We start from the raw sequence: 143,186 nt of genomic DNA, 5'->3' as shown, positions 1-143,186 counted from the left end.
GGAATGGCTCTGAGCTCCTCCAGGACCCAGCAACTGCTGTTTTCCCTTTCCAGTTTAGGGACTAATGGGACCACAGCAGCCAGTGGAGGTGATGGAGGGTGGCTTGAGGCTGACCCCAGTGACCACAGCCACCCCTGTGATGCTCAAGGCCTGTTCCTTATCATTCAGAGCAAAGGGTGGATCCAAATCAATTACAGGAAAAAAGCAATTAAAAAAGGTGGATGTTATAATTCAATTCCAATCTTGAAGTTGGATTTTTTTAATTTCAGTGAATTCCACTTGGCCTTAAAAATTTAATCAAATTAAAATTACATTTAACATTATGGTAAACCTCAATTTGGTATAATCCATCCACGTTCGAATGAAATATATATATGAAATGTGATAGACATATGTGAAAAGATAAGTGCACATATTTGCTGTTGAAGTTTTAAGGCAAGTTACATCCCTGAGCCATTGAAAGGCAGCTGCTAAGTACTTTAAACCCTGAATTGCCAGAGTGGCTCTTGCTAATAGCATCCTCTGTGCAAAGCTGGTTCTCATCGCATGTTGGGGTCCTCAAGTGGCACAAGCTCAAAGAAGGGTTTGTCCAAGGCAGGAGAGTGATGAGAAGGTTGAAGGCAGGAAAATGTGGTTTTGTCTTCCCATTTCTGCTGGATAAACCCATAGGAGAGGTGAAGTTTGCTGGGGAGGGGGAATCAGTTCAGGCCTGGCTGCAGACAACACCTCCAAGAGGCTATTTAAAAGAGAAATCCAATGTTTGGGCAGTGCAAGACCCTTTTTGGTACATATTCAGCTTATTGAAGGTTTTGTTAATGTATATTAAAAAGATTTGTGGTGTCCTGTTTTTGCACATGTGAACTGAAGTCCATTTCTCACCTAACCGGTGCTTGATGTGATGGAGAAATAATAATCACCTGTGTGATCCTTCTGCTTCTGTACTTGGGCAGCAAATCCTGGGATTCCTCCAGTCTCCCACATCCAGAGCCCTGCGGGACCCCAGGGAGGTGATGCAGGGCTGTGCATGGACACAACAACCACGCTGATCTATCCCAGTGCTGGATTTCCCCATCCCGTTTGGCTTTCCCAGCATGATGATGAAGGCTGCCTGTAGGACTTAGACATCATCCCCAGAGCATCCTGAGCTGCCGTTTTGGATGGAGCCTCCTTGTTCCCATGTCTCTGCTGCTGGGGATGCTGGCACCAGGCATGGACTGGGTGATGTGAAAGTCACGATGCCCATCATCTCCAAGTGCCCAGCTAATGGTAGCATCACTCTCACCCATCTTCCTCCCTCCCTCCCTCCTGCCTCATCCTCCTCTCTTTGTCCCGGGAGCCTCCCCCAGGGCCCAGCTCTGGGTTAGTTCAAGTCTAGCCTATTTAGATAACCTTCTGGTGGGTCTATAGAGAGCCGAATATCCCTGCTGGAGGATCTCACTACAAATGAGCCAATCCGCCTAATCTCCTTATCGTTGTAGGCCTCAGCCTCAGGGCCTGGTTATCTATATGGATAAAAGAAAAGGGACACTGCACAGCACCTATCCCAGCAGAGACCCCTCCCCTTTAATCCTGCCAGGGTTGTTTCTCCCTTTATCCCCCTATTGCAAATCCCCAGTGAGAAGCCCCCGGTCCCGTCCCCCCTCTCCATGCCTTGTTCCCCTCCCTTCACGCCTGAGCAGGGAGGCAGAAAGGATGCGGGAGGGCTGAGCATCGCCGGGATGCTCTTATCATCAACACCTGGAGTGGGAAAGCAGGGATGGGGGGCACAAATCCCCCCGGCCCCGGCCGGGAGGGAGGCTTAGAGGGGCTGGGGGCTGCTCCGCTGCCCCTCCGGAGCTCCCTGCCTCATAAGTACCTTAATCATTCAGGGCCAGGAGTCCCCCGGGGCGCAGGCTAAGCCCTGCGCATTCCTGCCGCACACAATTAGGGCTCTTTCTCCCTCCCTCCTCACATTTTTCCCCTTGCTTTCATTCCTGCCCTCCACCCTTTCACCTTTGCATTAGCCCCCTCTCCCCTGCTTGCTCCCCAGCACATCCCCCCAATCCCCACCTCCCTCCCCATCTATTTCTTTCCATCTTTATCCATTTTTCATCCGTTTTCCCCCGTCCTTCCCCCATCCCATCTTCTCCCTACCCTGTTCGCATCGCTCCTCCCTCCAAGCCCCTGCTCCGCTTTCCCCCTTTTCCCTCTCCGTTTCCTCTTTGTCAGTCTGTTCTCCATCCCTCTAATTTCTGATTAATATGTTCTTAGCCAAGGAAAAGGGGAGAGAAAAGAAGGAATCTTCTAAATAAATCATTGAGTCATGTGAGGAGCTAATCTCCAAGTGACGGCCTGTGTTTATCTAGTTTTTAGCAGTGCATGTTAAATAGTGATAGGGGACTCATTTTTTTTTTCCACTGGAGCTGCTGTGAAGGGATTTTTAACTTCATTTCCCAGAAAGAAAAATGGGAAAAGCAGAGATAAGGCCCCTGAGCTGCTCTTCCCCTGAACCGTTAGCCAGTGCAATTAAACACCAGGCTGCAGGAAGGGCAAGCCCAGCCCAGGGGGGCAGTGATTGATGCTGAGCCCAGCTCTGCATCCCTGGGACCCCCCCTCTCCTGGGCCACCTCTCCCTCCCTGGATGCTCTCCGCCACCTGCCGGCTGCCTGCCCTTGGTTGTGTCGCTTAGCCCATGATTCTGCAGGACCTGGTGGCATTTCCAATAGGGTTTGGGGATGGATGGGGCCAGGTGTGAATGGCGCTGGGTTTGGGTTTGAAGCCAGGTTGGGCAAGGAAACTTCTTGGTTTGCAAGAAAAAGGGAAAATATTTCCCTTGGAAAAGGGGCAAACCCAAACTCTGTCGCTTTTCTGGGGGGAAATACTGCTTTTTCCCTCTGCACTGGACCCTTTGGCAAAGCTGACCTGAATTTTTGGGCTCTTTCTCGATCCTCCCCCTCCAGAGATGAGCATACCTGGTATTTTTTAGCATACATATAGTTCTCAGGATATATTTCACCTTTCCCCATCCCTTTATCCAGGGTAAAGCTTCCCACCAGCCCTCCATCCCTACTACAGGATGACCAGGGTTTGCTGTCCAAAGGGGTTTTACCTCTTCGCATTCCTTTGCCTCGAAACCTTCCCAGGAGCCCAACATCCTGCTGCAAACCCCTCATCTCCCAAGGAAGCAGAATTGTTCTGGTTTGGTCCCATCTCTCTCCTCCCAGCAAGTGGCCCCATTCCCACCATCACCCCGATGCTCCACTGTTTTCCTGCCTCTTTTTGAGGGAAAACGATGGGATGCTTGGACAACTACTTCTCTCTTCTGTAGGCAACAGAGGGAGAAGGCAATGAACACCCCCAGGGTGGAGTGTGAGGATGGATGGGAAGATAGGGAAAGGAGGGTGGAAACCATTGCCGTGGGTCAGCTTCTTGAAGGAGACCTCCTTGCAACAGCTTCTCCAGACATTCCATGGAAATGCTTCCTGGGCAGCTGGAAGAAAACATTAAACCCCCCATAAATTAATAGCATTTAATGCTCCAGGCAGCTCTCATCATAAGGGAGATGGGGAAAACCCCTGGGAGCCACCCAGACCTTCTCCCTGGACCACTTTGGAGCCTCCTGGGTTGGGTGGATAATGAGTGGGCAGGAGAGGCGGCTAATTTCCACCGAGAGCTTGGAAGAGGAAGCCCACAAGTGATTGCAATTAAGCCCTGAGCATTAAAAACACGGTAATAAGGGGCTACGTTGAGGGGAGGCAGAGCAGTAATTTAAATGATAGCCAGCTCAAATATGGAACATCTAAATGTTCTCTCAGAGAGATTTATATGAACACGGGCCTACCTTGCTCATTTATTTCCTTAACTAGCTCCTTATTGGTGTCTCTGCCTGCTCTGCTGCTGGGAAGAGGGATGCTGGTGGGAAGGTGGGCATAAGGAGGGATGCTGGTGGAGGGTGGGGGTTTCCTTCCGGGTGGGAAGCATCCCTGCGTGAGCATCCTTCTGAGCCTGCAATCTCAGTGCACCCCACTGAGGGCTGGGCAATGCTTTCCACATGGGGAAACCGAGGAAGGGGGATGCTGAGCAATTTGCCCAACCTCAATGCATCTGCAGCTCATTGATGCAGCCAGAAACACTGGAGTGGTGATGGAGGCTTTTGGGTCTGGGGGGATTCTGGCACAATGAAGGTTTGTGGGTAGCTGCCCTTCCATGTGGTTGTGCTGGTGAGATGGGCTGCCCTGCTGTTATCTGCAGCCAACAGCTTCCCACACTGGCAATGGGGGATCAAGTTAAAAACCCCTGGATTTATCCAAGACATAGGAAAATGGGGAAGGTTTGTGATGCACCAGAGGGTGGGAGTGGGGCTGCTTGCTGGGAGGACGCAGATGGGACCAAACCAGAACGATTTTGCTTCCTTGGAAGATGAACCAGAGGATGAGGGGTTTGCAGCAAGATGTTGGGATCCTGGGAAGGTTCAGAGGCAAAGGAATGAGAAGAGGTGAAACCCCTTTGGACAGCACAGGGGTCCTCATCCTCCTGCAGGACTGCTGGGAAGGATGGACCCCCAAAAAGCGGGAATGGAAGTATTTTGGGTGCCAAAATCCTCTCTGATTCATCACCCTTGGGGAAGGCAGTGGCATGGGGACCACTTCCCTCCTGTCCCCGTCCCCCTCCGCCTCTCCGCGGCTGCTCTCCCTATGGAGCATCCCTCGGCTGGGAACAGCTGTCGGAGAGCTGAGAGCTAATGGCTGCCTGGAGAGCAGTTAGTGGATAATTAATATTTGCAGCACAGAGCTGTGATTGCTCTACATCTTCCTGCTGACAGCAGCACGGGGAGGGAGCCCAAGCCTGCGGCTCCGTGCCCAGAGAGCATTAGGGAGCTCAACTGGACCTGTCACCCTGCTCCTTAGCCATGCACGGCAGAAGGGTTGTGCACCCGTGGGTGCGTGTAAAGGGTGGCAAGGGTGGTGTTGGTGAGGTAACCACTCTTGGTCCTTCCTTCCCATGGCAGCACCCAAGTCACCTGCCCTTTGGTGAGCTTCATGGGGGTGATAAAGCTCTTCTGCTTTATCCGCTTGTGTTTTGTCTTTGCAAGTATCCCAGCATCCCAGCCTGGGTTGGGTTAGAGGGGGCCTTAAAGCTCATCCAGCTCCAACCCCTGCATCCTTCCACTGGAGCAGCTGCTCCAAGCCCCTGTGTCCAACCTGGCCTTGAACACTGCCAGGGACGGGGCAGCCACAGCTTCTCTGGGCACCCTGTGCCAGTGCCTCAGCATCCTCATGGATGTATGGATGTATAAAAGTGCCTCTGAGCTGCTTTGCAAACCAAAACCAGCTCCTTCCCTTCCCTGCCCTGCAGGGAGGCAGGATGGGGATGCTCTGTGCACCCAAACCCCTCTGTGTCTGGGCAGTCCCATCCCACCCCCATAGGGATGAGACGACTGCCGAGCCCTCAAACCTGGGAAAATGACAGGAAGGCAACAGAAGGGATAAACGCCTCCGAGCGGTGGGCAGGGGCTCTGTTATCCTGCTTTATTAGCCTTGTTTTCCTAAGGTTTCTTTGGCGAGGAGCAAATCCAGGCGTCCCTGGGTTTGCTGCAGCTCGCGGCATGCAGTTAATTCCCTGAACTGTTTAATTGAACAGCCTCTGAGCGTGCAGACATAACACTGGCACTTGGCTCTTCGGAGAGCGGCCTCAGGACCCAGCCAATAAAGGGGAAGTGCAAATACAGTACTTGGGAAAGGCTCAAATCCCGCTCCATTCCCTCTCCATCCACTGGCAGCGGCTCCTGGGGCTGGGGAAGTGAGATGAAGGGAGCATTGGGGAGCCTGGGGAGGAGCAACCCCTTTGGATGGACCTTTACAGGAGTTGGAGGGTGAAGGCAGCTGGTGCTCCATCCACATCCCATGCCTGCATCCCTTCTGATGGAACCATAGAGTATCTCCAGTTGGACTCATAAAGACTATAGAAGGACATTGGATTTGATGCTCTGAGATCACCATTAGCAGCTTTGCACGGGTGTCTCCGTGCCTCAGTTTCCCCATTGCCATGGCACTACAGCATTACTTCTCAGATAGATAAAACTGTTCATATTCAGAGCTGAGCACCAAGGAAAAGCCTGTCCTTGCAGGATATGGGTCCCTTTTTCCATAGGGATAATGTTGCTGCCCGGGGACTGCCCAAGGTGGGGGCACAGTGGTAATTAATGGGGGCCAATTGCAGTCTCATGGGCTCTCTGCAGTGTGATGTGCTGAGGAAGAGGAGCTGGAGAGCCCAGAATAAGGAGCCTTATTCTTTCCTCTGTCATCACCTGCCCATGTGGCCTTGGCCATGTCCCTTCATCCAGTCCCTCCTGGATGAAGGGTACAGGATACAGGGATAGTCTGGATGTTACAAATGCATTGCTGCTGCTTTAGGGGTTAATAGGAAATTATCACCCTCCAATCCCTCCCTCCTACTTTGTAACTGCTTCTTGGATACCCCACGTCACCCACTGCCTCCATTACCACTTGGGAAGAAAAGGACCATTTTCCAAAGTATTGTTTCCCAGAAAAATCCCCAAAAGTCTGGAAATTTCCTGCCAGCATTCCCTGTTGGTAAAACAAACCCCTGAAACCCAGGAATGTGGAAAGGAAAATCCCTGGGTTTAGTGCAAGCACTGAAAGACTCCCTCTGGAGCTGGCACAGCCACACAGGGACTGTCCCAAAGGGCACGTGGGGCTGTGTCCTCAAGGACAAGCAGCAGCAACCTCAGTGACTGCTCCAGCAATGATTTATTGGCTGGAGGGGGAATTGCTGGGGGGGGGGGGGGGGGGGGGGGGGGGGGTGTCCAAGCACACAGATGCTGCTGTCTGTCCCTGTGCCCCTCCACTTGCTGGCTTTTGGGGCTGGGGATGGCAGAGCTGTCATGAGTGGGGCAGGTCTCAGCATCACCCAGGAGCTGCTTCACCATTTGGTAGAATGACATTAGAACAAGCAAAGGATGAACCTGGAGGGGGTGGAGGGGAGAGTGAAGCAGCTCCTCAGTTGAGCCTTGCATGAGGATCCTTGTTGGACACAGGTACAAAGAGCTGCAGTGGCTCCTGTGGTTGGGAAGATGCAGGGGAATGTGGGAAACCTTTTAAACCCTGGTCTTAGCCCTGGAAGAGGGAAAGGAAACCCCTGCAGTGGGGCTTGTTAGGGCAGCACCCTCCGTTATGCTGCTGATGAGTTGGGATGCATAGGGTCATAGAATGGTTTGGGTTGGAAGGGAGCACACAGACCAATCAGTTCCAAGGAGCAGGGACACCTTCCACTAGAGCAAGCTGCAGCAGGACAATGTGATGCTGCAGAGCACCTGACCCGGTCTCACCTCCAGACCCATCCCCAGCCTTCCCTTTAGGAAGCAGGACGCAAACAGGGGTCTCTGCATGCACCCGGCCCCTCACCCAGCCCTGCTGATCCTTCCCATGGCCCATACTGGAGCTGAACAAGTGGGACATGAGGCTGCTGGTGCCATCGCTCCCTGGATTAAAGCAGCCTATAAATAGCGGGGTGGCTGCGAGAGGCTGCTCCGCTCCCACTTGATCCCCCCCCCCGCCTCCGGTATTATCCATCCAATTTCCAGCGCAAACCCCGGAGTGCCTGGGCCTGCACACGCGGGAGTTCACACCTAGAGAACAGAGCCTTATCTCAGCGCTGTGTGCAGGACAAGGCTGTTTTACTCCTCCCTCCATAACCCTCTTAGACTTAATCCCGTCTTTAATGCCGCTTGGAAGGGGGCTTTGAACGGCTGTGCAGCCTAACTGGCTCTGACCTCTCCGGCTGCTCTCTCATGCCCATTTGGAGAACTCCGACTTTCAAAGAGATAACAGAAGCCCGGCAAATCCTCGCTGGGAAGCTAAAGCGATTGTCACACTTTAGGGGAAGTTTACTCGGAAAGCAAACTTGGAACAGCTTCCTGGCCCCAGCCGGGGGGGTCCCTGTGCTGGGAGGGCATGGGGGGACACACCGAGTGGCTTTGGGTGATGCTGGTGGCTGTTTTAGCCTTGGGATGAAGCGGGTGAGGGATGCTATTGCCTTCACCAGGGTGAGGGATGCAGGATGGGTGCTCGCGGCTCTCTGGACCCATCTGTGATGCTCTTCCTCCCCCCAGCACAGCACCCATCCCCAGTATAACACAGCAGTGAGCTCCGAAACACCCCATTGCTAAGAGCACCCCATCCTTGGCTGCTCTCCTCTAAACGGCAGGAGCAGCATCCCAGGGTAAACCCCCTCCCTGCAGCTCCATGAGGTCCCCGGCTGCCCCGGGAATCGACACCTTTCTGTTCCGCTTTAAATTAATCAAATCCAGAGTCCCTCTATTAATACTGCGGTGGGAATTAAAATCATGCAACGCATTAAAGATGTAATTTAAAATTAATAACTCATAATTATTTATCATGGCGTATCAGCAGGGCTATGAATTTTCCCTTCTCACCCGGCATTCATTTCCTTCCCTTCCCTCCTTCTTGAGCCTCTAATAGCTGCCGGACCATTATGGATATCTGCAAGTGATTTTTTGGGAGATGCTTAAGATATCACCTGCTTCATTCTTTATTTCCCTCACTGTATGTGTTTCCTGGGGAGGAAAAAGGCTTCTCTGTGCTGAAAACAAGGTGGATGCTGAGCCTGGGGTGCCGCTGAGGGCTGAAATGAGGGTACGGGTTTTGCCATGTGCTGATGGCTTTGGAGGAGCCTTTGCATCCAGCCGTGCTCAGCTCCAGCGGCTGTGGGAAGCCTGGGGAAGGCCTCAGGAATGAGGAGGGTTTTCCATCTCCACCCTGCTTTGGATGAGTGTGGGATCGCCGGGAGCTTGCTGCTGCCCTTCCCCACCAATGCTATGGGGGGAAGCATAATTAAGTGCAAGATGGATTCATCCCTGCTGGCCGTTCTGCACCGTGCCAAAGGGGGAAACTCGGCCATTTTATAGGGAAAACATGGAGAAAGCAGCAGCAAAATCGAGGTGGGAGGAAGAGAGGGAAGCCCAGTGTCCCTGCCAGCACCGCACCGGTCCTGCACTCCCCTGCCTCCATCAGCGAGGAGGCATCACATCCCAGCACATCCTCCATTGCATCCCGAGCAGCGACCGGCGAGAGCTCATAGAAGGGGGAAGGAAAAGAGAGGCAGGAGCGGCTCTGTGCCTTTAAATATAAATAAATAGATAAAGAGTGAAGAAATGCAATAAGTGTATGCAAATGTGCGGAGCTGAACATCGCTGTCTGTGAAACAGATGAGGGAGAAAGCGCTTGAAGCTAGAGAGGAACGAGGCAGCCAGCGCTGACCCCGGGGTTAATAATTTTTACTTCTCCATCTCATTCCTTCCATAAAAAACACACAAGGAGAGGAGAGAGGGAAGAGGCGGCGCAGGAGGGAAGGGCTGGGACTGGGGAGCTGCAGCCAAGGGGGTCAGCACCCATTCATGGAGCTGATGCGGCGCAGGGCTGAGCCCTGGTGCTGAGCAGGAGGCATCACACCAGAAGGTGCAAACACCATCAGGGATGAAGGTTCTGGCTCTCTTCTGGGTGAGGGTGGCCATTGGGAATGAAACATCCCATTAAATGCTCCCAGTGTGGTGGCTGTAGCAAAGCCGCTGCGTCCCACGTGGCCCAGTTTGGCAGACGTGGGTGGTGATGGAGGGGAAATGTTGCAGCATCCCCTCAATGCAGTGCCTAAAGCTCTGTTGGGGAAGGTTTCTTTCCCCTCCCAATCAACAGCTCTTGGTGGAAATCCCAAATTCCCACCAGCTTCAGCATCCTGCATCCCACAGTGCCCGCATGTGCTGCACCCAAAGGTGCCCTCAAAAGTGGATGCACCAAAGAGGATAAAGCCCTGATGTATTTATGCATGGAAATATTCCTTAGCCCTCGTCAGTATTCCCAAACAACCAGGCTAAATGAAGCCTCAAACTTTGCTATGGTGCCTGGAAAGCCCAAGAGGGTGCTGCCATGTTTGCTGGCCTGCACCTGCCTTTGCCCATTAACCAAACCAACATCCCTCATTTCTTTCCAACCCAGGCTTGGTTTTAGCTCCAAAACCCCTAAAACTCCTCCCTGGGTGCAGGTGGATTTCCCCATATGACTATTTCTAAGCTTGGCTGTATCCAGCAACCAACACATCTCCAAGTGTTTGGAAGCACACACTCAGTTCCTTTTCCACATTACACAGGACCCTACTCCTCACATAATGAACCAAAGGAAATGCCCTTTCAGACCCCAGATAAAGCCAGAACCTCACCTGCTGCTGCAGATGGGAGTGGAAGTGTCAGCAAAGGAGATCCTAAACACACATCCCCCTTTCCCATCCTGAGACAAACCCTGTGGGGTGCTCTGGGTCTTGCTGCCTTCAGTGGGTCCTCCCAAAGCTCCAGTCATTGGGTGAAGCCCACACATCAGCAGCAGGGTCAGAGCCTTGAGATGACGCTTGGCTCTCACTTGGCTGTCCCCTGTCTCTGTGGCCCCCAACAGCCTTGTCACCACCAGCCTTCCTCCCTTGCCTGCTGAAGGCAGCATTCTTGCTGCAACCCAGAAGCTTGCACAAGCCTGAATCCTGCCCTGCATCCGTCACATTCAAGCCTGCATCCCCCCTGCATCCTTCACATAGGAGCCTGCATCCTACCCTGCATCCCTCCTTCCACCCCTCCCATTCATGCCTATATACAAACCTGCATCCTTCCCATGCAAGCCTGCATCCTACCCTGCATCCCTCCTTGCATCCTTCCCATGCAAGCCTGCATCCTACCCTGCATCCCTCCTTGCATCCTTCCCATACAAGCCTGCATCCTACCCTGCATCCCACACCACATCCCTCCCATGGAAGTCTGCATCCTACTCTGCGTCTCTCCCATGCAAGCCTGCATCCTACCCTACATCCCTCCCATGCATGCTTATATACCACCCTGCATCCTTCCCCATGCAAGCATACATTCCTCTTTGCATCCCACCCTCAACCCTTCACCGCATCTCTCCCTGCATCCCCTCCCCAACCTCACCCTAACCCAGCCCAACCCTCTCACAGCCCCACTCCCCCTATGCCCAACTCCCGTTCCGCTTGGCTACTCCTCTGACCCCGCGACCATCACCGTGGTGTCGCACCGGCGATGCTCGGGGCCGCGCCGAGGAAACACCTCCTCTCCTTTCCCCCCCGCCCCCTCCATGCTCGGGCGCTAAATGGAAGCGGCAGATCGATCCCGAGTGTGCCAAACTGACACGGAGGCTCATTAGGGGTTAGTTTTCATCCTCCTGCTCCCTGGCAGCCTTCACATTATCCCATAAAATTTATTTACTATTCCATGAATACATAAGCAGCAGGCAAACGCCGGCTTTTTATATATTTACACTGTATATATTTCACGGGAGAGTTATGTGTGTCTCTGAGGCAGAGTGGAGGGAGCGAGAGGGGAAGCAGGAGCAGAAGGAGAAAGCAGCTGTGAGGGAAGGAGGAAAGGAAACCATGGGGGAAGGATGGGGATGGAGCACGCTCCGCTGCTGGTGCGGGGCAGGAGAGGGGGCAGGAAGAAGGAAGCAGCTCGGAGCATCCCTCATCCCAGCCCATGGACCTGCCTGGAAACCCCCCTGGAGCTGGGGAGACCAGGATTTGGGGTGCAGGGAGGGTGAGCTGAGAGCATGGTGAGGACAGTGCTGGGGTTGTGTGATGCTGTTGGAGCCTTGGGTACCCCCAGCCCCAAAACCCCATTTACCCCAGCGATGGAGTGGGGCTGTGCTGGTGTATGTTGTGCAACGGGGGTGGAGCATCATCCTGCAGTGATTCCCAAACTGACCTCAAGGCCACGGTGAGGGGCTCATGCCTGCACCAGGATCCATCGCATGAAAGGATCATCAATCCTGAGCTGCAGTGAGGCAGTGCTGGATGCATGGGCTGGAATTCACTTCAACAGCTGGCTCCTACTCTCTCCTAAACACATTCCATATGCAGGAATCACTTCGTTTCCAGTGTACCAAAGCCTGGTGGCTGTGGAGTTGAGCATGGTTTGGGTTTTGGGGTAAGGGAGACAGAGAACTTAATCCATAAGGCTTTGCCTTCGTAATACTACGCATTCCTTTAAAACCTAGCTGTGGTGTTGCTGCACAAGAGAAATGATCTCAATCCCATAGGGTTTCTCCCTCATTTGCTCCCCAACTGAGTTGATTCTATGATCCCATGCTCAGCCTGGCCAGAGGAGGAAGATCTGACACACTCCCCACGTGGATTGGCTCCATGACACTCAGCTATTGGGATGCTCCCAAAGTCAGGGCTGCCAAGCCCCAGTTCAGAGAGGGGGAAACAACCTTTGGTTTTGCCTGAAATTGGTCCATTTAACTTCTGAAGAATACACTTGCAGGAGCCTGGCTGCATTCATCGCTCTTCCTAAGCCAGCTGCAATATGTGGGTTCCCATCCTGCACAGGACCAGAGGACCACAGCTGCAGAAGGCAGGAGCATGACTCAACCTCCTCCATTCCAGCAGGATGGGATGTGGGGGATTGAAAGCCAAAGGGAGGAGAACACCAGGAGCACAACACAATAGGTGACATCTGCACAAATCTGTTCCTGGGGCTCAATCCCAGCCTGGTTTGGGTTGGAAAGGACCTTAAAGCTCCTCCAGCTCCAACCCCTGCCACAGGCAGGGGCCCCTTCCACTGAAGCAGCTGCTCCAAGCCCCTGTGTCCAACCTGGCCTTGAACACTGCCAGGGATGGGGCAGCCACAGCTTCTCTGGGCACCCTGTGCCAGCGCCTCAGCACCCTCACAGGGAACAGCTTCTGCCTAAGAGCTCAGCTCAGTCTCCCCTCGGGCAGGTTCAAGCCATTCCCCTTGGCCTGTCCCTACAGACCCTTGTCCCAAGCTCCTCTCCAGGGTTCCTGAAGCCCCTTTAGGCACTGGAGCTGCTCTCAGGTCTCCCCTTCAGGAGCCTTCTCTTGTCCAGGCTGCCCCAGCACAGCTCTCTCAGCCTGGCTCCTGCTCTTGCAGCATCTCCATGGCCTCCTCTGGACCACATTGAGTTCAATTCCCCTTTTAGCAAGAGCAGAAGAGCCAGGTCCCCCATCACCCATAGCAGTGCCCACCCATCCGCACCAGAACTGGGCCTGTAGCTTTGCCTACAGTTGTATCTGGTGAAGCCATCAAAGGATCTCCCCCCACACAGCTATTTGCCACCTTCAAAGCTACAGAATCACCTTTTGAGGTCTTTCCACATCCACCAGATTTGGTTGATGGTTGGCCAATGGGCTCAGAAGAGGGTGTTGGGAAGGCGACAGACCCATCCCTTGGGAAGCCAGCTAGAGAAGAGCAAAGATCCTCATTTCCAGAGTGAATGTAAGGGGGAAAAAAAAGACAGGAAAGAAGAAAGCAGCTTGATGGTGTTCATTTTAACTGTTCAGCCACTTGTAGCCTGATGCCATTAGAGAAAATAAATAGACAAGAGCCACTCGAATGGTACGTGCAAAGAGGAGATGGGAACAGAGACAAAACAAGTGCTGGAAGACAGAATGAGGCACTATGGCTTGGAAGGAAAGCAAAGAGCCAGGGTGATGCTGCTGCTGCTGCTGCTGCTGCCTCAGATCCTTGCCAGCCCCAAGCTCCCATAAACCCCCCATTAAAAGGATGGAGCCACTCACACTCTGCCCACCCTCCATCCACTGCGTGGCCATGTCACCCCTGTCACCTTCAGGCAGAGAGGGAGGGAATCAGGGCTGGATCCTGCTGCTATCAAAGCATCCATGAGCTCCTGGCACTTGATGCCCCTGATGCCAGTGATGGACAAGGGGGTTTGACACGGCCAGCACCATCCCTGCAGCCATTTATACACTGTGATAGATGCTGCTATAAAGGGGGGGGGGGGGGGGGGGCGGGGCTGTGGCTCCTGTACCCCCTCCCTGTGCTGAGAACTGGTATAAATGTGGCCAAACAGCTTCACTGATGTCTGCTTTATGATGCCCAGGCTTCCCCAAGCCCTGTGCTGTGCCATGACCTCAGCCTCTGTGCACAGGGAAAACCAAGGGGGAGATGCTAAGGGGTGTTCCTCACGTGGGGATCGTAAAGCAGCAGCAAAGCACAGTTATCCCAACACACCTTGCAGGGATGGGGTGGGTCTTGGCACAACCCAGCAGCCAAACCTCCCTGTGCCACCCCTCAGCATCCCCATTGCCTGCAGCAGCATCAGTGCCCAGTGATCCTCCTGCTTATGAAATCACTGGTCCCAACTCCTGATGCCAATTACCAGGGATGGGGCTTCACACCCCCCAGTCTTACACCTTCCTCATGCACACAGCAGGACCCAGCAGCAGCACGGAGCCATCTCCTGGTTTCCTATGGAGAAATGAAGGTATTTCTTGTCTCAAGCTGCGAGACGATGGCACAAACGGGTTTCTGCTTTGCAAGACACCCGCTTTCTCCCTCCTTCCCACCCTGTATCACCCTCCCACAGCAGCCCTGGGTCAATCCCCATTACACTCTGATGCTGCACAATGCTCCTCAAGCACCAACTAGCCCAGACCTGGGGTCTCATGCTGCATATTCATGAGTGAGGGGGTGATGGAGCAAAAGGCTGGACCAGCAGCCGTGTGAGAAGGGGAGATAGAAGGGAAGGATGGAGAGGAATTGCAGGGGGGATGCAGCACCAGAGGGTCAGAACAAGCAGCACAAGGTGCTGGTGCAGAAAGACCCATCTGAATGGAGAAGTACTGAAGCTGCTGGCAAGGGCTGATGGAAGAGGACTGGCCCCATCTGGTCCCCGTGTCACACTGTCCCTCCTCCGGGTGCTCTCTGGCTGCCATGTGCTCCTGACAGGCTGCAGCACTATTGATGCCATTTGCTTCTGCCCTGGAGGCTTTTTGGTGATGGAAGATGCCTCTGTTAATACAAGGGAAAGCAGCAAATGTCTGGAGATCTAAAAGAAGAGGGGGCTCAGGAGATTGATTCGACCACTGTTGCTTTGCTGCTGGGGGTGTGGAAAGGGTTAAGCACAGGTTTGCTTTGGGAAACGAGCATCCACATGGCAGCAGAAGTGGATCAGCTGGATGTGAAGCCACTCTGCTTGGTCCCCGCACTGCCTCCCTCCAGCCATCCCTCATTTCTGCGCTGCCACGCACCGGATCCATGGCTGTGAGGGGGGAACAAAGGGGGAACAGGGTTGTTCCTGCTCCCAGAGGGGGTGAGGAGCAAAGCCTGAGCAGGAGGTCACAGGGCCCGGGGATGCAAACCCAAGCAGAGATGGTCCAGCCTCTGCCGGCCACCGGCTCCAGCAGCAGCATCAGCTCCTGGCTCCATGCACCTTGACCACAGCCCCTTCGGGACCCTTCATCTCAAGCAAACCCTCTCCTGGAACATCCCCACTGGCCTCCAATGGTGTTCCCATCACCACCAGCATCAGCTCTTGGGTCCTCTCCCAGCACTTGTGCTGGATTTGGCTCTGCAGTGTTGAATCAGAGGGGTTCAAGATACAAGCTTCCAGAAAGCCATGATGCCAGGACAAATGACACCAGCATCATCCCAGCCCTCCATGACAGCCTTAACACACTCCAAACATCAGCTGCAAGGGCAGCTTTTCCCCTCACCATGCCCATGCTGAAGGCAGAGGGAGGTGATGGGGCTGAGGTGGCCTTTCCCATGGAGGGATGCACCAGACATGGGTGGGCATCTGAAACACCAAACTGAAGACCTAAAAGGAAAGGAAACCAAGGCTCCCAGGAATGCTGAAGAGGCTCCTGCGACACCACTGCTGGAACAGGAATGTTTGCCAGAAATACTTTGTCTTTCATCAGACACAGCAATGTGTTCACTTTTATGTCCCTTCTGTATCCTTATTACCCTGGGCCACTTCAGCTCAGGAACCTGCTCCTCAGGGGGATCCAGAGGGATCAGGGGCTGGTGCAGGGACAGAGTGAGCCCTGAAACCAAAGTGGTGCATGAGAACAGCAGCACGGAATCTGTGTTTAAGTGGCTCAAAGCTTGGTGGTGTGTCCATTGGAGGAGATGTTTAATTCTCTTCTGACCCAGACCAAACCCGGTTCCTTTTTCCTCCTGGCCCCATCTAAATGGTGAATCCATTTCTGGCAAGGGCATTCCCAAGGGAGAGCTGGTGGCTTGCATGGTGAGCATCAGAGACCAGAGAGAACACCTTCCTGAGGGATTCTGTCATCACTTCCTATAGGCACGTAGCTGCATTTTGGGCAATGCACAACAGAGAGCTTCACCCTTCACCAGCAAACCACAGCATCAGGAGCTGGAGGGCACAGAAGAGCATCCCTGTGTCTGTGCTGGTGACCACATCCGGCACCAGGACAGGAGATCCTGGTCCTGTCCTCCTGGCCCTGCCTGGCTCCAGGGGCAAGGCAAAGCAAAGGCAAAGCAAAAGCCTCCTGTGATGTATGGGAAGGGCTTGGGCTAAAGCCACTGCATCAGCACTGACAGAAGGGGCAGGAGAAGTCACCATCATGAGGAGCTCCTGCGGCATGATTGAAATCCTCCCCTTAACCGAGTCCCATCCAGCTGCATGACAAATGGCCTGTGATTAACCCTTATTCAATGTGGCTTGATTTGGAAGGAGGGAAGAGGGGGGAGACATTTCCAAACACCATCAAGGGGGAATCTCAAGACCTAAGTGTCAGGTTGTTTCCCTGCAGGGACTGATGGGCGACTCTTGCCCTTGCATGGAGGAGGGAACAGCTGCTCACCTGGGTGCCTTGTGCCTGGTCCTGCTCCTGATGAGGGGATACCTCGGTCGCCCATCAGGCAGTACAGGGCCAACTACAGCAGGGGAAGAGGGATGCACAAGGCATTCCTGAGCCTGCAGAGCACCGGGAGAGTCCCCAACAGGAGAGGCAGGGCCTGAGCATCCCTCACCACCACCGTCATGGACCCAAACCCTTGGACCCAAACATTCCGACTGGAGGCAGAGGTTTCCCTGCCTGTCCCTCTGGATGGAGGCACTGACAGCCAAGTGAGCCTCAGGACCCCCACTTTGCAAGCAGCCCCTGTTATAACACACACAGAGCACATCCCCATCCCCACAAGCCTCCCAGGGCTGGACCTCAGCAAAGCCCATCCCCGAGCCCTGCACATCTCCACTGGGCCATGTAATAGGATAACCAACCTGCTGGGTGCCCACTGCCAGTCAGAGCTACCCCCTCACCTGGATTAATCCCAGTCAATCCCAGCACCGATTTAAAAGCACCACATTGGTCTCCATCCTCAGCATCCTCACATCAGCCCATTGAAGCCAGCAAAGCCCCAGCAAGCAAAAGATGGGTCCTGGGCTCCCCCGAACCCGCTTTGCTACTGCCCAACCACCTCCAAGCTGGGTTTGGAGCCCTGCAGCAGCCCTGAGCAGCGTGCACAGGGTGACACCTTCCACAGACCTGCCCCTGACAAGCCCATTCCTGTAACATGTTTGCACTTCCAGCATGTGCCAATTAAAGGGGTGTCACTGCCAGCACCCAGCTGGGGTGCAGAGCTGGCTCCAGCCCAGTGAGGAACAGCATCACTCTGCCCCTGGGCACTCAGGGAAGCAAACAGGGATCTGGTTCCAGCTTCCAAACCCCACTCCATCTGAAGATGTAGAGCTATGGAAGGTGTGGGGGACTCTCCAGCTGAGCAGGGTTCCTGTGATCCTGATCCATCCCAGGCTCTGTCTGTACACAAGCACAGGAGCAGTGATTCTGCTGCTTGTTTAAGGAGCACCTCAACATCACTCTGTAACAGTCACCAAACAAACCAGGGAACCCAGCAATGTGCAATGCCACAGACACAACAGATGTTCAGCAGTGATGGTACCAAAACCACCCAGAGCATCTTCCAGCCACCAAACTGACCCTGAGCATCCCTCACCCAGCTAACACCACCTGCAGATCCCAAACCAGATTCACTCTGCAACACTTTTCCTACCCAGCTCATCCTGCAGGCATCCAGAGCCCACCATGAGGAGATGGAAAACCTACACCAAAGCTTGCTCCTTACATGCAAGACCCATGACCCCTTTGGTTGAATTCTTCACCCAAACCAATGGGCAGCTGTGGTTTGATTTACAAGGGTGATGACAACCATGAGACAAAACCCGGAGTTAGAATATTCATGACCAAGCCACACACTGAGTGGTCAGGAAAGGTTTGTTGAATACATTCAAAGAATTAATACATAGGAGAACATTGCAATTCCCTCTTTGCTCGTCCACAAACAGGGAGAAGATAAATTCATTAGATTAATATTTGTTGAGACTTATTAGTTTAGCTCTAATTTCAGGATCTGATGGCATGTTCTGGAAGCTGAGAAGCAAGCTCTAAAGATTCATTGAGCCTGAAGCATGGCATTAAAGAGCAATTTAAATCCTTGCTAAGAACACAGCCCGTGCTAGCTACTGCTCTTAACACTGTTCTCCCACCACCTGGGACATCAGCCCCTTTCCTTCCTCATCCAGGGCTCAGGCTTGGTGATACTAAAGCAAGGAAGTGGCTCCTTCAGCTGACCCAATGGTGGGATGCTCAGTGGGTCAATGAGTACTGGATCCCTCCCGAGGCACATGGCAAAGCATCTCCATGCTCAGCTGGTGGAGCATGAACTAGCAGATGGCAATCAAGAAGTCCCCACCAGTGCAACCAAGCCATGTCCTGTGGGTAGACAGCAATAGCAAGGCAGCACAATTGCCTTCTCTAAGGAGTCATCCTCCCTGTACAGAGCTGCCTCCCGGTTTTGATGGTGGCCTCTCTGTGCATCACTTGTAAGACCTCAGAAGAAGGTCCAGATGCTGTTACATCATCACCTGATTGAATTGGATGAGCAAGACTGGGCTCATCTGAGAAGCAGATTGAACCGCAAGCCCTTTGCACCAGGAGGCTGCAGCAAAGCAAAGATCTTGAGACTTCCCTGCATTTCACTACCACCACTCATCCAATGAGCCCAGGAACTGCAGTTTTGGCACGACAGGAACATGAACCATGTGGCTGACCCCATCTCAATCTCCTTTGCTCCATGCATGAAGCCCTCCATGGCCCTGGAGCCAGGAATTCCATCACAGAGAAGACTTTGTGCAGCAAAGATGACTTCACTGCATGCACCGAGGAGCTGGGAAGAGCAAAAACCACCCAGTGAGATCCTTGCCCCAAATGCCTCCTCCAAATGGGGCTGGATGGTGGAGAGCTTACCTGGGCCATGGTGGGGAGAACCTGGACCCATCCCTGAAGGCAACCTGGGGATGACACTCCACTTGGAATTAACAACATGCTTCATTCCCTGCTCCGTAAGGAAACTTTCCAGGGAAGCACAATTGATTCTCAAGTGCTATTATCTCAATTAGAGCACTGAAAAAGCCGAGGGCCACATTCTCAGCTGGTGGAAGCCATGGGAAGACCTCAGCATCCCCACACCAGCTCAGGGGCAAAGAAAACGCATTCAGGTGATGCTGTTGAGGTACCAGCTCCCTCCCTGGGGCTCGCATGAGGCATCTTCCTCTCCTTGGCCGTGTTTGGCCTCAAGCTCCCTCTTCTCCTGGCTGGGCAGGTCAGAGCCCTCGGCAGCAGGGAGGGCAGGAGCATCACCCCAAGGGGTGAACCCCTCATCCCATGCCCGCGTTGCTCAGGGCTGATGTGGGCGCAGGCAGCTGGCGGGGGGGTGACCCCCACGGGTCCCTGTGCTGACAAAAGGCCTCTCTGCTCTCCGCCTAAATGATTTAAATTCTAATCAAACATCATTTATAGCACATCTCGGAGCCGTCTCCCGGGAGCTGGTCCCACGTGAGCCGTTGCCAGGGCAACCGGGGGGTCTCATTTCAGAAATGTCAGATTGCATTATTGTCTTCACACTTCTCTGATAACCCGGTGTCTCTCCTGCCACCACCACCACCACCATCACCACCCCCCCCCTTCCCAGGCATCCCCCCCCCTCCTTTCCCGGCTCACCATCCCGCTCCCGGGAGGAAATCACTGGCTCCAGTTCATTCCCATCCTTCCTGTTAGGCTCTGCTGCCTGGTTTGTGGTGGGTTATTTGGGATGGAGAGGAAAAGGAGGGCTTGGTTTATGTTGACTGTGGTGGGGCGGAAGGGGAGATGCTGCCATCATCTCCCCCTCTGCATCCTCTGGTGGTACCCGGCATGCCACTGGGGTGTATAGTGTTGTCATCCAACACATATAGGGACAAGGGTGGACAGAGTTCAGAGCAAGCTTGGCTGCCTACCCAGCTGAGCCCCACTCACCATGGCAAAGGTGAGCACTGCAGCCCATGGAGACCTTTCAGAGCTGTGCTCCATAGTGTTCCCCTTGGAGATCATCACCTTGATGGTGGCAACTCAAAGCCATCATCCTGTGCTGTGAGAGCTGCCCTTGGGTCAGCTGGAAAACAAGCAGCACATGGCAGAGTACTTAAGCACAAGTGAAGTGCTGGTCTAAGGTAGATTCCAGCTTCCCCAGACCCACAGCTGCATGATGACCCCAGGCAAGTCCTTCCAACCAACCTTGCTTCTAGCAGAGCTATAGAGCCCAGGTAAACACTTGCTTCATTACTGCCTTGTAAAATAACATACAGCAAACACTTGGCCATGATCTATGAACCACCTAGGGCAGACCCATCCTGCCCCTTGCACAGCACCATGTGGGAGCAGGTTGAAGCAGTTGGACACCATCAAATCATCCAACTAAGGTCAGAACCACATTGAGCCAAGTGCCTGTATGACAGTCAGGTAAAGCAACCACCAACAGGCAAGGAGAAGCACTGACACACCATTCAGCATGAGCCCTCCCTCCCCGACTCAGTACCTTCTCCTTGACATGGTGGTCTGTGGTCCGTGGTCCACCCTTATCCTCTGTACTGCTTCTCCTTGGAAAAACAACTCAATTCAACCCAATGAGCCTATATAAGCCCCAGGTTCCCCTCATTCTCTCATCTCCTGAAGGCATCTCCAACTCATTGCAACCAGTTGTGCTACTTTGGTCCTCCTCCAACTCTTAAGGTCCACCTCCATCTGCCCTGAGGTCCTTCCCCCCAGCTCCCAAAGGATGGTGCATTGATACTGTGGTTGGTTGATGAATCTTCCATGGATTCTGCACAGCTAGAGCTGCCGTATGCCAGCAAGGACTGCCCATGGAGCTGCTGGGAATAATGTCCTGGGGGAAACCAGTCCTGTTTCCAGGGCTGGGAAACAGGAGCCAGGACCCTGGGGCAAAACTGGGGTACTTTATGATTACCCTGCTATGATTTAGGGGGCACTGGGGGGGGGGGGGGGGGGGGGGGGATGAGCTGTGCCCAGGGTTGGATTTCAGGCTGCTTCCTGATGTGAGGGCACACACAGGGCCTGCCTGTCTCACACCATCCCAACACCCCCAATTCCCTCCTACCCTCATTTTCCTGCATCCCATCCAAAGGTGATGGAGGTGGCTCCCAGGAGCCGGTGCCATCCCAGGTGCCGGCATGAGCCCTCTGTGCTGTCCCACATCCCTCCCTCCATCCATCTGGAGGGCTCCTCGGCTGTCTGATAAACTCCTAATGAACCTCCCAACACCGCCTCTTCCCAAAGAACAAACCAGCCCTGGCCCAGGCGGTTAATATTGAACTGAATAAGGGCCATAAATATGGAAAATGGGACTTTTAATTAAATAAGCAGCTTTTAAAAGGGCCCTTGGGCCAAGGAGACTTTTGTTTAAATATGATTGATTTGACATGTCCTTTCCCTCCCGCTTTCCCTCGCGCTCTCCCTCTCCTGTTCAGTGCAGGGATGGGAAGCAGGTTGGTGCAGCGTGATCCTGCTGTGGGACCCACTGCCCCAGACTCCGTCTGTAGCTTCCAGGACACAGGTTTGGGAATGCTGGAGTACTTGGGGGGACACCCAGGGCAGGGTCAGCCCTTCAGCTCATTGCAACTCATCTGATTTGAAGTTCTAAATCAGAGTGGGTTTCCCCTGGTTGCCTTTACCCATCCCAGCAGGATATGGCTTCTCCCATCCACACAACTATGTGTTTTTCCCCTATGTAGCATCCCTTATAGAGGTGATGGAGGGGAAACTGAGGCAGGGAGCAGGGGAAAGGCTTCATCCAGTGGTTCAGTGCTGCATCCCCCCCCCATTTCAGCACAGAGGCTTCAGCTGCAAATGTGCACTAAACCACATCTTAATGGCTTTGCTGTTCTTTGGCATTTGGGTGTTACTTGCTGTAGCAAGCGGCACTAATTGCTTCTTACTTACCCATGCATTGCAGTGCAATGGGAGCAAGGGGTTTATGGAATGTCATGGGCTGCCGGTGGCACCGGGACCTTTCCAGGCCTGGGAAGACCCTGGGGATGCGTTGGGATGCAGGTGGCCCTGCCTGGACCCATCATGTCCCACCCCCCCAGAGCATCTCCAGGCCATCACTCTATAAGGAACAGGAGTAGGGTTAAGTAATGGGAGGCTGATGGTCAGAAATTATTGGGAAAAGATGGAAGACTGGGAATAGGACCAAGCAGGATCATCGCTACATCACCAGGACTGTGCCCACATCTGCAGGATAGGATGCAGCATCCATTCCCTCCTTGGACAGGGTGCAGAGAAGCTGGAAAAGGTACTGAGAGCAAGAAGAGATGTCCCCAGGGTGAATGGCTTTGGGCTGAGGGACAACTACAGACCAGAAGAGGCAGCCCAGAAGGGCTGGAGGCTGGTCTCAACCTGAGGAACACCGCTGCAAGGTCTGCTCTCAGCTGCTTCCTTCCCTGTACTTCCTACCCATCCATCCCCTGCTGATGCTACAGGCCTCGGGCTCCCTTTGCTCAGTGCAGCCATAGCAGGTTTCAGCTGAGAGCACACAGGTCATTATCACAACCAGCTTGGGAGAAGCAAAGCATTCCCTAGACCTGGACCTGTTGCTTTGATGGGATTTCATGAGTGAAGATGTGGAGATGGCAGGGAAAAAAGAGAACACTGACTTGGAAAAGAGCAGGTTGGGCTCTGCACCACACCTCTGTGTCCTCAGGCTTCAAAATGCCCAGAAGGATGCTGTCCTCAGTGTGGAGTTAGACCTTCACTGGACCAGGTTGCTCCAAGCCCCAAAGGACATCGCTCCTCCGAGTCCCGCTGGTCCCTGTGGATGCTGAGGATGCTGATTCCGAGGGGTCCCAAGAGATCCCAACCCCAAACCCCAGCCCAGCCCAAGTGAACTGCTCACCCCCACCAGCCTCAGCATCATTTTTGTGCATCCAGGCTCCAATTCAGCTCCCATGAGCAAACCAAGTGGCACAGAAGTGGGGGACGCATCACCTCTGGAGGTCTGACACCACAACGGGGCTGCTCTTGGGGCCAGGAGGCAGAAGGCAGCGCCGGCCACAGCAGTGCAGAGATAGAGATTCCTTTCCTTTTAAAGGGATGTGATTCTCCAAAAGGGGGAAAAAAAAGGGCCAGTGTTTGCAGCCAACACGTGTAATCTGTTGCAGCCCTTGTCAGACAAAACAGTTTTGCCGTAAGACAGCGATTCCCAGAGGGGAAAGGGGCGAAGTGAAAATACTTTATCAGCTGCGTACATATGTAAAGCGGTACCCTGGTTGCAAAGCAAAGCCTCTTTCCCTTTGAAAAGCTGGGAAGGGAGAGCCGGGAGGCGACTGCCTGCGAATGGGGACAGGAATGACAGAGGCACAAAGCGGAATGCGGCAAAGCCCAGGCCTCCCTCCTAAAGCAGGCTTATCTCCCCATCAGAGCAAAGAAACTGCCTCGCCATGGGGACTGGGTGTTAAACGAATCCAAACAAACCTGGGATGTGGCTCCGGCTGGGAAACTTCAAATACACCCGAGGTTTTTAATGTACAGAAATAGCAGTGAATGGAGACGTTAAGAGCAGGTTGTGCCAGAGCCCCTGGGGTCAGCAGGGGAAGCATCCACTGCCCCATGTAGGGTGGTTTCTGGGATGAGGGGAGTCACATCCCTGCCTTGATTTAAGCAGTGATCCTCAGGCAGGAGCCACCAACAGCAAGGGTTCTTCCTCCTGCTCTGAATTCAAGGTCTGTTTAAAAGGCTGGGAATACCAAGACCTGGATGCATGGCATAAATCATCCCTTGGGTTCACTGGAGTGGACACTGCTGGCAACAAGTGTGCAGGCTGCTGGGTCTGCAGTGGAGGCTTCTCCATCCATCCATCCATCCATCCATCCATCCATCCATCCATCAGCGAGAGACCTAGGAAGATGGAAGCATAAAATGAATGTCATGTAGCAGCTCCCTGTCCCCATCAGTGAGACATAGAGTGGGACCTGAGCTGCTGCTGCCAGGCTTGGAGGGGGGGGGGAACCAAAGTACCTGGCTCCATCCTGGGCATAGCCGGTGGGATGGAGAGCACAGGGAAGGGATGAGATGCCGTGAATACACAGGGGTAGGAGGGAGGTAAGAAACAGGATGGGGGAAGGAATGGGAGAAAGGAAAAGAGAAGAAAGGGAAGGAGCAGAGGCTGTGTGGGGAGGGGGGAAGAGGGAAGGAGCAGGCGCGTGTGTGCCCATCTGGGCGATGCATCACATTGAAATTGTCCTGCATTAAAAATTCACCAGCCAGTGAATTTCCAAGGGATTTGTAGTAATTAGATGACAAAATGCTGGCAAATCTCAGGCTTGCCAAAGATGTTACTCAGGGGTCAAAGACTCGACACTTTTGGCTGGGTAATTTGTAAGTGTCAATCACACTCAGCCATCAGAGAGGAAGGAGAGATCTAAGGGCTTGAATCCTAACGAAGTCCAAGGCTCCTGACTGCCTTGCCCCTGTCACCCCCACTGTGGCCACGCTCAGCTCCAGGCACACTGGACAATGCAGAGTGGGGTGGGGGGGTTGTTGTAATCTTAATAATAACAATATTAATATTATATTAACATATTATATTATATAGATTATATTAACAACATTAATATATTAACATAATATATCAATATATTAGTATAATATTAATAACATTATGTATTACTATTAATAATAATAATACACACACCACACTCCCCCCCAGTTTCCATTTTTCAGCTTCAGTTTCTGGGGGGACAGGTGCCTGCTCTGGTTTGCAGCTGCCTGGGGATGATGTGCTTGTCTCATTTATCATGGAACAGATTGGGATGGAAGAGACCTTAAAGCTCATCCAGCTCCAACCCCTGCCACAGGCAGGGACCCCTTCCACTGGAGCAGCTGCTCCAAGCCCCTGTGTCCAACCTGGCCTTGAGCACTGCCAGGGATGGGGCATATTCCAGGGATGGGGTCTATGTTCCTGCTGGAGGTGTAGGATAGTGAGTTGCCAGCCCTGCATCACTTCCTCTGACTCCTGGTTAAAACTGCTCCTTGGACAATCCATCCCTCTGTTTCCCAGGGTTTGCTCAGCCCAGGCTGACACATGGAGCTGGGTTTGTCTGGAAATGAAACTAAACCAGCTCCTGCCTGCAATCGGCCTCTTTCTGCCTCTCCATCAGCTGTTATGGAGCCTTTAGAGCTGTCAGCATCACCACATGGGTTGTTTGTGCCTGTCACCAAGTCTCCAGCATGGGGCTTACTTTGGCTGCAGGGATGACGCTGAGGTTAAGCCTGGGCTTTGCTGCCAAGGGACCATGCAGAGGCAGGGTATAGCTCCATGGGGATGGCAGCCTGGAGACCCAGCTGGGACCAAGGTCTTTTATGGTGCTTTGGGTGAAGCTTATCTTGCATTCTGTGGTCTGATTCCTATGCTGATGAAGTAGAAAACCTTTGGACCGATCAGGAGGCAGCACCCAAGCACTTCTCCAGCCCCATCAGCAGGAGAGCCGCTAGCACTGGCTACACCTAAGTCTGGAAAGATTTTATGGCACCAAACGATTTCCTCTCCATCTCTTGTGTCTTATAAAGCTGTCCTCATTACACCCGCTAAATCCCATCCCCAGTGAGGATCCCATTCCTCCAGTGAGGAATGGTTTAAGCTGCAGGGAAGGGATGGAGTGATGTGGGGGTGCTCCAGCCACCAGCTCTGCAGTGCTGCATCCCTCATACCCCAAGATAAAACACTCTGCAAGCCCCAAACCCACTTCCCAATACACTTAAATAAGCCAAGTCACAGGGGAGGGGAAAAGAAGCCACATTTGTTTGCTCCATGCTACCCAGTGTGCTACATTTTGTGAGCATCCTCAATCCAGGTGAGACGTGGGGAAGGGAAGCAGAAGGAAAATCACCTTTAGCCAGTGTTGCTGTGGTTGATGTTGAATCCACTGCAATTCGTTGCTATAGGACAAGTACCTCAGCCAAGCAGCAGCACGATGCTCTCCAACCACTGTGCTGCCCTATATAAAGGAGCTGAGGAGACTGTAGAAGTGGCTGTAGGTTTCTCCTCAATTTAAAAGTCATTTAGCAGCTGCACAACACTGCCTGGCAACCTCGCAGGAGCATCCTTCCTTCAGCTCCTCATCACCTGCACTCCGAGCTTCTATTCTATGTACTTAAATAGCCCAAGACCTGCAGGGGTGGTTTGCCATTGTTTCTTAATCTTAACTTTATCTAACATGACCTTAAAATGCTGTTAGAGGAACATGTGTCTGCTGTCTGCCACCTGGGAGCCGTTCCCTGGGAGCAGGGATGCCCCAAGGGCAGCACCTCATCCCGGTCAGAGCCTGCTGCTGGTGGATGAAGATCAACAGCCTACCTCTCACTCACTGGCTCATGCCCATCAGCGTGGTCCCAGGGCTGGAAGAGAGCTTAGTCTTCAAGGCTGGGTTGGATGGGGCTTGGAGCAAGCTGCTCCAGTGGAAGATGTCCCTGCCCATGGCAAGGGTTGGAGCTGGATGAGCTTTAAGGTCCCTTCCAACACAAACCAGGATGGGATCCTATGATTCCAATTACAGGCTGTGGAACGTAGGATCCATGCTCCTGCAGGTCCAAGCCTGGTGACTGCTGCCCCACAGTTGGATGCTGACCTTTCCATGGGTCCCCCCCATTGCTGCTCTCTCCTGGCATTGCTTTCTGTATCCCACTGATTCAGGTCACACCACGCACATAAGCCAAAGCCTGTTCATATTCTCCCTGCCTCTCTTCCCAGCTCCAGTTTGGGGTGAAAGCCTTCCTTATTAGCCAATTTGGATACCTATTTACTGGGAATTACTCAGCCTGATTATTATTCATGAATGGCAAAGTCTGAAATCTCAAGCCCTGCCATGCGATTTCTCTCCCTTTCCAATGCATATATTTAGGGAAAGCAGGAGGCAGCATCTCAGTCACACGCAGCCACGCTCCAGAGGAAGGGAAGCTGAACGCTGCCTCCTCACTCTCCTGGTTTATTTCCCAGGGAGGAAACTGGAATGCAGTGATGGTGCCGAACACTGTTCATGGTGTGATGTGGGTACGGTATCAGACACATTGTGCTATTAAGGAGAAGCTTGTGCTTCCCAAATCTCCATCCAGCATCCCAGACAAGCATCCCTGGGGGTGGCTACAGCCTGGGATGAGGCCAGGTTGCTGCTGTCTGCTTCCATGGTGGGATTATCCAGCTCTGGCTGTGATGGAGCCTGGCTTATCCATGGCCATTGGATGGCAACTCATCCGACCCCTTCACACAGTGAGGCTATTTGAATGCTGGCTGCAGGGAAGGGAAAGGAGGTTTCTGTGTGAGACAGGGAGCAGCAGCATCCCTTGGCTAATCCTCCAGCAAGGGAGAAGCAAGCGGGCTTTGCAATTGCAAAGGGCTGGTGGAAGGAGGCAGGGAGACAATTGGGAGCTGCAGGAAAGCAAAGCCCTGAGTGCCAGTTAAAACAGGAGTTTGCTCAGTAGAGAGCCTGGCAGCTCTGGAAGGGATGTGGGAATGGGCACAGAGCATGGCTGCTTCCCCTGTGCTGTGCTGATGGGGAAACTGAGTCAGCAAGGGAAGGTCTTTGCCTTTACACTGCTTCTTCCATCTCCAGGCAGCAGCCACCAAGGCTCTGGGGTATTGTTTCAAGCTGAAACCCTTCCCGTGTGTTTCCTACCACATCCTGCTCAGGAAGACAACTTCCAGGATACACAGACACTGCAATTCCCACCTCTGTGAGACAAGCAGCAAAGCTGGTAGAGATGCTGCAGAGAAGGGGATGACTGCCAATGCCAAAAGCAGACAGAAAGGTTTCATATCCCAGAGTTCCTGCATGGAGCCAGGCTGGAAAGCTGCAGGCATCATGCAGGGGGATGAGAGCTCTTCCTGCAGCCCTTGCCAAGGGCTGTTGAGTGGCATCCACAGTGCTTGCTGTGAAGAGATGGGCTCGGCCCTTCAGTGCTTCCCAGAGCCCCACTCTGCAGGGTGCAGCTGGGAGGAAGACTGGAATGGCACGATGGGAATAAAGGGATGAGAAGAGCTGAAAATCACGACTCAGTGCTGTAGGCAGGACCAGTGCAATGGTGATGAAAAGCAACCACCCACAGCGGGGCAGAGGGATGTGAGCAGCAGCAATTCAAACCCACAGCTCACAGTGCAGGATGCGACCTCCCTGTCCGTGCCTACATTGAGCCCCAGGCTGAGTCCCATGGGACAGTGAGAAAAACCAGCACAGATCCTGGCCAAGGGTTTTCCAAAGGCCATGAGTCATCCTGAGCAAGCAACGAGAGCACCTTAGCACAGCCTGGCTCTGGGAGCAGCAGGAAGCATCATTCATCCATGGGATATCCTCTCCGCATGGACTTGCTGGCTGTCCCCTTAAGTAGATAACAGCCCACACAGGCCTCTGGCAACAGGCAGCAATGAAGTAAAGCTAGTTTTACATTAAAACCCGTTAACCCTCTAATTCAGTAAAAAGGCTGCATTTGAATAATATCCTAATCCAATTCCAGAGCTGGCCCTGGGGAGGGGGATGCGGTGGGTGCCTGGGGAACAGCCACAGCAGCTCCCATCACCTTCCAGCTCAGTGAATGAAGCCATCACAACCCTCTGGGACTGGGGGCTTCACCCTCGGGTCTGCAGACCCCGTGGGGACCTGGACCAGACCCCAGGGGTTGCAGAGACAGGACCAAGTGTGAACCATTGGTTTCAGCTCTCCGATGGGGACTGCATGTGCAGAGAGACACCCCTGGACCCATCCAATGGAGCCTGAAAGAACCCACCCAGCCCCCCGGGATGGCCGGAGCTCCAGCTCATGACTTGGGTGCTGATCAAGCAGAGCCTCATCCCCTCTGCCATCAGCACAGCCTGGATCCAATGCACCCACCCCAAAAAGGACACTGGAGCAGATGAGCATCGCACCCTCCAAGTGCCTATGAGGGTTGACACCAACCCTGTGGTGTGAGAGCCAGCAAAAAGGGAAGCAGGGCTTACAGCTCATCATAGCCCAGTTACAACCATTAAGGGTGCAGTCATTTGTTACAGACACAACCTCTGATTTAAAAGGAACTGTTCTCACCCCTGAACACAACTGAGCTCACTGCAATGGTGTTCAGCTGCAGAAGCACTGCCAAGGTTAAGGACCGGTGGGAGGCTCTTTCCTAGGTTTAACTACATGGTTGGTTTGGAGTTTGCATTATTTTATCACTAGGATTGTTTGAGACAAGGGAGGAGGGAAAGAAAGAAAGAGGGAAAGATAGGAAAGGAAAGGAAAGGAAAGGAAAGGAAAGGAAAGGAAAGGAAAGGAAAGGAAAGGAAAGGAAAGGAAAGGAAAGGAAAGGAAAGGAAAGGAAAGGAAAGGAAAGGAAAGGAAAGGAAAGGAAAGGAAAGGAAAGGAAAGGAAAGGAAAGGAAAGGAAAGGAAAGGAAAGGAAAGAAAGAAAGAAAGAAAGAAAGGAAAGAAAGAAAGAAAGAAAGAAAGAAAAAGGAGGAAAAGGCAGTGGGGAGTGATGGATTTCCTGCAGGCCTACTTAGGTCTCCATTTGAATGCAGGGTAATTAGCAGGTATTATGCTCATTTGCAGAAGATTCCCCTTAAACCCACTGTAATTTTAGGGGTGCCTGTGTGGGATTCTCAATCCATGACAAAGAAACCGAGCCTTTGCTCGAGGAGTAAGGAATTAACTCCAACTGTTCTCCAGAGCTGGGATCAGCACTTCCATAATTAATGTATGGGCATCCCTCTCTATGTATCTGTATACACAGCTCCCCTCCCCACATACATACACATCAAACAGATTTCCTTGATACCACATTGCCTGGGATCTTCACCAATGTCAAACTGCTCCACCAGATAAGTATCATTAAGGGGAAAAAGAAAACCTTCACTATGTTTGAAGGCAAAGGGGGGGGGGGGGGTGAAAGGCCCCCCCATGGATGTGTTCCAGCCTGGGAAATAAACTGGTTGAAGACGTATCAAAGGGTTAAATTAATTTTCATTAAAATTTAGATTTGAGCAGACTCCCTCTCTTCTCTGCTGCCTCCCCCCCCCTTTGAACGTTTGACTGGCAACCATTTCATATTTCAATCTCGGCAGAACAAATTGAATTAGCTGTTGAAACCAAACTCTGCTCTGTTCTCTAAAGCCTACATGCTCTGCTTGCGCTAATCCTTTTCGGCGCCGCTGCAGACCTCAGAGACACTCAGCAAGAAACCTGCCCCACCACAAAAGACAATGGGGAGAGGGGAGGGGGTTGGTGGAAAAGAGCCCACAACAGGAAAAAACCCCCAGGAAAACCCAAACCCAACCTGCAACACTGCAAAGCTTCGCTTCGGTCGGGTGATGGATGGCTCCTGCCTGGCTCCTCCATCCTCTCTGAGGGCCATCGCCTGCATCAATCCCTGGTCCTTTACCCCTGGGATGCTCAAGCCCCGTTTCCCAGTGGCGACCATGGCACTGCTGCCCTGCACTAGTACAGGTGGCAAAGGGAGTGGGGAGCTGCAGAGGGGATGGGAATGCCACTCACCAACATGGAGCATAGAGAAACCCCAACCTGTCACTGTTCCAGCTGGCTCAGACACCCCCTTTGACAGCGATACCCCTGCCTCAGTTTACCCACCATCACCCAGGGCAGGGCGATGCGCTGGAGCTGCCATAAGTGTTGAACATCACAGAGAGGGGGCACCCCTCAACTGTGGGGGTCTGGCCCCCGAGCCAGCAGCCCCTGGTCCCAGCAACAGGAATGTCTGGTGGTGGGGATTGGGAAGCTGCTTGGAGCCTGCAGCGTGGTTTGGGGAACCGGCACGGGGTGTCAGAGCTCTGGGTGCTGAGCACAAAGAGCTGGGGAGCCTCGAGCCCACCAGTACTGAGCCCCAGGCCCTGTGGGAGGACTGGTTATGGGAGGCTTGCAGGAGAGCTGAGACAGGACCCATCTGTAAGGACAGGGCTTGCCTGGGCTCTGAGCAACAGTGTGTGTCCTGCCCCTGCTGCACTGCTCCATCCCTCCCCAGCTCCAGTTCTGTCCCTCCCTAGCACCATCCCGCCCGAGCTCCAGCTCCATCCCTCCCCAGCTCCATCCCTCCTTTGCTGCACCTCAATCTCTCCCCAGCTTCATCTTCATCCCTCCCTCCCCAGCTCCATCCCTCCCCAGCTCCATCTCCATCCCTCCTTTGCTGCACCTCAATCTCTCCCCAGCTCCATCTCCATCCCTCTCCAGCTCTATCTCCATCCCTCCCCAGCTCCACCTCTATCCCTCCTCAGCTCCATCCCTCCTTTGCTGCATCCCAGTCTCTCCCCAGCTCCATCTCCATCCCTCCCCAGCCCCATCTTTCTCTATCCGTCCCCAGCCCCATCCTCAGGCTGCCTGTTGGAGGTGTTAACAGCACATCCACCTCGAGGCATCCTTAAATCAGAGCTGCTCCAAGGGAACAAATGTTATCTGGAAGCCCTGGCACTTACTGCAGACACACTGCATGAAGCAGGCAGTTATTTAATCCAACTTGGATTATTCCTGTGGTCACGTAAGCACCTTCCCTTTCATCAGGAGGGCCCTGGCGCTGTGCTCGTGCCCGGTGCTTGTGGCAGCCCAGGAAGGCAGATGTATTAGCAGGGTTATTGGTGGGCTCCGGGCCCAGATGCGCTCACTATTGAGGCAGCCAGCAGTGTTGTGGGTTGAACAGAAGTCTGGTAATAAGTAAGGTTATGAGCATCCCACTGGTAGGTGTATTGAGAACCGCCTCGCAGCAATAGGCAGATATTGCCGGGAGGAAAACAGCCTCGCCAGCAGTAATGTGCATCACACACACAAACACACGCCAGCGAGCACGGGGCAGCTTCCCAGGGCTGGTGGAGAGGACACCCCCAACACCACGGGCTCAGGGGTAGCAGCCCAAAAACCAGGTCCTGGCACTGGGGTGAGATTTAGGAACCCGTGACATATCTGGAGCAACTCCCTTAGAACCATGGTTTGGGTTGGAAAGGATCACCCAGTTCCAACCCCTGCCATGGGCAGCGACACTTCACACTAAACCATGGCAGCCAAGGCTCTGGCATTCACCATTTCATTGTGCCAGCACCTCAGCACCCTCACAGGATGATCTTCTTTGTCTCTAACCTGAACCTCTCCTGTTCCAGTTTGAACCCATCACCCCTTGTCCTATCACTGCAGTCCCTGATGAAGAGATTGTGCTGAGCAAACACACGGTGCTGGAGGAAGCACCACAGGAATTGTCACCCAGCACCCCCAGTCACCTCCCTGGAGCAGCACTTGTCTGTCTCAGCTCTGCATGGGGTTTCATCACTGCAGAGGTGGGTGGTGAGCCCTCCAGTGGGGGCAGAGTGCGGTTCAAAGGGATCCAGGGGCATCCCTGGTGTTTTCATTGCACTCTTCCAGCTGCTGGGGCTGGTGAACACATTTCCTACCAGCAACATGGCCACAAACACACAAAGGAGATCTCCGAGTCTCTCACTGCTCCTGAGCCACACAGGGGGTCTCAAAAGCAAGCTGGCTGAGCTGCATGGTGTCTGATCACGGGCAGCTATTTCACCCTGGCTCCTCTCCTGCTATCCCTCTGCCATCCCACGCTCTCCAGCCCTGAAGATGCTACTCCATGAGGACACACGCCAAGGAGGAGCAATGCCAGCCAGGACTGGAGGTGGCACACACAGACCCTGGGGTGCTGTGGATGGAGGGAAGCTGTGCAGAGGCTGCTGCGAGCAAGGGGAAAGGCTTTGCCAAACCACGTCCTTCATGGTGGCAGCTGCGGGTTGGTCTCCAAACAGGAGCTTGATAGTTTTGGCTTCCCAAGCACAGCAAGGGGCAGTGTGTGACTTGACAGTGATTCCTGCTGCAGCAGCAGTTCTGCTGGCTTCCCCTGCAGCACAGCAAACACTGGGCAGTGCACACACACAGACAGTGCAGGCACTCACTTCCACACAGAGCCCACATCCAGGCTGTACCCCCTGAGGCCATGCCTAGGAGCCTGCAGGATGAGAGGGAGCAGAGGCAGGATGGGATCCCGAGCCTTTGCAATGCCGCCTTCTCCTCCTGGCGCTGCTGACCCTGCAGCAGCCCATTCTGACCTTTAGGGCCAGCTTTGCCTGCCACTGCCCTGGTACCCACACCTCACCAGATGACAGGCAGCTGCTACATGGCCTCATCCTTGTTGCTCTCCTCCTCTTCCAGATGTTCCAGGATTTCATTCAAAACCTCTGACTTTTTTCTCTTCTTTGGGATTTCTGTCCAGGCCCAGGTGGTAGCGAAGGTGATAGGGGAGAAGAAGAAAAGCAAAGATTAAAACCTGGGCTACCTCAAGTCCCCTTCATCCCCCTCTCTGGTAAAGCCACTCCACTGTCATCTACTTCTCCTCACCAGGCAGGGCACCATGGCTGGAGGTGTTACTCCATACCTACCCCCCATGCTTTGCAGGAAGCATCCAACAGGCTCTTTGGGGATGCCAACCCTTCCTGTTGACCCCAATTCACCCATTCCCTGCCCAAAACTGACCACTCTTGGTGGTCAAGACCAAACCTAGACACCAGCCTTGGTTCAACGATGCTCTTAGCAGCACACAGACCTACCAGCATCCTCGCTGACACATCTGATTGCTGTCTGGCCCTTCAGCACACCTCGGCTGGCAGTGCATGAAGGTGAGAGGCCAGCTCAGGCCCAATGACAGCAATGTCCTTCCTTTGCTTCTCCTGCCCCACACCAACAGCACTGTCCTGCAACCCTCACAGCATTATCCAGGCCCCTCACTACCAGATAGACACTGAGGTGAAGGACCAGGGCCAGAGAAGGGCAATGGAGCTGGTGCAGGGCCTGGAACACAAGAGATGGGGAATGGCTGAGGGACCTGGGGAGTTCAGATGGAAAAGAGAAGGCTCAGGGGGGACCTGATGGCTCCCTACAAGTGCCTGACAGGAGGATGGAGCCAGGAGGGGCTGGGCTCTGCTTCCAAGGAACAAGGGATGGGACAAGAGGAAACGGCCTCAAGCTGCACCAGGGCAGGTTTAGATGGAGATGAGGAACAATTCCTGCCCCAGAGGGTGCTCAGGCATTGGAACAGGCTGCCCAGGGCAGGGCTGCAGGCACCATCCCTGCGAGTGTTCACACAGCGTGGAGACGAAGCCTCAGTGCCATGGGTTAGGGGTGGCCTTGGCAGTGCTGGAGTAACGAGTGGATTTGATGATCTCAAAGGTCTTTTCCAACCTAAATGATTCCATGATTCTATGGTCACATCCCTGAAAACACTGTGTGCACATCCCTCCCAATGGATGCTCTGTCTGCACCCAAGGGAGAATCGCAACAGCACCAGGGGTGACACCACCGTTTGGTCCCTGTGCTGAGGCTGAAGTCGGCTCTGCCTCCTCTTCCTCTCCACAGGGAAGCAGTGCTCTCCCCCTTCTTCCCCCCAAGCCAGCGGCTCTGGCTTGCAAGCAGCACATGGAGAACAGCTGTTTAAATCCTGCTTTCAGACATCAAAAGCCTCGCTGGGTTTCTCAAACAAACAAACATACCATAGGACTAAAGAAAAGGTGTAAAATAAATAAATGGAACAAGCTGTGCATTTTCTTTTAGTATTACAGCTGCTGCGGGAGATAAACAACAAGTAAATGTCACAAAACATCAATACAGAAGAAATTAACCTGACAAAAGCTCACATCCCCCCCCCAACAATTCCCAACAATTTTGCATTTCTGGAGTTCCCATCTAATGATTTTAGTTTTCAATTAATTCCTTGTCAGAGAGCCAGAACCTGCCTCCATCCCCTGGAGGCTGCAGGGATGCAGGTGCTGAGCTCAGGGGAGATGAGGCAGACCACAAGGTGCTACCCCAAGTACCTCTGGTGGCTCTTCCCAGTTCAATCATCCACAGGCACAAGGGACAACCCACTGCCAGCACAGCAATTCTCCCTCCCTTTCCCTCTGCCCTCCCAGCTCCATGTCAAGCCTCATGCTCAGGCCTTGGAAATGGCATCAGATGTGGTCCCAGCTCCCAAATCCACAGCAGGGAAGCGAGTGTTCCCCACTTGACACTCCTTCAGGTCCTGAGAGCCTGCATGGAGATGACGATGGGGTTGCACAGTGGAGGGGACGCTGGATGCTAAGGGAGCATCCCTAAGCAGTGCAGTGCATCCACATGGAGATGATGATGGGGTTGCACAGTGGAGGGGATGCTGGATGCTAAGGGAGCATCCCTAAGCAGTGCAGCGCATCCACATGGAGATGATGATGGAGTTGCACAGTGGAGGGGATGCTGGATGCTAAGGGAGCATCCCTAAGCAGTGTGGTGCCCCCATGGGAAGCTGGCAAGGGGCTGGCAGGGCAAAAGGTCCCTACCACACACTCCAGACTGATCAGCTCAGCTGCAGCACTGCCAGGGAGCACTGGGAGCATCCCCCCATCTTCCTAATAAAGAGGAAAAGGGGGAAAAACCCCAACGCAGGAGGGTGGGGAAGTGAATTGCTTCGACTTCTGTTGTGCTGCTCCAAGCTGGTTAAGGTTTGCCTGCTAAGGATCCCATTTGCTTCCTTTAAACAAAAGGCAAAGCCGGCGGGGGTGGGCCGGGAGGGGGATTACCACGGGATTAGAACATGGCAGGGTTGTGGATGCCACGCTAATCCTGCGGGGTTTGCCTCTCCGGCTACAGCATGTGTTTGCATTAGTTACAGATGCTCTCTGAGAGAAAAAGTAAGCTGTAATAAAAGAAGAAAGGAGAGAAAAGGAAGCCCAAAATGCTGGGAGGTGAGGCTGTAATGCAGCCCAGAGGCAAAAGGAGCAGTTGGGGGTCTGTGGCTCAAAGGAGGAACAACCTGGATAAGCGGATGGGGATGAGGAAGACTCTTCGCACCCCACCAGGGAGTGCACGACTGGAGCCTGCCCTCCCCTGCAAACCCTCTGCTTCCAGCAAACAAGTGAATAACCAGGGGTGAGCTGCAGTGGGGCTCTCTGAAACACTCTCCCCACTGAAACACAAGTGCCCCCTCCTCACGCATCCCTCTCATCCACCCACCCCGCAGCGTCCGCATCCCCTCTTTCCACCCCATCCTTCCTATTAAGAAAACCAAACCAAACCCACAAGCCACCCCTTCCTGCGCCGAATTCCCCATCTGTCAATTTAATTCTTTGATCGATGGGAAAGAGCAGGAAAAAAATGGCCCAGCACAGCTGGTTTCCCAAGTTAGGCCTGGCAGGATCCCGCCAGCCCCGCTGCTGACGCCCGAGCGCAATGTTTGTGAAGCGCAGAGAACACAAGTCAATAGTAATTTAGCTGGATTGGGAGCAAGTCGCTTCCCTGCACGGACTGCGGGCTCCCGGGAGACAGGGAGCGCGCACACGCCGAGGGATGGCTGCTCTGCTCACACGTCTTAGACAATCATAGAATCACAGAACGGTTTGGGTTGAAGGGACCTTAAAGCTCACCCACTTCCAACCCCTGCCACGGGCAGGGACCCCTTCCACTGGAGCAGCTGCTCCAAGCCCCTGTGTCCAACCTGGCCTTGAACACTGCCAGGGATGGGGCAGCCACAGCTTCTCTGGGCACCCTGTGCCAGCGCCTCAGCACCCTCACAGGGAGCAACTTCCTTAGACCCAACCTAAATCTCCCCTGTTTCAGTTTGAACCCATCACCCCTTGTCCTGTCGCTACATTCCCTGATGAAGAGCCCCTCTCCAGCATCCTTGTAGCCCCCTTCAGACACTGGAAGCTGCTCTGAGGTCTCCACGCAGCTTCTCTTCCCACAGCAAGGCTTGCCAGGATGGAGCTGCACCTGCAAAGCATCACCCCATGCTGGGAAAGAGAGGGAAGAAAAGGGGGATGGAGCTGCTCACACACCCTTCATGGGCCACTCAGCCCAGGGCTGGCACATTCAGCTGCAGGGCACTGGGATCCCTTCATCACTGCTGGTTTCAAAGATGTCAGTGATCCCTGTTTTCCAAAGGGAGGATCCTCCTCCCCAAATGAGGACCAAGATGCTACTGGTGGCAGGGTTCGTGCATCTCTCGCTGCCCTGATGTAGAGGTTGCCATCACCCTGCTCCACATGGCAGGCTGGATTAAAGGGCAATCACTGGTCAACCTTCCCATGCCTTCTCTTATCTAACCCAAGAGTAGATAAGTCTCTTTACCCACAGCAGCCTCCAAACCTCCCCAGTTTCGGGTTCTCCAGGCACCTTAGAATCACAGAGTGGTTTGGGTTGGAAAGGACCTTAAGATCATCCAGTTCCAACCCCCTGCTCCAGGCAGGGACACCTTCTACCAGACCAGGTTGCTCCAAACTCTGTCCAACCTGGCCTAAAGCAGGACAAAGGACTGAGACCTTGCAGCAGCAGATGCCTTAACTAACAACCCATGGTGGGGTGCAATTAGAACGTCAAGAAAGAGTTGTTTCTTTGTTCTAATAAGACCCTCCTGCCTCTGGATGAACAGAAGGTCCTTGAATCTCTTACATTTAATGCTTTGAAAAGCCTTAAATCTCTTCCAGACTGTGCTTGGAGGCAGGAGGTGCAGGGCTGCAGCCCCAGCATCAGTGCTGGGCTGTGGCTCCCTCCTGACAGCATCACTGAAAGCATTACCTGGCAGCCAGTGGCCAGTTCTGGGGTCCTCACCATCTCCTGGAACATTACAAAGACTCAGAACAAGCCATAAAGAATGACCTGCAAACAGCACAAAATGGGAAGGATGCCCATTCGGGTTTATTGCATCTATTAGATCTATTGAAAAGATAGCTCAGAAGTGGCCTGATTGCCGCGATGAACACCTGCACAGAGAAAAGATTTCAGAGCCCAGACCTCCCCTTAACCTAACAAATAAAGCAGGGTGAGACCTGGGAGCTGGAAGCCAAATCTCTATAAATGGTGCTGAGAAATAAGGTGTGTAATTGCAGCTGGGAGTAGTCAGGGGTAGGACACATCTAAGGCAAAAATGATGGGGTTCTGGCTGCTGCTCCTCAAGACACCAGCCTGAAAGACCAAGGTGACTCTTTCAAAGCTGCTGTGATCCACTGTGATGAAGCAGGATGAGCTCATGGCTCAAGTCAACCTCGCCATCAAGCCCAGGTCACTGCACTGTCCCACTGGACTCAAGTGATAACAACCCCCAGGCTTTACAGCCATCTTCTCACCTCTGGTATCACTTGGAAGCTTCTCCTACACATAGAGCCACCATGTGCTAACCATGGAAACATCTGTGCATTGTTGTTGTGCCTCCAGCAAACCAAAAACTTCAGGGAAAAGAGGAAATGGAAGCAGAAAAAGAAGGACCTTTTCAATGTATTCCAATTCCATAGAACTTGGGGGAAATGTGTCTGAAAGCCCTGTGAGATGGGCAGGCTCCATCCTTTATCCTGCTTTAACTCTTTCACCCCTCCTGCTACGTGCAAAGTCCTTGGTATGCTCTCTGGCTGCTTTCATTCCTGTGGAACAACCAGAAAAAGGGCCAGGAACAGCAGAAGCCAAGCGTTAGTCACCCTGTACCGACAGCACAGCACTGCCAACACGGCTTGATAGACAGGCAATGCTGCTACAGCAAGACCAGCCTCTCCAAACAGGAGCTTGTGGTGATGGTCTCCAGGTCCTAAAGGATCACAGAAGACTTTGAGAGAAAGCAAACACAGATAAAACCTCCCATGGGATGGCAATGATCAACGCTGTGAAGGAAGTTAGGGCAGGAAACAAGGAATAAGCTGATCTGGATGGTGGGACAAGACCCACCCCATCCACCACACTATACCTTCTGAAGGTATCTGCCTCCATATCCTGTTTCTCAGATGCTGGGCTTGGCTTGAGGAGAGACAAGAGAACAGCAGCAGCAGGTTTTGGTGTCAAAGAACAGTTGAAGACACCAGGGATCTTGCTCTCGACTCTGTTCCCTAAGCCTTGAAGATCCCAAATTAGCTTTTCTCTCCCATTCCCATCTTGGTCCTTCCAACCTGAGATAAGGGACCTTTGCAGGCTGCAAAGTGGTGGGAAGACCCTCACAAGTCTCCCACTGAGGTGGGACAGGAAACTTATTGGGACATCCATGAACAGTATGGGGATGTCCGAGCTGCTCCTGTGCCTTATGGGCAGAGGAGGATAGTGCAGGGTGGAAATGGGTATTAGGAAAAAGGGAGCTTGGTTTCTCCCTTGACAGAAGCCATTCTGCATCACCAGTGAAATGGGATATGTGAGGTCTCAGCCCAGCTCCTCAGTAGGCTGCAGGGGTAGGGAGGACTCAAGGCAGGGTGACAATGGAGCATGCTCTATCCTCTCCAAACCAGCTCCAGGTGGGAAAATCAACCTCTGGCTACACTGGGGAGGAAACACAAAGGAGCATCCCCACAGGGGCTGAAGGCAAAGCAGTAGCTGCAGCTTTCACCTGTTTATCACTATCACAATTGCTTTTTGCACACCCGCAGCAAAAGGGAAAGGGTGCAGCTCCCTTCCCTCCTCAGGCTCCTGCGCATCCCTGCCAAAAACCCCTTGAAATCAGGAGAGGGCACTTCCCAAAGAAAGAAAATCCCACCATGGAACTCCAGCCTGCCAGTGCAGTGTGGCACTGCCAAGACCTCATCCCAGTGCCCATCAGTGTGCCCCAGACAGGCTTTGTTATGGAGATGCACTCCTGGCAGATCTCCTTCTGCAGCAGGATTAGCTACCAGCAGTTCTGCAGCAGAGGATGTGTGTGTGCACCAGGCAGGGCTGAACTCATTGGATGTTATTTCTCTCCCCTTGAGATGGGCTGGAGCACGGTGATGACTGCTGCCTTCAAGCACATTCTCAGTCCCTAAAGATGAGGAGGGATAACCTTGCTCCTGGAGCCCCTGCAGCTCCAAGGCTGCATTCCCCCTGGGAAGTCCAAATGCTCTCCCAGATGCTCCACCTTGGTGAAGGGAGCAAATGCAGACTGCAATGGGGAGCAAGCTGAGCCTGGGGAAGGTGGGAGGTGACAGAGCTCTCAGACAGCATCTGCTGTGAGTCTGCAGCTACCAGAAAGCCAAGACTGGTTTTGTTCCTCCTGGATTAAGCAGAGTAGAAAGGGGGAAAGGAGATCCTGAGTGTAAAACGGGGTACATGAGACATCCCATCTGCTGCCTTCTGCACCCAGGTGGAGATTCGCATCACTGTGATCAAGCACTGGGCTCTGAGTGGGCACATCCATCCCCCAAACTGTGCCCATCCTCCTGCTGCCTCACACATGCCCTCAGCAGCACAGCTCTGCACCCAGGCCATTACCCATGCCTGGGCACTGCTGTGCTCCTTTTTGGCACCACACTGGAGATCAGCTCATGGATTCCAGCACATCCCACTTTGCCCCACACTTCTCCAGCTGTACCCACTCTCCACCCTTCCACCATCAAAGTGCAGCTTCCCAGCCTGTAGCAACCAGCACTGAGAACACCACTTCACAACCAGGAGGCTGGGTCCCTCTGGAGTCAGGCTCAGTAAATAAGCAAGACTTGCTGCTCTCCCATTCCCAGCCCCACATCCGCTTATGCCAACCCCCAGGATGATGAGTATGTGTGTGCTGGAGAAGGGAGGCTAGGAAGGGATGGAGGAGGAAGAGCATTGATCCCCAGCTTAGCCCTCCAGCCCAGGGGAGCCCTTCCTACATAAATATTTGCCAAGCAATGCATTTGTGCCTGTCGATGGCTGTCAATAGGAGCCTGCAGTGCTGTTATCTGCCGAGCTGTCATTCTCAGGAACCTGATTCAAACAGCCCTGTCCGTGTCTCAACTGACAGCCAAGTTATCCATCCCTTTGCATCGCCAGGGCCTGGTCCCCAACTACAGAGCACCCCAGGGTGCATGTGCATGAAGTGAAAGCATTGTGGCATCGAGGTGCCTCTGCACTGCCAGCACACAAAGAGTTAATGGGCTCACATCCACACAGAGAGCTGTCAGACAAAGCCATGGCCTGGATGCCTCCTGCTTCCCCCTGCATCCTCAGGCTCCAGCATCTCCCTGCCAGCTTTGGCAAGCTGGTAGTGGCAGGGAAAGGGCTTGTGTGGACCAGGCAGCACGTGCCAGATGGGACTGTGCCAGGCAGGGATGTAGTGACAGGCCAGAAGGATGCTGCTGCCTTACCATGGAAATGGTCTGCTGTTTTCCGTCTCAGGGCTTCCACTGTCTCCTCTGTGTCTGCCCACTCCAAGACCAGCCTCCGGCCGTACAAGTGTGTGCTGTGGCACAGGGCGTCAAATGCTTTCTGCAGAGTTAACAGGGAAAAAGGAGATCAGAAAGGAGAAAATAAAAGCAAGCTCATATGAGACAAAGCAAAGATGTCCCTCCCCCTGCCCTGAATCTAAAAGGCCACCAGAGAACATCCTGCTTTGCTCTGATGGGGCAAGGATTCATCTCCATCAGTGGCTTTGACTCAGTCATTTATCTTCTCCGTACTTGCAGCAGAGCAAACACCCACCACCATTCCTGCAGGCTGCTGCTGCTCACCAGGGAGCAGGCTCAAACCCAGCCTAGCAAGCAGCTCAAGGCTGGCTGCAGCCCTGCATCACCCTGGCACCACACCTGAGCTGGGCTGAGGACACCTGGGGCAGCATAAGAGGGTCAACTGCAAAGTCAGACCATGAGCTCTGCAAACTCGCATCTCTGGAACAAATAGGGCAGCTGTAGGACCACAGAAACACATCCTGCTGGGCATCAGGGATGTGTCTTCCCATTCTGAGCACCACAGGAACATATCCCACTGTCCATCAGGGATGTGTCTTCCCATTCCGAGCACCACAGGAACATATCCTGCTGTCTGTCAGGGATGCATCCTCCCATCCCAAGCACCACAGGAACATATCTCGCTGTCCATCAGGGATGTGTCCTCCCATCCAGAGCTCCAAGGCTGTCTTGGAAAAGCCCGTTTGTTAAACAGGAATTCTGAACCATTTCTGTGTCCCCAAATAACACATCTCTGGGCAGAGCGGCCCTTCCTGCAAGAGGCTTTGGCTGCCTAAACCATTCCTCTGCAGGCAGGACCCTGCGGGAGCAACTTGCTTACAAACCTCAACCAAACCTCCCCCATTTCCAGTGCCAGCATTCAATAACCTCCATTTCCCCCTACTTCTGAATCCCTTTCACTCATATAATTCCAATTGACTACAAAGAAGAGAACCATGGAGCACCAGCTCCTCACTGTATCCATCATCACCAGCTCCTTGTGGCTGACCCCATTCCTGTCCTAAGGGCTGCAAGCCTGGCTGGTGCTTTTGCACCTACAGCTGGGTTTATTTGCCACTGCTGGTGTTTCAAAAACCCATCTTCCAATCCACAGAGCAATGTGTTGGCTTAAATAAGCCCTCTAGGGGAGGTGGCAGTGGGCAGCTGCGCTGGCACCAAGTTATTGCCAAAGCCTGGCAAACAACTGCAGCTCCAATCAGTGGATCTCATTTGTTAATTTATACTCCTTAAGTACTCACTTCCTGTAGCACAAAGGAAGAGGAAGGCTGGAAGACAAGCAGAGAGCCCCAGCAACCTCACTGCACTCCACAGCAGGTCATGGAGGAGGGCAATCCATGCTGAATGTGTCCATAATCATGTGTGGTGCATGGTGGGCTCTCATCCTCCAAGCCACTTGCTCTGCCATGTCCTCGTCTGCTCAGCTCCATTTGGGATAAGGCATCCTCTGGTTTTGCTGGCAGCAATGGGAAAGGTCATGGAGCAAAAAGGAAGCCAGATGTTGCCATTAAGCTGTACTGCATAGAATAAACCCGCTGGGAGAGATGCATCTGCCAGCAGCCTGGGGACATGGGCACTTCCCAGCCAAACACACTCCCAAAGTGAGCTAGTGTGCATCCGGGAGAAAGCAAAGCTCAGGATGCCAGGGTGAGATCACAGGAGACCCTTTCAGTCCACTGGAGCAGCAGAGTCCTGCATCCAGTTCTGGGGCAGTGGCACAAGAGGGACATGGAGCAGTTGGAGTGAGTGCAGAGGCCATGGGGATGCTGCGAGGGCTGAAGCAGCTCTGCTCTGGAGCCAGGCTGAGAGAGCTGGGCTGGAGCAGCCTGGACAAGAGAAGGCTCCTGAAGGGGAGACCTGAGAGCAGCTCCAGTGCCTAACGGGGCTGCAGGAAAGCTGGAGAGGGGCTTGGGACAAGGGCCTGTAGGGACAGGCCAAGGGGAATGGCTTTAACCTGACAGAACAGGGGAGACTGAGATGAGCTCTTAGGCAGAAGCTCTTCCCTGTGAGGGTGGTAAAGGCTTTAGGGTCCTTTTCAACCCAAACCAGTCTGTGATTCTACAATTAAAGATGTGAATGTCACTTCCTTTGGAAGCAAGCTGCACCATAAAACTTAGCACTGCACTGAGAGGAATAAAGACTTCTTCAGGACTCAAAACCAGAGAAACCACTCATGATTTAAAATACAAAAGGGTGAATGGGACAAATGCCACCCCTATACATCCACACTGCTGGGAATCTTCCAGCAAGAGGAGGACATTTGCTACTGCTGCTATTCCAAATTAAAGGATAGGTAGGGAAAAAATACATTTTAATCACATGAGCAATATGACATGAAGACAAACAGGCTGGCTTCCAAAGACAGCACTGAATAGCCAGAGGTTTGTTTAGCTCTACCTGAATTAGGGATGAAGAGAGGTGTACCCCCACAGCCAGGTAACACCGTAAGCTGAAGAGCCCTGGTAATCCTCGTCACAGGTCTCTTCTGCTTTCCAAATGGTCATGGGTTGCATGAAAACCCTATGGCCTTCCATGCCTAGGAAACAGGATGCTTAAAACCCGTTGGTTGGTTCAAGCTTAATGCTGTATCTCAGTGCGGTGGGGCTTTGCTGCTAGCTCCGAGTACAGCCTGGGCAGCGATAGAGCCCAGCCAGGGAAAAGAGCAGAGAAAAGAGAAGAGGGGCTGGAACAGCAGCTTAAGAATGCTTGTGGGATTCAGAAAGGGGCTTTCAAAGTGATGTGGTGGCTGATAAGCTCAGACGAAGGCACTGGGACACGACAGATGCTGCTCTGGAGCAGAGCCTGCTGCGCTGGGGCAGTGGAGAGGCAGAGATCAAGAGACCGGACCATTGCGCCTGTCACCCCCGAGTGCTACAGCTCCATCCCTAAATGCCATGTTAATTTGGAGGACAGTGCTGCTCTGCCTAGAGAGTCCCCCTTGCCCTATTAAATACTCAAGCTGAAGGGCCTCCGGGCTGGAGTCATTAGAGGGACAAAGGGTCAACAACATTAGGAGCTTGATAAATTTCCCTTTGTCACAAAAGCCAGTCCCAACTGAGGATGCTCTCTGCGATGCCAGCTGCACACAAGGATTTTCGCCTTCCATGTGCATGCATTTTTAAAGGCTTGACTGTCTTTCCCGAATGGGCAATTTCTGTTTGGAGACCAGATGCATTTTTATATCAACAGGGAAGGAAAGTGGAAACTTGGCTTCCAGTTAATAGTTCACAAATAAAAACAATCCCCCAGCAATTCTGCCCAGGGAACATGGCAAATGGGTAACGCTGCCTTAACGGCATTCATCTGCTATTTGCCAGCAGATCAAAGTTCCCCTTCTCATCCCCTAGCTTCCATGTACTCCCAGCTAGTGGTCAGCTGGCAGTGGGGATTTAAAACCAAAGGCCAGGTTGGACACAGGGGCTTGGAGCAAGCTGCTCTAGCGGAAGGTGTCCCTGCCCATGGATGAGCTTTAAGGTCCCTTCCAACCCAACCATTCTATGATCAGCAGGCACACAAACCCTCTTTGTGAGTATTACTTTGTCCCTCCCACTGCTGCCTTTGTCATGAGCCCTTCCCCATTGCCTGGCTGTGCATGTGTGTGTGCTGTGGTCTGTTCAATGCTCACAACACAGAAGACAGAGGGCTGCTGATTTCACCTGATGGTGGTGTAACGCTCCCAGTGGAGTCCATTCATCACCCTGGGAGCTGTCAAATGACCCAAGAGACAGCCCTGGCTGCAGGCATCACCGTGGGAAAGCCAGGCTTGAGAATGGGGCTCTGAAGGGTGAGCAGATGATGGGATGGGGAGAAGATGCTCCCACCAGCAGCATTCTGTGCCCTGCCTGAACATCACCTTCCCTATAAGCAAGGAGCCCCCACTGCTCTCCTTGGGGAACCCAACAGGACAGTTGAGAGCAGGAGCCCCACATCCCTGTCCCTGCTTTGGAAAATCTCCATATCCATTCCCACAGCGGTTGAGATTGCCCAGAGAAAAAGACAAACACGAGAGGTCACAGGCTTTAAATGCTCAACAAAGCCCCCTTAACTATTCCATTACAAACCCATCATGTTTTATAAGACGCTTAGAAGCGATTTCCACATTACCACTGTGAGCAACAACATCACTGACAGCCACAAGCTATTCAGCTCCGAGGTCTCCAGGCCCACTCCCCTCCTCTCTCATTTCACTAAGCAATAAACTCAGAGCCAGTTATGGCCCTGTTTACAATATTCAGGATCTTATTCATCAATACCCAGCGCATCCTCTTGCAGACGGCCAATGGAGTGTACTTGATGTGACACTTGTGAGACAATTAAATCCCTCAATGAGATGAGTGAGAGAAAAAGAAAAGGAAGAAGAGCTGGTTTGCTGGAGAAGCACAACGTCCCCCACAGATGCTCTTCCAAAGGGCAGCTTGCTCCCTGCATGCTCACCTCCTGTGGCTTCCATGAGCTTTGGAAATGCCGCCCCAGGCTAGTGCCCTCCCAGTGCTCCCCATGATGGATGGGCTTCCTACCACTGAGATCTGCTTGTCCAGCACAGCTGGAATCAGCCACTGGGTCCCCATGGGGCTGAAGAGGGATGGGAGGCAGACACTGAGCCTCTGCCCTGTTTCCTTCTGAAAGCAAGCAGAAAAGCGGGTGCTGCCCCATGCACCCCCAAACTGAGCAGCAATAAGGACGCACAAGAGGGATGTGGAACTGTTGGAGCAAAGCCAGAGGAGGCCATGGAGATGCTGCGAGGGCTGGAGCAGCTCTGCTCTGGAGCCAGGCTGAGAGAGCTGGGCTGGGGCAGCCTGGACAAGAGAAGGCTCCTGAAGGGGAGACCTGAGAGCAGCTCCAGTGCCTAAAGGGGCTGCAGGAAAGCTGGAGAGGGGCTTGGGACAAGGGCCTGTAGGGACAGGCCAAGGGGAATGGCTTGAACCTGCCCGAGGGGAGACTGAGATGAGCTTTTAGGCAGAAGCTCTTCCCTGTGAGGGCTTGGAGCAACCTGGTCTAGAGGAAGGTATCCCTGTCCATAGCAGGGGTTGGAGCTGGATGGGCTTTAAGGTCCCGTGCAACCCAAACCAGTCTGGGGTTCTATGGTTCGATGACAACCAGCCAGGTCCCTGTACACATCTTTCCATTTACTTTAGGAAAAGACCAATTCAAACACCAGGGAGAAATCCTGAGTGACTCTGGAGTGAAGCAGAGGTTAAAGCAAAGCAGCCCCCAGCTGGAGTTCAAGCAGAGCCATGGGCACGGGGAGAGAAACCAGTTCCCAGGGGGACTCACTGCACCCCACGCTGCCCAGTGGGCAAGGAGAGGACAAATGCTGAGCAGAAGGAAGTTTGAATCAGGATCAATACAGGACTAACAAAGAAACTCTATGTACTGTGGTATACGGGAGGTCAGACTGGAAGGGATGATCTAATAGTCCCTGGTGATCCTGGATCAATGAATCCTGTCTAAAAACATAAACACAGGCTCTGCTTGCTCCCCCTCCTCTGTCCTTCAGCTCTGGTCTCGTAAATTCAGAGTCTTAGGGAGTCAGTGGAGCCATGTGGCCCATTCCCTTCAGGAATAATACCCCTTACCTTGTGCCCACAACCATTCCCCTTCAAGATACTGTGCAAACTGCCAGGAGCCAGCAGTGGGGATGAAACCTGCCCTGCTCTGGTGCTGGGAGTACCCACACAGCACCTTCCAGCAGGGCTGAGGACCCTTCTCCTGCCCAGGGCATAACAGACCATGCCTGCTCCTGAACCACTGGCAAAGAGAGAACATCACTATCAGACAGGCTACAACCCTCTTGTTCCTTTTGCAAATAGGGAATTTAGCCATATAGGAAAGCTCCAAAAGAATAACAGACAAGAGCATTTTGAACAGGAATCTATTCCAGCTGAAAATGCTATGGAATATTTAGCAGCAGAAAGTGCATGCAGGTTGTGAAGACACCAGGATATTGGAACAATCTGTGGGCTTTGGTTAAAGCAAAACGTTCTTTCAACCTTCAGGAGCTCAGTTCTTGGTGTTGAGAAAGCATCCTTGGCCAGCTACAGGTTGGGCAGAAAACAGATTCAGAGCAGCCCTGTGGAGAAGGACTTGGGGGTGTTGGTCAATGAGAAAATGAACATGAGCTGGCTTCAGTATGTGCTTACAGCCCAGAAAGCAACCGTATCCTGGGCTGCATCAAAAGGAGCGTGACCAGCAGGTCAAAGGAGGTGATCCTGCCCCTCTACTCTGCTCTTGTGAGACCTCACCTGGAGCATTGTGTGCAGTTCTGGTGTCCTCAACATAAAAAGGACATGGAGCTGTTGGAACAAGTCCAGAGGAGGTTACAAGGATGATCAGGGGACTGGAGCACCTCCCATATGAAGACAGGCTGAGAAAGTTGGGGCTGTTCAGCCTGGAGAAGAGCAGGCTGTGTAGAGACCTCATAGCAGCCTTCCAGTATCTGAAGGGGGGACATAAGGATGCTGGGGAGGGACTCTTCATTAGGGACTGCAGTGACAAGACAAGGGGTAATGGGTTCAAGCTTAAACAGGGGAAGTTTAGAATGGATCTAAGGAAGAAATTCTTTACTGTGAGGGTGGTGAGGCACTGGAATGGGTTGCCCAGGGAGGTTGTGAATGCTCCATCCCTGGCAGTGTTCAAGGCCAGGTTGGATGAAGCCTTGGGTAATATGGTTTACTGTGAGGTGTCCCTGCCATAGCAGGGGGGTTGGAACTGGATGATCTTAAGGTCCTTTCCAACCCTAACTATTCTATGATTCTGTGATAACCTGTGACAGCCAAGTCCCCTCTTCAGACCAAGACTAATGACTGTATTACAGAACTTGATCTTTGGGTTTGTGTTCTCTCTGCACCACCTGAAAAGCACCAGGGGAAGGCTGCTCTCAAAACACACAGAGGAACTGATGAACATCAGCCTTGCACAATTTACAACAGTGAACAACCACAATAGCCAAAACTCCCCTTAACCCAAGGCAGCAGTGGAGGTGGGACATCTAGTCAGGTTTCCTAATGTGTTAATGTTGGTCAAACCCATCCCTTTTCATCTGGTTTCTGATAAACCTCAAAAATAAGCCCCTGCCCTTCTACAGTACAAGGAATTTTGGCCATTTTATCAGTTACACCAAACCCATGCCCATTATGGCTTAGGTTTGGTTTCTGCATTGTAACCTGGAGGCTACCAGCTTTGCTGCTGAATGGTAACAGCCTGCCCCAACTCTGGGCTAAGCCTCGGTGGGACAGAGCCTCCAGGCTCCCTCCATCAGCTCTGAGACCAGGCTAGGAGAGCACCAAAGAGGAAGACTACATCTTACCTTGGCATCCTGCTTGGTGAGGAAATCCACGAAGCCAAAGCCCCGGTGGGATCCTGTTCCTGCCATTTTCTTGGGCAGCCGGACAGTCTTCAGCTCTCCAAAGGTGCTGGGAATTGGAAAGGGAAAAGCAAAGACACTGTGAGATCAAGGGAAGAGCCATCAGTTTAGCACAAGCCACAGTGCTACCGGTTGCAGGCCTCATTCAGAGCAGCTGAAGAGTTACTGCTGCTCCAATCCAGCACCAAACCAGACGGATTTGCACCTCTGAAGAGTGCACAGAATACAGACATGAGCCAGAGCATGGCCCCATGGGGACCTGTTCTCTTTCCAGAGTACTTCCTCCATCCCCAGAGCGTGTTGTAGCCCCATCCCTCTGCTCCACAGATGTTGGGCATCACTTTTAAGACTGCATTTCCTCACTTTAACACTTGGGTACCTGCATTTCCAACCACCCAGCCTCTTTCATGGGCTGGAATAACCTGCTTTTACTTAAGCTTGCTGAACATAGAGAGGTGAACTCAGCAGACCTGAGTCCTGCACAACAACCCTCAGATCCAGCAGCATTTCAGCCAAGTTTTTGAGTGCCAACAGGGTAGAAAGGCAAGGAATGGGGAAATAAGGGGGTTTCTGTTTAGCTGGAGGGTGTGGGGTAGGGCTCAGCCACAACCCAAGAGGACACCTTGTCATGGTATGCCTGTCCCTAGAGAAGGAACTTGTCACTTGAGCACCAAAGCACCCACCCACCCCGCTAGCCTGGACCTTGTCCAAAAAGCCTGAAAACAGACCCGAAAGAGCCCTCTCCAGTGCCATCCCCTGGAGGAATTCCAGGACAAAGCCGATGCTTTCTCCGCATCCGAGCTCCCGCTTCCCCTTCTCCTCCCCTCCCCTTCCAGCCATTTATCAAACACATATGCACAAACTGCAGGCAATAAATATTTAATGTGGGCCAGGTCTGACTAGATGTGTTATTTCATTTGGAAATCTCCACACACACACACACGTGCATACACAAAAGGAACCCGGGATGCAGCCGTGCCAAAGAGCACCTGGGAATAAACACAGTAAAGGCCATAAATGCTCTCGTGAAATGATATAAGCTAAATCCTAGGAGTTAACCTGGTGCACTGGCAGCATGACCAGGCATTCATCTCCCCAATTTCCTTAGGCAACGTGGTGTGTAAATGTACCATTATGAAGCTGCAAAATGAATCCGCACGTCTCTTCCTCAGTGCTTTCCCTCCCTCCTGCCCCTTTCGAGCTGGTGTTACACAAACAAACAAACCCGAGTGGAGGGGAGGGAGCAGCCTTGCCTGTGGGGATGCTCAGCCCCCGGGAGCAGCAGAAGGGGCCTCCTGCATGGGGATGCAGGCAAACAGGGGTCCCAGGAGCTCTGCGGGTGGCTCCTATAGCCTGCAGCATCCCTGCCATAGTTGGGTTAAGGGAGAGGTAATGAGACAGCTCCTGGCCCAAGGAGATGAGCACCTAGAGAGACAGCCTATGGTGGCATGGGCAGGGGGGTGCTTGCTTCAGACTATGGGAAACATCACAGGCATTGCCTATGGGGAGCAGAATGTCTGCTAAAAGGGAGGAGGTCTCAGACAACGCTTAACTCTGTGCACTACAACACCACGTGTCTGCCTTTGACACCGAGAAACAACAGGCAGGTGGGTGAGGATGGGCAAGAAGGGGCTCATGGGGTCCCAGGGGCCGTGGTGACCCACCTTAACCCTGGGCAGAGACAGAAGATGCTTCTTCTTTCCTTCAGTCCCAGCTCAGAGACATTCATGCTGGGAGACGTTTGGAGGCAGTGGGGACCTGATCCAGATCAGGTTTGGCCACGAGCATCAGCCTGCATGGGCAGCTGCAGGGAGGAAGGGCAGTGGTACCCAGCAGCTGCTCCCAGAGGGATGGATCCATCAGGAAGGAGGCAAAGCAGGGGAGTGAGGGAAGCCGAAGAGACGGGGCTGACCCCACCAGGGCTGCCAGTAAAACACCTACCCCCAACTGTGGTGCTAATTAGAAACCACAACACAGCAATTACCAGCCCAGGAGCTGCGAATGAAGTGGAGAGCTCGGGCCTTTAATGTTCCCCTCTCCAGTGCCAGGCAGAGGCTCACACCTCTCTTTTCCAATTATTTCCTCTGGATTTTGGGAAGGGGGGAGAAAGGCAGAGGAGGAGGGAACCCAATTACCCCCCGCAGTGCCAGGCTCCTGGTACCCGAGGAAGGCAGATGCTGCATGTCTGCTCCCGCATCGATGCTGCAGCCTTCCAGCTCCCGGATGGCTGTGCATGGATTGTGCCATGGGTAAAGCCACAGGAGGAAGGATGGCAGAAGGGACACAGGCAAAACCTGAGCAAAATTACAGGGGAGGAAGAAAGCAGCTTTAATACAGGCTGCTGAACAACAGCTCGACCATAAGGTCCCACTGAGCTGCTTTAAAACACGCTCTTCCTGGGGTGGGGATGGCAGAGGGACTCACAGCAACTTGGGCCTGCGGTCACTGCCTCCTCTTTCCCCTTCCACAACGTGGTCCCAGTGGGCACAACCAGCATGAGAATGCAGCAGGGATGGGGATTCTTGAAGCTGACCAGGGATGGGGGTTCCCGGAGCCAGCATATCTCTCCTTGTCAAACTGGACAGAGATCAGAAAGCGCTGGCACCAAATCCCTTTGCCAACATCATGCCAGGCTCCTGGCCCCAAGCACAATGGTTCACAGGGAAGGCCCTGGATTTAGCATGAGTGTGAAACACAAGTGGTTTCTGCATTGTACCCATCAGCATCCAGGTCTTCTCAACTGCTCCTGAGTGTCTGCACTAGCGCCAGGGCTCAGCCCCAGCACAAGCATTGAAGGACCTGGTGGTCGCAGGAGCAAACCCCTTTCCTTCTTTACACAGTGACTTGTTTGTGGAAGACTCTAATCTCTTTTCTGGTGAGTCCTGCACCCACCAGACCCACACGCCTGGCCTGGGGCTGGGTTTCTGGCAGCTCTTGGTGGCACCGCACCAGGCTGAGACTTCATCTGTAACAAGTCTGGCAAAGCCAAATGTCCTGTACAACCTCCCCAGTGATCATAGAATCCCAGCCTGGGTTGGGTTCAAAGGGACCTTAAAGCTCATCCACTTCCAAGTCTCTGCCACCTTCCACTGGAGCAGCTGCTCCAAGCCCCTGTGTCCAACCTGGCCTTGAACACTGCCAGGGATGGGGCAGCCACAGCTTCTCTGGGCACCCTGTGCCAGCGCCTCAGCACCTTCACAGGGAAGAGCTTCTGCCTAAGAGCTCATCTCAGTCTATTTCCTGAAGGGATGTAAATCAGAGAAAGAGGTTTCCTTTACAGAACCTGGCAACCCAAGAGTGCTCGATCAGCTCATAGCTGAGGGCACACCAAGATGAACACATCTTTGTGTATGGGACATCAAAATAACAACCAGGGCTGGACAGGTCTTGACTGGTCCTAAGGAGCTTGCAGCTCACCCTGGTCTGGAGGTCCCTGTCTCATGAATGAGCACCTGCAATCCACTGCCATTGCTGCCTGGGGCAGTGATGGGGCCATGCTTGGACACTGGGTCAGACTTGGAAGCAGGGGGCAGAAATGCAAAGAGAACCTGGTGGGAGACGAGGAGCACTGAAAAGAGGTGGTGGAGTCAGCAGGAGAAGATGGTGCTGGCACTCAGGTGATACTGGGTTGGAAGCACAATGGGCTGGGCAGCAGGAGAGAAGTGATGGAAAGGGAGGGAGATGCAGGTGAGCATTTGTGGGTGATGCTGGCAGAGGAGGGAAGAAAGCTTCTGGGGAGCACCTGTATCCCTGTCCTCACCTGGCTGCTTGGCCATGCTGATGAAGGATGGGCAAGCGCCTTCCAAGTGAGCAGTGTGTTGTCCACCAAGCTAGAGTGTGCTCTGGTTAAGAGCAATATAATGTCCTATAATTAGCAGGCAAAGGACTTGCCTCTCAGCTGGCCTGTGCCAGAAGGATGTAATTACAATCCCAAGGAGTGATGTTCCTCTGACCTGCAGCCAGCTTGTAGTGTGGAGGAGAAATCTACTTCTCTTCCCTCTATTCAGCCAGGGAAGCAAAGGGATGGCTGCAGCACCACAAGAACACCTGATAGCTGGCAATGCCATGAAGCAGTGCTGGATCCCCTGTGGGTGGCAGGGAGGGGATGGCCCTACTGGCATCTCTGGGAATACTGCATGTTTCTGTGGAGCCTGGGATGTATGACTCGTTGAGGGAAAGGTCCTCCAAATCCATCCCACACCTCTCCAAGCCCTGGTCCCACTTGGGATTTCAGAGGACACTGATTCTTGTTACTATATGGGGAAGGAAGGCAGGAGGTGATGGAGCAGTGTATGCATGGCGGGTTGTTGGGGGGTTTGCAAACCTGCTGCCTCCTTGGCAAAGCTCTTGCTCTTTGCTTTTGTCCCCCACCAAAACTGCCTCTATCAATAGTGGTTATGGCAATTAGCACAATTAATATAACTAACCAACAAACAGTGACAAAAGGGACTGGCTTCAAGCTGGAAGAAGGTAGGTTTAGAATAGATACTATGGGACCACCCCATGCCCTGCACTTTTGGATTGTGTGCAGCCATGTCCTCCTGCACCCCAGGTGCTTCCTCACAGCCTGGTTTAGTGCAAGGGATTTACTAATCCTTGTGTGCTCTCGTGCCCAGATTGCAAGTGCTGGGGAGCAATGACAAGGGGGAATGGCTTCAAGATGAAAGAGAGGTGATTGAGATTAGATATTAGTGAACCACTGCTCATGAAAACCTCTAGCAAGGTTGCCAACCTTCCTATGGATTGCCATCTACTGCCACCACCTCTTTCTCTGCTCTCACTGCCTTCTCATAGAATGGTTTGTGTTGGAAAGGACCTCAAGATCATCCAGTTCCAACCCTCTGCCATGGGCAGGGATGCCTCATGCACCATGTGCTGCTGACTCTATCCTCCCTGATGACTGCTGGCAGCCCTAGGCCAGAGCTCAAGTGAATGAGCCAGGCTCATCAGACATGGCTCTGGGCAGGGAACACGAACCCAAGAGACACAAGTCCTTCCCTTCTCTTGCTGCACCCAGCAGCAGGCTGCAGCCACTCATCATTCCAGCAGAATTCACCCAATCACTTTGCAATGGGCATCTTAGCTGCATTATTTCCACCCCATCTTTGCTCCCAAATAGGACGTTCCATCCTCTAGCAAATTACATCCCTACCAGCCTCTGCTTCTGCACTGATTTGCTGATTATAAGGGAATGGGGAGGGAAATAATGGCCCTTTTTCTTTCTTCTTCTTTTAGGAAGGACCCTGGCAAATGGTTTTTCCCCTGGGCTGAGCCATGGCCAGTTCCACCCCCTGCATGAGAGAGTTAATGAAACAGGCAGGGGAAGGGCCCTCCCGCCTCCCACTCCAGGACTTCACTGACTCCAGTACGGCTAATCCCATTACAAGAAAATAACGTGGATAATTCAAGCTAATGAAATCGTTACAAGAATGTGGACAGCCAGGGGTGGACATTCAGAGCCAATTTAACACCCCTTGGTGGTGTTATCCCCAGCACAGGAAATACCTGAAAAGAGGAAGGGAAAGGAAAGAGGGAGGGAAAAAGAAAAGAAAGCCTTCCTCTCTTGTTAGCTTAAATCCTGTTAGAGTTGGAGGAGATATTCTGCCACCTATCTCCCCTATTACTGCTATCATCATCATCATCAGGAACATCCTGGTAACCTCTGAACACATAGGAGGGCAAAGCGGAGGCTCCAGACACCCTCATGGAAGTGCAAACTGCTGCTGCCTCCATCCCTGGTGGAGTGGGGCAGAAGATGATGGCTGGAAGGACTTTACAACACATGAGGTGTCCTGGTGGACCCGCAGCCCATGGCTGCATGGATGAAGCGATGCTGGGCAGCAGGTCCCCACCTCGAAGCTGATCCGTCGTTCCCACAGTGGCTCCTTACCTGCACTAGACAATGCTGCTGGATAAGCAAATCGCCTTCAAACCCCCATGAAAAGGCAATGGTACACAGGGGGAGGACAGCCACGTCTGCACCTTGCTCCTTCCTACATGGATCATCAGTTTTTGCAGCTTCCCCACCTCTCTGCCCAGGAGCATCGTCTTTGTTTGGAGGCCTCTTGATCTGCTGCAGCAGCAAAACTGGGTTTCCTTTGATGCAATTCCTCAGTGCCAGCCTTGTGCTGCTGGGAGAAGCGCTACTGCATTCTCCCAGTCCTCCCAGTGAACCCCTTCTTGAGGCCAGTGTTGGGGCACAGACCTGGCCACCCTGCTCAGAGCTTCCCATCCAAAGCCAGGCTCCCCTTTTGGCCATCCTTACGGAGGGAAGCTGAGCAATTCCATTGTGAATCATTCTTTTGCGCAAGGAGCATTTCCAGGCAGGAGCTGCCAGTAATGCTGTGCTTGTGGATGCAGTGGGGAACCTCCTCCACACCTAAAGGAAGTGCAGCCCTGTCTGCTTGGGGAGCCTCACCAGTGAGATTTCAGAGCTATTCAAGCCTGTGTCCTCAGCTCATGAGTGTCCAAAGGCTTCCTGTGTATTCAGCTGGACACGGGTGATTCCCACTTGTCCTTCTCCTGTGCTGCTGAGTGAAGTGGAGACTCCCAAGTCTAACAGAATTTCCAGGTCTCCGCAGGAGACAGGGATCTCTGAAACAAAGGCTTCTGGGATAGAAAAGTGCCATTTACCACAGTTCTACATAACGGCCCTACGAAAATTAGGAACAGCATTTTCAAACCAGGAGGTTCTCCAGGACCAGACATGACCCTCAGATCCTGATGCGGGAGGAGCCAGCACTAAGAGATGCTGCTAAAGAGCAGGGGAATGAAGCAGGGACCCCAGGCTCCTCTTCAGCTCTGCTTCCCCATAAAGGTGACCTCAGGATTCCACACCTCTCCCATTATCCCAGCTCACTGCCCACTGTTGTCTGCCAACCTCACACAGACATACAACGCTTTGATCCATCCATGAAGGTAGAAGAGGGACTTGCAATTTAACCTGTGCAACATGAATGCGAGCATCCTTGGTATGAGAGAGAAAGGAAAAGCCCCACAGCAACAGCAGCAGAAAACCTGGAAGTCACAAAAAGACTGGAAAGGAAGCCTGGAAAGATAGAGAAATTACCCAGGGATTCCTCTTTGATGGGAGAAGTGGGGCTGTGGTGCTGGGACACATGGTGTCCAGCCTAGGTGTTCATCCCACGCGGAGGGTCTCTGATGTGTCACCGAGAGCAATTTTCCACCTTTCTGTCCCTGCAGCACAAGTAACACCTCTCCTTACCCCCAGGCTTTATTTCTGCCAGACATGCTGGAAACTTACAGCCTGATTCCCATGCTGCATCCCCCAAATGAGGCTGGAAGCAACCAAAGCTTTCCACAAAGAGCCCTGCATGGGAGTGGGACAAGCCCCCTAGGATGTTCCCGGCAGGAACAGCCCCATTCCCTGTCTCTGGAATGCTCTCTCACAAACACATCTAATTGCATCCAGACGGTGCTTTCGGCACACCTGCCACAGCAACTGCTTATCTTACTGAGGACTTCAAGAGCATCATCTGCAAAGTTTGCAAGGAAGGGAAGGCAATTAGCATTCCCTGGCTAGGCACAAAGATCCTCCTGCTTTATCTCCATCCTGGCTGCTTGGCACGGGATCCTTTGGTGCTAATTCCCTCCCGCTGCTCCCTGCACATCAGCTCCTCCAGTTGGAAACACACAATGGTGTTTGCACCACGGAAAAGACCCCAAAGCAAAGCAGGGTGGTTGTGAAGGGAGGGAGCAGTGGTGGCCAAACCTGCCTGCACCAGGAGATGCACCAGTTCTTACTACCAGAGAGACACTGAGGTGATGGATGGGGCCAGAGAAGGGCAATGGAGCTGGTGCAGGGCCTGGAGCACAAGAGAGATGGGGAATGGCTGAGGGACCTGGGGGGTTCAGATGGAGAAGAGAAGGCTCAGGGGGGACCTGATGGCTCCCTACAAGTGCCTGACAGGAGGATGGAGCCAGGAGGGGCTGGGCTCTGCTCCCAAGGAACAAGGGATGGGACAAGAGGAAACGGCCTCAGGCTGCACCAGGGCAGGTTTAGATGGAGCTGAGGAACAATTCCTGCCCCAGAGGGTGCTCAGGCATTGGAACAGGCTGCCCAGGGCAAGGGTTCACACCCTGTACCCTTGCAAGTGTTCACACACCGTGGACACAATGCCCTCAGCGCCATGGGTTAGGGGTGGCCTTGGCAGTGCTGGGGTAAAGAGTGGATTTGATGAGCTTAAGGTTCTTTTCCAACTTAGTTGACTCCATGATTCTATGTCAAAAGGCAGCAGGACAGAGCTGTGCTTGAAGGAGGAGAGCCTGAGGTCCAGGGCAAGGAGAACCACTGTGATACACATGGTGGAGGACCTTACAGAGTGCATGTTTTACCTCTTTTCCTTACAGCTGTCAGTGTGGGGAAGAGGCACCGTGCCCATGGCAGAATAAAGCGATGCTTTGCCACAGATAGATGCCAAGAAAAGAAAATCATCCTGGTAGACACAGTGGCCAGGGTAAGGTGGTTTGGGAGCAGGGGGGAGGTCTGCAGAGCTCCCACATCCCTATTCCTAAGTCACCTTTCCAGATTCCCCTCCCCAGTAGCCACACTGGCCTGGCACATCTGCCCCAGCCCCTTCCTGCATCCCTGCTCAGCCTTGGTACCAGGCAATCCTCACCAAGCTCTCCTTCATCCCCTCGTTCAGGGTACCCTTGTCCCAGCTAAAGGCATCATTGGGACTCTCCTCTCTCCTACCTGCAAGTCTTTGCATCTCCTACCCCTCCGTGTCAGCTCAGTGCCCAGCTCTCACCATGGACATGCTGTAGGTTTAAATCCATGAGGTACCCCACATGCTCCCCAGAATAACAGTGCTGATCCCAGTTCCAGCACACAGAATTGCTTGGGTTGGAAAGGACCTTAAGATCATCCAGTGCCAACCCCTGCCATGAACAGGGATGTCTCACATCAGACCATGTTGCCCAAGGCTCTGTCCAACCTGGCCTTGAACACTGCCAGGGATGGAGCATTTATCACTTCTCTGGGCACCCTGTGCCAGTGCCTCAGCACCCTCCCAGTAAAGAACTTCTTCCTTATATCCAACCTGAACTTCCCCTGGTTCAGTTTGAGCCCATTCCCCTTTGCACATGGAGGAAGCCCATGAGATCCACCTGGGAAGCTGGTCCAGCCTTTTGGATTGTCCCTGCTCCCTCTACCTTCTGCCTGCAGACAGTCAAACAAAGTTCAGCTCTTTCTGGATTCATCAAGTTTTGGCACAGATCTCCCTAAGTTATTTAATGCTTAATATAGGCACAAACAGTGCCAGTGACTCTGTGGACATCCATGTGCTTCTCCTAAGGAGCTGTGAATTCACCTACAAGGCTCCTGTTAACATTAAGCCCTATTCCTCATGGATATCTCAGCCAGCAACAGCCTCTCTTGGAGCTCATGGTGAAGCAGGATCAGCAACAGCACAGCTCTGGCCCTAGGCAGCCACAAGACCTTCCCTTTCCTCACAATACAAGACCAGAAGCCAGCGGCTGTTTTAAAAACATAGCAAAACATTTTACCCTTTTTCCCATTTCTTTTCCTTAAGAGTTGCTTCTGAGGGACCTTATCAAAAGCTTCCTGGAATTCCAAGTAAATTAGTCATTAGGCAGGTTTTCAGAACAGTAATTAGGCCACTCCATGCCCCTGATGTATTATTTACCTGAGCAGATATACATAATTAGGCCTCTTCTTTATAACTGGTATTACACAGACTAAATTCTACTCCAGTCTATCGTCTAATTACACAATTAGGCTGCATGCTAAACAGAACGAAAGCGATTCTGAGAACCAAGCAGAAAGAAGGGGAAACCCCACAACAGGCATTATTAGGTTTTAAATCCTCCATCACCAGCACAGCGGCAGGTCTTCAGATTTTAATATCCCTCCACTTCAGTCCCTTCTAAACTGGTGCTGCAGCCAGGTTTGCTTGCTTTATTTTGCTGCATTTAATGCTACTCTGCAAGGCTGTAATGTTGTTGGGGAGATTCAGTTCCTTACTGAGATTTGGTTTTAACAAGGAACGTTAAAAGGGGCTTTTCTCTTCTCCTGATCGGCACTGATTTGCTGTGCAGTGGAACCAGCATCACATTGTCTTACAGCCTCCCTTTGCTCCTCCTCCCAAATGATGACTATTGTTCAACAGCTTTCCAGTGGTACAGGCAGACAGGAACAGTGTGACCATCACAGGAATTTAGCCTGGCAGAGCTGGCTCCACACCAAACTGAATGGGGCAAAAGGAAAGGGGGAATGAGATGCCAACACACCAAAAAGTACCCAGCAGCTTCCAGGTGCCTTTCAGTCAAGCAGGATGGACTTGGGTCATCCCCTGATTTATCACAGAATCATTTGAGGTCGGAAAACACCTTTAAGACCATGGAGTCCAGCTGTAAACCTAACACTGGCAAGTCCACCACTAAACCGTGTCCCTAAGTGTCATCTTTGTGTACTTGGAAGAGGGAAAATGGGTAAGAACAAAATAAGACTCCAAAAGTATCTGTATATTAAGAAGCTTTTGAGTAAAAAAAGTGGAGACCTCATAGCAGCCTTCCAGTACCTGAAGGGGGCTATAGGGATGCTGGGGAGGGACTATTCATTAGGGACTGTAGCGATAGGACAAGGGGTAACGGGTTGAAACTTAAACAGCAGAGGTTTAGACTGGATATAAGGAAGAAATTCTTTACTGTAAGGGTGGTGAGGTACTGGAATGGGTTGCCCAGGGAAGCTGTGAATGCTCCATCCCTGGTGATGTTCAAGGGCAGGTTGGACAGAGCCTTGGGTGCCATGGTTTAGTGTGAGGTGTCCCTGCCCATGGCAGGGGGTTGGAATTGGATATCTTAAGGTCCTTTCCAACCCTAACTATGAAAAAGCTACATTTTGACTAGAGAAGCAGAAAGGCCTTCACAGAAAGATCTCCCAGTTCCTTAAGCACTTTCTAAACAAAGAAGCTTCTGTATCCACAAAGCTTTTTTATCTATTGTTTTCCCGTCTTGAATTTCAAATTGAGCTGGAAAGTGATGCATATCATCACAGATCAGAATTCCCAAGATCATAGTATGGTTTGGGTTGGAAAGGACCTTAAGATCATGTGGTTCCAACGCCCCTGAATATGAAAATCAGGGCCAGTCACAAAGCCAACTTTCTCCTTATCTGACTGCAAAGCAAGGTCTCAGCCCTTCCTTCTGTAGGTCCCTTCCTACTGTGCCAGCCCATAGGGCATTGCACAAGCAGAGTCATGCCTGTCCTGCCCCTGTTTCCTGGTCCTTGCTGATGGAGCAGTGTGATTTAACCTGACCAATGGTTTTTCTTCTTGGTGCTACTGTAGTTACTGACCATCTTCTGGGGGACAAAAGACGTTCAAGTAGAGAGGAGAAAGGTCCAGCTCTTCGCCATCACACCCACCCCCAAAGACCATGCCGGGACCAAACCACCCTCCTATGGTGGCTCTCACTGAGATGTACAAATGACCACACAGCTATGACCCTTATATCCCAAACCTCACGAAATCTCAATCCTTGCACAGACTTCAATGAGAGCTTCCAATGCTTCCAAAGCCTTTCACAGAGCTTGTGCTCATAAGCCACAATTCTCCCTGTGCGCAGTACCTTGCAGGACCAGGGCTTAGAAGCCACCGAGTCACTGCAGTAATCACCAGCAGGTCAGGATTTCAAAGGAACCCACAGCTCCAACAGAGCTGAGATTTAGGGATTTATCTCCTCTGGGCTCTTTTGAAAACCCTGATCAGAGTGCAGCTCTGGTCAAAAATAAGTGATGCTAAATATAGTGCTCACAAGAGGGCCTGGTACCAACCTCTGCTCCTCCAGGATTCTTATGAGTCAGCTCATTTCAAAGACAAGAGGAAATCTGTACAACTAGCAAGGCAGTAAACGTGGAAGGGAGATTGAACCGTACCTCACAGGCCCCCAAAGGCATCCTAGGACATCCTTTGGAGAAAGCAGCCTTCCAGTTAAGATACCTGCGATATCAGACTATTGAATCTCAGATTCGACAGTAGAGCCTCCTGCACTGAGGTGGTAGAGAGTAAATATAGAAGCAATGAGATATTTATAAGCAGCCAGCTATTTTAACACAGCTCTGCTTTAAAGAGAAGCCTTATTTAAGTCTTGTCCCCATAAAGCTGCAGAATGACTTAGAGAAATAACCAGCTTAATTATTTTCATCAGGAGAACAGAGAAACACGTAGGGAAGATCAAATGTATGCAAAAGCATGGAGGATCTTGAAGGAAGTGCTTCTGTTCTGGTGACTCAAATGCAATGAGGATGGTGAGATATCCCAATCGCAGGTTTGTCTCCAAAGAGCCCTGTCCCACCACAGCTGAAGGATGCCAGGGAGCACAGGGAGAGAAAGCAGCAAGAACAGGAGCGCATCAGCTCACTGGGAGCCACCTCATCGTCCTGCTGCCCTGATCAGCACAGTCTTCCCCAGAGATACACCCAACAGTGAAACGTCAGACTGCCACATTGTACTTGGAAAGCAAGGAGAGCAGAGCAGTATGTCTAGATGTACTCCCTTGTTACAGAATCCCAGCCTGGGTTGGGTTGGAAGGGACCTTAAAACTCATCCAGTTCCAAGTCCCTGCCACCTTCCACTAGAGCAGCTTGCTCCAAGCCCCTGTGTCCAACCTGGCCTTGAACACTGCCAGGGATGGGGCAGCCACAGCTTCTCTGGGCACCCTGTGCCAGCGCCTCAGCACCCTCACAGGGAACAGCTTCTGCCTGAGAGCTCATCTCAGTCTCCCCTCTTTCACCTTAAAGCCATTGGTTTACTCCAATAATGCTCCAATCCACCCATCTCCTGAACTGGAGACGTGTGTGTTACCCAAGCTATGATGGGGGGTAACATCTCTTCTTGCTCCTGGTGTACCCTGTCCTTAGGACACCCTTTTCCAATCCACACCACTACCACTTGCTGAAGCTCAGAGACTATTTTATGCAGCGGGACACATTTTCACATGTCACTGCAAAGGGACAGGGAGCAAATGCATGGTGCAATTATTACCTGAGCCACCATGGGATGGAGCAAATTCCTCACAGCAGGAAGCTTGCTTCTCTCCACAGCACAGGCTTCCCGTCACTGCAGTCAAGACAGATCCACCCCATGGACACAGAATAAGCCACCACCAGGCACACACCACCTCCTCCATGGAGGGTGATGTCCCAGAGGTGGGGATATGCATCCCTGTACTGTCCTTGCCCAGCATCTCACTGCATCAGCGTGCAGCCATGAACCCTGCTGATGCAGCCTTCCTAACTCAACAAATGGACCTGGATTAGGCCAAGTGTTCCCCATTCCCTGCCCCAGCCTTCCCAACTCAAAGCCTCTGCAATAAACTAAATGAAACCCCCCAACACCACCACCAGCCAGAGCATTCCACAGCTCCGCTCTCCAGCGTGAGAATAACACAATATAGTTCAAAAGAGGGGACAACAGTTCTAAAGCAGCACCCAACACTGAGCAGGGCATCTGTGCAATGGGATGCAAGCTCTCCCCATCATCACCCTCTTCTGCTGTTCCCCTCAGACCTTCAGGAAGGCTCTTCACAATGTTCTGGGTGTTCATAGCCTGGGATGAATGTAAGGGAGAAACAGGGGCTACAGGAGAGGAAGAGAAACCATGTTCTGTTGCAGCTACCAGCAGTGCCTGCACCAGCTGACCTGAACAAGCTGGAATGCATGCATGGATGCCAGCAGGAAAGAAGAAAGGCTGAAAAACAACCTGCTAATGCTAATGCCAGCTGGGGCCAAAGGGACAGAGTCTTCCCCTTTTGGTAACTGGCTGCCCATCAGGGATACCCAGGGAGCAGGAGGCAGAGCAAGGACCTCTTTTCTCCTTGCAGCAAGGCCAGAGGCTGTCAACACATCCTCATTTTAGAGGCAAAGCAGCTAGGTCCAGCTCTCCAGGCTGGTACACAAGCTGCTATGCTCATCCTGAGGGATCAAATGAGATGGGAGCAGGTAGTGACTCCCCAAGAAGAGATGCTTTGCTTGAATAGAGGCATTTGCCAAGGTACAAGCTTTCCTCTGTGTCTTGCACCAATGTCAAGGAACAGGGCTCAGGAAACCACATCCCACCATCCCCTGTCTGCCTCTGAATAGCCACAACGTGCCATGTACCCCCCAAAAGCAACATCTCTGCTTCAACTGGAAGATCCCTATATGGGAAGGAGTAAAAACTGATGGTAAGAAGAATCACTGTGGGCTGGTCCCATACAGCTGTGCCCAATGACAGCCAGCACTCTAGCCCTGCAAAAGGAGGTTCAAAGACCTTTCCTGCCAGCACTTGCTGCTTGTAAAGTCAGGGCAAAGGTGAGGGAACAGCACCAGGGAGATGTTAATGTTCCCAAGAGATGTGTCTATGCGCATTCACACATCAGAGGATGGCCTTTTTGAGGAAGAGGGGACCTCAGAAAGGAATCAGAGCCACAAAAGCATGAGCAAAGTTGATTAAAGAGATGGAGTAATACCTGGATTCATACATTCTCTAATGTTTCATCAGCATTAGAAAGCTCCGGGGGTACCAGAGGCTTGTGCTGCTGCTGGCATAGGCTTTGGGTCCAGAGCTCTGTGAGCATGAGAGCCACAGGTCCCTTGGCACTCCCCTCCCAAAGCTGACTACAAAGGTTTCCAGTTTCAAATAGCATGGGCCACCAGCTCCCTGCTGTCAGAGGGGAGAGCTGTGCCTCTTAATGTGCTCCCTCCTTCTGAGCTCTGCAAACACAGGGAGACCCAAGCTGCTGCTGCATTTTAGCAAGTACCTTAAGAAGCGTGGCCGTAGGGCACATGATGAGAGAAAAGGGGAGGAGAGGATCCCTTCAGCCCCAACCCCCACCAAAACACAGGAGCACACGTGGAACAAGAAGCTGAGACACCTTCTAGGGATAAGGACAATAAAACCTGCTGGGGACAGAGCAGAATCCGTGCTGCTGGTGAGCCTCCCAGCAGGAGCAAGCTGCAGCCGGGGTGGGCTCGGGAGTGCTGAGCCTGTGTGGGAGCTGTCAGAGCCCCAGCCCTACCTCGTGTGATGGCAAGAAGTCCCTGCAGAGGTGACAGCTCTGGCAGCTGCAGCGAGCAAACAGCTGAAAAGGGGGAGAAAGGAGGCAAAGGCAGAGATGATTGCAGGCAGCACTCCTTGCACTGGAACTGGAAAGGGAGGCAACTGGTTAAAGACCAACTTTGAAGCAGCATCCTCGCTGCCCACAGGTAGGGCAGGGCAGGTTGGCAGCTCCCCCCCCCCCCACTTCCTTCCCTCCCTGCCTGCTGCTGCAGACCTAATTTCATGGGGTTCTTGCAGAAGCAGTGGGGTGGAAAATGATCATTGGGAAGCAGCGCGTGGCGGAGGGCTCCCCATTCCCCAGGTCCCCCTGCAAGGTGAGCAGCCCCAGGTTGGGACCACAGCAAGGAATGAGGCTACCAATGAGCTTTCCAAATCACAGCCGTGGTGAAGGGGGAACCTGCTTTCCACCCCCCCCATCGCCGTCACCCTCTTGGATGCTGACGAGAGAGACAGCGCAGTCCTGCGTGACAGCGTGAAATTAATATGATGTGGGGGGAAGTTGGCAGTGAGTAATGAGCATCTGAAATACCTCATCTCCACCTCCTCACCCCCCCCTCCCCCCCGAGCTCTTTTAACCCTTTGGCTTCTAGTAGGGATCAAAGGGTGGGAGGAGTGTGAAAAAGAACCAAAGAGGGGTGATGCAGCCCATGGGACAACTGAATTGGCAGGGCACAAATCCATTGCCATCAGGCCCAGGCTGCCAAGGGGCCAAGCTTGGAAAAGTCATTGCTGCTGCTTTGCCATGTGAGGCTCAACAGGGAGATGCCTCACTAAAGACTAATGGGAGGATGAAGCAGGATCAAGCCTCCTGTCCTGCAAACATCCTTGGGCAAGGATGACCCATGAGGGGCCACCTTCACGCACACAGACCATGGATGGGCAGCCCCTCTGTTACCAAGCAGGTCTGTAAGAGGCAGAACAAAGGAGGTGGTTTTCCCAGGGTCAGCTTTCCTGGTATCCAATCTCACCTAATGAGAACTTGGTCAGAAAACACATCCCATCTTCAAGAGTGGCTTCTGTGAACTCCTAGATGTCTCCTAATGGTCAATCGCATAACATCACCTTCATAAAGCAAGCCTCAGGAGCTTCTTCATATACTTAGCTGCACCAAGATCTCAATTCAAGAGGCCTGGAAGTGGTGAGGATACTACTGGGGATAAGGAAAGGGAGGTGAGCAGACAGATGGTCAGTCTGATCCTGATTTCTTCAGGAAAAGCAACACATGGGCAGAAGCACAGACAGAAATGCTCATGGTATCACCAGCTGCAGAAGCCAACACGGTTCAAATGCCTTTGGCAGGAAGTCTGCCCCTGGGGGAGGTAAGAGACTGTGCAATGAAAGGTCCTTAATTGCATCCATATCCCAAGGCTTAAAATCCACTGGATGAGAAGAGGTAGAAAGGCTTGAGGTTAAAACAAAGTGAGAATGCAAACAGAGATGCAAATAAAGGACACAATGTCATCCTGAGGAGAAAACTGTGATTCATTACAGGCTTGCTCAGGACCTTCTCATCAAGTGAGGCTGAGAAATACCCACACGTATATGGCAGTGCAGGAGAACAATGTCACTGCAAGAGGAATGCAACAGAGAGAAGATTTTTAAGATGAAGGAAATAAATCTTGGTTCCTCCTTGACTTAAAGATACAAGCAAAAAAATTTGCCCTGTGTCATTTCAGCCTAGTGAATTCTGCCACCCCCGACTGCCAGCCCCTAAAGGAGTGTCAGTAACCAAGAAACAACTCTGAAAATCAGCAAAAAATGGCTACAACATAAGGCAAAAAACCTCCACTTTTCCCCTTCTTATAGAGAGAATCATGGAATGGTTTGGGTTGGAAAGGACCTTAAGATCATCCAGTTCCAACCCCCTGCCATGGGCAGGAACACCTCACACTAGACCATGTCACCCAAGGCTCTGTCCAACCTGGCCTTGAACACTGCCAGGGATGGAGAATTTACCCCTTCTCTGGGCAGCCTGTGCCAGTGCCTCAGCACCCTCACAGTAACAAACTTTTTCCTTACATCCAACCTGAACTTCCCCTGTTTCAGTCTGAACCCATCACCCCTTGTCCTGTCACTACAGTCCCTGATGCAGAGTCCTTCTCCAGCACCCAGATGCTGGAAGCTGCTATAGATGCACACATTCTTTTCTTAGCTATTCAGATAAAAGGAGACCTTGTAATACTAATAGTTACTAACTACAAGGCTTATTTACAGGAGACAGCAACTCCTATAGGCTTTGGGTTTTGCTTCCTATGGAGGCCCACACGTATGCACACGTATCAGCACAGAAAGGGGCAAAAACCCCAGAGTAAAAGCTGAGTCACAGCTGAATAAGACATTTCAAGAGCAGCCCCTTCCCCATCTCCTTCCATCTCCCCAAACCCCTCTATGCTGATGAGCATCAGAGTCTATGTATAAAACTAATGAAGTTCCATCAGGAGGCTGGGATTGGTGCCCTGGTGAGAGATGCTTCAGCCGGAGTTTCAGCCTAGAAACTCCTTTCCTATGCAATGGACAAGTGGACTAAGCAAAAGCAGGCAGCTGGGTGAGCAGCAAAGGGGAACTGTGGGTATGGAGTATGGGGAGTGCAGAAAAGGGGGGGAAATAGAACAAAATCAAGTATTTAAATGAATATTCAAGCCAGGGAAAGAGATGGACTGAAAAAAATCTTCCTGCTCTTGGGAAGATCCACCTTTTAAAGCAATTCTGTCAAGATAACACAGAGTTAAACACTTCCTTATCTATGTTAAACACCTTTATGATTCAAACTGGAAAACCAGCACAGAAAACCTATTTCACTCTCCCCCACCCCATGGCTCATTTTGGACAGGCAAATTAAAGTGGCCAGTTACATTTCTGGTCTCTGAATATCAACCCAACATCACTGTGTTTGGGTTTCCAGTACAGAAGGAAAAGGACTAAAAACCCCACTAGTTTAATTTATGCTTTCTGAGATTGAAAGAGAAATAAACCAGTAGATCCCTCTATTGTCACCTGCAGCTCTCAGCTCACGAGGCTGGTGCACGTACCTGCTGCTCACAAAAGCACCCACACTACACAGAATTCCAGCCTGGTTTGGGTTGAAGGGACCTTAAAGCTTATCCAGCTCCAAGCCCTGCCACGGGCAGGGACCCCTTCCACTGGAGCAGCTGCTCCAAGCCCCTGTGTCCAACCTGGCCTTGAGCACTGCCAGGGATGGGGCAGCCACAGCTTCTCTGGGCACCCTGTGCCAGCACCTCAGCACCCTCACAGGGAAGAGCTTCTGCCTAAGAGCTCATCTCAGTCTCCCCTCTTTCATCTTAAAGCCATTCCCCCTTGCCATTGCTCCTGAGCACTTGCAATCTGCGCACGGGAGCACACAAGGGTAGGTAAATCCCTTGCATCAAGCCAGGCTGTGAGGAGGCACCTGGGGTGCAGGAGAACAAGGTCACACACAATCCAAAGGCATGGGGTTGGTGGTCCAGGGATCCAGCCTAAGAGGAGAGACTTAAATCTTGGAGCACCTCTCATATGAAGACAGGCTGAGAAAGTTGGGGCTGTTCAGCCTGGAGAAGAGAAGGCTGCGTGGAGACCTCATAGCAGCCTTCCAGTATCTGAAGGGGGCCTACAGGGATGCTGGGGAGGGACTCTTCATTAGGGACTGTAGTGACAGGACAAGGGGTAATGGGTTGAAACTGAAACAGCAGAGGTTTAGACTGGATCTAAGGAAGAAATTCTTTACTGTGAGGGTGGTGAGGCACTGGAATGAGTTCCCCAGGGAGATTGTGAATGTTCCATCCCTGGCAGTGTTCAAGGCCAGGTTGGATGAAGCCTTGGGTAATATGGTTTAGTGTGAGGTGTCCCTGCCCATGGCAGGGGGGTTGGAACTGGATGATCTTAAGGTCCTTTCGAACCCTAACTATTCTATGATTCTAACAGCCCTCAGCAAAAGACAGAAATGGGGTGACAACAGAGAACAAGGGCAGATGAGAGCCAGGTTATGCGATGGGGAGACCACAGCAGCCCAACACAACACACAGGACTTGCTGTGAAGACCAGCCTGGAGTCTGCTGGAAGGCTGCAGGAAGGACACGTTGGGTGACATGGGCTAGTATGAGGCATCTCTGCCCATGGCAGGGGGTTGGAACTGGATGATCTTAAGATGCTTTCCAACCCAAACCATTCTATGAGTCTATGCCACATTGCCAGGGGTGCTGGAGGGAAGGGGAACTGGGACAGTAAGGAATCTCCATCTTCAAATCATGTGGGCAGGCAGGCAAGAGGGGCAGAGCTGCACCAGGTTAAATCTTCACTCCAGAGCAGCACCCTGTAGCCTCCCATGCCAGACATGCTCCTCCTCAGACACCCAGCCCAAAGCACAGCCCTGGCATTCCAATTAGAAAGGTGAATTCCAGCTCCACATCACCTGCTGGCATCGTCGAACCTGCTCGCACTTACACCTCCTGAGGATATTGCCTTGAACCAGCTCACTGATGGCTCTACCAGTGCATGCAGTCCTGCAGGGCTCTGGGCATGGGTTTGCACCATGAAGTCAGCTTTAAAATGGGAACCAGACATTGTGATCCCTAGGGATAAACCAAAACAGGGCAAAAGTGCTGTTGGCATAGGAATCCACCCATAAGCTGAAGACATCAGAGCCCATACATGCACCTATGCACTCCAATGCAAACCAGCATCACCATCAAGTGCCTGTGAGTTCTCAGTAGCCTGGAGCTGGGAATGGCTTTGGAGATCTCAGAGAAGGACTGATCACTGTCTGAAACCACCTATCTGTTCCCTGGAGAACACACTATGGGGGACCCCACTCAACACCAGACTAAACTCACTATTAGTTCTGCCCATGCTCAAATGTGTAACGAGATGTGGTCCAGTTCTTACTCCTACAACTGTTTTTGACAGGTTTCCACCTGAAAGCATGCCTCAGCAAGGTACACACTCCACAGTCCTTCCATGTGTCAGCACCAACATCTCAATTCACAGGGAAGCCAGAAAGCTGGGATCCAACACTGACCCAGTGCTGGGTGCAGAAGCTACTTCCCTGGGATCCTTCTGCTTGTATAACACTCATTTTTGGGCTTCCTCTTCAAGCACAGGCTTCCAAGCAGATTACCTTGGAATGAGCAATCAACACCTGCCTGGGTAACAGCAGCAAAGACCCCATCAAGATATCCAGACTGGATCAGCCTTTCTCCTCTCAGCTGCAGATGCTCCACTACAGGATTTGGTTCATCTGACTCCACGTCAACCAACAACTCAGTTTGCTGGACCACAGGCACCACACTCTGAAAGACCAAAAGGCTCTTCCCTCACGAGAAGCAGCCTCCTGGAGACAAGCAGTGATGCATTGCTCTGGGGAACATCTCTGTATTCACTGATAAAGGAGCTGAAACTATTAGCTTTAAACCAGTACCTACACACAGTTAGGACAAGAGACATTGAGCTGGTGGGCTCTGCTCATCACTTAAACAGCCATCTCCTTGTCCAAGTCCTTCAGACTGGATCTAGCTGCAGACTCACAGTGGGACCATCATGATAAATTGACTCAAAAATGCAGTTTAATCTGCTCATGGAGCTAACCCAGATGGACCCAACAGTCGTTTCTCCCATCAGGAAGGGTGGATGATCTGCTCCACATCTTCCCATCAGTACTATAGTCCAGTGTGCTCAATACCTGCACATCTACAACCCTGCCCTGTCTGCCCCTGCCCCTCAAACAATACTCTCAATATTTTATGGATGTCAGTTAAATTTTGGTTTGGTTGTAAAGGGCTGGGAGCATAATAAATAGTTTTATAGTCCTATGAATCAATATAGTCCTATGATCCTATGAATCGTGTTTGCAATGCACATGCCCTTGTGCTGGCTGCTGGGGGAGTTTCCAGTTGTTGAACAGAGGAGAAAGAGCTGCACTTTGCCTTTTCACAGCAGGGTGCAGAACACACTGGGAGACATCACTCCCAGCAAGGAGCTATGCAAGTGATTCAACCAGGAGGAGACATCAGACCCAGGATGAGGCAATAGGAAATCACTAAACTTGTACCACCATCTCCAACTGGGCTTAACAGCTACTGGGGCTTCTCCCCAGCAACTCCATCTCATTCAGCTGCAGTTGTGCATCCCCAGCAGACCCTTACACCAGGAGGAGATGTTCACTGGGACTTCTGCAGTATTCACAGGCCATCTAACTGCAGGGGGACAGTATGGAGAGGAAAACTTTCAGGAGCTAAAGGGGAAGCAGCAATGGATTCTGAAACACTTCCAGCACAACATCTAGGGGTCCAGATGCAAAAGCATCACTTGGATGACATCAGACTGCTCAGCAATCAACGCTTACAGCACTGTGCATCCTAGGGCTGTTTGCACTGGCTATTCTAATGAATACTACCCAGCACTTGCTTAGCTCACATGTTTATGAAGGGACTGAGTTTCCCCCCCCCCCTCTTCTTGCCTTTCAGAAGCAAAGATTTCCACAGCTTCAACAGGGCAACACTACTCTGGGAAGGAGAAATTGTCTTCAGTCATGTAGACTCCATTACTGGGAGAAAGGTGTGAACAGCAAGCAAGCCTGGCAGACGGATTCATTATACCACCGTGTCCTTTATAATGGGAAATGAAAAGCCCATTCTGATAACTCCACTTTATTATAATAGGTCAGATGAAGTGAAAGGCATCATCTTATAAAATTAACTTCATAAAGACTGCCTTTAAAAGAAATAGAGCTCTGCCAGTTTATCCACTCTCTGTCTCTTCAGAGATTTTTCTTCTTCTAGAAGAGACATGACTCCAAAGTCTTGTCCCAGAGCCTGTCTTCACTTTTACCCTCTAGCAGATCTGTTTCCTCCTAATCAGTGCCTGGCACTTGTTTTGCCAGATGTAATAAATGCCACGTCTTTGTCAAGAGGGAGAAAACAGCCAGCAAAGTAGTTAAAATTAAAAGAGACACCAACCCCTGAAGGTCTTTGCAAGAAGCAGCATTACTTTCTTTATAGGAAAGTCAGAATATGGAGATACATGCATCCAATAACCAGTTCTGTGCTCTGGCATAGCTTTCAGTTGCTTTTTCTGCCAGCTTCTGTAGTCAGATTGAAGTCCAGTCCCTCAAGTGATCGAATTTGTGTGATTTAACAGCTTAATGCAACATGTTTAGTTGCAGTTCTTCTAGGTGAGAGGCAAGGGATGGCCAGATAGGCAGTAAACCACCTTCCACACTCATGGTGCTGGCTCCTGATGTCACTCTGAACCTTCATAGACTCATAGAACAGTTTGGGTTGGAAAGGACCTTAAGATCATCCAATTCCAACCCCCCTGCCATGGGCAGGAACACCTCACACTAAACCATGTCACCCAAGGCTCTGCCCAGCCTGATCTTGAACACTGCCAGGGATGGAGCATTTACCCCTTCTCTGGGCACCCTGTGCCAGTGCCTCACCACCCTAACAGCAATGAACTTCTTCCTTATATCTAACCTGAACTTCCCCTGTTTCAGTTTGAACCCATCACCCCTTGTCCTATCGCTACATTCCCTGATGAAGAGCCCCTCTCCAGCATCCTTGTAGGTCCCTTCAGAAACTGGAAGGCTGCTCTGAGGTCAGCACACAGATGGGTTAGTGTCTACTGCAGTAAGTCAGCAGGGGAGGGCTGGAAGTGCTGCTTATTGCAATATTAGGATAATTTATAGATACAGTCCCAACAAGGAGCTTTTAAATACATTTTGCAAAGCAAAGAGGCAACAACATCAGCCCTAAAACATGCTACTTGAGATGCAACTCTAATAACCACATCCTTAGGCGGTACAAGCATCAGTTATGTCAAACTCCAGGCAGACTCACACCAGTATCTATCCCTTAGGTTGTATTTGATTGGGTAAGGATCATAGAATCATAGAATAGTTAGGGCTGGAAAGGACCTTTTATGAAGTCTCTTTCTACACCTAAATTGTTCCCCCTTTGGGGACAAGAAAACCTACATCTCCTGCAAACATTATAGGCCAACTGGAAAACAACCTTATCTGTAATATTCATGATGTAGATAGGGGGAAGGAGGATGGAAGAGGATGCTCTGAAACAAACAGTTAATTGGAATTTCCTGCATGGATCTAATGGGATAGATTTTAAAGGAGCCTCATTTTCAGCAATTGCCAGAGCTCCAATCTGTGAAAATGTGGCCTTTCAGAAAGCTCCAATTCAGCTTGCCACATCTGGAGTTCCTTTTGAGAGAAAGTCCTGCCATAAAAGCCCCCCAATTTGGGAGCAAGAATTAGCAGCCGTCATGGGATATCAGTCCCTTTGTCTCTCCTCCCCTTCCTATGGCTCTCTGGAAAAGAACTAAGGACCATTTATCTTTTGTAATATTTCCAGGTAGTAAAAAAAGGGGAGAATGGAATAAAGAACGAAAATTGGGGGGGGGGAGGGGGGAGAAAAAGAGAACACACCCACAAAAGCTAAATCTTCACACCTGGGTATTATAGGCAACCCCTATAATTGAAAAGCATTTCTCCCTTTACAGAAAATAACACTTGCTGGGGCTCAAAAGGATGGAATTAAAAATGCTTTGATGATGCTAAAGAGGCCAAAACTTCCAGCAGAAGAGGACAGGACACACTCAGAACCAGCACCACACTGCCCAGCAAAGCCATTGGGTCAGCTGTGAGCACCTAAGGCTCATGGAGCCCTGCAACAAGATGTTTGGTTTGCAGGCAGAAGACGTCAGCTGTTAAGCAGAGCATCCATGACTCCCATACAGAGATGGGGAAGCACCACCTCTGTCCAGCCCAATAATTAAACTAGATAGGGCCCAACTCCAGAATTAAAAGGGATCATGGAATGGTTGGGGTTGCTGGGACTGTAAAGCTCACCCAGTTCCAGTCCCCTACCACAGGCAGGGACCCCTTCCACTGGAGCAGCTTGCTCCAAGCCCCTGTGGCCTTGATCATTGCCAGGGATGGGGCAGCCACAGCTTCTCTGGGCACCCTGTGCCAGCGCCTCAGCACCCTCACATGGAAGAGCAATGTGAAGAATCACATTTGCCTTGAATCTCCTGCTAACTACGACCTGGGGGGAAATCAGTTTGAGTTTTACACCTACTCATAGATCTTTACCAAGGGATTGCCTGGCCTCCTTCCTTCCAGGTATCCACCTCACTGCTGGGGATGGGCAGGAGGAAACGGCTGGGGAATGCAGCTCCCCAAACCTCCTGGTGCTCATGATGCAGAGGATGGTGCAGAGCCTTTCCCATGGTTTGCATGCATTACCCAAAGCAACTGGGGAAGGCGAAGAGCAAAGGACACACACAAAGCAGCCATGGTCTACCTTCACCTGCACTAAGAACACAAATGATGGTGCAGGGCAAGTCTGAGTACTGAGTGATGGATCCATACACAGTGATACTAAACAGCATAATAATAATGTTACTAAAAAGCATAAAGCCAGGGCAGGATTTCCTGTACTGCCAGTGCTGATTTTGAAGGCTGAACAACCTTTAAAATACACCGTTCCAAACACCCAGCTCCCTTGTTTTGCTGTCCCAGTGTCATTAACACCTCCAGTGGGTCCAAAGGAAAACACAGCTCCTTGACAAAGCTCAAAACATGGAAATACTTGTCTTGGGAAATATATCTATATATCTATATAGAGATATGTAGATAAATATATATATATATATAAGGGGGGTTGAAACTAGATGATCTTAAGGTCCTTTCCAACCCAAACCATTCTGTGAGATATATATATACACACACATGTAAACATATATTTGCATAACAGATGTATTTATCTGGGTATTATACACACACATAGAGAGACAGTGTGTGTACATATATTTATGCATTAATCTTTCTCTTGCCCAGCCAATTGAGAAAAGCAAAAGCACAGAAGGAAGCAGGCTTGGAGACAACATCAGCTGCAGGGCTGGAAAGTGGGTTTTGAGCGTGTGAAACAATACAGGAGAGATGCTCACCCTGTAAAGCCTCTCACCTCCATGGGCTGGGGCTGTTACCCTGCATGGTGATGCCCAGCAGCGTGGTCTGGTGGCCCTCAGGCTGGCTGTCCCTTGCTGTCCCTATTGCTGTGGCCCCAGTCAGCCTTTCCTGGGCAGGCTAAGAGTGCCCCCTGCAGCCCTGCTGCCAATTGTGAACTTGTTCCCAATTCCAATAACCAAATAGAAACAAGACAGGTTCCTAAATGCAGGAAGAGCTGCAGACCAAGGGCATCTGATTTAAAACCACCCCAAAAAAAGCAATGCAGGAGGATGAAGTGTTTCGTAGCGCTCCATCATGCCTGGTTTTAGCTGCTCCAAAGGGAAAGAGGGATGACAGGGGTGGAGAGGGAAGATTCTTTGTGTGTGCGTGTCCCTACCGAGCTGATGGCTTTTGTTTTGAGGATGAAACCTCCCATATCTGAATGCACCAGGTAAATGAAAGGGATGCTCACACGTCACTCTGAGAGCGCTGTCAACAGCACCCGCTGGCTTGAAGCTGCATGTTCCTTGCAATAGTCATCAGACTGCTCCTCTCCTCCTCCTCTCCACTGCACTGAGGTGCTAGACAAGCCAGGAGAGAAAAAAACATACCAATCCCCCCCAGTCTGCTGAGCTTGTCTGTCCTCATGCTATACACAAGCCTCTCAGCTCCTTGAACCTAACCCAGGGCCCCAGAAGGCAAATAGATCCCCCTGGGTTTGCTTGCTCCAGCTTCATGAAGGTCAGGTCTGTAGCCACACACTGTTGGGTTTTGAATTAGCAGTGCCCCACTAAGAAATTCAGCACAGTGACTGGGAAGTCCAGAGGTTTTGCCCTGTTTCAGCAGGGCCTCACAGGGCTGCACAGCACAAGCAGTATCTTCTGTGTGCACAAACACATCTTCTACAGGAATCTTTACATTGTGCCTACCATCACCCTTCCAGCAACGCAGGTCCAAGAGCCAAGTCACAGTCAGCATTCAGTTAAACCCCCAGAGCCTACCCCAAAACAGCATCACAACATACAGCATCCCTTGATGCATTATACCTTGGAAATGGCCTACCAGGCACACAGGAACCATTCTCCTTACTTGTGGTCAGGCCAGGAGAACATCACAGGTTAATAAAGTAGGCAGAACTGACCATGCATAGGGAAGGGCATAGCTTCCCTCAACAATGACACTGCCCTGCAGGTCCTCACAAAGCAGTTTCCACTGTGTGGTCTGAGGTGGTTTCAATGGGATAAGCAATTCCACAATGCATTCCCTTTGGAAAGAAATGCCACAGCTCTGACCAAACCAAAGCCCCTGCCTTCTGCGTAGACAGACCCACACAGAAAGCCTAACCCAGTAGTTCACTGTGCCCCTTTTTTTCCAGCTGGGAAAACTGACAGGTGGAGCTGGACACCAATTCCCCCATATTCCTTTCACAAGCCAACAGTGGAGCAGGGACCACGGCCTGGGTCAATGAACAGAAAACTCATCCTGGGAGCAGAAAAGATGCTGTATATTACACAGTTCCATCTCTTTTCCAGGATGCATTACAAGGCTTAATGAATCACTGCACACAAGGCTGAGGATGCAAAGAGAACAGCCATCAGCCAGCACACAGAAGGATGCAGGCTGGGATCCCAAAATCCCTATTCAATACTCAGCACTATCCCAGGCAGGTCTCATGACTGACAAGGTATTTCTTGCTGGTGAGGGTATTGGAGGCAGCACAGTCCCATCCTGTTACAGACACAGGGCTGGCAACACCCCACAACTATGTGAGGCACAGGCAGTGAAACCCTCATGGAAAGGAAAGTGAGTGGCTCCAGCCCAAACACTGGCTTATGTGAGCTCTGTCTCATCAGCAGTTTCTATACGGTATATCCTGCCCAGGCCATTCCTTTACTTCCACAAAGCGAACAAAACCTCATAACCTTTACAATCCAACAGCAAGATCCTGTATGAAAACCACACCAGCTCCAGCCTGGAGCACTCCACAGACCCAACAGAAAGCACTTTTGTACCTGAAGAGTTCCCTGATTTCCCTGACGGTGGCCTGGAATGGGATGTTTCGGACCAAGATCTTGGAAGTCTTCTGCTTCTTGACAGTTTGCTTCTTTCGAGAGGATTTCACAGCAGGCCTGGGAAGGCACCAGAAAGAGCAAGTGAGGACGATTACACAGCATTGCATGCTGGCTCCTTCAACAGCAGGAATGCAGAACATGAGCTAGTACACATCAGCATCCTCACTGGCATCTTGCTGGTGACAACAGAAATGCCATACAGCACACCGAGAAGGAATGAACTGATTTAAATCCTACATCTGAAAGCTGATTGTGACCTTGGTTGAGATTAGACAGCACTGTTGAAGTTAGCCTGGACTTCCATTTGCCACCCACCCTGACATCAAATCTTATCCATCCAGTTCTCAGGAGGATGCACTATCTGATATACACTTTTTAAACAGCTCAGTATAAACTCATTTTGTTTCTTTTTCTTTCTGCCTTAGAAAACAGCAAATGAAATATTTAACAATTATTAGCTTTTAACTTCAGAATCCTATCGCATATGGAGAAGAATTTACCTACTACAAAACACAGCAGCTTGTTTCATTAAGCAAAGCATTCCACACTGCAGGCTGGGTACCCACTGAAGGGATTGGAGAAAGCAAAATGGATGAAAATGGTTTATTACAGCCTTGAATACAAAGGGCAGACAGGGAGCTGTCAGAATGCTTCTGCTCCCCAGGGACACACTTTGACATCTAAGAGATACCTCCTCTAAGTGCAGTTCCCAAAGCGTCTACAGGACAGCTTTTAGGTGCCTACATTCACCTTCAAACATCCGGATTAGTTTTCAACTTTGCACTTTGGAAATGCCATCCTGAACACAAACTAGGAGAGGAAACCCTTCTAGTGTGGAACCCTTCCCATGTTGGAAGCAGGACTCAATCTCCAAGTAAATCCATCCACAAGTAACCATCTCCTTTGCACCTAACTGCCCCAACAAAAGAAGCTGAATCCAGATTTCTTCCCAAGCAAGAAACCAACCTTATTTGTCTTGATCTGATCAGTCAGCAGTGGAACATTGCTCTTAAGCTCCTGTTCTCCCTGATGAACTAGGGTAAAAGATCTCATTACCCAGAGAATATTTGTCTTCAAGAGCTCTTTAAACCCACTGTAACTCAGGCTATCACTTCATTTTGCAATGCTGACTGAACTGTCAAAGCAGAGGCTTAAGAGGGCTCTTTTCCTTGAGCGTGGAAGAAAACTCCAGTGCCTGGTTCTCACTTTGGGCTCATTTTTGGGGTCCCTGCATGCTGCCTCATGGTTTTAACTAGAAAGACGTTATTTAGTGAGTGAACAACTTTGCACCAGCTATTCATCATTTCTTTTTGCTTTTCAAGCAACACTGACTAAAGTGAGTGAGTAAATCACAACAAAGGCTGATGTGTGCAACAGTCAGAGCACTGCTGCTCCCATCCCTTGTGATGCAGACATGCTAGGTAAGAAGGGAAGAACCTGTCAAGCATTACTGCAGCTGAAGTGTAACCATGTTACAGAGGTGAGACATGAGCTTTACCTGACAGCTCTCTCTGAGATTTTCACTTCCAGCTTATGGCCATCTATAGAGCAGCCCTAGAAGTTAGAAGAACAGAAACATGAATAGATGAATTCAAGAAAATAAACTCAATAAATAAATTAAAATCAAAGTCACAACAGCTTCCAAGCTTCCAGCACAGTATTTCATATCCTGCTCTTCCCCATCTATCCCTCCTCTCCTCTCTGCCAAAGTTCTCTGTTGAATAACACTCGTGAGCTTTGATAGGAGGCTGGAGACGGCTCGAAGACTGGACAGGCTGGAGACTCAAGCAGCAGCCAACATCCCTGATCGAGCTGTCCATCAACCTCAGCTCTGCTACCAAACTGACAAAGGTGAGTCACTTCAATGCTTTGGGCTGTGGTTTCCTCTGCCTCTGGATTGTAAACTCTTTAAGGCAAGGGCTGTCTTAGGTTGTGGAAAGAGCCAAGGATGTCTTCTTGGCCAGCAACAGCCAATACAGCAAGGAAGTCCTCTGTCTCTTGCTTCCTGCACTAGAACAAGCAGCCTCTTGCCTAATCACCCCCTGACAGAGCCCTGCTGCCCACCCCATCCACAAAACACCCATTTTCCTTGCTTTCTCTCTTCTCCAGGAGTCTGCCCTTCAAAAGAATGGAGAACACACATCTACCCCAAGACTACTTAGGCTGTGGAATGCAAAATGACCACCAGCTGAAGGTGGACCTCATGGGCTGTGCTCACTTAACATACATAGTTTACACAGGGTAATTCCTTCACATCTACCTAGAAAGGCATCACTCCAGCTGTCCCACCTGCACCACCCAGGTAGTGTGGACCAAACCCTTGGATGCTTCTCTAGCAGCAGAGAGAATGATTTACTCCTCAGAGTGCAGCCAAGCCCTGTGATGTGTGTAATGGAGAAGACAGGAGGCTGGGAGACCCTAAACTGTCCTTTACATACTCCCTTCCCTCACAAGCCCATGTTAGAGACTTCCCCATCTGCACAATGTAACCCCTAGCACAGACATCCTCAGTTGCATTTTGAACTTCCCAGTTCATCCAAGCCTTTGCCTACCATCTCTGGAAAGAAATCCAGACTTGACAATGCTTAAGCTTACCTGGAGCCGGCGCAGGGCTTTCTGAGCACTCTCTGGCTTCTTGTACTCCACAAATCCAAAGCCCATTGAAAGCAAAGTGCCTGTCAGGAGAGAAAAGGGACTCAGGAAGCGAGCAGGAAACAGTGATATTAAGTAGAAGATTCCAAAGCAAATCAGGAGCAAGCACTGATGGCCAGAACTGGAGGAGGATAAACTAATACCCTATGCAATAGGCCAGCCTGCCCATCATGCCCTAACTCCGATGCTCCTTATGAGCATCCCTTCCTTACCGACTTGCCTTTAGACTTGTTCCTCATGTCTGAAATGAGACCTTCACTTGGAAAACTTGCCAACTGCCCAGAAATGGGTGTGATGTTCTGTACTTCCCATTATCACAAAGTGCAAGCTCTGTATTTCACTTAAGGGACAAAGAGCCTTTGAGGTCCAAGGCACAGAGGACCAAGCACTTCTAGAAACTGGGTGGGCAGCTGCTAGTTCCATGCCAGAGGAGTAGACCTTTATTCCACCTCCCTGCACAGCAAAGGTTTGCAGCACCCATGGTCACAGCATGCTTCTGAGGAGCACCCTTGTCTAGTGTAAGAGCCATAACCAAGGCTGAGAGTGAGGAAAGGTCCCCATGCAAATACATTAACACCCAGTTTCCAACTTCAAAACCTCACTTGTAGCAGGCTGTAGAGATGGCCCCACAGTAAGAGGGGGATTGCTTCATATCCCATGTAGGGTATCTCATACAAGCAGAGCCCTGTTAGGGCAAAAATCCTATAAAGCCATGCAACTTCCTAGCTTAAAAAGAAGGAAGACACAGCCCATCTAGCCAGGGCTTGTCTGAAGCAAACTCTATCCCATCCAACAGCCCAGAAAGCAAGCACAGTCAATGCAGCAGGCACAACCAGTCATCAGCACAGCCTGCTGGCAGGCAGAAGGCAAAGGAAGCCCACTCAGCACAGTACTCAGCCAGGCATCCTTGAAGATCCCACTGTTATTTGAGGTTAAAGCATCCTGTGCACGTTTCACCATTGTGGGGCACTGGCTCCTTTCAACTTGCATCCTGCTTGTGTGATCCTGAAGGAGCTGGCTTCTCTATCTCAAGATCTCAAGAGAAGGCCAAGTCTCCATGAATCCCACAATTCAGCTTCACCTCCTAGGCCAGACCCCAGGGTATTTAAAATGGCTGAAAGCAGCAACCACAACAGCCACACTTCCAGAAACACTCAGGATTTCACCAACGAGAACACAAATGCTCAGGCAGCTGAATGCTAAAGCAACGCCACACCTGAGCCCTCAGCAACCAGCCGAGGGGAGGAACTGAACAGCAGCATCTAGAGTACCTGCTTTGTCTTTCTTCTTGGATATCGTGCAGCTCTTCACAGCTCCCACTTTGGAGAATGTCTGCAAGGAATTGGGACACGTGATCCAGTTCCCTTTGTCCCAGGCTTACGACTCGAGTGACAACGTGACCCTCTTCCAGAGCCAGGCCCACCTCCCCCCTGTGCACACACCTGATGAGCAGTCAGTGCAGCTGGGTCCTTTCTTATACCATTATTCCTGCACAAATACATCCCCACACGCAGACTTGTAAAGAAAACAATAGCCACATTCCCAGGAATCTTCCATCCCTCCTCTGAAACAGCACAGAGATCTGGGATGGCTCTGGAGGGATGTTACTCGGTACAAGAAGCCCTCAGCCTGCTTGGGACCTTAGGGGTGGGTGACTCCTGTGATGTCCCTAGAACACAGCTCTTTCCAAAGACATGCAGGAGGGGATGCAGGGTAGCAGGGGCTGCAAAACCACAGCCAGATGCAGAAGAAGGAGAGGGACAAGTCCCAGTCCTTCTCTGAACACTTACATTTGGCCCTGGATCCAACTGGATCAGACCCAGTACCATAGCCCCAAGGGTCCAGGCTGACATTGCACCAGCATTCTTGGGCCATGACGTGGCATTTTAGATAGCTACAAGAAGTGGCAGAGACAAGAATTCCCGGCTGCTTTTCCCTATTATCCTATTATCACCCCACATGTCTTTTGGAACGCTACCTCTCCCAACTAAGGAAAAGCAGCACAGACAGTTCAGTGCTGGCAGAAGCTTCAATGAAAAGCACATCTCATTGAAAACATCATTTCTTTATTGATGACCTCCACACAAAGCAGTATCACAGCTGCTAAAGTGCTTGTCCCAAGGAGAAGCATTACAGAAAGGCATGGGAAATAAGGAGTCTTAAAAGATTTCCACTGCCTCCACCTGTCCTGAGGTGGAATTAAATCCCAACATTAGTCTTAACTGGCACCTGAAATCCCAAATCAGAGGGTCCCAGTCCCAGTATAATCCAGTGCTCCCTCATCTCCCATCAGGTCATACTGGCTGCAATTCATAGAATCATAGAACAGTTAGAGTTTTCAGCTCTTCCAAGCACATTATCTTCAGCACACCAGGCAGAGAACAGCTTGCCCCTTGCCTTCTGCAGCAGAATAGAGCCCTTTCTTCTAGCCCATAGTGGGGGTAAAGGTTTTACTCCATCAGCCTGGCTCCCAACCACACACTCAACCCCTTCCACGCCATCGAGTGGACCATGCTAAGCAAAACACAGCCCCTTCTCCTTGCTTAAGGCTCACCTCCTTCAGTGTGTCTTCTGTGGTGGCAAAGTTCAGGTTTTTGATGAATAAGGTACATCCAGGAATGCTTTCTTCTTCCTCCTCCTCCTCCTCTTCTTCTCCTTCATCTTGCTGTGCTGCTGTTTCCTCTGTGCCCTTCGTAGCTTCATCTGAAACACAAAGGATAAACCCAACTCTGTAAGGTAACAAAGCTTGCCCACTGCCCCAGCTTATAGTTACTACTGCAGCAGGAACAGGCCACTGCTCTTCTGGCTCTTTGCAGGTGGACATAGACTGAAGCAAGCTCAACACACAAAGGGGCTGGAGCAGCTCTGCTCTGGGTCGGCCTGGAGAAGAGAAGGCTCCCGGAAGGGGAGACCTGAGAGCAGCTCCAGTGCATAAAGGGGCTGCAGGAAAGCTGGAGAGGAGCTTGGGACAAGGGCCTGTAGGGACAGGCCAAGGGGAATGGCTTGAACCTGCCCGAGGGGATACTGAGATGAGCTCTTAGGCAGAAGCTCTTCCCTGTGAGGGTGGTGAGAGATCTGTTGGACCTCATGCTTAAGCAGAGGCTGCAAAGGAATGAAGCCCATATTAGACATCATAGTATACATTCATCCACTGACTCACCAACTCCTTTCCTTGCTACACCACTTGTCTTTTAGAGCAGCTTCATCACCTACAGCACAGTTGATGGATGCTCTCTGTGCTCAGAAGGGCTAAACTATGGGCATAGGAGACCCTGCACTGGGCCAGGGTACACAGGAACCCCCCAGCTCCATCCCAATGCATCCCCAGCTGACTTTCCCTTGCTGCTCCATCTGGTTGCCCAGCACCACACAGCCCAAGCCTTTCTGGTGGGTGGTCCAACCCGCCATGCTCCATCCGGTAGGGTATTTGCCAATAAGGCTCAGGAAAAAATCCACTGCTTCTGAAGGAGGCTGCTTTGAGGAAAGCAAAGGGAACAATTCAGTGAGACAGGAGCGGGATGAACATCTGCCTCCATCTGTGACCGGCACAATCCCTTCCCAGATCCAGAAGCTGGCAGCAAAGGCCATTATCAGCCCCAAGCAGCCTTCCAGGAGCTCCTGCACTTCAAACCTTTCACCTCCAGGTGAAGGTCTCACTTACAGGAAGACAAAGTGATCCCTCCACCTCTCCCTGGCTTCAGCCTTGACCTGTGCAGCTGGCTCCATCCCCAAAGGGTCAGGAATAGCAGCATTGCTGCTTTACACAAAATACCAACTGGAGTTACCTCTGTTCCAAAGCCAAAGTTCTTACCAGGCACCAGCCTTGCTTTGCTCTCCTTTTCTGGAGCCTCAAGGGTTTTTTTTGGAGGGGCTGGGCTGAAGAAGACACCCATCGGAGCCCATTCCAGGTACAAAGGCACAGAGTGAAACTGCGAAGAGAACACAGGAGAGAAATGAAGAGTTGGAGGACAAAACCTGAAGAAAAAGCTCTGCTCTCGTTTTCCTCTCCCTCTGTAATGCAATATGGCAGTGGAAGAGCTCAACAACTTCTTCAGCTGGCTAAACTCTCTTTTCTCAAAGGAGAATCTATACCCAGCCTCACACAGGACCCCAGCCTACCATGTACCACACTCTTGCATTGTGAAAGGCAAGTTAAACCCTCGCCAGGCCACCAACCCTTTTCCAGATGTCACAGCCCGCTCCTCCAACCATCTTTTGAAGGCTGAGAGCCCTACTCAGCCACTGCTGCATACGGATGTGCTGGGAATCTCCCTAAATCCAAGGGATAGATGGCAACAGCAGTGGCACTGGGATAACTCCTCTCAAAAGTCCCCCGTCCCTCACACTTGCAAGCACTCCATTCTGCAGCATCACAACCAGCCAAGATCCCTGCTGTCCCCTGCCCTTCACCATGCTCACCTTGGAGTAGGCCAGCTTGGTGAATGCTTGCTTGGCCTCAGTGGGCTCAAGGAACTCCACAATGGCTGTGATTCCTCCTTCTGGCAGCAGCACCCGGCCCAGGCTGCCGTGTTGACCAAAGACATCCTCCAGCTCCACCACACTCGTGCCGGCTGGCAGGTTCTTCACCAGGATCACCCTCTTACTGCGCTCACCAGCAGCCTGCCACGGGCATGGGGGAAGAGAGGGGAGATGGGATTTAAAGCAGCAAAGCCCACTATCTTGCTAACTGAAGATTTCAGACCCAACACATCGTGCTCACTCCACATCATCCCCTTCCAGGGTGCAAGAGGGCCAAGAGCCATTTGGAACACTTCCTATAAGATCCACACCCCAGCACAACCTCCCTGATCCATAAATGCTCATGTTTGGAGGGTTGAGCTCCAGATAAATCCTCATAGGGACACAAGTTCCTTCTCTGCCTAAACAAGCTGACCACCATAGTATGTATTTCAATCATCCTGAGGGCAGCTGGCTTTCAAATGGACAGAGGATAAAGGCTGGACCAGATGATCCTTGAGATCACTTCCAACCTGGCATTCTATGACTCAATGACCATTTCCCAACCCATGTAAGAGCTCAATCCTCTGAGATACTGAGGATTTAATGCCTGATTTCAAAGAGAGCTGAGGACACGAGGACTAGACCAGTGTCTAAGAGGTAGATCCACATCACTGCCTCCAGCTGAGCATCCCACCTGGCTGAAGGAATCCAGGCAGACTCCGTTTTCAATGAGGAACCGGCGAATCTCCTGGACCAGCTCCGTTTCTCCCAGAGCAACCCTCACTGCCACGCTGTCTTTGCCCTCCTGCAGGAAAGAATGTCACATCATCTGCTGCTCCTGCTGCTCTCACAAGCACAAGCAAAGGGAATTTTGCAGAGGGATTGAAGGTGAAGTGCTCCAGCTCCTCTGAAGCTGCTAGGAGATTTGGTGGTAGGGATCAGAATGCTTCCCAGGGTAAAATCAAGCTTCCAAGAAGGATCTGAGCTTTAGGGTGTGAATTCCCATCAGCTTCTAGTTATGTAGAAGTGCAAAACTCAGGCACAGAAAAGCAGAGTGGGACGGAGGGCTGGGAGCGTCACACTGTCTTCCAGTGACAAAGGGATTTTCAGGCTCAGATCCCACACAGAAGCTACAGCCTCACCAATCTCTTGGCCTACGTGGTGCTTGTTGATGCACACAGGCTTTTGCTGCATAGAAAGACCAGGAAAGGCCTGGGCATGAGGAAACAGATGGGAAAGTGATCTCCCATCAATAACCCAACTCACATGGTCCAACACTTGGCTTTTGGAAGCATTGTACTTCTGAGCGATGGCATCAGCCACAGCGTTTGTCCCCACAAACAACGTGTTCCAGTTGTGAGAGCTGGAAAGAGAAAGAAGAGCCAGGTTCAGTCCCTTCTTCCACTCTGTTCAATGCTCCTGCAATAACACAGCTTTGAATGCTACCATTAGCAGCCAGGATGAAGAGCTAGAGGGAAAGAAGGTAGTTAGAAAGTATCAGCCACTTCTTTCAATCTCATTTGATGTACAGAAAGACAAAGCTCCTATATAGTTTTAGAAATAGAGGTGGTTCAATACATGGGAAAACCCCAACTGATCTGAGACCACTACCCTAAAGAATTACAGCATCAGACCAACCTTTTTTAGACACCAGAGAAATAACCTCCTACCCAAAGCCATTCAAAACCACATTTCTCTCCATGTTTGAGCTACTAGAGCTAGTTGGGCAGGGGAATCAAGTAGGTAAGAGATAAAGCAAAATGCTTTATTGACTTGGGTAATCTACATAGCTCCTGCAAAGACCTCAGGTGCATTCCTGCCACTTGGGAATCTGGCAGGCTGTGTTGTCTGGCCCATGACAAGACACCACTGGTACCTGGCACTGTTGGCTTTGTTCTTTGCCTCTTTCTGCTTTTTGTAGGAGGAAGACTCTTCCCCATCTTCATCTTCAAGTTTTTCCTTTCTGATGGTAGATGGTAAAAGATGCATCATTCTGCCCTAGAAGAAAGGAAGAAAGCTCTGAAGTAACCCACAGAAGTTCATGAACTATGCAGAGTGAAGGCAATTTTCTAGCACCTACGTGGAAGCACAGAACCTTCCTTCCCAAATGAGACATTACTGCAAGTCAGAGTAGCCACACAATGTGAGAGACTGAGATTCAGATCTCCTTCTCCACCTCTAGTTCAGAATCTGGCACCTTTAAGGCTGTTCAAACCCAGTTACCGCACCAAAAGCAACCATGTTCCCCTACAGAAGGGCAGAAGAAACTGGGTCTGCTCAGCAAAGCACAGAAGCAAACACTCGGCCACGTTACTAACACACATTCCCACCATCAAAACCATTAGTACCTGGAACACTTGCCCATCCATTTCTGCATAGGCCTTCACTGCGTGCTCAGGAATCATATAGGTGATGAAAGCAAAGCCTTTGGGTTTCTTGGTCAGTCTGTCGATAGGAAAATGGATTTCTGAGAGGGGTCCTGCAAAAATAAAGGCTTTACTGTGACACACAGAACATAGAATGGTTTGGGTTGGAAAGATCCTTAGGATCATCCAGTTCCAACCACCCTGCCATGGGCAGGGACACCTCACACTAAACCATGTCACACGTCCTTGCACAGCCACTGCATGCTCTGAACTGGCACCTCCTGGCCAAAGCTGGGGAGGAGAGGAGCAGGGAGAGCAGAGCAGCTTTGGAAGGTGTGCACCAAGCCACCAGCTTGGGTAAGGAGCTGCTGGCTGCAGACTAACAGGGCAGGTCCAGCAAAAGGAGCCCAAAACCCAGTTTGTGCACCATGGGAAGACAGACTGAGAAAGCTGGGGTTGTTCAGCCTGAAGAAGAGAAGCTGTGTGATCTCAGAGCAGCTTCCAGTGTCTGAAGGGGGCTTCAAGGATGCTGGAGAGGAACTCTTCATCAGGGACTGCAGTGATAGGACAAAGGGTGATGGGTTCAGACTGAAACAGGGGAAGTTATAAGGAAGAACTTCTTCCCTGTGAGGGTGCTGAGGTGCTGGCACAGGGTGCCCAGAGAAGCTGTGGCTGCCCCATCCCTGGCAGTGTTCACGGCCAGGTTGGACACAGGGGCTTGGCGCAACCTGCTCTAGTGGAAGGTGTCCCTGCCCATTGCAGTGGGTTGGAACTGGATGATCCTCTCCTTTCCTCTCCTCCTTCCCATCCCACCAGGACTCGGAGCCTACCCTGACTGGCAAGAGCTTTTACTGTTGGTGATGCAGGGAGCATCACCAAATGCTACCACCCCAGCCAATAAAGATGATGGGATTGGTCCATATTCAACAGGTGCTGGACACAGCTTTGTCCATCACACCCAGCAAGAAAACCTCCATGTACATGAAGGAAAGATGCAAGCCCCAGTCCTGCAGCAAACACTTACCATACTTGGAAAAGATCTTCTCCAAATCCTCCTCAGTGCAAGTAAAGGGAAGATTCCTGACAAAGAGTCTCCCTGATTCAGACAAGTCCTCTTCTTCCTCATCGTCTCTCTTCCTTCTTTGCCACGGCTGGCTTTCAGGTTTTGTTATAACAGTTTCTTTTGGGGTATTCTTGCATCGGAGAACCTCAATACATCGTCCACCTGATCCACAAACACACATAGAGGCACATTAGCTGCTTCCCGAGGCCATGGGCAATCAGTATCAGTGTGGAAAGTGCCTCTGCTTACAGCGGTGACACAAGCAATTCCAATTGCACAAGCTTTGAGCAGAATGCTGCCTGATTTAGGGTGGAGAGGCACTGAAACAGGTTACCCAAAGAAGTGGTAAATGCCCCACCCCTGGCAGTGCTCAAGGCCAGGCTGGATGGAGCTTGGAGCAACCTTGTCTAGTGTGAGGTGTCCTTGCCTACTTCCTTTACTGTTAACTCATTCCACTACAAGCTAAGCCAAGAGCAGGTTGCAAACACAGGCTTACAGAATTGCTTGTACAAATCCCCTGCACGATCCCAACCAGATTTAAACAGCATCATTATTGGATCAAGATACACTTCAAGCACATGACAAAAACCAGGGGCCAAAGAGCAACATGCAAAGCTCAGCTGCTTGCCAATTCTACACTGCTCCTGACACAGCACTTGGTTTATCCCATCTCAGCTCAGCAGAGGAAACCACCCCCACCATCTGCCTGGAATACAAGAGGAGATGCTTCTGCAGTGAACACTTCAGCAGCTGAGCACCCTGCCATCAGCATCAGCCACAACAGGAAGGAACAAACAGCCCTTACCTATGTATTCTTTTCGCTTCAAGGCCCTTTGCACTTCTGCTTCACTCTTCAAGTCAACAAAGATGTAACCTTGGAAGAAGGAAAGGTTCAACTGAGCATCATGTAGGGAACACACAACCACTAATTGGCCAATTAAGGGTGAATTGGGCTTTCTTTAATATAGATTCCTACAGATAAAGCAGCCAGCTTCCATTAAAGTTTCAAGCCAGCCTGAAAATGGCCATATCAGACTGGAATGCTGCCTTTTCAAAGCTTATTCTCTCCATGCAAACCAAAGAAGCCTGATTTAACAGCTGAAGTAGGCTTTTACTATGTCCAAGAACAGCTAAAAGGCACATCCACTGTTAGGCTATGAAAGGAAAGCAGCATATAAAGCAAAGCCCCTACAGCTCTGAGGACTGGCTCCACACTCTTTCTGGTGGGTACTTCCAATAGCCACAACCTGTCTGGAGGCCCATGTTAGCTAAAGACTGCTCTGCAACTGATACAGCAGCTATCCCAGAGGAAGAGGCCTTTCCTTGGCATGGTTTGGGATGTTTAGGAAAGTTCCAGAGACAGATCAAAGGAAAATGCTCCTGCTGCTACTCCTAAGGGAGCACAGCCAACATTACTCTGCCCACGGCATCCTACGGACAGCAACTAGGGCAGGAGAGCTGCAAAGTCATAGAAAGGTCTGTAAGAACCAGGGCAGGAGTCAGTCATTTGGAATTGCACATGGAAAGAGCAGAGGTGTGATTGAGAAGTCCTTTAACTCACAGATTCACTTTCCCCTTCCACAGATAGACATTACCTGTATCCTTCCCCTGCGTGGGTTTTCCTATCCGGATTGCCACTGGCTTCAGAGGCATGAAGAAGTCACGAATCTTTTGCTACAAGAAGGATTGGAATAGTTTAAGTTCTCAGATAGAGGAAGCAGCAGGTTTCAGACTTTGTTTTTATATACACACCATAAAAAAACACCACGTGCAACACACAATTCTCTGCACAAAGCTTCCCCAACCGCACTTCCAACACTCAAAACAGCTCCATAAATGAAGAGCTTAGAGTGGTTTTGTTTTAGAGAAGGCTCTGCAAAGGTCATGCTGAGGAACACCCTGAGAACCCCCCTGAGCCTCCAGCCCCAGCTCAATAACAAAGCTTGCCTCACTGATGTTCAAGGGAGCACCACGCAGCTTCACTGTGTATGGAGTGCTGGCTTCTGTTGAGCTGCCTTGGTTCTGGCACAGAAGGATAGGGCAGAGAAGAAAAAAAGCTGAGTGAATACCAACAAAAATCACAGCACAACAAGCTGGGCTTATCCAACAAACAGGAAAGAGTGGGAGAGAACATCAAGAGATTCTTGGAATTGCATCAGCCTGGGCAGAAAGTGCCAGGTGAGGGTGCAAAGTCTGGCTTAAAGAGGCAAACCCAGTCACTACAAACTGAGCTCTGCAGAACAGTGCTTCCTGCAGACAGAGAGGACACTGGAAAAACAAAGAAGCATCTGGAAAGGGCACTAAAAGCATGTGTTTGGAAGCTCTGTCTTCAGGAGTTCAATCAGCACTGACAAGCAGATCCAGCAAACTCTTTAACTGGCTTCTACCCAGTGAGGCAAAAAACTGGTACCAATGGTGGTCCCACAGCCTTCAAGCTCTCAGTGCATCCCTGGAATGACTACCAGACATGTACTATCCCACAAAGCTCCTGCTTTAGATAAACAAAGGTCTAATTCAGCTGTACCTCTAGTGCGGATCCCTTCTTCTTCTTCTTCACTGGTGTCTCTTGCTGTGTCTGATGGGCTTTTGGCTTCCCCTTTTTATCTGTGTGGGTGCTGATGGTTTCCGCAATGCCCGAATCTTCCTCATTCTCACTTTCCTCTTCTGCTTCTTCCTCACTATCTGTTTCTTCCTCTGTACTGGATGAGGAGGAAGAATCCTTCACCACTTTAGATTTCAGGTAATCCATATCTGAGAGGTCTTTGCTGGCAGCTGCCTTCTTGCCTCCTTTCTTTGCTGTCAGAGGAGAGACCAGAGAAGATTTGCATACAGATGCTGCTGCTCTCTCCCCCAAGGCAGGTAAAAGCCAAGAAGCAACACAACCATGAGAACCACGTTCCTCTGCTCTAACTGTTCCATGGGAAGGAAAGGCTTGAGAACAGCAGAGCAATCTTATGTCAGCACTTCCCAACTGACAACCTGGATCGCTTGTCTTTTCAAAGAGACACAAAGGAGCTGGAGGAACTACACAGCAAAGTATTTTGTCTCAATTTTAACTAAATACCTCAAGCAGGCCCCAGAGAAGCTTTTCAATTGTTCAGTTTAGGTTTTGCAGGGAAAAGGATGGAGGAAGCTGTTGCTCCAAAACACCCCTCCAGCAAAGATCAACTCATCACACTTACATTTGAGTTACCCAAGGAGAGAGTAGGAGCAGCAGGGAATGCGCCATTCCCTCCAACAGAGCAGTGTAAGGAACTACCATGTAGGGAGGGAGAAAGGCTCCAAAACCACACTCATCACTGGTGCAGGGACACTGCATTCTGAGATGACATACACCAGAATGCAGCCTAGATTCCTCAGTCTTTTAAGTTAACTGACTACTCCACTAAATGCAGTTTTCCTTTCAGGATCCAAAATACTGAACTCTGTCCCTTCCAATCACCTCTGATAGGGCCCATTTCCAGAAATGCATACAAAAAGCAGTGCAGACAAGTTCACACACATGAGCTAAAGGTTACTGAATAAACAGAAACCACATCCAGCTCTGGAAATCCTGGAGATGAAAGAGGCTGCAGGCTGGAAGAGCAGTTAAGGGAAAGATGCATATGTCTGTTTTTCATACCTAGACACTGCCTTAAGGCCCCAGGGGAAAGCACAAATGCCATCCCCATGGCATCAGAAACTGCATTTCCCTGAATTTGGGAAAACAAGCATACATCCACAGCACACAGAATAAGTCCCATGCTTGGAAAATGACCCTCCTGATTACACTATCACCATGTGGAGGCAAGACCCTAAGCCAGGTCCTTATCAGCATCCTGCTCTCACATTCACCACAGTAAAGGTAAGCAAAGTGTGATAGTTCCTTTCAGTACCTTTAGTTTCCTCCTCATCTTCAGAGGGTTCATTCCCATCCTCACTCAGCTCCTCAGACTCATCTGAATCAAAGTTGAGATAATCAGCTGCTGACTTTGCTTTTCCCTTCTTGGGCTTCTCTGCCAAAGTGTCATTAGCCCAAGTGGCCACCTGAGACCGCTTCTGGTGAACCACCAAGAACTCTTGGAATCTTTTGTCTTCTTCCAGCTGTGGAAAAAGAAACCAAGCAGACAAGCTGTGAAGACAGACACAGGAGAGCTTGATAGCATAGAATTCTAACTCACTACATCTTATTTCCAGCAGTGTAACAAAACAAATTCCTTAAGGGAGGTTTGCTTCACATGGACAAGGTGAGCACTTGAAGCGACTCAAGTCTCCTCAACATCATGGAATCAAGGAATCTCTCAGTCCTACTCTTTCTTTTCAGTATTTGATGTTCAGAAAGTACTTTAAAGAAGAAGCCAAAACATTAAAAAGAGAAGAAAATGTACAAGTCAAATGTGACAAAACTCGTATGTGGTTAAAACCCAGCATTTCTGAAACAGGACTGTCCTGCACGCAATGCATGGGCACACAGGAGGAGCTAACAGTTAAAAACTGGTCCCCAGCATCAGGATTGTTACAATAATGGTTTGTTACAGTAGAATTGGACTGACATGAAGTTGCTTAAATCACAAACCTTGCCTGAATTAACAGCATGGCAAGCAGGGTACAGAAAGGAGCCGCTCAGCTCCTGCTCTTAATACAGCCTAGCAAAAAGATAGGGATTGGAGTTCAACCTCAACTCACCTCCTTTAAGTTTTCTGTTGGATCTTTCTTCTTTTTATCCTAGGAAAAGACAAACAAAATCAAACCCACCTCTGGAAAGGCTTATTAGAAACACAGTCAAGATAATGTCAGGTAACCTAATGGTACACAGATCCGATGGCAAGAAAATACCAGAACCAGGACTCCAACACCACTGTTCCAGCTACTCCATCCCCATCTCTACGCACCAGGCTACCCTTCTCTTTCCCAAGTCACCGACACCCAGCAGAGCCTCAAGCAAACAAACAAGACTCACTTTCTTTGTGCCTGCAGGAGCTTCATTTACCACAGGTTTCTCAGTCTGTTTTTCAGAGGCAGGGACCTTCTGAGAGTGCTTACTCCATGCTTTGGGTTTTGAAGGGTCACCAAAAGACTTGCATAACTCAACCTGAAAAGAGTAAGATCTTTGGTTAAACGTATGCTCAACACACTGTGACTGCTGGCTAAGCCTCACCCAGGAACCTTTGTTATAACCCTGACAGGATGGAAGGGGTGTGTGGGCAGGAGAACAGGTAACGGAGCTACACGTCCCCTCAGCATGGGGAACAGTTTGTGGTGCTCATTTAGGCACAAATAAGCTGTCCTGGTTATTGTGAATCATTCTCTGTCCAGAACAGCAGATGAATTACCTGAGAAAGAAGGGATTAGGTTCTAAACCTTAGATTATCCCAGCTCAATATCTGGCACTGCTGTTCCAACCAGCACTGAAATCACTGCTACTGCTTGGACACAGCTCATCTGAACGAAGCAACTGCTCCAGACTCCAGCCATGAGGTCTGGCATCAGGTTTTGCTGTCTTGCTACACAGGACTTAATCTTTCAGCTTTCCTGGGCACCAAAATCTCCAATAACAAACTTCCTTAAGAAAGAAAGGGAGATGTTTCTGAAGATCCACTCACTGTGATTCTCGACGTGTCTATGAAACTTCTGTTGAAGTGGTTCAGTGCCGTCTGAGCTTCCTCTTCAGACTTGTAGCCAATGAAGCCAAATTTCCTGAACTTGCCCTCCTTGGTAAACTTCAGGCAGCAATCAGTCAGCGTGCCAAAGGCAGCAAACAGCTTCCGAAAGCGATCTTCTTTCATCTGGAAATGCAGGAGGACAAAGGAAGGAAAATCAACAGTGCAATACATCAACTTGTACTGGGCACTGGTGAGGCTGCACCTCGAATCCTGTGTTCAGCTCTGGGCCCCTCACTACAAGAGAGACATTGAGGTGCTGGATGGGGCCAGAGAAGGGCAATGGAGCTGGTGCAGGGCCTGGAGCACAAGAGAGATGGAGAACGGCTGAGGGACTTGAGGGGTTCAGATGGAGAAGAGAAGGCTCAGGGGGGACCTGATGGCTCCCTACAAGTGCCTGACAGGAGGATGGAGCCAGGAGGGGCTGGGCTCTGCTCACAAGGAACAAGGGATGGGACAAGAGGAAACGGCCTCAAGCTGCAGCAGGGCAGGTTTAGATGGAGCTGAGGAATAATTCCTGCCCCACAGGGTGCTCAGGAACTGGAACAGGCTGCCCAGGGCAGGGCTGCAGGCACCGTCCCTGTTCACACACCGTGGAGATGAGGCCTCAGTGCCATGGGTTAGGGGTGGCCTTGGCAGTGCTGGGGTAAAGAGTGGATTTGATGATCTCAAAGGTCTTTTCCAACCTGCTCGATTCCATGTTTCCAACCAGATAAACACTTTGCAGACAAGCCCAAAGCATTTCCTACCCAAGGGCTTCCAATGTGCTGTAGGAACCACACTGTACCGTGTCATACTGATTAAACCCTCATACAGCAACCACCAAACCCCTTCACTTCGCCCCTAAATCCACTCCATGTACAGATACGCCTGCAACACTGCTGCAGCTAAAGGCTGCACCCCGAGCCCAGGGTCCAACAGCCCTGCCCTGCCGCAGTTATCCCCCAGTTCAACCACAGGCACAGGGAGACGCAAAGGGGCCCCAGCATATCCCCACAACCCCTTACCCCTTTACAGCCCCTTGCCCAGGACCTCTTCCTCCCCGTTCCCCCCCCAGACCCATCTCTACACCCGGAAGGACCCCTCCTCCCCGCAGCCATGCGCATGCTCACCCCATTGGGGAGGTTCTTCACGATAAGTCGCGACATGGCAGCGACAGGACCCGGTCGTCACAAGGGAAAACCCCTCCGCGCTCAGGGCCGCACACGCCGCTCTCCGGGCGCCGCCATCTTCCCGCTGAGTCACGTGGGAGACGGGATGCAGAGCGCAGGCGCAAAGGGCAGGACCCGGATGTTGTCAACCGGTCCTTAGCAACGGACCCTAGCAACAGCCTTGGCAACGGGAGCCTAGTAACGGAGGAGCCGGGGGGATAACGGGGAGCATCTGGGAGCACGGAGGACACAGGGACCTGCACGGCACAGGGGAACGGGGAAGGGGAGGCAGAGGGGACGCAGCTAAGTATCAGTGGGGGCTGTACTGCAGAAGCTCCCATGAACTGGAATCCCATGAGGCTGGAATCATGGAAGAAACACCCCCTTCAGGTTATTAAACACTGGGGGTCCTCTCCTACCTGAGCATCCGGTGCTGGAGGGTGAGAACGTGATGAGGAAATGGGACTATTCTCCTTCAAGGATCTCCTCTTTACAGCCCTTCAGTCCAGGTCTGCCTGTCTTGAGCAAGGGGCAGTAAGCTGAGCCCAAAATCTGGCTACACTGCCATTCCTCTGGGAACAGACTCATGACAGCACTCAACCTTTGGCACAGCGCTCACTAGTTTTTCACCCACCAGCTTGACTCCATATCCGATTTACCACAAGGATGAAGGCTGCCTTGGTCCAGAGCAAGCCACCCCAGCATAGGGGTCTTCCAACCCACAAACACCATCTCCTAATGCTCCTTTTGAGGCAAATCCAGCTCGCTGTGCCCTTTCTAAAGGGTCTAAGCAGCAGGGACCGTATCCCAGACTGGTTTGGGTTGGAAGGGACCTTAAAGTTCACTCAGTTCCAGCCCCTTGCCTCGTGCAGGGACAACTTCCCTTAGAGCAGGTTGCTCCAAGCCCCATCTCAGTCTTCCCCAGTGTTTTCAGCTAATTTGGGGTGAACAGGAAACCCAGCCACACCACTGCTACATCCCAGTGTCCTGGCAGGACTGGGATGCAGGCTTGTTGGTCAGAGAGCCCAGGCTGAGGTCCATCAGGTCAGCAGCAAGGGAAACACTTGAGTTTTCCAGGGAAGGAGATCTGTGGCAATGGCCAGGCTCAGTACACAGGAAAAGGGAAGGGGGGGGGGGGGGGGGGGGGGGATGCTGTTGGGACTGCTCAAAGGGAAAACACCCAGCACAAAGCCCTCACCCCACAGCCCGGACAAGGGTACCCAGGAGGTGATGCTCCTGCAGCCCTTCAAAGAGGTATCCAGGAGGTGTCACTGTACCAGGGACCCATCTCCCTCGCCTCCTTGCCCTCTGCTCCTGCCTTGTCCTTGTCCAGGCTGTCAGGATGTCACCCGGGATGAAGGCTGGCACTGACAGGGATGTGCTTACACCATCACTAACACATCCAGCCCTTGTCCTTGTCACTCCCATCCTCTCTCCTTCCCCATCTCCTCCTCACCTTCTGCTCACAGCCAGCAGCAGCTCCCTCTCCTGCCTACACTGGCTGGACAGCTCTGTCCTTGCCTGCTCCTGCCTCCTAACCCAGCACTGCTGGGACAGACATACCCTGGACTTAGCCAGATGTGCTGCTTTCAACAGGTCCTCACCTCCATCTACACCTGAGACTGCAATTCGCCTCCTGCCAACCTCTGCTGCCGTTGGGGTTGATCTTCCCCAGCTGAGGATGTGTCCTCAGAGAGTGCCTGGGACCAGAAAGAGCCAATTCTCCAATGAAGCTTAGGAGAAAGGGGTTTAACCGAGCCACGTGCCCAAGCAAAGAAGCCCCAGTGTCCATGTGGGGATGTGGGTTTTGCAGTGTTCAGCTTTGCTAACCCCACTTCTTTGAAAACAAGAGATTTTAGCCCTCCCCTGATGCAAAGATTCAATACAGAAGGGCAAGCTTTACAAATACTGACTTTAGATTTGATTTCTTTTGTGGTTTCTGCTCCCCAGGATGAGTCAAAGTTTACAGAGGTAAGAGCTGGATTAACATCCTTCTTTTTTTCTGGAAAACTGGAGATTTTGGGGGTATCATGGGGACAAGAGAGCTGCTCCTTCAGCAGGGGGTTCTGCTGCACTGTGGAAGGTCATTGAGCAGAAATCCCAGCTCTGGGTAGGCAAGAGGGAAACTGAAGCCCTGTCTTGAGAAGGCTCAAAGGAAGTCTTGGAAAGCAGTTCCCAGTGCTTGAGTATCTGCCCTGAACATCATCCCCAACCCTTGTGCTGTTGGCCCACAGCATGGGGAAGGGATAGACTGGGAACTGTGCAGCCAGCTTGGGTGCAGGTTGAACAGCTCATACTCCAGAGCAGAGACTGGCAAAGAAGCTGGGTAAATTGGGGTTTGTTGGGTTTCTCCCCTCTCCCCATAGAAACTGTTGTCTCTGATGATGCCAGTATGAATACTCCTGTCCCTGTGCCACCAACTGCCACTGCAGCAATGCCAGACCTGCTCCTGGTGAGTTGTCCCCAGCCGAGGATGTGATGGATGCAGCAACCATGCCAGAACCTGACTGAGGAAGGGAAAGGAAAAGCAACTGCCCCCAGGTTTTAAACTGGGCAAGAGCAGCAAGGGGCAGAAGGTAACTGGGAGGTGATGGACCCAGCAAAGGTGACACAGCATCAGTCCACAGCCAGCACAGACAGCACCAGATCTGCCCTCCTGTCCCCCCAGTTGGCTCCACACTGGGCTGGTGGCAGAGTCAGGATGATGACTTCAGGGTCAGGGTGATGTCCCTTCACCTTCATCCTCCAAATCCCCCCATTACTTGGCATAAGGGGGAACCAAGGCTCTGTCATCCCCTGCACAGAGAGGAGGGGGAAGGCATAGTCCCTCCACAAGCTTCATCCAGTCAACCTGTCACAACACATTAGGTGGCCAGCTCAGCAGCCAGCTGGACAGGGGCTTGCACAGCATCAAAGAGCAGGGGTCACCTTGCTGTAAAAGGGTATTATGGGCTGCCTGCAGCCAAGCAGCTGAACTTTGCAAAGCAGGGTTAGGGCAAGGGACCACGATGGAAGGGGCATCGCTCTATGGGGAAAGGCAGGGAGAGGTGAGGGGCAAAGGGTGCCCGACATTGTGCTCCGGGAGGTGGATGCACCAGGGGTGAAGTGCTATGGAGAAGGAGAGAAGGAAGGAAGCTGCCACAGATCCTGTGTATCCCTAGGGATGATAAGGGAGAGGCCAGATGCAAAGTCTTTGTGCTGTCTTTGGAGAGATGCTTCTTGGCCTGTAGCCCCTACAGTGTCCAAAGGGGCACCGGAGCTTTCTCCCTGATTTCCCCACGTGCACAGCCTGTCATTCCTGCCATCCCAAGAAGAGCTGTGACTCCAAGGGAGGATGCTTGCTCTGAGTGCCTTGGGCTGGAGGCAGGCACTGCCAGCCCTGCCTGAGAAGGGCAAGAACAGCCCCGAGGAGCCCTTCATGCCTGTCTGATCAGGAGTGCCTTGGTCACCACTGGACACGGAAGGTGAACAGGGAAGGTAGGATCCATCTGAACCAAGGTCACCCTTGCTTGTATCCCCCATGCCAGGCAGCCATTCAGGTGCTTGCGGGATGATGCTGAGCAGGGTTCAAGGTTATAGGAGGTCCTGAGTACATTCATCATAGAGCAGAGTGGAGGGGGAAAATCCCCTCCCTTGACCTGATCATCTTTTAGATGTGGATAAGGAATAATATTCAGCCTCAGGGATTACCACAAAGGATGTAGCCTGGCTGAGGACCTTCTTCAGCTGATGAAATTAACCCACAGATACCAGCAGGGACAGGGATGGATGTGACCCAGCACCACTCACTGCCAGGTTTTGGTGTGCTGGCATCCCACCAAGTCACTCTGCTTACATGGATAGTGTTATATTAATAGCACCATTGGAAATGTCACCTGAACTTTCTGGGTTTTGCTGCTGGAGATGTTAGGTTTTGGGAGCAGAGATGCCTGGATCCATCTTCCGTGAGCAAATTGTCCTGCCCAGTCCTGGAGAAAGGAAATAAGAGGTTGCCTTTAATGATACAGTTGATGCTTGGAAATGCAATGCCTGATTCACCTGCCATGTACTCAAGATGGGGCCAAGACAGGAGCAGGACAAAGCATCCTTCTGATGGGCTCCATCACTGGGGAGCTGGGATCTGCTTTCATCCTTGCCTGGGGGATGCAATGGCTGCAGTGTGTCTATGAGCAGCAGAATGGGGCTTTCAACCAGCTAAACCCCCCCCTGAACCTGCTGCCTCAGCTGAGGAACCAGCCTGCAAGCGTATCTATGGTTCTGCTCTCTGTGTGTCTGCAGTTTTGGGATGGACATTGTGTCCTTTCAGTGCCTTAAAGCTAAACTGTAATGCTGAGTAATGAGAGGTAGGTCTGAGGATGGAAAAGGGAAGGGGAGCTTTTCCTCATCATATCCTCATACACTGGCACCACATAGGCTTGCCACAAAGAAGCATTCAGAAAGGACTTGAGAACCCAGATAGCCCAAGTCCTTTTCATCACAGGAGGTGAGGAGCAGAGGTAAATCATGTGCACAAACAATAAAGCATCCTCCAAGACCCAGGTGATGGAACCACACTCACCCTGCAGAGGAGCCACCACCAGAGCAGGTCTCAGACCTCCTTCCTCTCCCTTTGAAGCAGCTGATGCTGCAGAGCTGGAGGAGATGGTCCTGAGTCAACCCCTCTGCCCATGAGCTGGTGAGGAACATCACCGCTAACCCTTGTCTCCAGCAACACCTCTCCCTACCAGACACATCCATGGGGATCCAGAGGCAACTGCGTGGGCCTTGGTCCTGAGCACACACCAAGTGCTGACGTGGGAGTGGGTTCAAAGGAAGCCCAAAGCCCACCTAAAGCCATGGGAGATGCTGGTTGTGCTCTGCCTGCTGCCACCCCTTGCCTATCTATCTATCTATCCATCCATCCATCCATCCATCCACCCATCTCCACTTCCACCACTTCAGTTTCCTCAGCCTTTCTGTACTTTTGGGTGTGTGTAAATGGACTCAGGGGAGGGTCCAGGCAACAGCTGCCTTTGATCAGTGCAACACAGGGGAGATGGAGCACTTCAGGAATGCCGCCTCCTGATCAAAGGTGGGAACACAGTGACAGCCAGGACTTGGCAAAAGCCCATCCCTGCTAATCCCTGCTGGGGAGCTGGCTCAGAGATCCACACAGGCAGACTGGCTCTTGGCACATTGATGTGATCAATCCATCCCCTGACACAGGGTGAGGAGCAGGAGGGTAGCTCCCATCTGCCCCACAGGGCTCTGTCCTGATGCAGGCATTATCCTCTCTGCAACAAGGCGAGCAACAGGATTTCCACCCCTGCTCCTACACACCAAGGAACCCTGCTTGCCCCTGCCAGCATCTCCAACAGCTCAGCACACACCAAACCCTGCAGCTCCCTTGGAGAGGATGCCCAAAGGGAAGCAAGTCAGTGATGCCTTAACACTTTTACCCCCTCTATAAAGATGAGATGAGGTTTGAAAGGTCCCTTGCTCTACAAACAGCTGTGAGGAAAAGGGACCACAAATTATCCCCCTCCTGATACACACCCAGGGTGTGGGGATAGCAAGGACACAGTCTGCAGCCTCCCCTCCATCCTCAGTGTATGGATGGCAGCATGGGCAGCCCCAGTTGTGGGATGGGTCCCAACACCAAACCTCGTCCAATGTCACTCTCCCCTCCATGGATGCTCTTATCTCCCAGGGGAGCTTTCTCCTGATAACCCTGGTGGGAAGCTCATCCATATGGAGCAGGTGGACTGAGGCAAGGCATTGTGTGAGCCAAGCTCAGCCCCACTGATGTGCAGCCAGCTCTTCCATTGGGAATCATGTTGATGTTTCATCCCAGCAGTTTCAACCCTCGTGTTCTGCCAGCAAAAACAATCCCACCCCATGTGCTCAATGCTTTTTGCACCCCCTCATCCTCACCCCTCGCACCTTCCTCTGCCCCATCACTGCTTAGGTATCGCTTGGCCAAGGCTCCTTTATCGTGTTAAAAAGGGAAGCTTTTGAGAAGGGCTGATAAGGGCTCCTCCTGCTGGGTCACCCCATCTCCTCAGGCAGGTCACAGGTCGCTTCCTCACCACACATGGCCTGATAGCGAGTCAATGCAGGCCAGGGTTATGGAGACAGCATTTATCAGCAAAGCCTGGGAAAACCAAGACATGGAAGTGTCTGCTCACACACCAGGGTCTGGCAGGGATGAGCCTTGTTTGTGTGTGGATGGAGAGCTTAAGAGCTGATGGGGCTGGCACAGAGGAAGGCAATGGGGAGACTTGGGAATAAACAGAGGTGGGAGCAGAGCAGCAGCTCAGGGATTGGTTTCCCAGCTTGCTCCAGAGTGGTGATACTCCGTGCTCCATAGCAACCCAAAGGGGCTGCCACACCAAGTGGGAATGGCTGAGAAGTCCCATCCAAGACCAGCCTGGGAAAGGGAAGCCCCAGTTCTGCACTGGTGGGACAAGGTGATGCCATCCCCTGTGCCTGTATTCTCCCTGTTGGTGCAGGCACAACATGGGATTGGGAGGTTCCAGGTTTCCCTGGGGAATGAGTGAAGCTTCAGACCCCTAGGGAAAGACTTGGAAGAAGAAGGAGCTCCCAGTAAGGCAGGATGACCGGTCTGATCAGCACTGCCACATCCCCATGGACATAGTCATGCCATACAAATCCCAGCCTGAGGATTTACCTATCCCACAAACCACAAAGTGCTTTTCCCCCCCCACCTGGTAACAAACCAGCCTCCATGCACAGCTACACCTACAGAGTCCTACACCTCAGCACTCAGAAGCTGAGCATGAAAACCAAAGAGCAGAAAAGGAAACTGAGGCACAGGGAAGGGAGAGCCTGGGACACAACCGCAGCCTCCCCTTGCCGTACCCATCCTATTTTCATTCCAGCAGTAGGAGCAACCCAATGGCCACACCAAGATGCTCACTTCTAGTGGGTTGTAGAGGTGACTGGAGGCATCCCAAGCTGCAGAAACAGCCTTTGGTGCAGGGATGCAGCTGCTCCATCCTATCCCAGGTGGGCAAACCACAGCCAGTGCCTGGCCATGAATGGAGGGAAGATTTAGGAGAGCAGAGGCAGCAGCAAGAGAAGGGGCAGCATCAGGCACCACTTATGCTGCTCTGAGCCAGTTTGGGTGGCACCTGAGGGGAGCCACACACAAGCAAACACATGGACAGGCAGCATGGGAAGGACAAGAGGCCATGGGGTATCCCCAACCAAGGACCTGCTACCTACCCAGGCTAACTCCTTCCCCAGACCCTCTCACCACTACAATTGCAATCTCTTTTCCTTATCAGAGAGGCTTAGCAGGGAGAGTATTGAAAGCACCTGCATCCCTTGGCCGGGAATCGAAGGCCCCAGTGCTGGGATCCTGCACAATCATTCCAGACCAAATGCTGCTTGCAAGGATGTAAAACACCCTCTTCTTCTCAGCAGCCTCCATCAGAGCACAGTGCAATTAGAATAAGCAATGCCAGATGGTTTATTAGCCATGGAGCTGACACTTGGTTTCTTGTTCCAGCATGAAGGCATCAGAAGTGGGTCTATCACAGACATGTTTTCCCTGCCAGCACACTGGAACAGGGCAGAAAGGGTTGGATTTATCTGGGAACGTAGCACAAGGATGAGTTCAGCGCATGGAGAGATGGGATTAGATTAAGTTGTGGCAGATAAGGGAGGAATCAGAGCTGTCACCTGGGTTAATAGCTCCTTGTAGCCTGAAAGACCAAACAAGATGCCATGGTTCAAGCCCCACCACTCACCCTCCTCACCCAGCAGAGCACCAGAGCCTGATGCAAATACCACAAGTGATGCTAGCTCCACTGCATCCCAGGGTTGCTTCTTCCTCCCACCCCTCCTGAAGGACAGATTCCCTCCCTAAGGAGTCAGCTTCACTCCAGCATCCTGGCATGATGCTCCAAACCTGGCTTCTCAATGGGCTCGTGGCAAAGCCCTCACAAAGCCCAGAGTGCATTCAGGGCCCTCACACTCTTTTCTAAGCCAAATCAGGAGTGGGTGGGCCCTGCCTTCTTTGCCCAGGCCAATGTGGTCAGGCACCCCATTGCATCTCACTTAGGATGGGTTCAGGTGCACTTCAAGAGCAGATGTTCCAGTGAAGGAGGAGCCCACACCTGAACCATGCCAATCTGAAGCATTAAACATGGGAATCCTGTGAGAAGGTTTTCACACTGAGCATAAAGCCATTTAGGGGCTTCTGCACACTTCAAGCCATTCACTTGTCTCCCCATCACTGTACCAGCTTCTCTGTTGCAGCATCAGACCTGCTGGTCTGAAGCATCTCTTTATAGAGATGTGAGATCTCTTTTTGACAGGGATTTCACTTCTGTACATGGCTTTTGTATAGCTCCAAATGCTCATGTCATGGGCATCCATCCCCTCATTCCTTACAAACAGGAGAGTTTGCGGCAAGCCTTGGATGACAAGAACACTAAAAACCCCAGCTTTCATATCAGGGGTTCACAGGCTGATGGTGAACCCAGCTCCTTAGAGGGGTTCATAAGGCCTCTATCTGGAAGCAGATTTGAGTTCACTGCACCTATTCTGTTTCTCTCACATCAACAGGGACAGTGCCCCCAGCACTGGGAAATGACCTTGGATGTGACTGGGATGCTGTGGTCCCAGACAGAGACAGCCCCAGCTCCACACTGGAGAGTGCAGCAGGGTCCTGCCTGCAGAGGACTCACAACCTTCAGCTCATCTCCCATCCACACACAGTGGAGGCCACTGCATCTCCTGGCTGCAGCAATGTGCAGGAGCAGCTTCATCCAATGCTTCCATCTGCTTTACTGGGCACACCTATAGGGATATTTTGGTTGCAAGGAGCAGCTTCATCCTGCCTGGGGGATGTAAATACCCTCTGGACAGAGCAAAACTGCTCAGCTCCCTCCTTTCACTGCTGCTTGGTCTTCAGCATCACCACCCCTGTGCCAGAGCATCCACCTGAGCTGCTGCAGCCCAAGGGCACATCATCCTCCCTGGTGTTTACACCCCCATAGCCACCACATGAACCCCTCACCAGACACCTCCAGCAGTTTATACTGCTTCCCTACCCATGGGAGGGGAGCTGGGGAGAGGATGGGAACAAGCTGTTCCCATGTGGAAGAGCATTGGAGCTCTGCTCCAGCACCCAGGTGCCAATGAGTGGTACTCAGCTTCCAGTCAAGAAGAGAGGGCTGCAGAGGAAAGCACAGGCTCTCCAAACCTCACACAACAGTGGGCACAACCAGGATATCTATCTAATGGGGGTTAGTGCAAGAGGTTTGAGCTGAGCTGGAAAGGATGCTCCACACAAGCACCTCAGCACTGTGTGCAGGGAGAGGCCCATGTGTTCCCCAGCATCCTGCCTGGAAGGGGTTAAGGGTCCCCCAGTGCAGATCTGTTGTATTCAGTGCAAGCAGATCACAGTGTATTCAGTGCCCTCATGCTTTTTCCTTAAGCAAATACAGTCATTTCAGCAGCCAGTGTTGTCAGGTACCACGCTGCATCCCACTCAGCATCAGCTTGGCAGGAGCAAACAGGACTTCTCCCATACCAGTGGAGGGGGGAGCCTTGGTTGGAGCAGCCTGGGAACACACAGAGATGCTAAAGCTCAGTTTGATTTTGCAGGGTGATGCTGTAACTGCAGCTTTGTCTGCTGCAAACACAGCTTGTGCAGTTTATTTGCCTGCTGCCAAGGCTGGATGTTGGAAGCTGCCAGGCACAGGGCTCTTTGAGGGAGGAACTACAAAGCGGGCTGACACCTCTAATGAATTACAGTAATACCAGCTCGGGGTGAACTCTAAAGTGCCTGTTTACACAATCACTGACCTCCCTTCACCCGCTCTCTGGTGTGAGTCCCCTCCCCTGCCTTGATGGATCACAGCTGAATGGAGGCAGACCCCGGTGTTTATCATCTCCCAGCGCTGGGAAGGGAGGGAATAACAGAGTTTCCTGGCACGCTGGCCACCACCAGTGATAACATGCCCAAGCATCACTCAATGTGGGAAATACCCTCTGCATCTTCTTTGGTGTAACTTTCTCTTTGGGGGAAGTCCCCATGCAGGGGAGGTGGCTTTCAACAGCATCAGGCAGTGGTACCCACAGTGAGCCCCTCAAAAGGCAGGGATGGGTGCTTGGGTGAGGGCTGGGAGCAAGGACAGCCCCTGTGCTTACAAGGACCTGTAGGGACAAAGGGGAATGGCTTTAACGTGCCAGAGGGGAGACTGAGATGAGCTCTCATCTCAATCATGACTCACATTTCCAGCCAGAGCTCCCTCAAGGCCAGCAGAAATGGGGCCCAGCGCCTCGTACTGACTACCTGAACAAGCAGACCCCAGTTCTTCCTCTCTGTAGATCTCCCATCTGGTGCAGGCAGAGCCTGGTTAAACACCACCGTTTCTACCCTCTGGGTGATCCCATCCTGTCCCACCTTCATCCCCCAGGAGAACATCCCTGTGCCTGGGCTCAGACCATCACACACATGGATATGGGACCAGCAGCATCCTTAGCTCGCATCTCCTGCCCCATGGCACAGTCACAGGAGTCCTGGGATTGGGAAGCATCTACAGCATCACCCTGCAAAAGCCAGAGACCCAGGCAATGAGAGCTCCCATCAGCAGAGGTGTTAGACCACAGTGTCCCTGCTGTCCTGTCTGGCCATGTCCCAGCTCTGAACACTGAGGAGAAAAACTGGGTTAGAGAAAGGGCTGGGGGATGCTCAGCTGCTAACAGGGAGGAAGGGCAGGAGGCTGCTCTGTGCCACAGCCACCCAGCTGCTCTCACTGTGCCATGGCTTGGTTTAGCTCCAGCAGTGTGGGACGGTCTTTAATAGAGCCAAGCTTTCCCTCTCCCTGTACTCAGAGGATGTGAGCATCAGTGCTGGCCCCTGGGGAAGATGCTTCTCTGTTTCCCTGCTCACCCTCCGACCCCTTCGTTTTGTTCCAGAGTTATTTCTGGAAGTAAAAGCTTTTCCCCCCACCTTTGCCCTAGCCCCCATCTCTCTGCCAGCCAAAGTGGCATTTTAAGCCTCCTGCCCACCCACCCAGAAAAATGGAGGCCGAGGAGATGTAGAGTTAAGCCTTTCCATCCACCCAGCAAGCAGGAGGCCTTTGGGAGGCCTTTTCAATGCATTAACCCCCTGCCAACTCAGCTGCCCAAAGAGATAGATGCTCTCAAACATCGCTATGGGAAGTACCTGCCCTCCACATGGGTCTGTGGGGTGGAGGAGGGCTGCAACCCCCAAAACAGGGGCCTACCCCATGTCTTCTTCCCTACAGCATTACAAAACCTATGTGATTCATTACAGCATTGAACAGCCCCCCCATCATACACAAAGTCCCAACTGCACTCAAAGTCCTGCTTCCACTCAGAGCTGTATGAATCAAGAAGGTCCCATCCCAAAAAGCTGTAACAGGAACATGATGCCATCAAAACCACACACACAGAGCAGATGAACCCTGCTTCATGTTGCTAACAGTCAGAGGAGAGATGTCCAAGCCGAAGAGCAGGTACCAAAACCCACAGGGTCACTGCATTCATCCCCTCCTTCCTGCAGGAGCTGCTCTGCAGTGCTGGCTGTCTGGAAGCATGGATGCTGGCTGCAAAGGATGAGGAGGAGGCAGGTCCCTGTCACTCATGGGTATGTGGATGGTGACAGGAGGATGCTGGGAACCAGGGGACAAACCACACTCGAGGGGAATGAGAAAACCCACAGTAACACAGTCCCAGCCATGCCCCTGCCCACAGGGGAACCTTTTCCTCCATAGAATAAGCAGCAAGAGCAAAGCCCTAAAGAGCCAGATACTTATAAACCCTCCCCATCTCCCAAGATAAGAGTGTGCTTGCCCCTCCTCTGTATGCAGGGCACAAAGCCACGCACTGGCTGCAGTTTGGGGTGTGATGCGTTTCCAGAGCTCTGCCCTGATGTTCTATCTCAAACCAGATCCAGAAGATGAGAGTCCATAAAGAGCAGGAATAAGGGCCCAGTCCAGACACCAGGATGGGTTCAGCATCCTCCTCCTCACACCAGCCAGCATTGGGCACTCAGGCAAGGAAGCAACCCAGTCCTGTCAGTGGTTTGGGCACATCCCAAGGGATCTCCAAACCAGAGTGTTGAGCATACCAGGATACACACTTTCTGCTTCCAGCAGGTTTCCAGCCCCTTTTGAACCTACTGATATTTCAGGCTTCCACAGCAGTGAGTTCCCATTGATTACAGACCCTCCACTAGGCTTTATGTCCAACATCTTGCTGCAGAGCATCAGAACGGACCAAACCGAGCACCCCGTGTCCCCGCATCAATCCTGATCCCGGCAATGCCCTGCTCGGAAGAGCATCCATTATCCCAGGCTCCGGGATCCGGATCCTGGAGCCTGGGATAAAGGATGCTTCTCCGAGACGGGCAGGAGCTGCCCCTGCACAGCCCCGACAAGGAGCCATCGCCACAAGATGTCACCCGTGCCCTTCGACTGGAGCCCCCCGAAAGCCCCCTCGGAGCCTGGGGGGTCCTGGCCGGGCATCCCCCGGCTCCTCGGGATGCTCCGGTCCTTCCCCACCGCGACATCGTGGGGGACCAAAGCACATCTCGGATACAGCATCTTCCTGTTGCCATGGAAACGACCATGCTGCAGCATCCCCTCAGTGGCCGGCGCTGGACCACGGGATGCTCAGCACAGCATCTTCAGTCCTGAATCCCTTTGTGGGGTGGAATCATTTGTCCTTCAGGTTTATATCCACGCAACGACCTGCAACCCAGACATTTTAGTCAAAATTGGGTAGAATAAGTTAATGTCAAACTCGGAATCATCAGCTTTCAGCGCAAGGGTGCAATAGGAGGTATCCATCTGCACAAGAAAACAACAAGCAAGTAGTGCCAACTTCAGTGTTAACTGCCCACAGCCTCCATGGCCAGCACAAAGCTCTACTCGAACCACAGCGAGTGATAACAGTGGAGGACCAAGGGCAACCATTGCAGATAAATGACATCTCTGGGGTACAATCAGGCCATATTTAATGTCAAAATCACTGGTTTGCTTCCTATTCCCACTCCCCACTTTAGGTCCACTGCAAGGTTTGGGTGATCGCTGAACACTGCAGGATTTCCATCCTGCTTTCTCCAAGGGGAAGGGCTGGAAGTGAAGGAAGAATTTAAGTGCTCTGTATGGTTTTTTCCTTGAGAACACGCTAGCAGACTCAAAGGGAATAAGACAGTGAGCTTGCACGCAGGCAGGGCAACTGGGGGCTGTGCTCCCAGTACCAGCTTCTCCCGGCTGCCCTGAAAAACAAGGGCTTAATCCCATCTTCTCCCCTTTGCCCATAGGAGAACCAGGTGGACAAGGGAAAACAGATGGGGCAGGGATGCTGGATGAGTATTTCCCACCTCACAGCCCGTTGATCCTGGTTTTGCAGCTCAGCATCCAAATGGGTAACCCAATTCCTCCTTGGGTCTTCAGGCTTCAGGGTGCCCAGTGATGGTGTGGGCAGTGAGAACAGACAGCACTCACAAGGAAAGGAACTAGAGATGCTGATCAGGTGTCAGGGTTGGAACAGGAGAGATTCTTCCCTTTAAACGTGTAATCCCGTTGGAGAACAGCCTGCCACAAGGCATGGGGACCAACTGAGAGCTCAGGAATGCACAGAAGTTAAAAGAACTGGCTGCTCTCTCCAGCTTGGGACATCCCTCAGCCAATGTCCCCAGGCATGAGCCACAGAACTGCAGAGACTGGCCACAGAGGCCTCTTATACTGCTGGTACCATCCCTGCTCACACAGCAACCACATCCCCTTCTGTGACCCCCACCCCAAGGAAAATGGTTTCCCTTCCTCATCCCTGATCCCTTCCAAAACCCATCTTCCCCTGTGCCCCATGGAGATGCAGCTTTCCCACAGCAGCCACTGCTCTTCCAAAGGGAAGATCCAGGGAGGAGGACCCACACAAAGTTTGGAAGGGCTGCACTCAGGACCATCACTACCCACTGCATAAGGGGCTGAGCTCAGTAGTGTGAATTACATACAACACATGAAACATTCTCCCTGCCCCTTTCCCCATCTGCTCAGGACCCACTGACTGCTACAACACCCAAAGAGAAGCAAACTTTGGGGCTTCTCAGTCTCTTTGGTCCAAAGGAGACCATGGAGGCTTTTGGCTTGTATATTGGAGAGAACTGATTTTCCCACCCAATACATGCGGCTTCGCTGTGCTAACTCCTGCTCTCACCCATGATCTTAGAATGAGCATCCAGAAACCTCCCTTGTGCCAGCAGAGATCCTGATGGTCACTGCTGCTAACCTCACCTTGGTGCCAGAGCTCCTGTGCCATCAGTGCATGCAGCCAGTGTGGAGCAGTGCGAGTGCTGCACTCAGTGCTGGAAGGCAACAGGCTCTTCTTCTCTCGCAGCCCAAGAGATAAGTACTGTTCATCATGCTGGCTCTGTCCCAGGCTGCTCCCAGGAACTGCTACTGTCTCTATATGGCAGCTGGATAAGTCGTAGTGCAGTTCCCTTGAGTGCCCAGAGTCACCACAGTCCCATCATGCCCTATGAGATGGGAACACAAAGCTACAGCAAGTGGTCCACAGCCCCTGGTAGACTGGGGACCATTGCCCAGCATCATGTGGGTATCACTGCACACCAATGTGATACCCACAAGATCCCACCAGCTCTTGGTGTGAGAAACCTCAACAAGGCTCCAAAATCCCAAAGCCAGGGCTCAAAGCACCATCAGCAATAAAACCACGTGGACCAGCAGCATTTTGCCCAACTGATCTTATAGCAACAACCAAACCCTATGGAAAAAAACCCTACATCTTTTCACACTTGACCTTCTCTGCAGCAATACATTAGCCTCTGTGTCCTGGCTCTTTGCTGCTCGAGCCGTAAGTGGGATGCTGCTGTGTTTAGTACAGAAGCAAAGGGCTCGGCTCCATCCCTGGAGGCTCCGTCCCCCACTGCTCTTTAGCTCAGGTTGTGGTGTTTAATGGACTGCTTTACAAAACTCAGTCTGTTGCAAGCCCCTGCAGTGTCTTATAAAAGCCAGCCCCAACAATAAGCCGCAAGCTCAGCTCTGGGGCTTCACTGCTCTGCTTCACAAACAGGTTATTACTTGTAAAAGCCCCTTACTGGAAGGAGCAGCAAGCTACGAGGGCCAGTCAGTGATGCCTTTTGATATGTACAATAAAAAGGCCCCCACACTTGAGTTCTTTCCCAAGGAACAGTTGATATTCCTTGCTCTGGGGTGTCTAGAAAGGAAGAAAATTACTGGCCCATTAACAACTGCCCCTTGGCCTGGGTTTTTTTTTCCCCAGCTTAAAAACAATGTGCTTGGGATTGGCAGCCAAGTCAAGCTTCAACATTTGTTTTGCCTCAGATTATTTGCAACACCCCATAAACCCGGTGGCTTTTCACTCCCTTGCTAAAGGGATTTCTCTGCATTATTCCATGTGGCTCCGACATATGGAGCCATAAAGCAACCTAGCTCGTAGCTGGTGTCATGGAATATCTTGGGGGTAAAAGGGGAGCCTTGGGGAGGAGGTGTGGGACTCGGCTCAGCGCGACCTGGCAGAGACCTGGGCCTGAAGGAAGCTCAGGTTTTTATGAGCCAGGAAATTGCAGGCTCAGCTCAGGCTGTGCCAGTTGTCCCCATGTACTCAGGTTTCACATCACAACTTGGGTCTCAGTGGAGTTGTGGAGGGAGATAGATATGGGAACAGAGGACAGCTGCATGGGACAGTCACTGCCATCAGGAGCTGGGCACGAAGAGATGGCTCAGTGGGATGGCCATCAGTTGGTGCTTGGGGAAAACATCTAAGAGCTAGTCAAGGGAGAAAAGGAATTCATCCCACTTCCATTGCCCACCCCACAACTGCCAGGAAGCTGATGAGTTGGGAACAAGCTGCTGAGAATCCCTATTTTTACCAGGGGCATGAATGAGCCTGGAGCACTTCCCAAGGCCATCAAGGAGCAGAGACAAGCATCCTTCTACAAGGTACTGGCTGTCCACAAACCCAGTCTACCCAGGCCATAAAGGTAGGGAGAAGGGATGTTCTGTAGGGGAAGAGGTGACGAAGCACACATAGAGGTGCGACCAAAGGTTGGAGAGCAGCATAGTCAAGCAAGAGAAGAAAACCAACTCTCACTAATCTGTAGATGAGAGTGGCCAAGGAGATACCTGAGCAGCACTTCAAGCATTTTCCTCTATACCTCAGCAGAAGATTTCACCTATGCCAGAGTTTTCCAAATACACTTCCTCTGCCTGAAAATTTGACCAAGCTCAGGGATTTCTGGCTGCCCCAAGGTCTCTAATGGTAACATGGGCAATGCTTGTGAACCATGGCATTGCTAGACCCAAACACACTGATGCAAGACACATGAAGCTGAACCATGATGGGCATGGGCAGCAAACCTGGTGTTTCCTGCAGCACAGCATTCACAATGGGTTTGCTGCGTTGCCCACATCCACACACTGCTCACCCCGTTCCTAAGAAATGGGTGCACTTAGCCTCCTAGTTAAATCAAATGCAGAAAGAGAATCAGAGTGTTTTCCAGCTTCATTTCTCCCTTCAATAACATTGTTTCAATGCAGTTTAGGGGTGACCTGTACAGCCCAGCAATGCTCCAGAGCAACCATCAGCCTTAAAGAAGGAGGTGAATTCTACCTCTGCTCAGCTGCATGGTCACCAGAAGCCCCAGCCCTGCCTCTTCCTCTTGCCCAGGCTGCCCCAGCTCTTCAGCACAGAGCCTAGAGCAACCCCATCACATCAGACAAGTCCCTTTGGGCACTAACACAAGGTCTCCCCAAAGCAAAACACACATCTGGGCACAGACTTTGAGCCAAGCACTGGCACAAAGAGTCCAGGAGGCTCAGCCAGAAGATTCCAGCCAAAACCTTCCTGCATAGTGAGGAGATGCCTGGCTTCACTTCTTGCACTGGGGTCTGCCAGTGGGTGACAAAACCTCACTGTCCTTTTGGGACAGCCCTTATCTATGTGCTCATTGACTTCAGCTGCCCAGTTTGGTGATGCTCCATTCACAGTCCTGGGGAGGAACATCCCACATCCAAGGTCCAAACAGACCTTGCCCCATGGCTGTGGGCTCAGAGAGGGCACGAAGTACAAACACCACAAGGCAAAGGGGAGCTCGGTTCTCCTCCCTTTGCCTCTCCTGGGGCAGGGGAGCAGAAGGCTGGAGTTTGTAAAGCGGCATCCCGCTGTCATCACTGGCATTTGTCAAATGAAGTGACCACTCTCGGGACAGGTACTATTTCAAAAGTGGACATCACTTGCAGAAAGTGCTAATGTACAGGGCTGTCAGGTCCCAGCCTCCGCAGCAAGATGAGTTCTCTGATGTTTGGGGGAGAGATAAGGCGACGGCAGGGCCAGCAGCCTGGGCTATTTCTGCCAGTCACTCAAAGCACACACACAGACTTGGTCCTTCAGCAATGTTTGATCAATGGCCTCTTCCTCATGTTGTTGCTGCTACAAGCAAGTCACCCTGTGTTGGGAGGTGAGCTCCAGCCTGCTCAAATGGTCCCCAGCATCTCCTAAAGCTTTTGCCTTCCGTCTGCACCCCACACACAGAGCTGGGCAGCAAAGGATGGAGGCTGAGTAGACAAGACTGGAGGAAACAAGCCTTTGGATTCAAAGCAGAGTTGAAGCATAGAGCAAAACCTTTACACAGTTAAAGCTTCATGTGGTTTGAGTCACTCCCCAGGAAATCTGCAGTCAAGGACTTATAGAGCTACTGCTTATAGCAGCTTCCACTCCTGCTCCTCACTCCAAGTGCTCTCCTCCATCTGAAGCATATAAAAGACTTCCCCCGAACCACTACCCCTCTGGAAGTCAGGAGGGGTTGTACAAGTCTTTACCCTGGTGTTCCTCACCTCCTCTTCGGGCACAAGGCATCCAGTGCCCAGAGCATGACCCACACCAGGTTCCTTTGAGCCTCACCTCTCCTTATTCAACACCACTCCAGTGGAGGAGGTGCCTCACCTCTCACTTCTACAGTAAGGCCACCTCAAAGCTGTCTGTCCATCTCATTTTAGGAGAAAAACAAAATGCAAAGAAAACAAATCCAGAACTCAACACAATCAGCCAAGTCCCAGGCTGGAGGCTCTTTGTATCTATGGACATTATCCACCTGATTTACTCTGTTAGCTCCAAAACTGCTCCAGCTGGAGCAGGAGCTCCTCCTTTTGAAGAGCATAGAAGAGATTCTCTCTGATAAAGATACCCAACACAATCACCTCTAGAAGACAAGGAATTACTTAATCCTATCCCTTGGTCACCGAGGGCTCCCCACCAGACAATTCACCTGCAGGCATTGCATCTGTACAGTGGGACACCCCCTCCAAACACGGCTCCATGAACCCCAGCAGCACCCAGGACAGAACATATCTAACCCCAGAATAACACAAACAGGCAAGAAAACATCTTCCCACTGTACATACCCTTCTTCCCAGCTCAGAAACCCCACATACCTTGCTGAAAACACACCTTGCTGCCACCCAAACACCACCAGCATATTCCGATACTAGAGCTTCTATAGGATCTACCACCCCAGGGAGGGAAAGTCCTACTCTTCCTGTAACTAGCAGCAGGTTGTTCTGCTGAGTAACCTAATTTCCTTCACTCCTTTACCAGCTGTGTTGGTCAGAGCTCATCCCATGCTCTGTTCAAATCAGAGTGGAGATCGTCTTAGTTGTGTCTTTGCTGTGTGGAGCCACTTGTCTGTGATGCATGGCTGGAAACAAAATGACACTTATAATGTATTTTCCTTATAGGATACAGTATTTATATATATTTATATATATTATAGCATTTAGCATCCATAGTATGGCATTTTGTGCTTAAATAGCATATTACACTAAAATAGCATATCACATTTAAATAGCATAAGCGAATGAAACACAAAGAACCAAAAAGATGCTATAGGAACACACAAGGCACCTTACTTATTGTACAGCCTTTTGATTGGTTATTTTTTCTGCAAGTGATAATTTTAGGGATATATAATGAGGAAAAAAAAAATCTATGTTTTGTCAGAACAGGGGTTTCTATGTAAAAAAATCCTACCTGTGGATAAGGGCTTATTTATTTATAATGGAAAAAAAATCATTTATTCCTTATTAATATAAGGAGATCATGATGGGAGGACAGAGCTCGGTACTGAGCTATAGAAATAAAGGGAATTAATACAGCACCCCAGAGAAACTGAGTCCTTCAGCAGGGTGCTGAGTCGTGCACTGGCCATGGAAGGCTCCAAGCCTTGGCAAGGCAAAGCAAAAGCCAGCTCAAAAGCTGAAGCTCTGTAAATTCCAGCGGGAAGCAAGGCACGCATATTTAAGTGAGGGTGATTAACAGCTGGCACAGCCCACCATGGGAAGTGATGGATTCACCATCTCTGGATGTCTTCAAACAGCAGCTGGATGCTCCCTGGGAGCCCTATCCTGAAACCCAGCCCAGGGGCTGGGTGTGGTGCTCACTGCACTGGGATTGCTACCGTTCACCTTTCAACCCCTCCAAAAACCCCGCTTCTTGCATGTGTATAAGCTTCTGATTGTCCAACGTATAACTATCAGGGGCAGGTTTTCATCCTTCCTGTGAGTCTTTAGGGCAGGAATGCCTTCCATGAAGGGCTGTATCATGCTCAGTGTGATGGGTGAGCATGATTTTAGGGATTTTGTATATTATTTATAGAGTTTATAATTTCTATATTAATGTATAGAGATGTGTAGAGATGTATATATGTATAGAGATCATCATTTGTATATGGATTTTCAGCAGTTACATACCTTTTGGTGAGGATAAGAGGTCTGGAAGCATCTCATTGCCAGCAGGCTCATGAACATACTGACTGTCCAAAACCTCTTCAAATTCTTCCATGCAAAAGCTTATTTTCATCTGGAATATACATAGGAAATTAAAGCAGATGACTCTGAAGAAGGAACTCAATCCATAAATCCATATGGGAGAAACCAGACCCTTATATCACTGTACAAACAGCTTCAAACACGTATCACCAAGGGTAGAGCATGGATTTTAAAGCTAACCCCTGGGAGAAGTATGAGTTCAGTCAGGGACAAGAAGCCCAAGGGCACAAGTTGCCATTTACTGAGGCATCTGCAGAAGATGGAAAATTAGGAATGACCAACCAGAACAGGCACAATGAAATAGAGAGGGGGAAAAAACATCTGACCAAGGAGCTGGGTTGGATCTATGGGCATGAATGCAACAGGCAAGTCATGTATTTCACAGTGATTTTTATGGAAATCATTAATATTAAATATCATAGAGGAGCAGGAATGGGGCAGTGGAGCTGGAAGGGATGTGTCTGGGAAGGGTGTTACACAGCATCCTGCTTGTGTTTTCTTCCAGCTTGAGCTACAACACTTTGTAGACCTCATAGTGGTCTACAAAAGGCCTGTGGTATGGTTTGAATGGATTTCATGGTGTTACTAAGCATGGAGAGGCAAAACAGAAAAGATTTTCTAAAGACATTATTCAGGCACTGAAACACAAGTGCCCCAAAGGGCTGCCCTTTGCCATGCCTTGCGGCCCTTTCCAGGACCCACATTTCAGAGCTGACCTGAGCATAAGCTGCAGGGAAGCAACCTTTTCGTGTTCCTCCTCTCTCCTTTCCTTGCCAAGGGTCAGCCCAGTGGCTCTGCAAGCCCCAAAGAGGAGAAACCCCACCACCTCCCATCACAGCATCCTATTCATCCCCAGCAGGCTGATCCCCTCGTCCCATCTCAGATCACTTCCACTCTGCTCCGCTCTCTTTCCAAACCCCCATCTTTTTCATGTTGTGCTGGCGATGCTGCAGGGAAATATCAGAGGCACCCATGTGGCCTCCCCTGGCTCAGAAAGGAGGTACCGGCTGGGGAAGAAACACCCAATTATTTAGCGGCTGTCAAGGTTAAGCTAAATAACCCCAGGATGGGGAAGGTTGGGATTTGTGTGTATGAGCAGGAGAGGCCAAAAAGCATCTTCCCTAAGTGAGGAAAGCACAACCCGTGAAGCAAATCCATTGCACCAGGCAGGACGCCGGGTTTCCAGGAATGAAAAGAAGCTGGGGATGTCCTGGCAGACGCCGGGGCAGGGCTATGGGCAGACGAGCTCTGCCCATTCATCAGCACCCGTCAGGCTTCCCGAGCCGGCCATGGGATAAATCAAACAGCAAGAGGGGAAGGGAGGCCGGGGGGGGGAAGAGAAGTGTCCGATGGGGAAGGTTTGAGGGGGGAGCTGCGAGAGGGGGGAGAAGAGGGACCGAAAAGGCAGTGCGAGGGAGAGGAAAAACCAGATCAAAGGCAGAAATTCATCAGAGATAACGGAATTATTTATTTTTCCTGCTGCTAGCGGGGATTTTTTTTCCTCCTCTCTTCTCTTTTCCCCCCTTTGAGGCCCCCCAGGCCTTCTGGGCTCCTACGTCTCCAGCCAGTCTGTTATTCTCAGGCGTCCCATCACCCCCCACCCCAGCCACAAAGCAACATGTTCACTTCATCACACGGCTCTGCTCTGCACAGCGAGACCTTTTGATCTCCGTCTCTCCAGTGTTTATATGTGACAGTGCAAGAAATGTATTTACAGTATACGGGGCTCTGTTAGACACTGCCTGCCTTCATTTGAACGTTAATACTGGGAGCAGGGGAAGGGGAAAGGGGGGGAGCAGCTCTCCTTTAATTCACCCATCATTTATTAAAATGTTTATTTGGAAATCCGCAGGCCCATTTATCTGGTTATTACTCAGAGCAGGATCAAATAATAACTCAGGTTCTCTGTGTCACACAAGACAAACCAAATATACTCTGGATGAGGTCTTTCAATGGCCCGCATATCCATCCTCACGCCAGGGCTGTAGGGCCCTGGGTGGGCTCCCTGGACCTGTAATGCAGCTTTTCATCTCTCAGTTCACAGGCTCAGATCCAGCCTGAGCCTGTTGCTACCGCTGGTGGTGCCCCTTAAAAGCACCCCTGATAGTGGTGGGTGTCTGCATGGTCAAGGGGGACCCGCTGGAGCTTATCCCCAGGCCTGCCTGACTCACACTCTGCTTTTAAAGCTGTCTCCTTCCATCTCCATCACCTCCGGCAGCAGCAGATGGGTGTCCGCAGGAGGACCAAGCCATGGAGGACCACGTCAGCGCAGCCAATTCGCTATCGCATGTCGGTAGCAGCTGGAGAGCTTGGAGTCACCACAGAGCTCCTGTTCTCAGACCCTCACACCATGGGAACAACCCTCAGTCTGGGGTTTCCTTGGATGAATCTGATCTGTCTGGAGATGAAGATGGTCCATGGCCTCTCAGTGCCGGTGATCCCCTCCTTCCCCATCTCCTTCCACCATTCACTTCCCTGCCTCTTACTTTCTGCTTTGTTTTGGGTTGCCCAACATAACCACATGATGAAAGATGAGGTTTTGAGATATGCTAATTTTAAGCTTTCAGCTGCTCTAAGCTGACCTGTAAGGCCTCATCCAGGTGGTGTAAGAGCCCCTGGCATGTGTTTCTTGGTCTTCAGAGGCTAAGAAAACATTGAAGCCACTTTAGGTGGAATTTGGTGCTAAATAAGTTTTGACCAAACCGCCTTTGGCAATGAAACAGCAAAGGTAAGATGAATGTGGCCCATTTCACATGGTAATGGTGGGCTGCAGAGCCAGCACAGCTGGTCAGGTAGCATTTCTTATAGAGGTCCAGAAGAGAGGCTGGAGGTGCCAATATGCAAAATGTTTTGGGGAACATTAGAGTTTGAGGAAAGGAATGATTACACTGTCTGGTGCAAGGAAAAGTAAACTCAGTAGATGAAACTGGACACACATGGGCTCTGTGCTTCATGCACATAACTATCTCCATGCACTTCACATCCCTCCTATGCTGCTGCATTACTCTTGACTACAAAGGCTGAAACAGCCATCAAATCCCAGTTTCCTCTTCAGTGCTTGACACAGTGATGTGCTTTCCATCAGCAGCTGCTTACAAATTGAGTTTGAAAACTGTGTTGTGCTCCAGAGGATGTAACAGGCATTATCCCAAACCCAGCTTGCTTGGGATCACCAAGCAAGTGCTGAGATTAGCACCCACCTTCCAACAACACAGCACGGCTCCGCTGCCACACACAGCATTTCTGGGGACCCCATAGGTGTTTTACAATGGTATTTAACTACAAGATCACTCTGCCATGTGCTCCCAGTACCAGCCAATCCCAACAGGAGCCTCAGCACGTACTGAGTGAGCAGACATCAATGGAACACACAACATGCAACATCACCCCATCTCTAAAGCCAACAGGGCAAAGCCTGCAGAGAGAGTTGGGCTTGCCCCATCCTAGAGTGTGAATGTGTTAAAATGAGTGAGGCTGGAAGCTGGCACCATCACATACAGCATGGCAATGAGCTGTGACTGCCCTTGGGGAACATCCCATCCACTGGTAGCATCCTGCAGCTGACCCAGAGACAGCACCGGTGCTCATCAGCCAGTTACAAATGTTCACGTTTAATGCCTGCTTTCTTTACATGCGGATTTAAGATGCAATCGATAAGGTGTCATAAAAACATCTGACAACAGAGGAAACCTTGAGCTGCTGCATGCATATTCCTTTGACACTATTTGTAGAGTTGTCTTGATTAAAGCCTGGGGTTCTGTAACAGAAGCTACCAGCAGCAGGAGCCCCATCACTCCTGGGGACATGGTGCTCCATGGCCCTGGCCCACCTTGACTTGGGGATACAGACTGATTCCCAGTTGAGTGGAATGCTGGGCTTCAATCACAGTGGTAAAAATAACATTTGGGAGAAAAGAGCTTTTGGGTAAAATCATATAAATTAGGGGGAAAATCTTGCTTAAAAGAAAAAGCACATTCACATTTTCAGAGGAAAGGGAATTTCTGGTTTTCTGCTCAGTAGATCTTGTCTTCTGAAAATGGATTTGTTTTAGCTATTTATACACATGTGCATGGAGAGAAAAAGCCATTTCAGCTTCAAGCATTTGCTGCATAATCAAATATACATCACATGTAAGTGCAGCGTTTTGACTAGATATCAAATGATTCCAGCTCCTTCCCCCTTTCCTGCCTTATGCTTAGTATATGAAAAGTTTGCATTTTGGCTTCACAACTTCATTTACAATCCTTTTATTCCTCCCAACCTACTCTTTTCCAAGGAGCAACCATTCATTTTGTACTCCTTACTACTGAAATCCTGGAGCACTTTGGATCCTTCCTGTGCACACAGATGTAAAACTCCCTGATAGCCCCGATAGAGAGACCTCACAAAATACAAACTTCGTAATTAAGTGCTTGGAAAAGGCTTGGTTTATTTTTAATGCATTTTAATTATTATTTTACCTTCCCTTTTAGTCTCAACTCTGCAGGAACGGGTGAGTCACAGCTTTGAAATCTGCACTGGATGCCAGCTGAAAACAGAGGCTTTACACGATCAAATTGACAGATGAGTCAAAGGCAGCCCTGCTACGCGCAGACCCATCCATATTCCTAGTTAAAAGAAATATTGCATTTTTAAGGGTAAAGAAACATATTTAAGAGATAAAGGAAAAGAAAAGTTTGCTGGTCATCAATTATCGTAATAAAAGAGGAGGGGGGGGAGAAATTCACTTTAAAGACATGTTAAAGCCCCCTAATCTTCAAAGAGATAAAGGAGAGCGGCTGCCCTTGAGTGAACCACGTCGCCAGGAGGCAGCTGTGGTCCTGGCGCTGCAGAGAGGTTGGTCTAGCCACAAAATAAGCCCAGGATAAACTTGAACTGAATGTGGATGGGTGATAGGGAAGGAGGGAAAAGGGGATCCAGTGGTGGGTAATGGCTTGGAGGGCTGTTGAGAGAGCTCTGTACATGAGGTGGCACAAGGGACATGAAGGAAGCCTCGTTGTGTTCTTCTCTCCAAGCCCTTCTTCCTCTGCCAGGCAAGAATGTGCAGTTTGAGCTCAGAACAGCTTAGAAGACAAAATGTCATAAGTGCCAATTGGCTGTGGACCTACAGGAACAGACCTCATCCACAGCCCTCTGAAGTCAATGGTCTCCAGCTGAGTTCAGATTAAGCTCTCAGGGCATTTCATTGTCTGGGAACAGCAAAGGATGGATGAGAGGTGAACTGAGATGGTACACACTTTATGCTTCTGAGCACAAAATGGGCATACAAAGACCATTTTGATCAGGAGAGAGCTACCACATCTTTAGATCTTGTGGTCTCTGTTGTGAAAGTCCAAGCCTCGACTCTTTGCACATGGTTACTTATAGAAGATGCAGCACAATGGAAAACTGTACACAGATTTCCTCCCTTTACAAATTCCATAGCATGAATTCAGAGAGGGGATGCTTCAGATTCCCTTCTCTAAGCAGCCCTCCACAAAGCCTTCAGCCTGCCTGTCCAAGCAACATGGGATGCTCCATCTACAAATGTAATTTTATAGCTGGCCTTTTGTTCCACTCTAATTTCCCCATGACAAAGCCATGCACTTTCTTTTCAACCTGAGACAGCAAAGTTCAAAACTCCAGGAAAACCAGCACAATGAATGGTGACAAGGCCAGGTGGGCTGGATTCTTCTGCTGGAAAGGTGATGTGCATTACAGCCCTTGGAAAGAAGTCCATCAACTGTTGAACCAAAAACGAGACCATGAGCACTGCCAAGTTTGGACTGATGGTAAAACTGTGGAAGCAGAGAGATGTGAATCTGTCTGATTAGTGTTTGCTGGCTGGAGTAGAAGGATTGCAGCAGAAGGGTCCTAAACCTTGGTGGAAGGAGTGTATCACTCAAAGCCAAGCAGCAGGAGACACCAGAGTGGAGTAAAAGGGACCACCAGGAGATGAAAACCTGGGTTCAGCAAAGGCAGGTGATGCCAGCTATTTGGAGAGCCCTACTGAGTGATGGCATGGAAGGAGCTCAGCACATCAAAGTACTTGCTCCTCCCAGTACCCTCAAAAGGGCTGCCTGGACACAGTGCTCAAGAAAATGGGAATTTGCTGCAGCATGCTTGGATTATGGATAATGCACTGTAACTGCATAACTGGATTATAAATACTAATACAGAAGTGCTCCCCACCCATCCATCAAGCTGGACCATGTCCACCTCATCAGGTTTTCCAGAGTATCTTCCCCCAGTCAGAGGAAAACTGGACCAACTCCACCACGAGCCATCCAGGTCCACATTAAGGCTTAGGGAAAACCACAAAGTTCACTCCAGTTTCGGCAGCTCTGGCAGATTCAGGGCATACAGCCCATGTTCTATAGATGAGCTCAACCAAGGATATTAAAGCAAAGCTGGAAAGAAACCTGCCAAGGACAGATGATGGGCGACCCACGCCAAGGTGTGGAGGAATCCCAAAGCATCCCAATGAGGTATAAGCAAGTTAGAGCATGGAAATAACTGGATACTTGCAGGTTTGGCTGACTCACTTTGCTCCTTGAGTACATGATGTGGAGACCAACCCCAAGGAGCAGAAGACTGCAGGTGTCCAAGCTTCGGAGAGCCATTCCAACAGCAAAGTCTTATCTCATTTTGGACCAAAACATGCCGCTTATCTAAGCCTTAGTGTTCATTCAGCTTGTGATGTGCCAGTCTCTCACCCTCGTGGGCCCTCGAGGCTTTCCAAAGTTATTCCCAACCTCAGAGCCCACTGGTGGTGGGGAGAGGTTTATCATGAAGTTCAACACCAGGATTTTTCTTCAGCTTGCAAGCCAAAACTAACATAAACAGCCGGCTCCTCATTCGTTATTCTAATTCCACCATAAACCATGCCAAAGCCAGGCCTGACTGAGGTTTGAGGTGATTTACTGCCTTTTCAACAGGCAGTGTCTAATGAATTGGGTAAGCTCACGGCTCAGATTTATGCTGGCCGAGCAGCTGGAAGGAGCTCACCATCAGCACAGCCTCTGCCGGCTGGCGTCGCTGTGCCCAGAGCAGCAGAAACACAGCCCCACTGCCAAAAAGGGACGTGTCCAAGAATTCCCTGTTTCCCACCACACGGAAGAAGCTGCCTCTAAAGTGTTTGTGTTAGTACTGAAAAGAGAAAGGGGAAGGACCGTGCCCTGGCTCAGGCTGAAGAGTTGGCTTCGAGGTGGGGATTGGAAAGAGCATTACCCACTGACAGCTCATCCAAGAGATGCAGGGCAAGAGGGTCTGGCATCACACTGCTAAGAACACACCATCAAGCAGTACGTGATGAATCCTTGCAGTTGTGGATGGGCAAAGAGGTCCAACGCCCCTGGTGTCAATGGCAGTCATGCCTTGCGTTTCGTCCCTGCCCATGATAGAGGGGTTGGAAGTGGATGATCTTAAGGTCCGTTCCAACCCAAACCAGTCTGGGATTCTATGATTCCACTGCAGAGAGTTGAAGCCAACACGCAGCCTGGATGCACTTGCACAAAGCCATTGCTTCTCCTGAATCCACTTTCCCCTGCTGATAGATGAAACCTTTCCCAGCTTCAGCTTTGGCAGGCACCATGTGTAGCTAATGAAATGAAAAGTTTCATCTGACCAAGAAACTCTAACACATGGTTTATCAAAACAATTCCCAGCCAGGTTTGCTTCCACTTGATCCAAAATCCCATTTGCAAGGCCTGCTCCAGCAAGCAGGATAGCCATGCCATCTGTAGTACATATCACAGCCCGGTTGCCTCCAGCTCTCCCCACCAGGATCCCTCTGAGAAATGGTGTGGGCTTTGGATGCTCCCAGCTAATCCCACTCAATATAAAATGCATGCCAATTTGAATGTTTCTAGATGAGGTTAAAAACCTGTTTCCCAGGGAGGCTGGTGCATGGAATGCTCAAACATTAACCCTTTGGCATCCCATAGCAGGTATTGCGTATTTCCACAAGGAATCCTGGTTTTACTTGAGATGTTTCTATTTTAACCACAGCCAAGGTCACATGTTAGGGCTCCAGAGCAGCATTTTCCAAGTAACATATCATCATTAATGAATCCAGAAGTTTTCCAAGGGCACCAAGCAGCTATTCCGCTTCCCAGGCTGCAAGAGGACAGGACAAAATAGCCAAAAAGCCCCAATTCCAGTTGCAAACAACATTTTCTCCCTAGACAGAGCAGAACAAATGAGAGCAGCCATTAATCTCACCAGGGAGAGCTTCCAAGTTAGCAATAACATGCATTGTGCAGAGACACCCAAATGGCTCCAGGTGGTGTGAGATCTTCTACTTGGGTTCTTGGTCATGCTCTCCAGTGCCAGGGCTTCACTAATGCCAGGAGTGAACACAGACATCCATCCAGTGTATCCATCCTCTGGGAGAGATGGGAATGCTGCTCCTCACTGTTACGCTGATACAAAATCCTGATCCTGGGTTGCAGGGAGGTCCTAGTCTGATGCCTCTCTCTGTAGCTCACTCCTGTCTCTGAAGGGCATCTTCAAACCCACCATGGGAAAGATGCAAAGAGGAAAGAGCCAGGCCAGGTTGGCCCATGGCTTCTCATCACTCCCATCACCAGATCCTGAAGGACTCCTTTTGATCCCCTCTCCTTGCCCAGCAGCAGCAGCTTGGGGATTTCTTGGGAGCACAGTCCGAGAGCAGACAGTCAGCGAATCCAAGAGGTCCCAGATTCAGCAGAGCATGGTTCAAAGCACAGTACAGTGATTCCTTATTGCTCTATCCACCCCTGACAACAGCCAGATGCTTTTCCTTCCTCAAGCTGAGTGATCCATGGCATTGGGAAACTCGGGAATCTGATAAGCCCCTGCTCAAGCTGCCAAGCTATTCAAGCAGGACAAGGTGACTCTCATCCACAGCATTCCTCATAGGCTTTCAAGCCATGGTGTGCACCACATCCTGCCTTCCTCACCTGAGAAACACTTGAAGCCTTTGCACTGTGTTGTGCTGGAGACCATCTGGTTTGTTCCTGCCTTGTTTCCTCCCGAAGGCACCAGAAGGAACAGTGCTACGGACGTGTGCAAGGAAGCAACCTGGATTTCACATCAGGGTTTTCGGTTCTTCAGCTCATTTCACATGAGGGATTTTGGTTCTTCAGCTTGCTTCGGCCCAAGCGAAAACACATTTTGCCTTGCTCCATGGGCTGGATGCTGTAACAGCACAGATGCTTTCATGTTTCAGTTGGTTTTCTCTCATTCCTTCTGCCCAGAAGGCTACATGACATTCAGACCTGGAATTTGGGTCCTTTTGACCTCACCAGAGGACTAGAAGGTGCTGCTGCCTCCAAAGGTCTTCAGGCTGCTTGGCAGGAGATACAAAGAGGAGAAGGGACACAGAGCCTTATCTAGATAGCAATGCTGCTCTGGCTTGGCTAAAACCAGATATAAACCAGTTCAAGGCTTGAAGCGAGGAGCTCCTGTGGATTTAACTGTGTAAGTCAAAGAGGTGGCCACTCTCCACGTGTTTCTTGCAGGGACCACACGTCTTCACGATGGCTCTCAAGAGCTCTCCAGCTGCCCTTTGGCACATCAGTCAACAGCAACAGGAATAAAGCTTGTGAATGCCTTTCCTTCACCCTTCAGTGCCAAGTATCACTGCATTCCTGCAATTCATCTGGTTGTTGAGCACCCCAAATCACACCCAGCTCTTCCCCTATCCTCAAACAGCCTTTGGGTCCCTTGCCTTGCTGATCTGCTGATCTAACCATCCTATTCACTACTAAAGGTGTCAGGGGATGTCTGTAGCACTAATAATGCAATGAGACCAGCATCTGCATTACCTGCATTCAGGTAGGAGGTCACGTCTCTCTGCCAGGAGGGGACTGTTCTTCTGCATCACTTGCACCACACAAAGCCAGTCACTTGCCCTCAGCCCTTCCAGGACAGGGATGTGCCCTGGGTTCTCACTGTCTCCTTCCTTATCTGAGAGTTGCCAGCAGCTCAGCACTGTGCTCCCCCAGGAGCTTGGGAATGCAGCAAGCCCTGCCTGCTAACCTCATCCCCACACACCGGCTCTGCCTTATACCAACCACAGCAGCTTTGCTGGAGGAATGAACTTCTTCAGCCAGCACAGCTGATAAAAACCCCCTCCATCCCCTGCCTGGTGTTGCAGATAGACGGGGGAAAAGGTATCACAGCATGTTCATTCACCAGGTGACATTCAAACCCAGCAACCCCCCCACCACACCTTCCTCTAGGCACAACCACTGCGATTTCAATTACATGGAGGGGTAGGATTTAGTGGGCTGCTGGGAGTGGACTTGGCGCACAGATTCCCATATCTGGAAGAGGCCTGTCCTTTGTGTATTGTGTTATGAGACAAAAGCGGAAGAAAACACCTGGAGCACTGAGGCCGGGGTGGGGGGAAGAGATGCTGCCATGGCTGCTTGCAGGATTTGGGCCAGATTTGTAAAGCTCCTCAGAGATCATCCACCTCTGCCAATGGGACCGTGTCTTGGAGCAGTAATGTGATGGACACAGAGCTGGGTCAGGGCTTGCTCTGGACACCCAGAAACGCTGGACCAACCTCCCCTGAACACATGCAGAGCAGCTCCGCGTTATGTTTGCCGTGGGGCTGCTGCATCCCGGAGGCACCGACCTGCTCCATATGTCGAGCAAAGTCAATCTCTGCCTGGGATGTGTTGGATTTGCTGCATACACGCAGACAGGACCACCTCCTTTCCCATGTGTTGACAGGGCTGTACTCAAGCACCTAAAGATATATAAAAATGAGCCTGGTGGGATGGAGCGTGGGGCTGAGCTGCTGACTCCTACTGAACTCACAGGCTTGTACCTTGCAGACCTGCTTCCTCCACATCTCAGCCAATACTTCATCCTCCCAAAACCATGGCACCCGGTTTGGCCAGGATAGGAAACTCTATCAGTGGGCTCTAACAAGCCTACAGCTCTGCTCTACCCGCGGGACACAGCGCAAATACCTTTTGCAGCCAAGAAGATGGATGTAACAGCCGAGGGAAGAGAGGAAACGCAGATAAACCCTATCCTCTAGCCCTTCATGAGAAATCCCCCATTGCAGGCTTGAAGAGAGGGGTGAGAGGTTTGTCAGACACCCACAATGATCTCCCCACCCTCCTGAGTGCTGCTTTGCTAATGTGAAAGCAGAAACTTGGAAAAGGGGTCAGAGTTACAATGCAAAGACATTGAGCACCAGGGCAGGGTCCCTCCTAGTCCTTCCTGCAGCCGTTGCCCACTTGCATCATGCAGCATCACTGCTGGGTACCCTGGGGTTGACGGTGATTTGGGGGCTCCAAACAACGAGCTGCAGAGCACACGCTTCGCTGTGTGGGAGGAAGGGAAAGCTCCATAAATAAATGGCAATAGGAAAGATATTACAGGTCCTCCCAGAAAGTGCTTGGAAGCCGCGTCAGAGGTGAGGCAGGGGGGAGGAAGGGAGGCTGACTGACAGCCTGATTTAAGACCTGCCTGAAAAGCAAACAAAAGCAATTGAAAACTGCATCATCTAGGAAAACTTAGTAGGTTGTATTTTCACAAGTGAGGACTGATGGTAAGACCAGCTTAATCCCCCAGTGGACTTTCCACACCTCCGCAGGCCGGCTGACGGGGCCAGCTGGTTTGTCTTGCAGCTGATTGCTGCAATAACATTGTCGGGCTGGCGCGATTGAAACAGGATGGGCTGGGAGGGAGCTTGGTTTCCAAGCCTCCCCCCCCACTTCTCCAGCCAGCCCTCGGTCCCCTGCACCTCTTGGCCTTTGCAGTGATGCTCCAAGTGGTCAAGGCTGGGCAGAGTCTCTGCTCATAGGCAACTGGAGAAGAGTCATAGAAGGGTTTGGGTTGGAAGTGACCTTAAAGCTCATCCAGTTCCAACCCCCTGCCATGGACAGGGACACCTTCCATTGGAGCAGGTTGCTCCAAGCCTCATCTCAGTCTTCCCCAGTGTTTTCAGCTAATTTGGGGTGAACAGAAAATGCAGCCAAGAGGTAGGAACATAACTCATGGCTTTATCTTTCCTACATGGGGACTGACCTGGGAAGCTGCTGAGCAGAACATGAGCTGCAACAGAGGGGGCTGCCCATACATTGCTTTACACAAACAAATTTTACAAGATTACCCCATGTACATGCAGACAAAAGAAGGAGCTTTCTAATGATAACAGTTCCATTTGCTCTGGGATGGGACAAAAACACAGAGTTCCCTCCTGCTGATTACAGAATCCCAGTGAATTCCAGAAAAGGAGAGTGAAATATGTCACCTTGCTTACACCAAGTGATGTTCTTTGCCCCAGACTCCCTCTTATCCCCTTCCCAAAGCCTTCACTGAAATCAGGAACCAGAATGATGCTTCCTTTCCCAGCATCAAACTTGTTAACAGAGGGAAAATAACCTGCACTTTTTAACCAGCTCCACACATCTCCTGTACAGATCAGGCATGAACCCTTGTCACTGAACCCTAAAACTTTCTGTCTGCATGTGGTTTAAAATCTCTGTCTGGTGGTTGAAGAATGAAAGGCAAAGCAAACATGTTCTTACATCCATTCCTTTCAAAGCCATCTATTATAACCTACAAGCTGCAAGACCATACATATATAATGAGTATAGATATATAATTAAATGAGTATGGGAGGTGGTTCACCTGGGATAGTTGAACATTTAGGGCTGACAGCCTAACAAGTTCCTGCAGGGTAATAAGCCTGAGTCTGGCATCTGGGAGCTCAGGGGATGTCCATATGATTAAAAGCAGCTGAGGCATCTTTTGGGAGCTGAGCCTTAAGGACCAGACTGTGAAGTTCAAGTTAACTCCATCAGCTTAAGGCATTTGGTCAGAGAAAGCATTTAACTAATACTTTATGTTTGCAATAGGTAAGGAACATGTGTGCAGCCGGTGATGTCTGATAGTCCCAGGACTGATAGGGTAAGATAGGACTGATCCCTTGCATGCTGCAGCCCACGATGCTCCAGAGGCAGCATACACCTGCCTGTGCACACCTATGCGCTGCTACTGGCTCTTGCTAGCAGGAGCACCCAGCACTCTCCAGATCTGAGGACTCTGATCAGACACCACCATCCCTGCATCCCAGGTACTGCCACAACATCTGGAATCCAGACCAGACAGAGTTTGCTCCTTTCCTTCTCCGAGAGGGAAGATGGATGAACCTGCCTGCTCAACCCTGTTCAAAGGGATAAATGATGTATATATGTCATGGTCTCCCTCTGCATCAAGGAGAACCTGGTCTCTTGTCCTCTGCTCAAGTGGCTGCACCATCAGGAGAGCATCCTCTGCTTCTGCTCTCCAAGAAAACCCCCTTTGCTTTCCACTGGGGCAGGAGGAGGCTGCTGCTCCTGCAGTGACACCAATGACCAGCAGGAAAAGCAGATTTGCACAAGTCCAACCCTAACTATTCTATGATTCTAAGCCACTATATTTTGCCCAAATTAAGTGAAATTTTCACCAGGAGAAATTTTCTCAACAGCAAAATGCTTTCATTTCCACAGACAAGCAGCCTTCCTCTTTGTCCCTGCTCTTTCTTTTCCCTTCCTGATGACTTATTAGGCTGAATTACTGCTTTTGCTGACAACTGGGTTAACAAAGTCGCTATTTAGGAGGTAACATTTTGACTTAGATGTTTTTTACTTCATGAAAACGTGACATTAAAGCCCAGACCACTGAATATTCCGATGTTTTCAAAGCAGAAAGCGTTTGGAAATACAATCCCATGGTGATGTTCTATTGCTTAATTTCATCTCCATTTTTCCATAGAACAAAACAGTTTGGCCTTCCTTGGCCAAGCCAATGAATTCTCTTTCTCCTGTGCTCAGGTCTCTGTGCAACCAACAGGAGGAAGGGCTGAGCAGTTTTGAGCTCCTGGGGTTAAGTGAGGAGCAAGGCTCCTAAACCCATAAACTACCAGGGATGACAAGTGCCAAAGAGGATGCTGCAACCACAACAATCAAAGGTTTTGTCTCAAAGCCAGCACCTCAAAGTTGGGTCAACCTTGCTTAACCTGGACTTCTAGCTCCAAAAACCATGCCTACCCCCAAATATACACAGCCCTGTTGAATCCATCAAGCCTGACCCATCATACACCCTGTTTTTCCTATTCCGACAAGGAAATAGAAATTATATGGGAATATATAATCCACCTCCATGGACTGGGCTTGATTTCTGTCATTGAAGGCCTCGTTCCGGAACAGTGCCTCCAACTCCTCCTTAACCCTGTTTAATAAATTAACCCATCACTGTTGCAACTAGTTACAATTCCTCACAACTTTTGTAAAGTCAGGGAAGTATAAGGAACAGGTCAGGGAAGTGTAAGGAGCAAAATAGGGCTTTAAATACCTGTTTTCCATCATTATGGATTCCTCCAGAACACAAGTGGATGCTGTCCAGGGGTGATGAACTCAGGGTTTCTGTAACTGCCTGCAAAAGAAAGGTGAGTTATTTCAGACACATCATGCTAACTGTAAAACCTCTGTTCATACACTTATGAGCAAAATCCAATTGGAAATTGCAGGGATGAGGAAGAATCCCAGTTTCCCCCAGCCCACATCCCATGGGTTTGGGTGGCTCTCGCTGCACCAGACAGGGCATCACGAGTAGTTTGGGTGGCTGCTGTAAATGCATGAAGGAGACCACAGTGTTGGCTGGGAGGGCAAACATGAGGTGAAGAGGGGAGAAGGGCTGAGTATGGAGGTGGGTTATAGCATCACTGCTAAAGTGAGGATGCAGCACCTTTGCCTGGGAGCTGAGGTTCTGAAGCCCCTGGCAGAGCCATGGCTGCAAACAGCTGGAGGTAGGAGGTGAGGGAAAGCCTTGGGGAAGCTGTGAGCTGCCCAGGGACAGGGGGAAACCTGCATCACCCCAGTCACTGGCACATCTGACCTGAACCACTCGCTCTGTCTCTTATTGCCAAAGACCTTGAGCCGCTCATTCACCTCCAGCACATCCCTAGGACCAGCCGGTAACCCTGCAGCTTCTTCCTTCCCAGAGAGGGATTTAACCTCCTTTTCAGCCCCTCCTCATCTCTGAGCAAGCTCAAAAGCCAAACACAAAACAAATGCATCCCAGCTCACACTCCCAAACCCTCCTTTCCTTCATCCTGAGCCTGAAAATCCCTAACACCTCACTCTGGGTCTCACTGGCTGGGCCTGGCTCCAAGGCTGATGCATCTCCTCTAGGCTATAGGCATCTCAAACGTGTGACCCCAGCAACCTCCCCAGCTCCAGCTTCTCTCCCTGTAACTTCCCAGTGGATGTGGGGGGGAGGATGATGAAGAAGCACAAAGCCCCAGAGAGATGGGCTTCGGTGCACTTTAGCTGTGAATGGAGGGAACAGAAGAGCAACTGCCTCGAGAAGCAATTGCTTCCACAAGCGTCACCTTAGACATCTGCCTGAAAAATGGAAAAGAGAAGGGAAAAGAGGAAGAAAAGGGGAGGGGGGGGAGAAATACAACCTAAAGGCCCCACATCTAATTGATTTCCTGATGGAAACGGCTGTTTTATCGCTTGCTATTTATTGAGCAGGTTTCTGCTCCCCAGGGGTTGCTCCCCTGCTTCCCCCTCCCAGCCTTCAGCAAGGATGAAGCCTCCATCCGCTTCCACTTGTGCTGTCGGCAGCCCCCAGCCCTGATGGAGATGGATGAGCAGGTTCAGGTTGTTAATAGTGCTCACGCGTGGTCCTGCCCCTGCTTCAGAGCCAAGCACCAAAATGGGCTGATTTCTCCCTTAAAGTATCAGCTTTCCCGAAGCTGTGTCATACACCCATGGAAAACTGAACAGTTCTCATGCAGAAACCTAGAAATGCATTCATTCTTCTTCAGTAAGAGGAAAAACAGGCAGACATTTTCCTCTAGGGTGGAAATTGAGGGAAAGGGATTTTTCCTCCCCCAGCATCCTTGACTATGACACATTGGTTCTTGTTTTCCTGGTGCTGTAAATGACCTGAAGCTGTTACTGACTGTCCATCAGCTCCCAGTGCCACCAAGGGGACAGCAACAACCATCAGGTCCCCAGCAACAGCATATCTAATCCACCTCTTTGAGAAAGGGAATAACCCCATGGTCCTTGACTGCTCTCTCCCATCCACTTCCAGTGAACATCCTTCCTCCCCAGATGGATTTGTCCTGGTAAACCCAAAGCATGACTTGTAAGTTGGGATGCTCCCCAAGGAGGGCACCATCCCGTGTGATAGGGTGGGATTGGGGGTGAATTCATCCTATATCAGCTACTGAAGTAATTCATACACATCCAAGGCTCACGAGCCACAGCAGAAGTGTGCAAAAAGCATCCTCTATATGATCTGTGCATGGGGAGTTATTTTCCTTCCCCATCCCTTTCACAGGGCAGCTACAAGCTGCTCCAGCACACAAAAATAATGCCAAGGAAATTCATTGTAATCACTGCTATCAGCCTGTTCAATCCATCTTCACACCCTGGGGTCAGCATTATGTGGCTCAGTGTCTGCTCCCCATCACCCCTCTCCTCCTCCAGAGCACCAGCATTTCTCTGGCATTCCTGTAAATGGATTTGCTTCAAAAGAGAAGTTCACACATGGATAAAGGTCCTTTAAAATGGGATTAAAAATACACATTTTTCTCCCAGATTTTGCTATGCTTTTAAGCAAACTTATCATGAGACAGTTACAAGAATAGGTTTTGCTTTTCAGTGATGAGACCATCAGATACAGGGAGATTTTAGTGGGTATTTCTAACAAGTGTTTTCTTTAAATTCCAAAAAAAAAAAAGAAAACCAAAAACCTTGTCTGAAACACTTAAGTCAAAAGGTTTCATTAAATACACATATTATATATATATTATATATATATATAAATTCTCTCCATAACATTTCAGTTGCTGCATTTCCAACCAGCTTTCACTGAATGCCAACATTTCTCCCCTCCACCAAAGCCTTAACCCAAAACCTGTAGCACGCCAGAAAACCCACATTAGCAGATCCAGCTCTGATGCCCAGAAGCTCAATGGGGTCATCTCTGCCTTCTTGCCCCATCTTCCCCAGGGAATCAAAGCCCTGCATTACGCTGCCCTTTAAAGCATGGATAGGACCGCTGGAGCAGGGGATCCTGAGGGATTTTGTGCTCAGCAGCAGGTAGGTGGCCTTTGATCCCATGCACTGCCCAGGACAGAAGGGCTGGTGGATAAGACTCAGTGGAGACAGGCTCCGAAGCCATCCCTCCTTTTCTAATTCCCTTCTGAAGTGCTGGAGCCACTGTCACCTCTCATTAAAAGCAGGGAATGCCTTTGGTTCCATTTCCAACCGGAGCAAACTGGATAAGAATATTCCTCCCGGTGGGGGGTGGCAAAAGAAGGCACCTCCCCCCTTCAAATGTTTGGACAAAAGATTTGCTCTCATTAGGGCAGACATCCAGGAGATGTTGCCTTTGTCAAGCTGGCAACAGGGCTTTGTTGTGTCTGAAGTGCTGCTCGTCTCCTCCGGGAGCATCCAGGCTGTAACTGGGAATGGGCAATGGTTGGGGGAAGAGAGGGAGAGACAGAAAGAGAAAGGAAACCTTCAGATCTCCCATCGTTGCACACAGGCAGATCTCTACATCTGTATTCTGCTGCAGAATATACCACAGGACATCTGGCATCCCGAAAACCAGGAGCAATGTGGTGAGCATCAGGCCAGGGATCTCCTTAGTGGTAAAAGCAGGGGCAAATCCTGCCTAATGTTCAGGCTGAGGGCTGGTATCCACTGCTCAAGAAGTGCTTGAGGTCCCATGAGTTAAACCCAGTATTGAGGGCAAAGAGACTAATCCAGCTAAAAGGATCTGAGCTGGACAGGGAGACCCAGAGGTGTCCATGAGTCCTTTTTGCCAATAAATTGGGAGAAAAAGAGAAAGGAAGGGGGGCTGACCACACTATTTTCCTATTTTTCCTTGTAATCATATTAATTTTTCCCATAATTTTCAAAGCTTTTCCCAAAATTGGTTATTTCTGTTTGCTTTCTCCCTGGCATGCAGGTGATAAAGATACTGCAAAACCAGCCAGGAGCACGGCTCTGCTGCTTGGAGATTCCCAGTGTCAGGGACACTAAGAAGTCAGAAAAAGCTCATTTTTCCATAGCAGAAGGTATTGTTCTGTAGCTGGCCCCATCTCCTAGGGAAAGGAGTTTAACTTGCAAGTTACCTGCTAGCAAGTTCAAGTATCACAGCATCTCTCTGAAGTCATTCAAGGTGCAGACCAGGAGATGAAAGAAGGGATGTGATGGAAGAAATGGGAAAACAAGCATTCCTAAATCAAGGCTCCTACTGCCCAGGGTCTCCAGGTATTGCAGAGGGTACAGGAAACTGATAACAAGACAACAGCATTGGTTGAACATTGCTGATACCATGAATGGACCACTAACTGCAGGACCCAAACCTTCCTCCTCGCTCTATCATACATAGAAAAGGAGCACCAAGAAGCAAGAGCTGGTGTGAAAGGGGCAAAGAACTGACAAAGAACTCTCCAAATCCAGCAGGAATTGATGGAAACACCAACCCACAGAGAAAAATAATCACTGGAAGCCTTTGCTTCACCAGGAAGAACATTGTCAGCTAAAAGATGCAAGTTTGGTTCAGCCTAAGGTAAGGGGGGGAAATTAAAAGAAAGTGTTCAATTAATTCCTCATTTATGGCCAAGAACCCAATATATTGCTTCCGTTGTTCCCCAACTCACCCACTGTCAGTATGTTTAGAAACAGGTTGGAAATTAATGTTCTTCCTGTGGATGACTGTCAGAAAAGATAAGGGATTTCTTTGGAGGGTCACTTTTTCATTACTGTGTTATCATTACTGCTCTGTGAAAACACAAAGCTACCCTGGATCCGCACATTCCTAGAAGCTGTTGTGTCAGATGTGTCTATGCATGTCATTGGGCTAATGAAGATTGGGGAATGGACAGGTTGCCACTCACTGTTGCAATGACAACACAGCTCAGAGCTGCAAAACTTGCAGTGGGACTGGTGCTTGGTGCATTGGAAAAGGACAAAAACCAGAAAAGATGCACAAATTCACCTCACCTTATGGGGATTTCCATGTGGTAGCTCCTCCAAGCAGGGAAACAGGCACTTCCAGAAGGTGAGACACCTTATCCTGCTCCAGGCACCTAAACCCTTGGAGAGCTCATTTCACCAAGGTTTTAGGTCAAAGGACCTTGAACACCAAGGCTCAAGCTGCTGTGATTGACTGTGAATAGTGTAGACTAGGAGAGGTGACTGCAGTCAGACACTGGCAAAGACCATGGTTGGTACCAATTTCAAGCTCAAGCTGGCTCATCAGAGGCACATGTTTTTTTAGCATGTGGCTTTTGCATAGAACTAATACATCAATATTTTGGTTATTAAAAGCTTCTTTTCCAAGTAAAGAAATATTGCTTTGCCATTCTGTAAGGATTTTTGTCTTTTTTCAATAGGAATTTGGGGGGAGAGGGGGGGAAGAAAGAAAGTGAACAATCAGGTTCCCAATGTTCCCTTTCAGCTTAAACCTCTTTTTACCACTTATGTGTCACTCTTTAGCCTTCCCAAACACTACAGAGATTCCCCTCCAGGTAAAACTAGGCACTTGAAAAGAGAAACACATGCTTCAGTTCTCAGAAATCTGGTTAACAACCAACCCCCTGCACATCTCTTGAGGATAACTTGATGGGACAAAGCTTGACTGTGATGGGGCAAACGACAATTGTCATGTTGTTTCAGAAAGCTTCTTCTAACATCAAGATCAAGCAGAGCCTCGGGGAAACAGGACACACAGGGCACAACCTTCATTCAACCCTGAGTTCTTGACAAGTGTGTGCCCTCGCCCATCCCTGCTTCCAGTTTTACATCCCCAAACCAGCAAATCGAGCATTGGCAAACACAGAGCACAACCTTGGTGGTCCAGCATCTTGCAGGGTATTTAGACTGGGCAATCACAACACGTTGAAGTAACAGGCCAAGATACAAACAGGTACCAGCTGCAGCACATAAACACCCCAGTTTACTTAGGATACAGCACAGTACCACACACCAGAGCAGGTCTAATATGGAGAGGTTGACTTCCCACAGTCCCTCCTACCATCCATCCCAGCTAGAGCAGACCACATGCCCTGTTTGGTCCTGGAGGAGCCGGGTATGATCCACACCAGGGAAGCACTGAGTTGGCCCCTAAGTCTTGGCTTCCCCTTCATTTCTCCCTCCTCCATGGCCAAGCTCTCTTGGTTTCCTTGTCAGTAAAATGAAGATAAATGATGGATTTTGCCTTTCCTTCTGATGGGCTGAGATAATTCCATTTCAGAAAATGACAAGAAAAAGGACATTTTGGATTACCAAGTGGAACTAGAAAGGCAAAAATCAAACGCACTTGGTCAAAAAGTTCTTGAAGGAGGCCCTCCTTCCAAAACTGAAATTTGGATCAAAATCAGACCATTTTGCAAGAACTTGTCAATTTCTATGAAGTTCTTGAAGAGGGTCTGAGCATTTGTTTCAGATTTCCACAGACAGTGCTAGAATATTTCATTTCGTTTTGGACGTTATTTTGTGGGAGCATTTAGTTTAAAACATATTGAATTATTTCATGACAGATTATTACCTATTAAATGCCAAAGGTATTTTGTGCTGGTAAACTTAAAATATGTAGACAAAAGCCCAAACCAAGTATTTTCACAAATTAAAAAGAAAATTTTTTATTGAAACAAATGGAGATTTAAGGAAAATCAGCCATGGTCAAGAAGCATTTGAGACTTTCAAGAAATTTGTTTGCTTTTGTCCAATTTTACTGCATGAAAAACGTTGGTTTCCAACTGCTTTAAGGAAGGAAAACAACAAAATGAAGTTTTCACAAACTAAAAAGTGCAATTCTCATCCAGCTCTCAAGGTACTGGAAATTCCCAGACTCAGACAGGAGAGGAGGAAAACAACATGCTCATAGCCATCAGCATATTGAGGCTATTGGTTAAGCAAAAACTTGGGGCAGTTGATAGAAAAGACTCAGTTTGTGGCAAGACAAAATGGAATTGGTGATTAAAACTTCCCTTCAAAGGCCAGAAACTTGCAAATGCACCCTGGATTATATAGACCATCACAAACATTTCACCTTTCTGCTGTGGTAGACAGAACATCTTGGTCCTCAACTGGCAACATCTTCACTTGGCAATTCCAAGTCATTATCTGTGGGAAGAGAAAAGGATAAATCTCTCTTCGCTACTTATTTTTCTTAAGCTTGAGAAAAAGAAGAAGAAAAGAAGATAAAGAAATGCCCTCGTGCTACAGCTTCTCAGCATCTTCTCTTGTTGAAGACTTTCTGTGGGAGCTAAAGGGCAGAAGGCAGGTGACAGTCCTCAGTTCGTAACAGATGGTTGTGAACTATCTGCGCAAGATTGGTGGCTTTGCAAGTGTGGGGTTACAGCTGGCACATGGGGGAAAATGTGTATTAATGCACATGGGGGTGGTGGAAGCCCTCCCACGAACTGCTGGCTGCAAGGTCACAGTGCTGGTTTCATTCCCTTATCTCACACAAATGAAGCTGAGAGATTAAAAAGGAAGAGTAACAACTATTCCTTTGTACTATCATGAGTAGCCTGCTTGTGGATAAGATTTCACTGAAATGAAAGGCAAACTTTGCTCCTCAACACCCTCAAAATGCACAGGATTCTATTCAGAATAATATTTCAATATTCAGGATCACAAAACATCCCTGTTCAGAAGGAACCTTGGTCTCTACTCCAACCTCCTGCTCAAACCAAGGTCCACACTGAATTCAGACCGAGTTGCCCTGGGCTTTGTCCAGTCTGTCCTTGAACATCCTCAAGGATGAAGATCCCATGACCTTCCTGGGCCCTCTGTCCAGCAAAAAGCTACAATCTCTTTCCCAATGTGGTCATATTAGCACAAGGTTGTCCTTCATGACTAATATCATCTTTTTCTGGTGTGTTCTTTGGTCTGGTAGCAATTGTCAGATCCCAAGACTACCAAGTACTACATGACACCATGCTCTAAAGCTCTTTGTTTGGATGGAGACCTGATCCAATCACAGCACTATACTTTCATCCAGTCTAGACAGCTTCAGTTTTTCCCAGCTGCTGATTCAGCCACCAAGCATAACAAAGGGCATAAAGTGATGATGTGGTCATCCCTACCTTCTGCCAGCATCTCTATGAAGTCAGTTCATATGATGTGCCTCATCCAGAGCACACAGCGAAGTTTTCTTTGGCATGAACATGGTTTGCCCACATTACTCACCCACTAGCAGAGCTATGAGGCATTCCCTGATTGAATCACAGCATGCAAGTGAACTTCTTATTCTATTATTGACTGCTGGGTTTATGGCACCACCATAAACATTATGCTGACTTTATAGCCATCAGGACCATGCTGGGATGACCAATGCTGTGATACAGCAATTCCCACCCTCTCTTCTCTCAACCCCTCAGCTGGAGTACTGACCTTGCTTCCCTTTCCCACAACCAGACTTGTGATGCTGTTTGAGGACTCCAAGCCTTGGCTGTGGAAATCCCAGCCCTCTCCCACTGAGCAGCTGACTAATGTTGGCATCACCACTACTGCTTCTGTTCCCCATCACAAACCTCTTGTCCTCTGGGACAGACCTGTTTCTGTGTGTTCAGACAGCACTGAGAACCTCTAGGAATTGTTATATCCTAACATTCTTGTTTACATATACACATATTCATATCCCTGTACTTTCAGGCAAGTTCCTTAGTTGCTGTTCCCAATCTTGGTCTAGTGTGAGGTATCCCTGCTCATGGCATGGGGTTGGAACTACATGAACCTTTCCAACCCAAACCATTCTGTGATTCTATGATATCCTCTGGAAACAAAACTTGCTACTACCTGGAAAAGGAGACCAAGCACCAAATGCTGTGAGTGGAGGCCAGGAGAAACAGGAGCTTCATTAACATGCTGGAGTCCAGAACCAAAGAAAACCCAAGTGACATCTTCCCAGTGACTCCATCCTCAGATATTGCTTGTCTTAGACTCCACCAAAAGCTGCTGCCTTGAGCCTAATTAAAACAAGAGAGAGATTACCAGCCCAGCTAGAAATGGTGAACGCTCCATCCCTGGCAGTGTTCAAGGCCAGGTTGGACAAAGCCTTGAGCAACCTGGTCTAGTGTGAGGTGTCCCTGCTCATGGCAGGGGGTTGGAACTGGATGATCTTAAGGTCCTTTCCAACCCAAACAATTCTATGATTCTATGAATTCTTCATCTTAAATGCAAAGGGAAAAAAAAAGACACATGAAGCTTTCTATTGAATGAGTTTGGATTGGAGACCTCTTTATTGTTTCCAAGGCTTGGAAATGAAGACAGCAGCCCCAGGTGATGAGCTCTTGGTGAGCAGAATGCAGGTAAATCCCTCAAGCTCCCAAGGAAAGCTGCTTCTCTCAGGATGCTGGTTGCGGGAATAACAGCAATCCAGGGCCAGGCTGTCGGGAACACATGTGGAATGGGTGTTTAGACTGGATATAAATGATCCTCACAGCTCAGGCTGGAGGTTTGATTGCCCTGACAATTCCATCATAGCTATGGCTCAAAGTGCAACAAGTTCCTCAATGTTTTCATTATTTTTTCATTTGGATTTTTATTTCCTAATAGTAACAGGACACCCCTGGGCAATGTGTTTCCAGGGGTTATTACCTCCAGCTTCCTGCTTTATGACACATGCCATAATCGCCAAGAAATGTACAACCTGTCATATCTCATTAAAAGCGGGTCATACATCCATGGATTAGGCGCAATAGATAGAGCAGAGCCATAAAATTATATGGCCATTTGGTGGCAAAAGTTTGTGCAAGCAGTTCCCTTACAGCTGGGCTAGCTCAGCTTGGACCCATCCTCATCCTCAGAGCTCATGCAGGTTGGTTTTGCTCTTACTCTGCCCACAGAACGATTGCAGAAGGTGCATGAACGTTAGTGGCCTCATATCCCTCTGCTTCCCCCCTTAGCTTGGCAAGGTTCACCCCACCACTAAGAAACACTCTCCAGGCAAGCTCAGCCCTAGGGTGACTCAAAAGTCCCCTGAAGACTTGCAAAGAAGCAAGTCTCAAGCCTTTTTTACTGCCCACAGCCTATAAATAACCATTTATAAGACAGCCTGGAGCATGGATGAGGAAAACAGGAGAGAACACAGAACTTGGGACATGAGCTGATTCCTTCCAAGGAATGGTGTCATTCTGGATTAGTGTTATAGTTTCAATCAGGCTGGGCACGTGGCACAGGAAGCCAAATGTCTGAAAACAGAGGTTTGACCCATGTCAACACCATGGCTTTTGGTCAGCTACCAAGGAGTAGGTAGCCAGTGGATGACCTACAGGTACCGTTGTCCTTGGCCAACAAGGTTGGGTGAGATGGGCAGGACCCACATTCAGAGTGGCCTCACAAAGAGGATGCTCCAGGATGCTCTAACCAGAGCTGTTGCACCATGGCCAGGAAAGGCTGGTGGTTATGGGCTGTTCTCTAGTGCTTGCAGGGACTCAAACAGGAGGCCATTCATGGGGATCCAGTCATTCCCAGCAGCTCTGGCTTCCAGCACTCTGCTGCCCTTGGAGTAGTGGGAATTTAAGTCACTCCCAAGGGCTGAATCAATGGACAGGCTCCAATGCCTTTTCTCAGCAGCACACAAGGCTGAGTAGTGCTGCCTGAAGTGAGCAGCTGGGAGAGCATCAGCACCCAGCTGAGCACAGGGTGAAGCTCAAGCAGATGAAGAGTACTTTTAGAGTCATAGAATCAACTAAGTTGGAAAAGAGCTTTCAGATCATCAAGTCCAACCTTTTGTGCAACTCTAACACAGAGATGTTCTTCAGATCAGAGGTTCCTGACCTACCACCTTGCCAAAGAACCATCATCAAGATGAAGACCAGCCATGCAGAGACAGCAAGATATAGAGGACCTCCCTAGAAGGCTGTGGGGCAGATAGCCCTTCATCATGAGGGACCCAAATCCTTTCTGGGTTGGACTTGATGATCTTAAGGGTCTTTTCCAACCTAAATGATTCTATGATTCTTGAGGTGCTGGTGGATCTAAGGGACAACATCAGCAAGGTGAAATCCCTCATGCATCTGACTGTAAAACGTGGCTGTGAGATGCTGTAGAAGACGCTCTTAAGCCTTTACCATACAACTGCAAGTGCTTTCCTCAGGCTGGGAATGCTCACAAGAAGGCTCTGAGAGCTGGACCACCAGGAAGAGCATCACCCAGAGCTAAACCAAGATTCATGGCCTGCCTGGTAGGCTCTGTTGCAATACAAGCCTTGCCCTCAGCTCTGAATGACATCTCTGCGCTATGGGTGGCAAGCATCACTGCAGGATGCTCTTCCAGCCCAGTCCAGGACCACAGCAAGCCTCAGCCCTTCTCAGTTGGTTCAGGATGGAGATTTTCCTGCTTGTTTGGCTGGAAAGAGCCTGCACTGACCCATGAAGCCTGGAAGAACCCAGGACCTCACTCTTGAGGAGCACAAGCAGGGAATAAACTCATGGCAAGGCTTTTCATCTCCAGGGAATTCTATCTTACCTGAGCCCTAGAGCAGAGTCACAGGGACAGAGCCTTCCTGTCCTTGGGAACCACTGGCGATGGGGCTCACAGCAGGTTTTCTATGTGCTGTGCCTTTAAGCTCGTTGTATTTCTCCCTCCTTTTCCAAACAGCAGCCTTTTTGTTCTCCAGGCTGCTGCACGGTGCAGATACATGCACCATGTCCCCTTATGCACAGAGTTTGGAGGCTTTTTTAATCCTCCTCTTTTCTCCATAACCTAAAGACATTCGGGTTAAAAATACATGGCAAAAGTGGGGGTTTTCCAGACAACCTCCTCCTCCTCTCTCAGAAACCAAAGGTACTTTCTCAGCTGGGCAGAACCAGCCTCCCCCAGACAACAAAGGCAACTTATTAAGATATAAACTACAATTATACACAATCAAACACACTGATACACAGAGACAAATCCTCTTTGCTGCTATCCTCAGATAACAAACGAAGTGCCCACATCACTGCTGCTTTACCTGCTCACACTCAAGGTTCCCTTTATTCTCCTCTCAAGAGCAGCTAAACAGAAGCAACGGTCTTCCCAGTAGCTTCTAAAGGCTTTTCCTCCTTTGCCAAGTTTCCTCCCAGCTCCCGGAGAGCAAACAGCACCCACACAGCCCCTTTTGTGCTGCAGGGCTCAGCTAACAGGCCCCACCTGGCCCTGCAGGCAGGAGGGATGCCCTCAGCCATGCTCCAAGGCCTGGCACGCCATCAAAGTGGGCTTTGAGAGGGAGCTGCTGCTGCTGCTGGGTCTCTGATGGCAAAGGCTCCTCACCGAGCCCCAGTGCTGGGAAGGAAGAAGGGGTCTGCAGGGCAGAAGCTTGGTCAGCCCATGGGTACCAGGGCTTGGGATGCTGGGGAGGATGCTGGGGAGAATTGTGATTGCAGGTGGGAGCAGGGCATAAAAGATGAGCCTCAGAGGGGAAAAGTGGGTTCTCAGTATTTCTCTTTGAAAAGCACAAAATACAGACCTGAATCTCACCAAGTTCACTTCCTGAGGGCTGAAAACCAGACTCCACAATGGGACTTCCTCAGTCGTTTACTCTCTGGGATGTAAAAGTTGAGATGCAAGCAAAGGGTGTGGATGGGACACAGCTCCTCACATCATCTCACCATAACCTCCCCATTCCCTCTGCTCTGCCTGTGGAAAGGAATTGCTGCTGGATTGCAAAACCCACTGGAGCCTTCAGGATACTGCCACCAGCAATCAAAATCAGCCTTAAGGGATGCTCCTGTGCCCTATTCTGCTCTTAAGGGGCAGCACCTGCTAGGGAAGGAATAGAAACACCATCCAGGCCCCTGTGGTGCACCCTGCAGCATCTGAAGCCCCAACAGCTCTTGCTATACAGCCTGGAGGGCTCAAAAAGGGCTCAGTGGGGTGGAAACAGGTCCCCTATGCTGGCTGCTGGACCAGTGGTTCTGGATGGTGATGGCCACTGGGGTCTGTGCTGGGCCAGGAAACTCTTCTGGGGGTCACACAACCGGATAATGAAAACCTGAGGTCACCTGGGGACAGATTTAGGTGATGGCGAAAGAAAAAGCCAAATCAAAACAGCTGAGAACACCAAATCCTTTGCAATGGCTTCTTTTCCTCTTCCTTTCTCACAGCTTCCCCCATTATTGCACTGGTTCTGTGGGATTTTCTTCTGTTAGTCTCTGACTTTGCTGCATCACTTCATTTTCCTAGGCTTTTTTCCTCCCTTTTCTGCCCTTGTGGTTTCTTCTGTGCAAACCATGGCCCATGTTTCATTTCCCTCTTACCTGGCTTATGTGTCTGCTGTCTGTGCATGGTGTCACAATCTAAGCTGCGGTTTGTGTGCATTGATGTGCTCCCATTTCATCTCCCATGTTCTGTTTTTCTAAGGAATAAAGAAAAAAATACTGTTTTCCTTAGTGCTGCTTCCATATTAAAAACCTCCAAAGTCTTAGCTGATGCCCTCTCTCCTTCAGCATCAGGCACTACAAAGGGATGTGCAGAGACCATAGTCCCAGTGCATGGCACTGCTGCCCATTCCTGTCCTAAGCAGACCAGTGCTGGAGGAAGAGCCCAAGACCTCAAACACCTCCAGACAGGTCTGCACAGGATGTGATGACAACACATCCCTGCCCATGGCAGAGGGTTGGAACTGAATGATCTTAGGGTTCTTTCCAACCCAAACCATTCTATGATTCTATGTTTCATCCTCCTGCAGCATCTTCTCCCCCTGCCTGGAGCTTTGGGACCACTGTAACAAACAGATCACCCCAAGGACGTGGTGTTTCAGGCTGTCAGCAGGCTCAGGAAGCCTTCACTTATGCTTCCATCATGTTTCCAGCCCTGGCAGGAATGTATCCATAACTGAGAAATGAGACTGTGATCTCATGTCTGCGATGAAGCAGGTCCTGACAAGTCACACAAACAGTTCCTGTTACTGCAGGGACCAGAATAGCAACATCCAGCCCAGGGCTCTGCTAGTGGATGGATTAACTTCAGAAAGACAATTTGGGAGCACATACTGGGAAGAGCGGGATATTTTTGGTTTCCAAAAGGTCCTTATGTATTGAGATCAAGGGGAACAGTCAAGGAAGATGGGTAAAGGCGCTGTGCACAGTTCTTCCAGCACCCTGGAAAATACACGGTGATTCAAACCAGATTGGAATGGGCTTGGAGCAAGCTGCTCCAGTGGAAGGTGTCCCTGCCCATGCAACTGGATAAGCCTTAAGGTCCTTTCCAACCTCAGTCAGGCTGGGATTCTATGATTCTCCAGACCCTCTCTTTCTTCTGCATTCCACAAGGTCCTCCATAGAGGGAGGGCCCTAGATCCATCCCAGGAGCTACACAAAGTCCATTTCTGTTACAATTATCCTTCTATTCCCTGAGCTTGCCTCTCAGTTTCCTCTGTTCCATGTGTTGGGGGAATGCTCACACAGTGATGCCACAGCTCCCGTGCATCCTCACTACCTATCTCTTGGACACACTGTCACAAGCAGCACCAGCTTTCTTGGATGTGGGATGAGCACCATCAAAACACAGCACTTCTCATCTGGAATGGATTAAAATGTTGGTCCCTTCTCCCAAGCAACAAGTGATAGAACAAGAGGAAACAGCCTCAAGTTGCAGAAGGGGAGGTTCAGACTGGAGATTAGGAAACATTTCTTCACCAAAAGGGTTGACAAGCACTGGAACAGGCTGCCCAGAGCAGTGGTGGAGTCACCATCCCTGATGGTATTTAACAGACTTGTAGATGTGATGCTGAGGGACATGGTTAGTGGTGGTCTTGGCAGTGCTGGGTTAATGGTTGGACTCAATGATCTTAAAGGTCTTTTCCAACCCAAATGTTTCTGTGAACACGCATTTACAGCAAAGCTTGGGAATATCCCAGAACAAGCTCCCCATCCCAATTATTCCCCAAAATCTCAAATCTGAGATTTTCTGCTTGGGGAAAAACATCTCCCAAACTGGGAAACAACCCACGGGAGGGGTCAGCACACATCAGCCATGCCCGGGGGCTGTGAGCCAGTGTTATTTCACCCCAAAACAGGTGAAAGTCAACCCAAAACACCCCAAACGCGGCTGCTCTCCACCCACCCGACCTACAGGGTACCACGGACACCGGGCTGCCGGAGCGGCTGAGCTGCTCCCGGGTGGGGAACGCGGACCGAAGAGGAACGGACCAGAGCTACAAGGATGCTGGAGGGGGAGAGCAGCCCCTTCCTGGGCCGGGGGCCGCTAGAGGGCAATGGAGGAGTGTCCCACACCGGGAGCGGCTGCAGCAGGATGCTGCGAGGGATGCTGCCCAAGGAGGGGGGAACCACAGGGACATTTCAGGGCAACTTTCTTTCCTGAATATACATATATATATAGAGAGAGAGAAAGAAAGTATCTTTGAACTTTTCTGCTCTGCTTAAGCACTGCAAGTGGGGAAAGGGAGGGGATGAAGGCACCTTTAGCATCCATGCGGCATTCAGGAGATCAGACACTCCCAGGCTCTTCCATCTCAGAGCTATGGCTCCAGCACAGAGCAGAGAGCACAGCTCTGCTTGAGCTGCCTTTTATCCTCTGCTCATTAGGCTGATATAGGGAAAACCTGCCCAAGGTGCAGGTGTCAGCAGCTGGTTTCTACTTTGCTTGGAAATACTGGAGCCACCCTCTCTGTTGTGCCTCTGATTTCTATGGGGCTGCATTTCCTTGTTCCAACAATGTACCCTGTCACCCTTCCATGGGATGTTCCTTTTGTCCAGGCCTGGAAACTGATTGCTCCCAAGTACAACCCTTTGCTCGCAGTTTTCCTTTGGGAAGAGATCTGCTCTGCTGCTTCCCCTCCACCACATCCTCATCACCACAAAAGGGGTCACAGGAGGAGCCCCACAGCCCTGCTGGCTTTGTGCCTGCCCAGTCCCCAGCTCCATCCCCTGCTCTGGGTGCTTCCCCTGGGTGCCACCAGCCCCTCCGTTTATCAGCCCGGGGCAGTGGGAGATAGGGGAGGAGGCTGATAAGGCTTCAAGTGGCAGCGTGCTGTAAACATTCCCACTGGTGCTGTTAGATTAGAGTGCTGGGAAAATGCCTCCAGCCCCTCGGCCCACCAGCGCAGTGGGCTTGGGGCTGGGGGGGCCGCAGAGCTGTTGAAAAGCACCGAAGGAGGAGCTGTGTAGGAGCTGAAGTGCTTCTCCAACAGGCTGCAGGGCTGCTCCTGGGTCTGAC

General features: G+C 50.8%; 1 protein-coding gene across 2 annotated transcripts; it reads right to left on the bottom strand.

Moving 5' to 3' along the window:
• Window positions 1-23,345: 23,345 nt before the first annotated feature.
• On the bottom strand, window positions 23,346-93,257 carry RBM19 (RNA binding motif protein 19). Of its 2 annotated transcripts, none has more exons than XM_031047888.2 (25): window positions 93,128-93,257; window positions 91,959-92,141; window positions 91,316-91,447; window positions 91,042-91,080; window positions 90,252-90,459; window positions 88,901-89,172; window positions 88,324-88,398; window positions 87,972-88,050; window positions 87,182-87,250; window positions 86,338-86,538; window positions 85,296-85,426; window positions 84,824-84,945; window positions 84,214-84,310; window positions 83,642-83,752; window positions 82,906-83,106; window positions 82,298-82,415; window positions 81,041-81,189; window positions 79,758-79,818; window positions 78,430-78,509; window positions 77,333-77,388; window positions 75,775-75,891; window positions 48,671-48,776; window positions 41,269-41,389; window positions 33,328-33,441; window positions 23,346-24,111 (listed from the first exon to the last, which is right to left on the bottom strand). In XM_031047888.2, exons 1-24 carry the CDS (start codon window positions 93,161-93,163, stop codon window positions 33,350-33,352), a joined length of 2,856 nt encoding a protein of 951 aa, XP_030903748.2. In that variant the 5' UTR covers window positions 93,164-93,257; the 3' UTR covers window positions 23,346-24,111; window positions 33,328-33,349. The 2 variants fall into 2 exon arrangements, with proteins under 2 accessions (XP_030903748.2, XP_030903749.2); XM_031047889.2 differs by having other exon boundaries at window positions 33,333-33,441.
• Window positions 93,258-143,186: the final 49,929 nt, after the last annotated feature.

This window comes from Melopsittacus undulatus, chromosome 12, assembly GCF_012275295.1.
Source record: "Melopsittacus undulatus isolate bMelUnd1 chromosome 12, bMelUnd1.mat.Z, whole genome shotgun sequence".
NCBI classification, from domain to species: Eukaryota; Metazoa; Chordata; class Aves; order Psittaciformes; family Psittaculidae; genus Melopsittacus; species Melopsittacus undulatus.
Note: the sequence above shows the minus strand (reverse complement) of the source record. Positions and strands in the feature narration are given on the sequence as shown.

What these genes read in the sequence shown, in the direction of transcription:
- RBM19 (XM_031047888.2), bottom strand. Translation starts at nt 93,163, where the DNA reads ATGTCGCGACTTATCGTGAAGAACCTCCCCAATGGG. An exon ending in CAAAGCAAGGCTGGTGCCTG is followed by an intron (nt 81,190 to 82,297) that starts GTAAGAACTTTG and finishes TTTGTGTTTCAG; the next exon opens with ATGAAGCTACGAAGGGCACA. An exon ending in CAAGAAGAAAGACAAAGCAG is followed by an intron (nt 78,510 to 79,757) that starts GTACTCTAGATG and finishes CTCTCCTGACAG; the next exon opens with GCACTTTGCTTTCAATGGGC.